This window comes from Kogia breviceps, chromosome 6 (assembly GCF_026419965.1).
Source record: "Kogia breviceps isolate mKogBre1 chromosome 6, mKogBre1 haplotype 1, whole genome shotgun sequence".
Lineage (NCBI taxonomy): Eukaryota > Metazoa > Chordata > Mammalia > Artiodactyla > Physeteridae > Kogia > Kogia breviceps.
Genome location: NC_081315.1, coordinates 146,992,404 through 147,131,266, shown reverse-complemented (window position 1 = coordinate 147,131,266; position 138,863 = coordinate 146,992,404). Strand labels below are relative to the sequence as shown.

Below are 138,863 nucleotides of genomic sequence, written 5' to 3'. Positions count from 1 at the left end.
GAGTCCGCGGCGGCAAAGGCCGGCGTGACGCTGCACCGGCCCGAGGTGCACCGCGCGTTTTCCCGGAGAAGCTGTCCCAGGATCCCGGGACCCCGGCGGTGGCGGGCTGCACAGGCTCCCGGGAGGGCCGGTGTGGAGAGTGACCTGTGCTCGCACACAGGCCTCTTGGTGGCGGCAGCAGCAACCCTAGCGTCCCACACCCGTCTCTACTGTCCGTGCCGACAGCCGCGGCTCGCGGCCGTTTCTGGAGCTCCTTTATGTGGTGCCCTTAATTCCCTTTCCTCGCGCCGCGGGAAGCAAAGAGGCAAGAAAAAGTCTCCTGTCTCTTCGGCAGCTCCGCGCCCGTTTCTGGAGCTCCTTTAAGCGGCGCGCTTAAACCCCTCTCCTCGCGCAGCAGGAGGTAAAGAGGGAAGAAAAGGTCTCTTGCCTCTTCGGCAGCTCCAGACTTTTTCTCGGACTCCCTCCCGGCCAGCCGTGGTGCACTAACCCCTTCAGGCTGTGTTCACGCCGCCAACCCCAGACCTTTCCCTGGGATCCGCCCGCGGCTCAGTTCCCAGCCCCGCCCGCCGCGGCGGGTGAGTGCCGGTCGGCACCGATCCTCCGTGCGGGAATCTCTCCGCTCTGCCCTCCGCACCCTGTGGCTGCGCTCTCCTCCGCGGCTCCGGAGCTTCCCCCTCCGCCACCCGCAGTCTCCGCCCGCGAAGGGGCTTCTAGTGTGTGGGAACCTTTCCTCCTTCACGGCTCCCTCCCACTGGCGCAGGTCCCGTCCCTATTCTTTGTCTCTGTTTATTCTTTTTTCTTTTGCCCTACCCAGGGACGTGGGGAGTTTCTTGCCTTTTGGGAGGTCTGAGGTCTTCTGCCAGCGTTCGGTGGGTGTTCTATAGCAGAAGTTCCACGTGTAGATGTATTTCTGATGTATCTGTGAGGAGGAAGGTGATCCCCGCGTCTTACTCTTCCGCCATCTTCTCGCTCCCCCTTGCTTTGTTTTTTGAAGTGTCCGTAACTCAAGACAATATTCTGGTTTCCTTTACATCTAAGTCCTTTCCCTGGGGTTAGGCTTCTGAGAGGAGGGACACATATTTCTGACATGACGGGCTGGGCAGGCAGAGGAGGATAAGATGGGTGCGGGCCATGCCTGTTCTCTTCTCATGTGTTGGGAAGATGATTCTGCTCTTGCCAGATGGGATCTAATTTGTCCATGAACAATCTAGCAAGATATCAGCTGAAAAGAGGAAGAGCAAAGGTCAGAAGAACGTGGAGAAGATGGATGATAGATGCTGGGGTCTCCTGAGCAACGATTTCATCAGAGGTGCATGCACACCCCTGGTCTCTGGACCACCATGTTTAAGGCCGACTTGGTGTGTAGGTCATTTTCAATGTATGGAGGTACCACCAGGCCACTTCAGGGTACTGTCTCCGGCTCATCTAAGCGGTGCCGTTGAGCCCACATAAGACGGGGCTCACCCAGACATGGCATGGTGCCAGAGAAAGGGAGACGGCGGTATGTCATTGAGCTTAAGGTATTTCTCAGAGAGTGGCTCTCTGAAGTGGCTGAGGTAGGAGGCCAGCTGGATACCTGTCTCCTTGTTTGTTGGGTATGGGGGGGGGCGTTGTTTATTTTCTGGACGAGGTGAAAGAACTCTTAAAGTGAAGGTGTTTCTACAAGGGGTCTGTCAGGATGAAAGGGTGCGGGTCAGTCCATATGCCAAGAAATCCAGAGAATCTATAATGGCTCAGACTCAGGCCTTTTCTCAGAAACAGGCAGAGAGAGGAGTTGGCTTTGGTCATCACAAAGCTAACTGGCACCTCAGTAGTCTCGACAGAAGGTTCCCAGAGTGAATTGATTTGCAGGGGCCAGCACGCCTGCAGCCCTCCACCCTCACGTCTCAGCCCCCAGGTGGGGCACCTTTCACAGGAGAGATTTATTTCTTCCTAAAAAGAAAAAGAAAAGAGGTAAAAAGTGTCTCTCTTGCATGGCTCTTTTCTTAAGTAACATTAATTCAAAATAATCAATATGTCACTAAGGCGTATTTTGAGGGAAATGCCCTCAAATGCCCCCACTCCCCTGATTACAGTGGAGACTTCAGGGTCCTCTTAGGTGAGAAGCACGAGGACCAACCATCCGCACCCAGGATCCCATCTGTAAGACCACATAGCTGTGAAATCAACATAAATGTAAACAAATCTGCTTGTGAGAGACAGAGACAGAGATAGAGACAGATAGACCCTGAGAGAGATGCACCAAACCATTTAAGACGGTCACCTCTGGGGGTGAGACTGGCAAACCTCTTTTCTTTAGGTAATATTTCAATTTATTATAACACGTGTGCATTACTTTAATAATTATAAAAAGATTACAATCATATGTCAAGTGTGATCCATTCATTACTCATCTATGGAGTGATTAAAGTACAATATTTCATTTTTATTTTTAAAAGATTTACTACAAGGACAATAAACATTTATAATAGTAAAGTAATGAATTCTAAAGGAATTAAGAATCAAGTAAAGAACAAAAGTTTTTGGTGACTCAGTAAGTACCAGGCCAGCTACGTGGCAGTACATGGCAGGGTCGGGGCAAGTTTCTCCAGGAGGTTGTGTGTGTTCTGAATCAGCCTCCAATAGAGGTGAGGAAAAAGGTATACAAGAATCGTACACTGAAAACATGCAGATTAGAAAAGACAGTCTAGTTATTTTTAAATTTTTTTTAAATTTATTTATTTATTTATGGTTATGTTGGGTCTTCGTTGCTGCACGCAGGCTTTCTCTAGTTGTAGAGCACGCAGGCTTTCTCTAGTTGTGGAAAGTGGGGGCTACTCTTCGTTGCCTACTCTTCGTTGCCATGCAAGGGCTTCTCATTGCAGTGGCTTCTCTTGTTGTGGAGCACGGGCTTCAGTAGTCGCAGCATGCGGGCTCAGTAGTTGTGCTTCACGGGCTTAGTTGCCCCACAGCATGTGGGATCTTCCCGGACCAGGGATCGAACCCGTGTCCCGTGCATTGGCAGGTGGATTCTTAACCACTGCACCACAAGGGAAGTCTTGTCTTGGGTGTTCTGGACGACCTGGATGTGGTAGAAACAGTGGGATTTCTAATTCCAGTTTTCCACATCAACCCACAAAAAATCTATTAGAGAAATTAAGAAAACAACCCCATTTACTGTAACATCAGAAGAACAAAATACCTAGGAATAAACTTACCCAAAGATGCGAAAGACCTGCACACTGAAAATGTTATGACATTGATGAAGAAATTGAAGACGTAAATAAATGGAAAGATATCCTGTGCTCATGGCTAGAAAGAATTAGTAGTGGTAAAATGTTCATTCTACCCAAATATACACATTCAATGCAATTCCTACAAAAATGCCAAAGGCATTTTTCACAGAAACTGAACAAACAGTCCTGACATTTGTATGGAAACACAAAGGACCATGAACAGCCAAGGGGATCCTGAGAAACGAGAACAGCAGCGAGAGGAAACTCATTCCCTGACTTCAAACCATATTACAAAGCTACAGTAACCAAACGGTGTAGAAATGACACAAAAAGAGAGGAAGGGGCCATAAGAATAGAATAGACAGCCCAAGAATAAGCCCACACACATGTGGTCAGTTAATTTATGCCAAAGCTGCCAAGGACATACACCAGGGAAAGGACAGTCCCCTCAATAAACTGCCTGGAAAATGGAACATCACAAGCCAAAGGAGGACACCGGACACTGCACCACACACAAAACTCACTAAAACCCACAGTTTTCCACATCAAGCCCCTCCTCTGCTGGGTCCTCTGAAAACAGACACCCACCCCCAGGCAGTCAACCACGCAGTCAGCACAGCAAGCTTCTCCCCACTTTTTCCTCACCTTTTTCTCCCATGGAGGCACCTCCCAGCCGGTCCTGAGGAAACCAAGCTCGTCTCAATGTGGATGCAGCCCTGCATTGTCCCGAAGCCAAATCCTTGGAGGTTCCTGAGGAGGCCAGGCTCCTGTCAGCAGTGCACAGGGCCAGGCCTGTGTGCAGAAAAGGCAGGTGCGCACTGGTAAGAGGGGCGGGCTTGTCACCCTGTGCTGGCAAAGTGGGAAATGCAGGCTGCACCCACTCCCAGTTCCGAGGAGACCGAATTCCCTGCTGGCCCTTCTGCTGAATCCACTGATGTTTGGAAATTCAAACATATGGCAGCAAATATGCCATGACTTCTTGAAAAATAGGTATAGAACAATCAGAAACCATACGCAATGAAATGAATGTAGACACAGACTTTGCAACTTATACCAAAAGTCATTCCAAAGTGTCCACAGACAAACTTAAAATATAAAACTATAAAAACTATAAAAGAAAACATAGAAGAAAATCTACATGACCACGGGTTTGGTCACGTAGATCACGAGGTTTGACTTTTGACACACAACACAAAAAGCCAATGCACAAAAGGAAAAATGTTAATAACATGTTCTTTGTAAATTAATTATTTTTGTTGAAGTATAGTTGATTTACAATGTTGTGTTAATTTCTGCTGTGCAGCAAAGTGACTCAGTTATACACATATATACATTCTTTTCCATTATGGTTTATCCCAGTAACGTGTTCTTTATAAAATTAAAAATTTCTACTCGGTGAAATGCCTTTTTCAGAAAACTGAAAAACAAGCAAAAAACTGGGAGAAAAATATTTGGAAAACACATATCTGATAAAGAATTTGTACTCAAATTATACAAAGAACTATAAAACAAACAACTGCATTAAAAATGGGTAAAGAGGGCTTCCCTGGTGGCGCAGTGGTTGGGGGTCCTCCTGCCGACGCAGGGGACGCGGGTTCATGCCCCGGTCCGGGAGGATCCCACATGCCGCGGAGCGGCTGGGCCCGTGAGCCATGGCCGCTGAGCCTGCGCGTCCGGAGCCTGTGCTCTGCAACGGGAGAGGCCACAACAGTGAGAGGCCCGCGTACCACCAAAAAAAAAAAAAAAAATGGGTAAAGATCTGAATAGATGGCTGGCCAAAGAAGATAAACAGATAATAAGTGGACAAAAACATGATCAACATCATATACCATTAGGGAATCACAAAGTAAAACAAGACAGCGATACGGACCTATTAGAACTACGAACCTCCTCCCACAATGACGACCCTGATCACTGGAGGGTGGGGAACAACAGCAGCTCTCCTTAACCGCTGATGGAACATGTAGACGGTCTCGAGATACAGTTTGGCAGGATTTTCCAAAGCCAAACAAGTCTCACACCTTGAGATCCATCAATCACACCTACAATATTTACACAACTGCTTTGTAAAACTCTATCCAAACAAAAACAAGAATGCTATCGTGCACAGAAGCTCTACTCAATGTCTAAACCTAAATGGTATCAGGATGTCTTCAGCAGATGAATGCATAAGCGAACTGGGGTACATCCATGTGAAGGGAAGCAAAATGTGAAACGCCAAAACATGGAATTTCTAGAGACCCCCAAAGAGCTAAAACAATTTTTCAGAAGAAATTCAAAGTTGGAGGCTCAAACTGCCCAATTTCAAATGTTACTACATAGCAACGGTAAATAAAATACTCCCCTCTCCTGAAGTGTGGGTGCCACACAGTGACTTCATCCTAAAGAAGACACACAGTACAGACTTAGGGAAAAAGTAACTTCACAGTGGGGAAAATCTGACAAACACTACCTGAGCCAGAAGGGCAAAGCTAACATGAACAGCGATAAGTTGCCTTGATGTATGTTCCCATGATATAAAGTCATAAGAAAGGACTTTACCCCTGTGATCTGCTTCCTCAAAACCCATGACCCCATTTTAATCACAGGAAAAACACCAAGTAAATCTCAATGAGGGACAATCTATGAAATACCTGACCAGTCCACCTCAACACTGCTGAGGTCATCGAGTGAAGGATAGTCTGAGAAAATGTCAAAGCCAAAAACATACTAAAGTGACATTATGACTCAATGCCATGTGATACCCTGGATGGGATCCTAGGACAGAAAATGGGAGAACGAAGGGAACCCAAATAAAATATGGATTTTAGTTAACAATAAGGTACCCATATTTGTTCGTTAATTGTGACAATTCTGTTGAAAACTAGGGAAAGAGGAAAAATTAAAACTCAAATAAGAGAAACCCAGTGCATCAAACTGGAATTCCACAGGAAATTGGTGATTTCCTAGCAAAAACACACAATAACAAAATGCATGCTAAAATAAGGAAAATATAAACAGACCAACTCGCCTCCCAGGGACTTCCTTCCCCTGCTGGTTGGTCTCTCATCATTCTGGATTCTCACTCCTGGACAGGAAAGGAAAAGGAACAGAGATGTTCAGCAGCCCCGGTAAGGTCTGACTCCGACCCAGTGCCTGCATCTCCCCCAGCCATGCCCAGCTGAATAAGGACACACTGCCAGAGGCATTCCCAGGGATCACTGATTCTGTGTCACCTAGGAGTTTTGTTTGTTTGTTTGTTTCTGGAGTATAGTTGCTTTACAACGTTGTGTCAGTTTCTGCTGTATAGAAAAGTGAATCAGCCTTATGTATACATATATCCCCTCCCTCCTGGATGTCCTTCCCATCCAGGTCACCACAGAATACCAAGTAGAGTTCCCTGTGCTATACAGTAAGTTCTCACTAGTTATCTATTTTATACATAAACCTAGAACATCATAGTTTTAATTCACAGAAACGTCAAAGGCTATTTAGGGAGGCCTATGTGTCTGGGAGTCAAAGGTGGCCTCTGGCTAGTGGCTAGCAGGAGGCCAGGACCTCAGTCCTACTGCTGCAAGGAACTGAATTCTGCCAACAACCTGAGTGAGAGTGGAACTGGATCCTTCCCCAGTTGAGACTCCAGATGCGAACACAGCCCTAGCTAATACCTCGAATGCAACCCTGCAGAGGACCCAACAAGCTATACCCAGGTTCCTCACCCACAGACACTGAGATCATAAAACTTAGTTTTAAGTTACTAAGTTTGTGGTATTTGAAATGAAGAGATATAACTCTAATACAGACTGTATTTATTTGCTAGGGCTACCATAATAAAGTACCACAGATTGGTTGGTTTAAGCAACAGAAATTTACTTTCTGACAGTTCCAAAGGCCAGAAGTCCAAGATCAAGGTGTTGGCAGTGTTTGTTTCTCCTCAGGCCTTTCTCCTTGGCTCCTAGATGGCCACCTTCTCACCATGTGTGCACACTATCTTCCCTCTGTGCCTGTGTGTCCCAATCTCTTTTCTAAGGACACCAGTCGCATTGGATTAGAACCCACCCAAATGACCTCATGTTAACTTAATTATATCTTTTAAAGCACTGTCTCCAAATAAAATCACACTATGACCTACTGAGAGTTAGGCCTTCGATATATGAATTTTGGGGAGCACCCAATTCGGCCCATAACAAGAAGCACTGGAAGGGAGATGTTTTTTGTTTTTCTGAGATGTTAGCAAAGTGTGGAGATTCAAAGCTCAGGCTCAGAGTCAGACCAATAGCTCTGAATCTTGGCTCTGTGGCTATTTAGCTGTGTTACTTTGGATATGCTACTTTACATTCTGACATCATTTCTTTGTCTGCAATAAAAAATAATAAGACTACCTACTTCAAAGGGTTTTTGTGTTAACCAAATAAAATAACCCATTTAAAGGGCTTGCTCTAGTGCCTGGCAGGTGATAAACTAGATAAACCTCAGCCGTCATTAAATGGTTATTATTAACATTCATGGTTAGTGTGTATTGGTGAGAAGGTGGTAGAAGCTTAGACTGTCGTCGTCAGAGCTTGGGGAAACTGACTCGTTACAGACTCATCACATTTAAGGCTCGGAGACACACCTTGGAGTCTGCCTTGGGCCTGGTCTCCTTAAAGGAGAGCCTTAGAAGGGAGGCAGGGTGCGTAAGCCTTAACAAGGGAAGGCTCTGGGAAGGAGGATGTGAAGAAAGCAGGAGAAAGCAGCAGGGATGTGGTCTTAGCTGAAGACTACCTTCAACTTCATTCCAGAGGAGCTCGGAGCACGAATAGCCCGAGTTAACTCTCTTGGAGGCAAAGGAGCTGGGCCTATATACTGCAACCCCAGTCAGTCATGAGCTCCAGGTGTTTGGGGAGGGATAACTTCCAGGGCGCAGCAGTTCCCGTCAGCCAAGGACAATTAACTATTCAGAGAAGCGGGTGGCTGTGAGCTGTTGGCCCCCAGCACACCCAGAAGCCGGAGATGGAGGCACCAAGCAGTAAAGGGGTCTGGATGCGGCCCCAGGAAAGTCCCTGGGTCCAATCCCGCACAGGGAAACCCAGACCCAGGAAGTCTGCTTGCCTTCTGGAGGTCACTTAGCGAGGTAACGGCAGCCCAACTCGAAGCCGTGGTCGGAGACGGCGTCCTCCGCACAGACCTGCCCAAGACACACAAGGGCTCTCAGGGCGATGGCACCTGACTCAGCAGGCTGCTGAGGAGCAAACGCAGCAAAATGCGTGACAGCTCCTGGCAGGAGGCACGGCACACAGCATAGACTCCATAAACCCAAGACAGCCGGAGGGGCTCAGAGGTTAACAAGGGGCTGGCGGTGCCTTGCGGGCAGACGCCCCGGAAGTACACGAGGGGCCCGGGAGCTCAGGGCCGCCCCGCCCCGGAAGCGCCGTGACCCTGGCGCGTATTTCCGGTGCGACGACAGATGCGGGGACGCCGGGCACCTTTCCCGGACCTCTCGTACGCGCTTGCTCGGAGGTGGCTTGCTGGAGGCGGCAGCCGCTGCTTTTGGCCGAGACGTGACTTGGAGTACGGGAACCCGGATCCCGACCCGGCGGGTGGGCACGATGCGGCTGGGCTCCGGGACCTTCGCCGCCTGCTGCGTAGTGATCGAGGTGCTCGGGGTCGCGCTCTTCCTCCGGGGATTCTTCCCGGCTCCCGTTTGTTCCTTTTCCGAGACGGAGCACCAAACAGAGACCCCAGCGCCCGAACCCTCGGCTGGTATGGACCGCTCCCCGGGCGTCTCTGCTCCCCGGGCCCCACTTTTCCCGGAGGACCCTCCTTACGATCCTCGTCTCTTGGACTTCTTCCCGCGGCTCCCGGGTGGTCTCTTCCATTCTGGTCCCCACCCCCTAGGGTCTCCTTCTTACCGTTCCAGCCTCCTTTTATGTATCCTACAAGTTTGTGGCAAGCACCTACCAGCCCTACTAAGATCCTCCTCCCTGGTCACCGCAAAGTAGGGTCTCCATACCCGTAAAGAGTAAGCCTCTCCCCAGCTCTACTCGTCCAGTGACACCCCAACCCCCTTCTCTGAGCAGATGTTTGGATCACTCCCTGTTCCAGGCACCCTTTTTGCTCAGGAAGACACAACAGATAAAATTGCTGCCGACCTCTCGTGTTTTCTTCTATGGCATTCCTCCAAGACCCCGTTTTTTTCCAGTAGTTAAGACCTCCCTGCCTAGGCCTCTTCCTAGCCCTCACCTACCCAGCAGTATATCTTAGGTAAAGGAACTCACGTTTTGGATCAAATCCACACAATACCAGCTACTAACCATGGAAAGACAGTTTGTAAATGCTCGCCCATCCCCTGCCTGCAACACTGGGTTTTAGGTCAGTCTCCCTAATGTCCCATTCCAGGATGCTCACGAAGGGACTCCCCTGTGCCAGTGCTCCCCATCATGCTAAGGGTAATTCACTACATAACATTAGGGCTCCCTGAGCTTACTTGTTGCCCACCCCCTGACCCCAGCGTTGTTGCCCAAGAACAGACCTTTTTCTTTGGCTCAGGATATGTAGGTGTGACAGAGTATGTGCTGGAGAAGTAAGCAGAAACTAGATTATAAGGTGCTTGCATGCTAAATAAAGGTTAAAATTCAATTTGCTTTTTCTTTCTCAAACACTCTTAGGAGGCATTTCCAACTGGACCGAGCTCCCGCCCCCTCTCTTCAGAAAAGTTGTTATTATGCTGATAGATGCCTTGAGAGATGACTTCGTGTTCGGGTCAAAGGGTGTGAAATTTATGCCCTACACAACTTACCTTGTGGAAAAAGGATCATCTCACACTTTCGTGGCTGAAGCAAAGCCACCTACAGTTACTATGCCTCGAATCAAGGTAAACAGTTTGACTTAATGTATTCTAGATCATGGTTTGGCTCTTTCAGAGGTTTAGAGGGGCCCTCTGTAGTCTGTTACTTGGAGTCCCAATTTTAACTAAGTGGAAATTAGTTTGGTGCTGTCAACCTGGCTGGGGCAATAGAATGCTGAAAAAGCCTCCCAGATAGTATGGAACTAAGACCCATGATTTATGCCCTCTGTAAAGGTAGCCAGAAGCTCATGCTTCATGGGAAGCATAACAGATTTACAGCCAGATCATCTAGGCCAATCTAATCCAAGAGATGCCATGCTCCTTGCTAACCTGCTATCTTCTTTAATCATCAGTGGGTCAGTTAGGATTCTGGGAGGAGCCTCTAGGGTTATCTAGTTCAGTCACTTGACTTTATGGATGAGGAAGCAAATTCAATTCAGATAAGTTAAAGGACTTGTACAAAATTTTAGTATACACAGTGACCGAACCAACATGGTCTGACCTCACAGATACCTGTTTTTACTCTATAAACTGCCTTCAGGTGTTCAGCCTAGTGGGAGTGCCTTTGAAGTACATGTGCTTTACTTAAGAACTATGGGGAAGGAAGAGTAAAACTTTACTGATTTGCTCAAAAACAAGTTTTTTTTGAAAATAACATCTCTGCCTTCATGGAACTTTCAGTCTCTAATGAGAGACATAGCCATTAAATAAATGATGAACACAGAAGTAAATGTGCAGTTACAAAGTGTGATTAATGCATAATGAAAAAGAACAGAGCATGATGTTCGGTGCTGGTTGGGGGCTCAGTTTAGATTGGGGTGGTTCAGAAAAGCCTGTCTGAGGAAATTGCATTCAAGCTTAGACCCGAAGGTTGAGTACAGAGGTGGGATCAGAAAAGGACAGAGGAGCTTAAAAGTTTGTGAATATACTGCAGGTCGGTACGGTGTAGAAGTCTCTGGCTGAACCTTACATCTGTGGATGATCGTGTGACACCTTATTAGTTAGTGAGACGGTGTCACTTGTTGATTTAAAGCTTGGGGGCAGCATTAGTAGTTACTCAACAAATGTTTACTGGATGAGTAAAGCAGTCTGGGATTGAAGGGGTTCATGCCGCATCTTATACTGATTTTTTTTTTCTTGAGTTTCCGATTCTCTCTGCCACTTTTGGATGTGGTTTGTCCTTCATTCAATATTTATTGAGGACCTATATGTACTGTGTGCTGTTCTAGATAAGAGGGATTCAGTGAAAAAACAAGACAGCAACTGTCCTGTCCTCATGAAGCTTACTTTCTAATTGAGGGGACAGAAAATATGTAAGTATACAAATAAATGACAAAATTGTTTCAGGAGGTGATAAATGCTACAGAAAAAATTGAGGAGGAGAATGGGATAGAGAGTGATGGGGAATGGGGGAGGCCACCTGTAGTCAGGGTGCTTGGGAACAGCCTTTTGGGGTGCAGTCATTCTGCTGAAACAAGTCCTGTGGAAGCTGGAAGAAAGGCATCCAGGCTCCTGACCATCAGGACCACTGCTTTCTTTATCTGTCCTGTCAGAAGTGTGGAAGGAACTCATTTCTCCTTTGTTCTGATAAGAAAAGAGTTATTAGGAATCTGGGCAAATTTGTAAGAAAAAATGTAAGTGAGCATGGTGGCTCCAGGTTCTGTTCAGTCTTGCACCTTGGCCGGTGTGGTCCTCCCTTCTCCAGTTTGTTTCATTTTACCAGACCAGTGTTTTGTTTGGGGTCCTTTGCAGGTTCTTGCTCCTCATTCTCTATCAGGGAGGAGCTACTATCCAGGAAGTCCATCCTGGAGTTAAGATTACATTGCTCTGGAATTTGATAGGATCGGGTAGTGTTGACTAAGGAGTGTGTTCCCTGCCCTGCCTCCACCTCTGAAGGGACTTAGTTCATCTGGAGGTGCTGATACAACTGCCACGAGATACCAGTTTTAAACTTTCAAGACTAATGTCTCTAGTAGCATGTTCACATGTTAAGATGCTGCAGTAGCTTCCTTCTGAAATGTTGTGACTGATTTTTGAATGCCTTTCCTTTTCCTGGGAATTTATAGTTGTAATAGTGGCAGTTACCACTGGCTGTGGTACGCCCGTGGTGCAGGCACTGTCTTGTACACTCTTACCACAGCCCCGTGGGAGCTCCATGATGTTGGTGCCACTCTCTTCTCCATTTCCCGGATGAGGAAACAGGCTTGAAGTGTGAAATCTCACAGCTGGCATCAGAAACTGAGCATAACCTTATGTTTGCCTAGTTCCAGAGCCTCGGTTGGTCACGCTGTGTTATACAGCAACACTGTGTTATACAGAATAAGGTGACCAGGTCAAATTCTCTTTCAATAGTCTCTGCAGAGCCCTCCTTAATTCTCAGAAGTCAGGAAACTACTGTTCCCAAGACCACAGCAACCCCAGGAAGACCTCTAAGGAGATGACAGGCGAGCACTCACTTAAAATTCCTGGGCTCTCAGCTGCAACTTTTTTGCTGCCTACATGTTTCCTGGGGTGAAGGGGATACCAGGTAGGCCCTGCCCTTCTTAAAAATGTCCGTGTGAACCCAAACTAGCATGAAGAGGAGGGAAGTGCCTTATAAAAGCCCAGAGGAAAGGGTGGACAGATTCAACCCAAAGTGGTGGAAGACATTATAAACAAAGTCAACTGACAGACAATAAAGGGAAAAATTATTTACAGTTAACACAACAAACAAGATGTGAACCCCATGATACGTAAAGAGGATCCGATCAAGGGCCACAATCCAGTAGTAACTGGACAAAGGATATAAAGAAATCCACATAGAAAGAAATTGAAATATGCCAGTAAGCACATGGAAAGATTCTTAACTGTACTAGTAATCAGATTAAAGGCAGCTAAAGAGTCTATCACATTGTAAAAATTGAAAGGTTGATGATAACACTCCTCACAAGAAATGAGGTGGACAGATCTCTGTATACTGTTTATGTGACTAACTGGACTCGGCCAGCACCTCCACTACTCCCACTGTAGTCCAGTCTGCTATGGTGTGAGCCTGGACTGTAAAACTATCCCAGCACTTCTCACCCAGAACCTGTCCAAACAGATCACGTTGCTCTGCTCTAGTCCCAACAGTCCTCAGGTGGCTTATACTCTGCCTCCTAACCCAGGCCTCAGGGTGCATGGTCTTCACCCGTTTACCTCTTCACCCTCATCTGAGCCGATTTCCCTCTTCCTATGTGTTTTATCCACACAGATCACACCTAGCTCCGTTCCGCATGTGTGCTGCCCCCTTTCACCTTGGGGTTTTTGCACTTTGCTGTGTTTTGCCCTGGAAAGCCTCACCTCAACTCGCCTAGACAACACTCCACCTTCACACCTCAGCTCAAATGGCACTTCCACTGGAGGCTTTTTAAGAGCAATTGCCATTACATTTTTCACAGAACTAGAACAAAAGATTGCACAATTTGTATGGAATCACAAAAGACTCTGAATAGCCACAGCAATCTTGAGAAAGAAAAACGGAGCTGGAGGAATCAGGCTCCCAGACTTCAGTCTATACTACAAAGCTACAGTAATCAAGACAGTATGGTACTGGCACAAAAACAGTAATGTAGATTAATGGAACAGGATAGAAAGCCCAGAGATAAACCCATGCACATGAGGTCACCTTATCTTTGATAAAGGAGGCAAGAGTATATACAACGGAGAAAAAGACAGCCTCTTCAATAAGTGGTGCTGGGAAAAATGGACAGCTACATGTAAAAGAATGAAGTTAGAACACTTTCTAACACCATACACAAAAATAAGCTCAAAATGGATTAAAGACCTAAATTTAAGGCCAGACACTACAAAACTCTTAGAGAAAAACATAGAATGCTCAATGACATAAATCACAGCAAGATCCTTTTTGACCCACCTCCTAGAGAAATGGAAATAAAAACAAAAATAAACAAATGAGACCTAATGAAACTTAAAAGCTTTTGCACTGCAAAGGAAACTAAAAAAGAGGAAAAGACAACCCTCAGAATGAGAGAAAATATTTGCAAATGAAGCAACTCACAAAGGATTAATCTCCAAAATTTACAAGCAGCTCATGCAGCACAATATCAAAAAAATAAACAACCCAATCCAAAAATGGGCAGAAGACCTAAATAGACATTTCTCCAAAGAAGACACACAGATGGCCAAAAAACACATGAAAACATGCCCAACATCACTAATCATTAGAGAAATGCAAGTCCAAACTACAATGAGGTATCACCTCACACTGGTCAGAATGGCCATCATCAAAAAATCTACAAACAGTAAATGCTGGAGAGGGTGTGGAGAAATGAGAACCCTCCTGCACTGTTGGTGGGAATGTACATTGATGCAGCCACTACGGAGAACAGTATGGAAGTCCTTAAAAAAACAAAGTAGAACTACCATATGACCCAGCAATCCCACTACTGGGCATCTACCCTGAGAAAACCATAATTCAAAAAGTCATGTACTACAATGTTCATTGCAGCACTACTTACAATAGCCAGGACATGGAAGCAACCTAAGTGTCCATTGACAGATGAGTGGATAAAGAAGATGTGGCACATATATACAATGGAATATGACTCAGCCATAAAAAGAAACAAAATTGAGTTATTTGTGGTGAGGTAGATGGACCTAGAGTCTGTCATACAGAGTGAAGTCAGAAAGAGAAAAACAAATACAGTATGGTAGCACATCTAAAAAATCTTTAAAAATCTAAAAAAACAAAAAAAAGGTTCTCATGAACCTAGGGGTAGGATAGGAATAAGGACACAAATGTAGAGAATGGACTTGAGGACACGGGGAGGGGGAAGGGTAAGCTGGGATGAAGTGGACAGTAGCATTGATATATATACACTACAAAATGTAAAACAGATAGCTAGTGGGAAGCAGCTGCATAGCACAGGGAGATCAGCTCAGTGCTTTGCAACCATCTACAGGGGTGGGATTAAAGAGGGTGGGAGGGAGACGCAAGAGGGAGGGGATATGGGGATATACGTATGCCTAGAGCTGATTCACTTTGTTATACAGCAGAAACTAACAACATTGTAAAGCAATTATACTCCAATAAAGATGTAAAAAAAAAAAAAAAGGAAGAGTGACAAAAAGAAAGGAACAAACAGACATGCAGAGAAAGAAAGGGACACATGCGAGACCGTGTCCTTTGAGTAACTGAGAGAACCGCTAGCCTTAGTTCCTGTTAGCTTTCCAAAAGTTAAATCTCTCCTCAAACCTGACTAGACTTTCTGCTTGTGGGTACTCAGTATCCATAAAATAAATTTGCTTTTCTGCTTTCAAAAATAAAAATAAGCAATTGTCATTAAATTCGTCTTGGATAAATACATTGTATATCCAAACACTGGAGTACTTTGTAGCTGTTTTTAAAAAAGAAGGTGAAATACCTATATGTTTTCTGTGGAAAGGGGTTCATGATATGTTATTAAGTGAAAAAAGCAAGTTGCAGAACTATATAGTTTGTTACCATTTTGGTAAAAAAAAAAAAACGTACTTTATATATTTCTGATTGTACATATACGGATGAAAGGATACTCACCCAAAGTAACTGGTGACCTTTAGGGAGTAGAATTTTGGGGTGAAAGGCTCACATTTAAAAAACTAACTTCATTGAGGTTGAATTTTCACACAATACAGTATAGTACAGTTTGATGAGATTGGCCGAGTAGATACATCCAAGCAACTCCCACCTCGGCTCTGGGCCCTGATCCCCACCTGGGAGTGCTGGTGGCTGTTGCCGTTTGGCTGACTTGCTGAGGCTACTTCTAGAGAGTCTGTCTCTCCTGAAGTCCTGAAATGTACACTCACTGATGTCTCTGCTTGTTGTGCTTTTTTTAATTCCTGGGTTTTTTTTTTTAAGCCACTGTTCCTGAGGGGCAGCCAGGTCAGGATGGCTGAGTGGTGAGCCAATGACTGGTCACAGGTTGTGCTCAACCACATTGTGGAGTGGCCTCCACTCTCTACAGGGGGTCTTTGTGTGTAGCTCCAGCCGTCAGCTCATTTTCAGGCAGTTTCTGAGTCTTCCCTGACTCTCACTTTGTTTGAGCAGGGCCTCGTGTTCAGCTGGAAGGACCAGGCAACTCGGCCCTCTCTCTCTGTTCTGTCGTGAGTGTACACTCACCCTACGTGTGCCCACAGCCTTCCAGATTCCAGGAACGTGTGGGCGCTCACGGAAGCCTACCGCGGCTGTCCCATTCCCCAGACCCCCTTTCCAGACTTTTTGCTGTGTCTTGCTACAACCGGCATTGAAGCCTCAGGTAGCTGTGATGTTGGCCTTGCCTGTTTTCACCTCGTCCCTGGCATGGGGCTTCTCCGTGGAGTGCCACAGTGGGCAGGCCGCTCCTGGTCCTCAGGGCTACCACGTCACAGAACTGGGTGTGCGGGAGGGGAGCAGCCCGTGTTAAAACACCATAGGTACTCGGGTTCTTACCGAAAGTCCAAAGTGTTCTGAGTAAGAACATTTCCATCTGTGTGTATCCTCGTTGAGTTTTCAAAGTCTTGAAGGGGTTGTTTTTGACCGTTTTATCCAGTTTTGCCGTTGCTCTTCACAGAGAGGGTTTGCCAAGCTCCGCATTCTCCAAGTCCAAGATTAATACATTTTTGCGTTACTTTGCTGTTAAAGAAGTCTGGGCAAAATTATTATACTTGTTAGCACTGTCCAGATTCCTCGTTCTCTTCATTGCACAGGTCCCCGGATGCCAGTGTTGTAGGTTGTCAGCTAACTCCAGATCATGGAGACCCACGACCCATTTAGATTCTGCTAAAATGAGGGAGATGGTTGACTTAATTCCATAGCAGAAAGGTGTGAAGACAGGTCGCACCCACCCGCTCCTCCAAGAAATTATGGTGCTGAGTGGGGCGGGGAGGCGGCCCCACCAGAGTTCCTGTTTAGAGACCACTTTCCTGCCTGGGTGTGTGGGAGGCTGTTCTTTCTCTCGCGGGTGGACAGTAGAATTGCTGGGTTTCAGGATCAGTGTGTGGAGGTTGCTTGTCACATGAAGCAGATCTGAAGCTTAGATGAGGACCTGACAGTGGGTTTGGGTACACAGAGTGCATACCGCCCTTTGCCATTTGTTTCGTTTCTTATCATCCATCACTGCTTTTTTGACCACAGCCGTCTAGCTACCGCACAGCCTCCTCCTTTGTCCTCTCATCGGCTGAAATATGGTCAGTTCTTCACTTGTTGAGTTTGCTGGTTTTGCCAAGAATCTGTGTAGCTTTTCCCCCTTTGTCCTAATACTGACCCAGCCTTCAGTACTGCTGTTGCCTTAGCTTTATGCTTGCCTCTTTCATTCGTTAGAATCTCTTCGGCGCCTGTTCCCACACTGTACTTGGATTCTGTGGTCTGACTCCCGAATGCTTCCTTCTGCAGGCATTGATGACAGGGAGCCTCCCCGGCTTCATCGATGTCGTCAGGAACCTCAATTCTCCCACGCTGCTGGAAGACAACGTGATCACACGAGCAAAAGCAGCGGGGAAAAGAATCATCTTTTATGGAGATGAAACATGGGTGAAGTTATTCCCAAAGCATTTTGTGGAATATGATGGAACAACCTCTTTTTTTGTATCAGATTATACAGAGGTCAGTTTTTAAGAAAAATATATCCTATGAGACAGCCTGGTACCCTCTAACTTAGTGAGAGGCAACGTTGTTTTGTATGTGGCTTTTATCAATATACTGAGAATACTATGGAGAGATTGAAAAAAATTGTGCCTTCCCATAATCAGCTACAAGCCAGGACCATAAACCCTAATGCAGGTGTGAGCACAGTTCTCTGAGCCCAAAGCCCAGACCAGGTGAGCACCCGTTGACCGGGACCGGGGGTCGGGAAGGGCTTCCCAGGAGGAGCCGCTCAGCCGGAGTTTGGACAGGTGGGTGGGGCCTTCGCAAGTGGACAGGATAGGGTGGCAGAGTCGGCGAGGCAGAGCCTGAGGTCCCCACGGTCTGCCTGGGATCCTGCCTTGCTGCTGTTCTCCTGCAAGGGCGGCAGGATAAGGGCAGACGTGAGCTGGGCGAGCCTGCCTGGTGCGGAGAGCGAGGGCCCTGAGCTGCGTGTGCAGCCTCCAACAAGGAAATTCGACCCCACCCCCACCCCATGTTGGCCCTGGGGCAGAGGGAGGCCCGCAGGGCAAAGGCACCACGTGTCTGGGCTGGCACTGGGTGGACCCGTTGGCTTGGCCCGGGGGGCGCCTGCCATCCTGTTTACACCGCCACCCCTTGCCAGAGCTGACCGTGTAGACCCAGCAGTCACTGCCCACCCTGTGTGTGATGGCTCAGAAGCACTTGTCTTTGTAGTAGATTCTCTAGTGGGAGGGAGGGCTCAGGGTGACCTGGCTAGTGGCTCTGTCAGGGGCTCTGTGGCTGGGAACCGCTGAGTGTGTGCCTCTTTCTTCCCCAGACAGCCTTCTCGTAGGGCACAGGCAGATGTCCCCAGCTTCACCCCGCTGGTTTCTTGAACTCTGGGCACTGTCCTGTCTTAGCTAACTGCCCTTAGCCCTCACTTGCCTCGTAATAACCTGACACCCATTTAACTTGGTTATCTGGTCAGCTTTAGTTTAAGCTCCAGTAGTGACCCAGAAGAATTGTTTTGTGAGAACAGCCTTTGTTCGTTTAAGTTATAATATGTTCTATCCATAACTTAGAGACATAAAAACAATATTAGTGAAAGCTTAATCTAATGCAAACATTTTTTAAGACAGTTTTTATTTTGGGGTTTGGTTTGTTTGGTGTTTTGGTTTTGGTTTTGGTCTTTTCAAACTCCCATGAGTCCTAGTACCTAAAATAAGCCCGTAGGTTTTAAGATGACCATATCACTTTTCCTTGAAGAGTGAACACCAGGGAAATTAGGGAGGCTATTCATGTGTACTTTTTCCCTTTAAAGGTGGATTATAACGTTACAAGACATTTGGATAAAGTATTAAACAGGCAGGACTGGGATGTGCTAATCCTCCACTACCTCGGGCTGGACCACATCGGCCACGTTTCTGGGCCCCACAGCCCGCTGCTCGGGCGCAAGCTCAGTGAGATGGACAGCGTCCTGATGAAGATCCACAGCTCGCTGCTCTCAGAGGTGGGCCTGGAATGTCAAGGTGCCAAGGTTTCCTAGAAGAAATGTAGCTTCTAAAGTGAACTGGGGTGACCTTGTGTGAGCCTCATACCTACCATCACTCAAGCAGCCTTCACCTACAGAGCGCGTGCCGTGTGCCGGGCACCGTACCCAGCAGCCCTGCAGAATAGCGGCTCTTAATATCTCTACCTGTTCATCCAGCTCATGTTTCCTGGAGGCCTTCTCTGTCACTTCCTGTCTGGGCATTTGTGGAGCTTAATCTCTAGCCAGGAGGGAAGAACAGGAAGCATAATCAACGAGTACATAAGGATCCTAGACAGTGATTGGTGCCATAGCAGAACGTAGGGCAGGAGGAGGGCACAACATCTGAGAGCAAGGCTGTAATTTTAAACTGCATGGTCAGAGCAGTCGTCCTTAAGGATGTGGGAGATGTGAGCCGAGACTTGAAGGGCAAGGGTGCCGATGCGCCATCTGGGAAGGTGTATTCCAGGTGAAAAAGCAGCAAGGGCAAGTCAGAGCCTGTCAGGTACATGCAGGGGCAGCAAAAGCCACTGGCCGGAGCCCCAGGGGCCAGGGGCAGCTCTGTGTGACGGATAAGGAGACTAGGGCACGAAGAGCAATGTGCCCAGGCTCCCATAGCTTGGAAATGGCAAAGACAGAAACCAAACGCTGATTCTCTGCCCTGAGAGGCTAACACAACCCTCTTGTGCTCTGTGACCTCCATATGATTCTGTTTGTCTTATTTATGACATTACTCGACGTTGACCCTTTGATCTGACTCTAAGTTCGTAGGTTAAGAAAAAAAAAATTTAGCAAGAGCTACTATTTACAAAGTAAAGCTGAAATCTGAGAACACATGATCTTCTTCTCCCCAGGCTGGGTTCAGCTGAAGTGTATTTCCTTTGCCTTATAGGAGAGAGAGACTCTGTTACCCAATCTGCTGGTTCTTTGTGGTGATCATGGCATGTCTGAAGCTGGAGGTCACGGAGCCTCTTCTGTGGAGGAAGTAAACACCGCTCTGATCTTAATCAGCTCTGCATTTGAAAGGAAACCTGGTGAGAATTGGGGAATGTTTAACACTTTAAAACTATGCTTTATTTCTTTGCTTTCTGTAGTTTGATTTTAATTTTAAAAACCATTTAATCATTTTTGGAAGCTGTGTAAGTTTGAAAAACGCTGAACAATGTGAGAATGAAAAATAATGGGACAAGGGCCAGTCAGGATTTGGACTTTACGTTTCTTGCCGATTCTTAAAATACAAATGTTCTTTTTGGGAATTGTGTGCTATGAATGTCACTGCCTCGATATCTGGAACTGTTAGTAAAAAGTGCCAGTGGCTTAGAGACATCTGAAGTGCATGTATGAATTGAGAGAAACATAAAAATTTGAAGTTAAGAAACAGTATCCGTTATTTGAGACTATATCTTGAACGGCAACGTCAACGAGAACCACAGGAGTAGGACTGAGTATCCTCTCAGTCTGAGGGCCCACATTCAGCGCTCAGACACACTGCACCTCTCCAACCCAGACACACCGGTGCCCTCGACCAGCACAGACCTGCGCACGGCCCCTGCCCCCTCACTTCATCACACGCAGGCAGCCAGCTCACCAGCTGTTTCCACACTGGACACTCCAGCTTCTCTCAGGTGACCCTCCAGCACCATTCGGCAGTGCTGACTCCAGGCCCTAGGACCTCCCACGCTTCTGGTTTCCCTCCACCTCTGCCTTCGCTGTCCAGTCTTCTGTGCTGCCTTAGCCTCCTTGCCCTGGCCTTTCTTCTGGACTGCCTCTGTTTCATTCTGCGTTCACTCCTGAGCTGATCTCATCCACTCGCATAGCTTTAAATGCCATGAATAGGCCCACACCTGTCAGATTTATCCCTCCAGTTGTCTCCTCTTTTCCAAACTCCAGACTGTCTACTCCACTGCCTACTGACGCCTCCACTCGGATCTTCCACAGACAGAGCAAATGTGACTTCACCTGCAATCTGCCCTCCCTATTTACGCGTCAACACATGGCACCATTCACGTGGCTCTTCGGGTTGGAAACCTGGGCGTCCACCTTGATCTGCCCTCTCCCTTCTCCTCGCATGAGCCAGACCGTCCCGGCTCCCAGCTCCCAGCTCCCATATGTACCACCTTTCAGTAGCTGAACCTTGGATCCAGTAAAAACCCGACGTGAGACTTCTCGCCTACCTCACGGCTTTGTCTTGAGCCACATTCCCCGTGACTCACTGCGTCCTGGCCTCTCCTGCAGGCCCTCCAAGTGACAGCTCTTCCTCGCGTGCCCGAGCCCGTGCTGCTCAGCCCCTCAGCCTGCTCGTACGCTCGTCCTTGGTCTCAACCGGAAAACGAAAGTACCTTTTCCTCCGGTCGCCTCACAGTGCTCGTGTACCCTGCCGTCATCCCGCGCGTGGTTTGTAATTGCAGCTCGAATCGTGTGGTTTGCGTCCATCTCTCGTTGCTGTGGGCTACACTTGGGCGGAGCAGAGTCTGTTTTATTCATCGCTATATGCCTTGGGCCTCAACATTGCCTGGCATTTGATGGACGCTGAAAATATTTATGAAGTGAATGAATCTTCCACTGAGTGCAGATTCGTATCACTAGCATACTTCAACTATGACCAATTAATTTTTATTTTGGGGACATTTTGAACTCATGGATTTAAGCTTATTTTATTTGTTTCAATTCACTATAGGTACTATTTAATATTATTTAATACTCAGTTTATCCCGTCTTTGGGAACTGGGGGCATCTTCAGATGACCTCCTGAGTCCTTCTGACCTTACGGTCCCAGAGGCCTTAGTATCTCTGAGGGCTCTGTTGCTGTCTAGTCTGAGAAGGTGTCCCACCCGCTTGTGCACAAGCCCTTCCCTGGAACTGGAATCAGCTGCTTCTCCAAGACGCCCTGGTTCCTTTCAGTGGAAAGGGGTCTCTGAGGACCACCATCTCACAGCTAGCAGTGCTCATGCATACTGGCTTACTCTTTTCTGTACAAAGTGAGGAAATCTTTTTAAAATAAAATTGATCTTGAGTTCGTATTGATAACTTGCACTTCACTTCACTGCTGTAAAATTACCTCCTGAGATCTTTCACCTGTACTGTCTTACTCCCAAGCTTAGAATCCTGGTTGTCTACCCTCAGATCTGACAGCGTATCATATGAGACCCTCAGTAGTCTCAGCTCAAGACCAGCACCATCACTAATATCAGAGCAAACGCAGTTTAAGGTGGGGTTTTTGTTTTGGGTTTTGTTGTGTTTCAGATCAAAGCACCTGATGTAAGAAAATTCTAGAAGAAAACAAATAATAATATTGGGTGGAAATGTTCTTCTGAGTGAACCCAGAAGCCATCAGTAAATGATTGGTCAAGAAAAGATTAATACATTTCATCAAATTAAAAAGAAAAATTGTATACAACCAGAAATTGCCACAATCAAAGTAAAACCTTTATAAACTCACACTAGAGTATCTAAGAGACTTGCACCAGCACTGCCTCTCCTGGGTAGACTCTCCTGGTGACCCCTCAGCCCCGAAGACCTGCATTGTAGCTTCTGAGGTCTGTGGGCCAGATGCTCTCTTTACAGATGACACAATTCTGAGTTTCTTGTCCAAAGCCTCCCACGGGATGGTGGCACAGCAGGGGCCTGAGCCCAGTGTCCTGACGTCACACTTGTCCTCCTGGCAGGAATTCGGAGGCTGGCCAGCCACTGCTGGGCCTTGGACTTGTTGGTAGGCGGTGTCTCGCTCGTCAGAGTTGGTTGTGGAACTTGGCCCAGCTGGACCCTGCCTTGTTCTGCTGTCCCCGGTACAGGCACCTGCTGCTCCGGATGCGCGGAGAAGTCTGCATCGGCCTCCCTGTGGGGCTGCGTGGGCTGCTGTGGCTGCGGCGGGGCGGGGCCGCCAGACACCCACCCTCACCCTCGTTCACCAGGGTGGCCGTTGACCTCCCCAAAGCGAACGTCCCTCGGCATCCACCCCACGCTCCGAAACTCGCGCGGCGGTGCGTTTCCCGCGTTAGTGCCTCTCCCGTGTATTGCGTGCCGCTCTTTAGGGAGGCACCAGGCTCCGCAAAAAATGAGTATTCAGTGTGTTTACTGACGTGAAAAACAGTGAGGTGGTTTCTGTCTGAATCCACACAGGACGGTTTGAAGAGATGGGTGGTTTGACTTACATTACTTGTAGAAAGTCAAATTCAAGAGTGACTACCATCACACGTGTCCTAGAGCCTGTCACTTCAGCTGTTTTCTTTTTTCCAGGTGACGTCAGGCATCCAAAGCATATTCAGCAGACTGATTTGGCTGCAACGCTATCAATAGGGCTTGGTCTGCCGATTCCAAAGAGCAGCATCGGCAGTCTTATATTCCCAGTTGTAGAAGGAAAACCGATGAGGGAACAACTGAGATTTTTACACTTAAATACAGTACAGCTTAGCAAGTTGTTGCAGGAGAATGTTCCATCGTATGAAAAAGGTAAGCCAGTTAGTAGCTGCTAACATCTGTTATGCTGTGTGGGTGTTTCCATTGCGCCTGATGTCTTCCTGATGTTCCCGTGGTGTGCACTACAGCAGTCTTTGACTGTGTGTTCCTTTTTATTAGAACCCTGACTATCACCATTAGCAACACCCACAGACGCAACCATGTAAGTCAGAATCTTTCATAAATTTATTTATTCAGCGAGCGCTGAATTGTTTTCACTCAGTTCCTGTATGGCCAGGGGCTGTTGAAAGCACTAGAGACACAGCAGGAGGAGAGCTCTGCCCTCGTGGAGCTTATCATCCAGAGCGGGAGAGACAGAAAAGCAACAACAGATGTCGGATAGTGATGGGCGTCTTAGGAAAAGGCTCAACCAGGGAAGGGTGGGGATGCAGGTGGGTGAGGGCCACTGGGGCAGGTTGGCCTGGGAGGGAGCCCTGTGGCAGACGCAGAGTCTGGTGGTGGGGGTGTGCCTGCACAGTCAAGGAGTGGCCAGGGGCCCGAGTGGCTGGAACTGGCGGAAGGCAGAGATGAGGTCTGAGGGGTGACGAGGGCCTTTTGGACATTGAAGGGGTTCTCACTTCCGTTCTGAGTAAGTGGGGAGCTCCTGCAGGGTGTTGTGCAGAGCTGAAACCTTCCACTTGCATTCTCAGAGGCTCTCTCAGGTGCCCGTGTGGAGGGCTCTGTGTTGTGCTGCAGCAGAGCCAGGAGGCCAGTGTGCTGCTTCAGTGCAAGGGGAGGGAGCGAGGGCCCAGGCAGGGATCCGGGACAGATGGTTGGTTCTGGATCTGTTGTGAAGGTAGTGCAAGCAGGATTGGCTGCTGCACTGGATGTGAGGTGAAGCAATCCAGCGACATAAGGACAACTTGGGGTTTGCAGCTGAACAGTGAAAGGATGCAGTCCCCGCCACTGCATGGGGAAGGCTGTGGGAAGAGCTTCCAAGGCAGGGTGCTGGTGTGTGTGCTGGGGCGCCGGGGTGGATCAGTGTCCATGAAGCCAAGTAAAGAAAGAATTTCAAGAAGGAGAGAGCGAGCAGATGTGTTGAAAGGGGTTCAAGGTAAAATAAAAGGCGGAATTGAGGGGACTTCCCTGGCTGTCCAGTGGTTAAGACTCCACACCTCCACTGCAAGGGGCGTGGGTTCGATCCCTGGTCCAGGAGCTAAGATCCCACAAGCCACGCGGTGTGGCCAAAAATAAAATAAAATGAGGAACTGAGAACTGTCCGCTCATGTGGCAGGTGAGGTCTCAGCATCTTTGCTGACAGAGCGGTTCACGTGGAGACAGCCTGGCTGGCGTGGGTGCACGTGAGGACCAGGGACAGGGCAACGGTCTGGCATCTGAGGTGGATGGGGCCCAAGCAGGCTGTATCCTTAGTTTTAAGCTGTGAGAAACTGGAGGGTGTTTATATCTCGGTAGGACAGCTCCCCAGGACCATACTTTCAATCAGTTTACTCTGACCCATCCAGGGACGTCAAGGCTAATGTTGGACGCTGGGCCCGGGGCTCGTTGGGAAATGCAGAGGAGGTCACCTCCCAGTTTGAGTCAACATTTGATGGGATATTGGCAGGTTTTCCTACTTGAAGTGGTGGGGTACTGCCCAGCGGAGTGAATGCCTGTGAGTTTGTGGGGAGATGTAAACTGACCTTGAGTTGGGTGTGGAAGACACACCCTGCCAGCGGGGAGTGGTTGGGAACCACATGTCCGGTAGGAGGGCGTGGAGAGCACCATCTCTTAGATGGTGAGGCGGCCCGGCCAGCAACTCTGTCAAAGGTGAGGCCCGACCGCCGTGCACGCTTCAGCGCAGACCAGAGGCAAATAACGTATGCGTTTGGTAGCTTTTGCAAATCTGTTGTTGTTGGTAGTGTGTGTCCTTTCTCCTATACCGACAACTAATAAAAATGAAAAACCAAAAAACGGTGGGGTCGTCTGCTTATTTCAGGGATAGCAGGGTAGGGAGGATTGAGCAATGCAGTGGCTTTGGCCGTAATGAGCCTGTGAAATGAACAGGCCAGTCCCTGGAACGAGAAAGCACCCCCAGGGCCTCACACCCCCATCCAGGATGCCCGTCGTCTGCACCATCAGTGACAGTGTTTCCTGAAGCAAAGCTGGGTCTGTGTCTGACAGGGAACTAGATGTCAAGGCCTGCCATGATATCCACCCCAGTCTGATGTAACTCTCTTGTCTGACCACTTTTTGGTCGTAGTGGGGCCTGTTATCACCTTTGGACCTTTGCGTGTGCTCTTCCTGCTGATTGGATGCTGTTCTCTCTGTTCCACTGGTTAGTTCCTGGGCATCCTTTACATTTTAGCTTCACTGTCAGACCTCCCAACGCCATTCTTAAGTCAGTTCCCTTTCCGTTACCAGGGGTCTCTCACTATTCGGTCTAGAGTATATTTTCCCTCCACGGTGTTTTTCACTATTTGTAGTTTCACGCGTGTGTGGCAACCCAGCTGGATCACAGACCCACATTGGCAGGGCCTGGCCTGATGCATCTAGCATGGAGTCAGTGTTCAGCCCATTTTTTTTTTGGACGCGTGCACAGGTGCCCTCCGTGTCTCTGGGACTCTAGGCGGTGGGGTGCAGACACAGGTGCCCCCATGTCTTTGACTTTGGGGTGGTGGAATATAGCAAGTATGGGTACCAGTTTGGATCCAGACTTAGACCCCAGCTCTCACCTGTCTGCCCATGAGCTGGTGTCTGAGTTGCCTCCTCTCTGAAATGGGCGTCTAACCTTTCCAGTCCCCTCGGTCATGGGGAGAGGACCTGAGAGAGGGCTTGGGGTCGTGCCTGCCACCAGCACTTGGTACAGGTCAGCTTGCTCCAGCAGCAGAGGTGGGGCTGCAGGCATCGGGGCCCACGCTCAGGGGTTGTGCAGTGAGGATGCCGGGCTGTGATCAGGGAAGGTGGGGTGGGTGCACTGCTGGTGGGCTGGGCCAAGGGCCCTGAAAGGCATGGCCCAGACCACCTTGGAACAGCTCCACTTGAAGTGGAAAGAGCGCGTTAAGTACCAGGGAGTCTCGGAAAAGAAGTTCTTGCTCTGCCGACCAGCCGAGTGACAGGTGAGTCTGGTCCAGCCCTGAAAGGAAGGAAGGCAAGCCCCCTGGCCTGGGGAGGCACGCCACTGGCGTCCCCAGTGGGGAGCCAGCTGCAGCCGGGGCTGGGCTCCATCCACGAGCCATCACGCAGCCCTGGCTTTATGTCGGCCGTGGATCATTGAGCCGGTGTGGTGCATGGGAGACGTAGCTCAGCGTTGTGGTAGGAGGGCTGGGAGACTGCCATCCCTTCCCAAAGAGGACTGGTGAAGAAGGGAAGCAGGTGAAAGAGGGGTGCTGACGGTGAAAGGTGGGGGGCCAGCCTGCCTCGGGGAGGGGGGTGCGGCGGAGCCGGCGTCAGGCCACTGCCTGGCCCGTCCTCACACAGAGCGTGAGCGTCAGAAGGATTTTGCAGAACTGAGCGCCTTCTCGTGCAGTGCATTTCTGGGATGTTTAATATATATTGTATTTATATACACATATCTCTCCCCGCTGGAGCATGGGCTTCCTTCCTGAGGAAGAAGAGTGGAGAGAGAGAAGGGGGAGGAGGCGGCAAGCGGGAGGCAGAGAAGGAGGGGCCGGGCGGCGGGCAGACGCTGCTGTCCGTGGTGTGCACCGAGGGCTGGCGGGCAGGAAGGACGGCAGAGGCGGGCTGGCTTCATCCGCTGTTGGGGCTTTACCGGAGGCGTTGGCGGCCACCCCCACCCCCGGAGTTCATCTTGGTTAGGTGTCAGGCTCTACCACGTGCCGTGAATAACTGAGGACTCTGAGATTACACGTGTGCGTGCATGTCAGTGATGCGTGTGTGTTGCCTTTTCTTCTCGTCAGAGCCTGGATTTGAGCAATTTAAAGTGTCAGAAAGGTTGCACGGGAACTGGATCCGACTGTACTTGGAGGAGAGTAACTCAGAAGTCCTTTCCAACCTGGGAAGCAAGGTTCGCAGGCAGTACTTGGAGGCGCTGAGGACCCTGAGCCTGTCCCTGAGCAGACAGGTGGCCCAGTATGACATCTACTCCATGGCGGTGGGGGCCGTCCTGGTCCTGGAGGTATGGCTGCCTGTGCAGTGTTGCAGCTCAGCTGTTAAACTGAGCAGCTCGCTCAGCCAGGATCTGGTAGCTTAGGGGACGTAGAGCCTCAGAGGCTCTGAGGCAGAGACGGGAGGCCCCTGTGTGCCCATCGTGGACGCTGCTGCCGTTCCTGTTGCAGGTCCTCGCCCTGCTCCTGCCCAGCGTCCCACAGGCGCTGACGGGCAAGGCCGAGCTGGACGTCCCTCTGCTGTCGCCCGCGTCCTCCCTTCTCTTTTACCTGCTGCTCCTGGCTCTTGCGGCGCTCCACGTCACCGTGTGCACCTCCACTGACAGTCCGTGCTACCTGTGCAGCCTCCCGTGGCTGACGGCAGGCGGAGTGCTGGTGCTGGTTTCCACGCTGCTCTGCGTAGTGGTGTCTGCCCTCGCCGAGCTGCTGGCCAGTGGAAAGCATCTGAGGAAGGTAAGGCTGGCTTTCTACATAGGCTGTTCCTGTTACTCCGGCTGGTGAGACATGGGTTAAGCCCCTGGTGTGTACCAGGCATGGTGCTGATGGGAGCTGAGGAAAATGCCCACCCTTCTTGGGAGCCGGCAGGATGGGCTCACAGTGGCTGGTCTCCCGGGTCCCCAAGCATCCCGACTTCACACGCTCAGACCTGTGCTCTCAGGTCCCATGCCTGCCTTCTCAGTTGGAAAGGCAGGGTCCCTGGGACTGTAACCAGGGGACTGTCCAGAGCAGCTGGCACAGAAGGACAGGCAGCTGGCTGCCGGGGGGTCATCCTGCCTCATAAAATGCAGTTTCCTATTCTAGACTGGCGTTTTCCTTTAGCATTCTTGCAGCCTCTGGCATTTGACACCTTCATTCATCAGCTGCTTGTGGTGGCAGGGTGGCGAGAGAGAGGTGGGCAGTCCCAGTTGGTCCACGGTGCCCAGAGCCCGAGGGACCCAGTGCAGTGACTGCAGGCCCCCAGTGCAGCTCCTTGTCACAGGGCCACAGACACCCCCGCCCCCCGCACCCTCCGCCAACCTGTGTGTTGTCGTTTACCACACAAATCTCTCCCCACCGGAGCATGGGCTTCCCTAGAGCAGTCTGATTCTCCAGGGCCTGACCAGGCTCACAGTATCAAGCTTTATCAGGTACTAGCTGCACACAGCTCACAGAACAAACATCAAGTAGTATTGAACGATGGCCATTGAGTCCTCATTTTACTTCAAATGCTTTAAACTAGTGTATTTAAGGGCCAGTACTGTGATGCCAACTGTTGTAATGGAAACTCTCTGGATTTCTGGAAAGTTCTTGGAGAACTTAGGTGTCTGGTTTGGTGGAATATACCCTTGGGGTCTGTGGTTTCGAGTAGCAGGCAGTGGCTCAGAGGGTGAGGGCAGGTGCAAGGAGGGACAGGCTTGGGACTGGTGGGCGAGCGCTCCAAGCTCTGGCACTGCCGAGACGGTTTGGGTGCAGACATCTTCAGTCTCCTTGTCACTCAGCTTAGAACTTGCAGTCGAAGGGAGGACCACTCTGCCGTGTCCGTGTCCTCCTGGCGGCACCAGGGGGAGCGGGGAGGAGCGGGTGTCCGTCACACAGGTTCTGTTCTGGGAGCAAAAGCTGTAAGCTCGTGCAGCCAGAAGGTGTGCTGTTCAGGTCTTGCCCTTACTAAATACATTCTCCTGTTTACAGAATCTACTTCCGTCCAACTCAGGGTGGTCAGGGTTAGATCTTCTCCTCTTGTTGGGGACCGTGGGCCACGCGTTGAGTCTGGGCGCAAGCAGCTTCATCGAACAGGAGCACCAGACGTGGTACTTCCTCGTCAACACGCTGTGTCTAGCTCTGTGCCACGAAACCTACAGACACTGCTTTCTGGGACACGACTGTGCACCTCAGCGCTGCCCGCACGCGGGAGAGGAACTTGACGGGGTCACGGCGGCCCCGCAGGCCAAGAGCGCTGGCCCTGACGTGTGGGAGCTCGACAGAGCGTCCAAGCACCCCTCTCCCCTGGAAGCGCTCAGAGGCCCTGAGAGGTGGATGGTGCTGGCGAGCCCGTGGGTCATTCTGACCTGCTGCCGGCTGCTTCGGTCACTGAACCAGACGGGTGTGCAGTGGGCCCACCGGCCTGACCTGGGGCACTGGCTCACCAGGTGAGAGCATAAGCCGTGGCCTCGGGCCAGACCCTCCTCCACAGGCCTGTTTTTCATCTTCAGGATAGAAATGGTATTGGAGATCTGAAGAAATAGAAAACTAGCCCATGATTTGACATTGAGAGGTGAATTTATTTGAGGCTAGCTTGATAGTTTGGTTTTTTATTGCTGCATCACTGTAAGTGTTCATGTTTGAGAACCTGTGAATTTTAAAATGATCACTGCAGCAGGATGTAGTTTGTCACTCGCTGCCCTGTCCCCGATGATGTGAGGCTGGGGTGACAGGCTGGCAGGGCACGTGTCCAGGAGCCCTTCGGAGAGTGGCTTTGCCTTCTGTGCTTCCGCCCTCCTCTGTCCTCCTTCCTCTCTCCCCGCCCCCAGGAAGGGCAGCTGTGTTGGTTGGAGCCTGCAGGTGAGTCTTCAGCCTCCTCTGAGGCCTCTCACAAGCGGCTGGGAAATGTAGTAGAAAGTATAGCAGATACAGAGGATTGGAGTACAGAGAAGAAACTAGGACAGAAAAGACCAACATTTGGCTGTATCATAAGTTTTAACTCTCTGTCAGTGAAGGCTTAGAAAACGAAAGTACGGAAACAGTGAAATGAAAAAGTATTTCCGAGAGTGACAAGGGTCACTGTCGGATCGCTGGGAAAAGCTTCTGTAAGAACTGTCAGCAGGAAGCGGGACTCAGGAAGGTCGTAGACACGTCCCTAAAGGAGGAAGTGCCAAAGGAAAGAACAGGAAGTGTTCGGGAACTTCAGTTAGATAACAATGTGCGGGTTTTATACCTGATGAGGGAGGGGACAAAAACCCAGGCTTGGCGAGCACCGGAGGGTCCTGGGACCACACGCGGGCACAGTCCTTTTGGAAGATACCTGGAATTATACATCAAAGGCCGGAAGATTGTTTATTCCTCTGGCCAAATAATCCTCATGATAAATTTCTCCCAAGTGTTAACAATACTGGCAAACCTTCGGCAACCACAGTAATCACAGGTAGCGTTTTCCAGGTTCCTGCTGTGTGCCCACTCATTTCATTTTCACAGCAATCCTGAAGAGAGGGCACTGGCCTGTCCGCGCTTGGGGTGTGGAAGCGGCAGGGAGCTGAGGCAGCGCCAGGCGGAGCCGGAGCACGTGAGGATCAGAGCCATGCTGGGGCCGCCCAACGACCTCACTTCTCATTTTCCTGGGGAGTTGCAGCACTGAAGGAGGATTTGCTGATTTCCACCCACAGATGCACTAACATGCGTGCAGGGATGCCCCCACCACCCCTGGCCCACCCTCCAGGGTGCAGCTGTGCCCACTCCTGGGTCTAGACCCTCCTCCGGCACACTGGACCCCCACCCCTTTCCATCAAGGGTGCTCCCCTCCTGCAGCACGATTCTCCCTGTCAGTTTGTAGAGAGGCTGCAGTTTCGGTGATTCCTCCTCCAGGGCAGAGCCTTCGAGAGACGCCCAAAGTCGCCGTCTCTGTGCTCCATTTTCAATTTGTGACAATTAACAATCCAGGATCTGCATGGAACACGCAGCTTACAGAGCAACAACAGAGGCCCCAGCGTTGCCCCCATTGCCATTTGCCACTCCGGGGACCCGTGCCCCGACCCTGGCCTCCTTTCCACTGCATCTTTCCAAGTTGTTTTTCCCTATGGCATATACATACCTTGGCTTAACAGCTAGTGAATATTTGGGCTTTGTGAGCATATGAGCTGCAGCAAATAGAACAGGAAAGAGCCCTGCCTTCCCAGGGCGCAGCTCACCGAGGGAGCAGGGAGTGGTGGGCAGGAGCCGGGCAGAGAGGGCCTGTGGCAGCTATGTGCCCAGCCTCTTCACCAAGTCTCCCCGCCTGGGAGGGGAAAGACCGTCTGCACTGACGAGTGAGTGGAAGAGGCTGGTGCCAGGATGTGTGCGTCTCCCGTGAGCGGGCGCACACTGAGAAATGTGCAGTTTGCACACAACCTCTTCACCTGTGGTTGGGGAAAATGAGGCTGCCCCAGAAAGGGGGCACCAGGGGAGCCAGTGGACAGTGTTAAAAATATCACTGTCCTGGCCAGTGCAGAGCCTGATGGTAGGTACCAATTGCGAATGAGCAATGAGAGATTAGGTTAACGGCCCTTTATTTGTTCCACTTTAAGAACCTCTGTTTGAATTTAAAACACTAAAAATTTTCTTTTTTGCTTTTCAGGAAAATGAGCTCTTTTTAGTACAGTTCTTAGAAAGCCACTTGGTGTAGATCCATAATATCCCTAGTTATCCTTGGTAGTAATTTTTGGCATTTTACATTTCATTTCAGCTCTGATCATAAGGCTGAACTCTCTGTTCTGGCCGCAGTTTCCCTCATCATGATTTTTGTGTTGGTTCAGAAGAGGTGCTCCCTGGCATCAAAAGTGGCCATGGCGTTTGGCCTGCTGGGCATCTATTGCTACAGGGTGGCCATTGGAAATCTGCTGTTCCCGTGGCAACAAAACAACAAAGACATCTCAAAGTAAGTGTACTGGCAGACACGAGCATTTGTTTTTAGATCTGTTCTAATGTTTTATGTACTAAAAAATGCCATGCAATCTTGAGAACATTGGAGTTTGGTCTTTGTGAATTGTGATTTTGTCAACAGTTACTGACTGCCTCAGTGAACCAATTCTGTTAGCCTCTTTTTTTGAGAGGAGAGAGACAAATAACCTGAAGTAAGGTCACTAAGATTTATTTTTCTTTTTAGTAAGGGATTCTTTAAAAATAAAGAATTTAAAGGATTCAGTTTTGCTCCATCAAGAAATAACTAGTAATGAGGATAATAACGAGTGGATGCTTCCTAGCAGTTGGGGGGCGAAGCATGCCAGAAAACCAAACTTTCCCATAACTTACGTGAGCTCCTGGAGCGGGGGCTCATGGTGATTGAATCGTCAGTACCACTTTTTGCATGTCAGAGTGGCAGCTTTTTTGTTTTTAATGGTGATGTGGGTTGGGGTGGGCAGAGCCTGTTCTGGAGGGCTGTTTGTAAAACGTGTTAAGAACCTTGACTTTGTCCAACCCTCTGACTTGGGTGTCCTCTTATAGAATTTATCTCAAAAATACAACCAGAGGTAAGGCGAGAGACTGGGATACGGGCATTCTCTCTGAAGCATTACTTTACAGTTGCACGCACAGAGTAAAAAACAAGGTAGTTGGCCAACAGTAGTGGATAAGCCTCGGAGTTATGGTTGCAGGTCTTACAGTTAAGGCTTTAACCCATTTTGAATTTATTTTTGTGCATGATGTAAGAGAGTTGTCCAGTTTGATTCTTTTAAACGTAGCTGTGTAGTTTTCCCAACACCATTTATTGAAGAGGCTGTCTTTCCCCCATTGTATATTGTTGCCTCCTTTGTTGTAGATTAATCGCCCATATAAGTGTAGGTTCATCTGGGCTCTCTGTTCTGTTCCATTGATCTATGTGTGTGTGTTTGTGCATTACCATACTGTTTTGATTACTGTAGCTGTGTAGTATGGTTTAAAGTTAGGACATGTGATACCTCCATCTTTGTTCTTCTTTTTCAAGATTGTTTTGGTTATTTGGGGTCTTTTGTGTTTCCCTGCAAATTTTAGAATTCTTTGTTCTAGTTCTGTGAAAAACACCATTGGTATTTTGATAGGGATTACATTGAATCTGTAGATTGTTTTGAGTAGTATGGTCATTTTAACAATATTAATTCTTCCAATCCAAGAACATGGTATATCTTTCCATCAGTTTGTGTTGTCTTCGGTTTCTTTCATCAGTGTCTTACAGTTTTCCAAATACAGGTCTTTTACCTCCTTAGTTAGATTTATTTCTAGGTATTTTATTCTTTTGTTGCAGTTGTCAGTGGGATTGTTTTCTTAATTTCTCTTTAGGATAGTTTGTTGTTAGTTATAGAAATAGTTTGTTGTTAGCTATAGAAAAGCAACAGATTTCTGTTTATTAATTTTGTACCCTGTAACTTTACTGAATTCATTGATGAGTTCTAGTAGTTTTTTGGTATTGCCTTTAGGATTTTCTATGTATAGTATCATGGCATCTGCAAACAGTGACAGTTTTATTTCTTCCTTTCCAATTTGGATGTCTTTTATTTCTTTCTCTTATTTGATTGCTCTGGCTACGACTTCCAATACTATATTGAATAAAAGTGGCAGGAGTGGGTGGGATGTCAAGGTGATGCCAAGGGCCTGGCTGAGGTGACGGCAGAGTGGCAGGCCTTCACCTGAGGCAGGGAGGTCAGGTGGGGAGGGCATGGTGGGGAGACATCTTAAAGACTGTTCACTTCAAAGTCTGAGTCTCTGGGCAGATGTCAAGGCTGGATGTCACATGTGAGGCGTCCAGTCCAGGGGTGTTTGTTTAAATCTCAAAGTGCAGCACATGAATAAATTCCTATTTCCTCTCGGATGAACCTGATTTCAGCATCACTCACTTCAAGACTTCGATGACTTCCTTACCTTTCATGGATACAACAGCATGTACCTTGTTGGTGCCCAAAATATAGGCCAGTGCACCCTTTCATTAACCTGCACTGCTTGGTTCACATCTGTCCCGTAGAATGCTTCCATCCTCCACCTCCAAGAGGGTCTCTCCTGATTCTAGACCCCTCTTGGTTCTAGATCTGCCCCAATTCTAGAGCTGCCCTAATTCTAGGTCTCCCTGAAAGCTGCTTCTCTCCTTTCAGTCCCCGCAGGTGCTGCTTTCCATCAGTATTCTAGAATCCTCTGCATTAACTCTTGACTTTCTTCTCCACTCTGAAGCCCAGACCTGGCTGGAGCAGAAAGCCAATTTTCAGTGCTTCTGGATGTGCAGGCACAGCTGACTGGTTAGGGCAAGAGGTGGATCCAGTAATGGCATCCGGTGGTGCTCTCCCTCCTGTTCACAGTCAGTCTGCCCTGGCGTCCTCCTTGATACAGAACCCAGCCCCTTTCTTCTTTGAAACTTCTCTGATTACTTGGGCCTTTGCTCATTTCTCCCTCTTTGACCCTGTGGGTCTGTCATCAGCACTCAGCTTAGCACACACCTTGGCTGTGGTTGCATCTGACCTCAGCTCCTCCACCAGGGTGTAGCCCCATGGCAGGCCTCATATCTGTCTCTGGTGTCTCCATGTTGCCAGTAGATAGTGCTCCACTGTTTAAATTAAACTGATCATCCTAAAAAAAAAAAGCATTTTTAAAAAACGCAGAAACTGGGCTTCCCTGCTGGTGCAGTGGTTGAGAATCCACCTGCCAGTGCAGTGGACACGGGTTCGATCCCTGGTCCGGGAAGATCCCACACGCTGCCAAGCAACTAAGCCCGTACGCTACAACTACTGAGCCTGCGCTCTAGAGTCCGCGAGCCACAACTCCTGAGCCTGCCTGCCTAGAGCTGTGCTCTGCAGCAAGAGAAACCACCGCAATGAGAAGCCCGCGCACCACAATGAAGACTAGCCCGCGATCACTGCAACTAGAGGAAGCCCCGCATGCAGCAACAAAGACCCAACATAGCCAAAAATAAATAATAAATAAGATAAATAAATTTATTTTTTTTAAATGCATAAACCTTTTCCTAAGAAAATCTGATATAGGAAAATTCTGTTTTCAACACAGATACATTCTTTTTTTAAAAAAAAATATTTATTTATTTAATTTTGGCTGCATTGGGTCTTCATTGCTGCGTGCAGCTTTCTCTAGTTGAGGTGAGCAGGGGCCACTCTTCGTTGCAGTGCACGGGCTTCTCATTGTGGTGGCTTCTCTTGCTGGGGAGCACAGGCTCTAGGCGCGCGGGCTTCAGTAGCTGTGGCTCGCGGTCTCTAGAGCACGGGCTCAGTAGTTGCGGCGCACGGGCTTAGTGACTCCGCGGCATGTGGGATCTTCCCGGAACAGGGCTTGCTTGAACCCGTGTCCCCTGCATTAGGAGGCGGATTCTTAACCACTGTGCCACCAGCGAAGCCCCCAGATACATTCTTAAGGTGAACATTTCATTTAAAATGTTATTTACTTAGTGTCACTTTAAATAATCAGCTTTTCTAGTATTATATAAAATGTTTGATTTATGAAATTGATCTAAAGTATGTTTTAGGAATCTATAGTGCCATGAATTGTATCCTTTACGGACGATGACTGTGCTGACATACGTAACCCACAGTAGTATTTAATGTTTACTGTGTGCCAAACACTTTACGTGCGCTCTCTTGTTTAATTGTCAGGACAGCCTTGTGAGGTGTAGGTACCATTTCTCTTCATTTTATGAATAGGAAACTGAGCATCGGAAGTCGTAATTCACTTGCCCCAACAGCAGAGCTCGTCTGTGGCAGTGCCCAGACTAACCTGGCGCCACCTTCCTCCAGACCTGCAGTCGGGACTGCACCACTGCACGTGTGTGTCTATAAATACACACAAAGCACGTACTGAAATCTGCTTGGCTGTGAACATGCTCGGTTGGGTCTTAGCATTTATGAACTTATGGAATTTCCTGACAGAGCCGGACCTTCTCCTACTGCAGTGGTTTTTCAAACTAATTATGCAAAGTAGGTGGACAGTTCTTTTGGCTACAAGTGATGGCTCTGGTCCTACACCCAGGTGATCCTTGGGCCACATGAGCAAGATCTCCTGTAAGCCGGCTCCATCAGGGAAGTGAGCACACAGAGGACAGGCCTGCCGGCCTCTGGGCAGGGGGTCCTGGGGGGCTGATGTGCAGAGGCAGACGCCCTCACTTCCACAGAGCTCCCCCAGCGGGTGGTTCCTAAAGCTTGTATTGTCAGCTCAGTAGACACGTGGTTTTCATGGGAAAACGTGTGTTGGAATTTTTCTAGCTGGTGCTAATGAATCTGACTTGTTTTGCTTTCTTTAGGGGCATTACTGAAGCTCGTTTTGTTTATGTCTTTGTCCTTGGCGTTTTGTTCACGGGCACCAAAGACTTGCTTAAGTCTCAAATCCCTGCTGCAGACTTCGCAGTCAAGACCATGGGCCTCTGGGAAATACACAGCGGGTTCGTGCTCCTCGTGGCGCTGCTCCTGAGGCCTCACCGCCTGCCCGTCCTAGTGCTGGGCCTCGCCATCCAGGCCGTCATGGCTCGGTACGTCTGGACGCCCCTGAGGCACGACGCAGCTCAGGTCACCGCGATGCATTACTGGTTCGGTCAAGCGTTCTTCTATTTTCAGGTAGGTTTTCATCACGATCGTGGGTAGAAGACTATTAACTTTTTATGTCGTTTATCTTTTAGTTTTTCTTTGGGAAAATTTTACCATAACCTAGGAAGTTATCATGTATGTTTAGTGAAAGAACTGTCCGTGTGACGCGGTGAATTATGCTTAAATTGCACATATAACATGAAGTACATTTAGTTACTTAAGACAGACATCCTTGGTGGCAGTGTATAGTAGCCGCACTGGCTCTGCTTTCAGCGGGCGGTTAGGGAAGCGCATCGTGTCCCCGTGGCCTTATCGAATGTGGATGATGACTGCTCTCACCTGCTCCCCTGGCTGTCAGCACTGGGCAGTACTGGGGCTCCCCACTTGGTTATTAATCTCTTGGGCCCCGTGCTTGTCACGTCTTCTCTCCAGTGTTGAAGGGCCCGTAAAGGCAAGTCCAGCCGCCTCCAGGGTAGACCTCAGTGTGCAGCTGTGTACTGGGGAAGCACCTGGACAGGTGAACAGAGCATCCAGCTCCTGGCCTTGGAGGGACCGAGTTCCACCCCAGCCTTCCCGCATCGCTGCCCTGGGTCAGGTGGCCCTGCCCTTGACCTGTACCGCACGCGTCACCCCTGAGGGTAGAGCGCAATCGCCGGAGTCCCCACCTCGCTCCGCACTCTCCGGCCAAGGAACTTTGCAAACCTACTGAACGTCTAAGTGTGTTTTCCCGTCTGTACAGTGAGGATCTGTATTTCCTCCCTTCTCCTCTGTCTAGACCCTGGAGCTTGCCTGGTTCTCTGTGTCCCGACAGCTTGGCCTGGGGCCTCTTCCTCGTCTCCTCCTCCTCCTCTCCGGGTTTCCTGCTGCTTCCAGCCTCACCACAGTCGCATGGCTTTTCATTTTGTTCCCTGAAGCCCAGAAGTGGGTAGGGGTAAAGTACTAGAAACCTGTAAGTCCTGGAGGGATGTGACCTGACCCTCACCCTGTCTGTGCCTCCCCAATCCCCCAACCCCACTTTCCTTCCATCTCCCTTTCAGTCCAGCTGTAGCCTCGCCCCAAGGACCCCCACTTTCAGTGCCTACCGTTGTCACCAGGACCCCGCAGCGACATCACAGCTGGGGTCCTTGCGGACCCAGGGAGTGGACTGCACCTCCCTGGAGTCTGAGCCACCCCTCGCAGGAAGCCGCCCTCTCTGACGACCGAACGCCAGACCACGGGTTCTGTTCCTTGTGTGCCTCATGGTATTTTACCGCCAAGGTCACGGCTGTTCGTACCTGTCTGAAGGAATGCAGAAGGTCCCGGGCGTCGTGGATGTGGGGAAATGCAGAGCTCGCATTTCCAGAATTGCAGAGTACCCGCCGGGAGTGCGGAGACAGCCAAGGGGCCAGCGTGAACGTGGGCCCCGAGGGAGGAGGGAGGAGAGCGGCCGAGCGCCCGTTCCCAGCGCCCGTTCCCAGTGCGCCTGCGTCGGAGCTGTCCTGCCGGCCGGTTGGCACAGCTCATGTGTGGCCTCGGAAGGACTGTAGGTTTCACTGCACGTGTCAAGAAATGTCCAGGTGGCCCACGTCAGTCTGTTTCCTCTCTTCATCTGGACGTCACTCGCAGGCCTGTTCCTGGGGGTCGCCTCCTGTCTGGAGGTCAGCTAACGATGGTCACTCTGTCTCTGAGCACAAGTGGCTTGGCTTGGTGGGGAATGGGAACGCTGTCACATCGGAAGATCACCTCGTCCCTGTCCCTTCTCCAGGCTCCCCAGGGCCCAGCTGAAGAGTGGGCTTGTCTGATGAACGCAGGACACCCCTGCCCGGGGGTGCACAGCCCCACGGCTCTGTGTGGGAGCCCTCCCGGCAGCGCCCACACAGTCTACAAGCTGCAGGTGTGTCCTGGTGGCACAGCAGGCCCTGCCGGCCTGATCAGGCAGGTGCCCACAGTCTCCCTCTGAACCCAGACGGAGAAGGCGGCTGCTGGTCAGGCAGCCTGGCTCAGCGCTGCGGCCTCAGTGTCAGGAAGACTGACCACAGGTAACGCCCGCGCGAGGAGGCAGACTCTGACGTTCGGTTCGCTCCTCCGGGGCACGTGGCCTCGTCCCACGGGGGTGAGCACGAAGCTTCCGTGACGACACGTGATGCTGGCACATCCCAGGCGCTGCCCGTGGGCAGCCAGGGTGCACGAGTCCAGCGGCCACGGGCGTCCCTGCAGCGGGCGCCATCAAACGTGCTAGAGGTCCCTCGGGAGCAAGAGCGACACGGGCCGGCCCTTGCACGGCGGGCCCCACAGCAAGTCGGACAAGCAGCAGTGCGCGGGCTCGGGAGCAGAGCGCCCCTGGGGCCTTGCTCATCTCTCTCCTCCCACGGCCCTTCCCCCGAGCGCCGCCCTTTCCGTACTGCCGGGTTTCCTGGCACGAGGGTCACGGGCTCTCTGCCCCTTCTTCCGGCCTCAGCTCACCAGCTCCTCGACGTCTGGGGTCAGGGGCGTGGTGCCCACGTGGCATCCACAGCTCTCCACGGGCCCCTGGGTCTCTCCCTGCCTCAGTTCCCCACCTGCACGGTGTCTGGACTGTTGAGGATCTAGCGCGTTAACGCAAGGAGAGCCCCAGAGCACGCAGGCCGCGCCTTAGGTCGACCCTCTGTGACGGCTGAATCGGCTTCAACGGGACCTGCAGCAACCTGCCTGGTGTCGGACCCGCTTTTCCATCTTCGGCCCACCTCCCCTCAGTGTGGCGTTTGGGACTCTTGCTCTTCCTCCCCTTCTCCTCTCAGCGGCCCTAGGCTCTCCTCCTTCTCCGGGGAGGGAGTCGTGCAGCTGGGGGGAAGCCCAGGCGGACGTGGGCAGAGCAGGGGGTCGGGGGCAAGCTGCACGAAGCAGCTTGTTGTCGAGGGAAGAGCGTGCCTCTTGAGATGTCGGGGGTCCGCACCACCACCCAGTGACTGCCTGGAGTGGCACACGGCCAAGGGAGAAGGCGGGGGCGTCACCCAGCCGGACTTGTGTCCCGGGCCGTCGGGTCCAGAGCTCCTGGGAGGGGCCTTCGCCGGGCTGGGACAGACATTTGTGCCGTCAGACCCGTAAACATCATGAGTGTCTCAGAAAAGGCCCCCAGCATCAATAAAGACTGAGAGCGGAGAGGGACTGAACCTTGTGAGACCCTTCCCTTGGATTCAAAACCTCAGCCTCCCTGCGTGGGACAAGCTGTCCTGGTACTGGCCCAGATCTTGCATCTGACACGGGAGCCGCACACCAGGCAGCCAGCCCGCCCTCCCTCCGCCACCTGACAGCAGCGTCCACCCTCGAGCGCGCCCATGCCACGTGCAGCCCTCACACTGGGTCCCTGAGGAGGGAGGTCGGTGTGTCTGTCTGAAGTAAATAGATCTGGGGAAGTTGGGAATTTTCCATAGTTCATCATCAGACTTACACTTGTATAGCTTCTCGAAGGTAAAAGACATTCCACTTGCTCCTCCTGCCTAGGCGTGAGGCGGGCAGGTGGAGGGACAGCATCTCGGGTCAGCCCCGGGACCAGGAGTGAACGGGCAGCTGGGGCTCCTGTGTGTCCAGGTCACCGTGGCCGGCTCTCACAGTTGCTAGTGGCCATGGTGTGAGACCAGCCGGCTCAGCATGTTTCTCCCCGTGTCCAGGGAAACTCCAACAACATCGCCACCGTGGACATCTCAGCGGGCTTTGTGGGCCTGGACGCCTACGCGGAGGTCCCAGCCGTGCTCCTGACGACGTTGGCGACATACATGGGGCCTGTGCTGTGGGCCAGCCACCTGCTCAACTTCCTGACCTCAGAAGCCAGCAGGTGAGGCGCCTTCGTCTTTATAATCTGATGGCAGATTAAGTCCTGTGCCAGAGACAGGGTGCCTGAACCCCAAGGGCTCAAAGGTCTCTTTCACCGGTTTTCTTTACCTTGAACAGTCCACAGTGCGTGGCAGGGCTGGTCTGTGTGGGGGCGGCTCAGACGCCCCTGCTGGCTTTTTCCAGCTCATACCAAGGTGTGTCCCAGAGGGACAAGAAGGAAAGTCTCTTTTCATTTTCTCTCCTTGCTGGTGACCTGGTTGGAGCACGGGGCGGGGGAATGGGGGTCCCTTTGGCACAAGAGAACAGGAGGTGCTGTTCTCACCTCCAGGGTCCCTGCTGGAGAGAGGGGCCTGGACAGTCCCGAGGGGCTGGCCTTGGGCTGCAACTCTGTGTTGCCCTGTCCCACCCCCATGGAGTCCAGCGGTCACCAGCCCCAAAGGCTCCTTTCCCACCAGACTGACAGGGCAGCCCACTGCTCTGTCCTGCCCAGCACGTCCATCCGTCCACGCCTCCCCTGCCTGTTTACCCCACAGCACTCCCACCCCCTCACATGCAGCGCTTCCTTCCTTGTTATACACCGCTCCCCTCAGAAAGGGGGCTTCACGAGGAAGGGGCCTCCAGCTTCTACCCACACAATGACCTCGGTGCCCGGGCCCACCTGGCAGAGTGCAGCCCAGGTGGTGTGTGGCTGCCTGATTCTGTGCTTCCCACACGGGGCCTGGCTCCCTGGTCTGTAAAACAGGCGATGGTGTCGCCGCCATGGGTTGTAGGCCCATGTGAGGTGCCGCGGGGTGTGAGGCTCCCTTAGCATCTCTGAACTCCTGACCCGCTCCCCTCCGCACCCCGGGGGGTCAGGCGGGTCAGGGAGGCCCCAGGAGGACACTTTGCAGCTGAGGGGAGGGCGAGCTTCCTGCCCCTGCCCCCCTCGGGGCCCCCACTTCTCCACCCGAGTTCGCAGCACAGGCCTCACTGTGGTGATGTCTGACCCCACACTGAACCTGGCCCCGCTTCCTCGGCCTCCTTGGCGGGTTCTTCTCAGTCCCACGTGTCACCCCCAGACCAGCTCCTGAGACACAGGGCTGCGGGACCCTCTACCTCTGCACCAAGCTCACGTCCACGTCGATGGGCGGGGTGGAGGTGAGCACCGGATTTTGGAGCAAGAAAGCAAGGGACGGCTCCCCCTGGGGAGGGTGGCCTTCTGCTGTGCGGCCGCTGGCTCCCGGTGGGTTCTACCTGCTCTCCACTCTCCAGACTGCCACGGCTGAGCCTTGGCATCCCCAGCGAGAGGCTCTCTTTCCCCAGCTGCAGGCTTCCTGAGGACGAGGGAAGTGCCTGCAGGTGGCCTCTGGGACGTCTGCGGACAGACTCCCCTCTGATCGGCCACCGCTGATCTGGTCTCGCGCGAGCCGAGCGCCTGCTGGCGGGAGCGGAGGGCCGTGGGGTCGCTGTGCGGCCCAGGACGCCCTTCCAGGCTTTCATGCTGGACGTGAACCCACGTCAACTGCAAGATCGCCGCTGAGCTGTGGGTTCTTTCATTAGCGGATTCCTAGATGCCCCGGGGGGTGGGTTTGGTGGGGTCGAGAGGCCCAAACTGACCGACAGGTGTCTTTGCATGTCGGGGACCAAGGGGCCGTGAGCCGGTGAGGTGCGCTCACCGCTGCCCCAGAGGGCTGCCTGCTCTGGAACACGGCTCTCCGCGTGTACCGCGTCTGCAGACCCCAGGTCTGCTGACCCAGGTGGGTGAGGGCCAGACGGTGAGAGCCTGGGCTTCTGTGAAGAGCAGCTTCCTCGTGCTAAAATCACAACTTGATTTTCCTGGCACTTCTCATCTATTACACTTGTACTGGGGAGAAAAAAAGACAGATGAAAGCATTTTTTTTAGGTGAGTTGAAAGCATTTTAATCAGTTGGAGAGTGTTGTATGATGTTTTCCCTAATTAAGGAATGTTTGTCCTTTATTTTAGAAAAGGTTTTTCTTCTTCATTTTCACTCGTTTCACTCATTGTTTCTACTTTTTCTAGTAAAATAAGAAAACTATAACCAGATTAAAGTGGTAGAAAAAGAAAATATGTTTCTAATGGCTTAAAATTTAGGCCCTGGGTGGCCCGTGCCCCTCTGCTTTGCGGGCTGGCCTCCGGTCTGGAGCTCGGCAGCAGGGACAGCCGAGCGGTCCAAGCTGCACGGCCTTCGTTCATCCCCTAGGTCGCAAATTGTCATTTGTTGAGGTTACGGGAACTGTCACCCCACTGGCTGTCTCTGTGGAAGGAAGCCCAGTCAGAGCCTTCCGAGTGTGTGAAATCGAAACACAAGGAAGTGAGTGTCCTGAGCTCCCTCGCTGTCTGGTCAAGAGGAGAGTGGGGTCAGCAGGCTCCCGGCTGAGCACAGACGCCCTGATGCCCCAGGAGGGGGCAGCAGAGCCCGCGCTGAGGCCCGTCATCCACTAGGCCTTTCCCTAGGGTGCCCCTTGCTGGGTATTGGGGGAAAGGCCCTGGGGAGGGAGGAGGTGATGCTTCGGGGCCCAGCTCTCCAGGGATCCCCTGCCCGATGGACTGGATCCCAAGTGGGACCCCAGGTGTGGGCGTGAGGGCTCACTCCAGGAGCGTGTGGTCTGGTGGGGCAGAGGCGAAACGACCCGGTCACAGCACTGGTGTGAGGGGTCAGGTCGGCATCCCAGAAGAGGGCCTGCGGGTAGGAGTCGAGGCTGCGTGATGCATCAAGGAGAAGTAAGCAGAGCGTGTGGCCTACCGAGGGTGACGGGCACCTGGAGAGCCCAGCAGGAAGGATGCGCACTGAAGCCCCCGTGGGGAGCCAGTTGGGGCCAGGCAAGGGCACCGGCATGCGTGACGGAGCCCCTGCTCCAGGAGGGCTGGCAGCAGCGATGCACGTCGTGGGTGACCGCGGACAGGCCACCTGGAGACTCGGTGCGGGGTGTGAGGAGAGGTGCCAGGACTGGAATCTGGAAAGCCCGGCCCCCGAGGATCTGTGGGGTTGACAAGGAGTGAAAGGTGCCTGGGCGGTGGAATGTGTCATCCTGAAATGGTCACGGTCCCCGGAAGGTGCCTTGAAGAACAGGCTAGATTTATGTAATGGTGTGGGGATGGCTTGGAAGCAGAGGCAGTGCGTGCATGTGCCTTGAGGGGGACTGTTCTTATTTCAGGAGTGAGCCAGTGTCCCCAGACCAGACCAGACAGACCAGACACCCCACTGGACACCACACGTATATCATCCTTGCGTGATTTGCTTTTCACTGTTTATATGGTATAACATGCATAATTTCAAAATAAATGTAGAATTTGGGGATGCATTTTTCAAAACTGTTTTGCCGATTGTGGTGGCCCTAAGTGACTGGAGGTGGCCGTCTGCAGCTGGCCTCTCCTCGGGCGCCACAGTGCCCACCAGACCGAGTCCCAGGAACAGGAATTACCGTAGTCAGGGTACAAATGTCGATTATGTGTGTGTGTTCATGCCTCACATGCTCCAGAAGCGGCGCGTACTAACGCACGTTTCCCTCTTGATTAACAGTGGTTCGGCGCTGAGTCACGCTTGCTTCTGCTACGCACTGATTTGTTCTCTTCCAGTTTCTGCGTATATCATTTTGGTGACATCCCTGCGTTATCATTTATTTATATGGAGTGTGTTTTCTCCAAAACTTCTCTATGAGGGAATGAATCTGCTCATCACAGCTGCTGTCTGTGTGTTCTTCACAGCCGTGGACCAAACCAACACAAAGTCTTAGACTAAGCTATTAAGACACTGGAAAAAGAATATATTTTTAAACTTTACTGTTTACTTCATGGATTTGCATAATGAAAGAAATCTGTTTAAATGCAAGATCATTCTTAAAAAAACAAGGTGTGAATTCTATAATGTTGGTGAATAGTTTCAATTTCTTTGACTACTGCACTTGAATTTAGGTTACATAGTAAGTGGTTTAAAAAGGTCATTTAAAAATACTTAGTTTGGATATGAATTGTATTCCCCTGTTGACAATCACTCCAGAAACTTCTGAGCTTTTAATTTCCTCTGGATAAGTTACCCAAATATAAAATCTGTTTAAGCTGAAGAATAAAAAGTTTCCAGGTTTGTCATGGTGCACGGGAGCCTCGGAGGGCCTGGGGGCTCTGTGGGACGAGGCTCGCCTGCTGCCGGGGTCCCCTCGCAGAACTCAGGAACTACCGGGGTCCCCAGCAGCTTGGGTTTATGGGGGCTACGTCTGTCAGCATTTATGGCATTTAAAATTAAAACTAAGACATTCAAAAATATGTATTCATTTGAAAATAAGGTTATAAACCCATTGTGTGTTAATATAACATTTTAAAGAAAAGTATATTTTCCAAAACAAAAATATGTAGCGAGAAGAGTGGCATTGCTTTACATTTTTGTAAATCTAATGTCTGACTCAATTGAAGGTGGTTGGATTCTGCATCTTGTGGTCTGTGTGTGTGGTTGCATCAGTTGCACAGATATGTCATTGGAAAAGGGAAAGTACTTTATTATCCTTTTCTGATCATCATGGATGTTCTTTCTTGATACTGCACTAAAATTGGACCTGTGATAGTTTCTTAAAGGTTAGCTGGAGGAAGAAGAAATGAGCATGTGTAAAACAGGCGAAGACCTACTCAGGTCTCACCTGAGTGAACAGACTGGCACCCATGTCCGCTGCCAGGTTTGACAAGGACTATGGCCATGGTAGGTACTCTTGTTGGGGAAATCTGGGTGAATTGTACATGGGACTCTCAGTAATATTTTTATAACTTGTGAGATTTAAACTTTTCACAATAAAAGTTATTTTAAAAAAGAACAGATCGGTTGCATTGTGGAATCTTAAACCGTATCGATGAACTTTCATGCTCTGCTTCATTAAAATCCATTGATCTGTCTTGCTCTCTGAATGGATCTTTTACATGGGTGTGATTCTGTAACATCTGTATTATCATTTGCAAAAAACGATTCTTTAAGCTATATAGATCCGAATGTTGACCCAGTCCGTCATTCACCAAAATTCACTTGTTAGGTCACCAACGGTCTCATCAGAAAAGTCTTTAAATATTGGAAGCTCACAGTGTCCAATGTAAGTTTTCCAAAACTGTACTTACATGTGAAAACTCAAATTTTATGGCTGACAGCAAACACTGAGTGTTTTTTTCCTTGAACTGGCAGTCTCACTTGGTGCGTTTTCAAGGAAATGGCTGCCGCGTACGCAAACCCTGGCGACCAGTTTGTCATTCTTTCGCGTACAAATGGCATTCAGTGATGGGGCTTTTCCTGGAGACATCCTCACGGTCCAGGCGCATCCTATGTATCAAGTACATTCCCAGCTCTTGAGGGATCGGTCCGCTTCTGCCAGCATGTCCTAAGGGACCACCTGGTGCCCCTTTGCTGAGCTACGGCGGTGAGGAGCGCCGTGACCACGGGCATAGTGCTTTGACCCACTGTTGCTCTTAATGTGCCTGGTGCCCGTCACACGCAGCCTGTAGGGTTTATTCGAAAGAATGAACCTCTGATCGTTCTTGCTGAGGTCCTAGGAATTAGAGCCTGATTTCAGCTCCTGGACAAGTATTTGCATCCTGGGTGCCGGCACATCCTGGGCTCTGGGGAACCTTAGTGAACAAAACAGGCAAAACCCTGCCATCGTGGAGCTGACATTCTAATGGAAGGCAGATATAACTCAGCTCCGTTGTTCCCTGCTGAGAAGAAAATGATAAAGAAGGGAAGTGTGTAAAGAGTGGCCAAAATGCTGCTTTTAGAGAGGATGTTCAGAATCAGCTATTCTGAAGAGGCAGCTTTGACTAGAGCCCTGGACAAAGCGTGGATGAGCTATGCCTAGGCCAGCCCAGCCCCGCGGCCGGAAGGGGCTGAGGGAGGCGCGCAAACAGGGCGGGAATGTAGCGGGCTGGCCGGCTGCTGCTGCAAGAGTGCCGCAAAACCAGGGCAAAGGGGGACTGACCTGAGTACTGGAGGGGCACGTGCCCCAGGGGGAGCCGCTGAGGAAAGCAGGCAGTGCCCTGTCTGCAAGGCCCTTTGCATATGACCTTCCCACCATCCTGGACCATTATTATCCGAACTAACCACAGATGAAAAACAGGTGTAGAGGCTGAAAATTCTGTTTGGGGCCCCAAAGCTAGTGAATGTGTGGGCAGTCTGATCAGACTCTTACGAGGCTCTGCTGTGGTGAAGGACATGGGATGAAGAGTAAAGTGCAAGAGAGCTGGTCCAGAGTCAGTGGCCCTCTGGGCTTAGTGGCCAGCGGAGGGCAGAGCAGCCACACAGTGGGAATGCAGAGGAGGAGGAGGAGCAATCTGGGGGTGCAGGGCAGTGTGTGAGAAAGCTCAGGGTCACCCCAGACCTGATGTGAGAAGGGAAGGCTCCAGACCTTGCCTCCTGGCCCTGTGTTGGAAATGGCAGCATTCCCCCACCCCAGGTGCCCATCACACCCCCCTCAGTGGCATATGCCACCCATCAATGCACCCTGTCACCTGGCCTCAGTCACAGGCGTCTCTCGCCTGGGTTCTGAATAGAGCAGGCCACGGTCATCTTTGAAAGTAAAAACCAGGCAACAGTGCCCTGGTCAAAACCCTTGTAGGGCTCATCTCATTCATTTAGAATAAAACCCAAGCTCCTGGTCCTGGCCTGTGCCACCCTGCCCTCACCTCAGCAGATGCCCTAGTCTGCAGCCCACACCACCTCCTTCTGCACACAAGGCAGTGCCTGGTCGTGTGTGGTGCTGTTTATGGAGCTGTGCTTTCCTGTGCTGTTTTCTTGACCTTGAACCTTCTTATGTCTCCTTTTGCTGCCCTCTTCCTCCTCCTCCTTTACCTTCCTAGGGCCTGCCCTGCCCCACCTTTTAAAGGGAAAATAATATTTTTTGTCATTTTTTACTTGTAAATACTTCAAACAATGAAGAAAAACACACCTATGATTGTGGATTTATGTGTTTCTTAGCTCTGTTAGATTTTCTTCATATGTTTAAAAACTGTCATTAGACACATATACAGTTTGTTATATTTTCCTTATATATCTACTGTGTATCATCATGAAATATCCCTATGTATCTCCAGTAATACTCCTTGTCTTAAACTCTATTTTGTCTGATATTAATACTGCCACTCCAGCTTTCTTATGATTACTGTTTGCATATATCTTTTTCCACGCTTTTAATTTCAGCCTACTGTGACTCTGTTTAAAGTGGCTCTTGTAAGCTCAAAATTTGCATCCTGCTTTTTTATCCAGTCTGACAATCTCTGCCTTGTAATTGAAATATTTAGTCCATTTACATTTAATGTAATTATTGATCGAATTGGATTTAGAGCTGCCATTTTTCTCTTTGTTTCATTTTTGGTCATTGTTGTCATTCCTCTCTGTCTCCTTTCTTGTCTTCTTTGGGTTAATTTAATACTTTTTAGTGTTCCATTTTATCTTCACCATTGCCTTTATATTAAATTAACAGACTATCTTTTAGAATAGTTTTTGCTGTATGGAAAAATTCAGTGGAAAGTACAGAGAGTTCTCATGTTACAGTCTCCTCTCTGCACACACACAGTTTGCTCTATTATTAACATTGTGCATTAGTGTGGTACACTCATTACAATTGATGAGCCAATATTGTTACATTATTATTAGCTAAAGTCCATAGTTGACATTAGTGCTCACTCTTTGTCTTATATATCTACTGGTTCTGAGAAATGTATAATGACATATATCTACTGGTATATCATCACATAAAATAATTTCACTGCTCTAAAAATCCCTCGTGCTCCACACCCTCCCTGGAGCCCCTGCTCTCTTTATTGTCTCCATGGCTGGAATCATACAGTCTGTAACCTTCCCAGGTTGGCCTTTTTCACTCAGTCACATGCATTTAAGTTTCCTCCATGTCTCTTTGTGGCTTGATAGCTCATTTCCTTTTAGTGCTGAAAAATATTCCACTGTTTGGATGGACCACAGTTTATCCATTCACCTACTGAAGGACTTCTTGGGTTCTTCCAAGTTTTGACAACTATGAATAAAGTTGCTATAAACATCTGTGACTGGCTAGTGTGCTCAGTGGGATTTCAGCCCCACTTGCCACACACCAAGATCTTGGGACACAGTGTAGAGCTGCATGCAGGGACCTGAGCAGAGCAGAGGGAGGTCCCCGGACAGTAGCTGTGCAGACACCCCCCAGAGCCCATGTCAGGAGGGATGAGAGCTCAAGAAGGAGGTCTGTACAAAAAGAAATCCTGGATTACTTGGAACATTTGAACACAAGGAGAGAATGTTTTCACTTCTGTCAAAAGTTGGGGATGGGGCTTCCCTGGTGGCGCAGTGGTTAAGAATCCACCTACCAATGCAGGGGACATGGGTTTGAGCCCTAGTTTGGGAAGGTCCCACATGCCACGGAGCGACGAAGCCCATGCGCCACAACTACTGAACCCGCATGCCACAACTACTGAAGCCCGGGTGCCTAGAGCCTGTACTCCACAACAAGAGAAGCCACTTCAATGAGAAGTCCACACACCACAACGAAGAGTAGCCCCCATTTGCCACAACCAGAGGAAGGCCACGCAGAGCAACAAAGACCCAACGCAGCCAAAAATTAAAATAAATAAAATAAATAAATTTATTTCAAAAAAAAATTAAAAGTTGGGGATGACATGGCCACAGGTTCATGGAAAACATCAGTCAGCTGTTAATTTCAACAAAAACAAGAAAGAGAATGTAGTCGCAGACCCCAATTACCTCACCTATGGACAATGTTTATGATCTTAATAAAGAAGAATACTGATTTGACCCTTAAAAATCCCAAAACTCTACTGGGGAGAGAAGGTTGTGTGTCAGGTGGGGGGTATAAAAAAACTAGTCCCAATGTTCAATAGTAAGAAATCAGCAGGGGAAGGGATAAATTGGGAGACTAGGATTGACATATATACACACTACTATGTATAAAATAGATAACTAATAAGAACCGACTGTATAGCACAGGGAATTCTACTCAATACTCTGTAATAACCTATATAGGGAAAGAATCTTTAAAAAAAGAGTGAATATAGTTATAGGTATAACTGATTCACTTTGTTGTACACCTGAAACTAACACAACTTTGTAAATCAACTGTACTCCAATAAAAAATTTTTTAAAGAGAAATCAGTCATCGTCTAAAATGGAAATAACCAGCATAGTAATCATTCTTTCCATATATATGGAGGCATATTATCAAAGAAAATGGTTGCTTACAGGGGTGGAAATATGAATAGACAGGTAAAACAATAGTACAATTGACTTTCAAATTAGATGTAGTGTTAGCTTGACTTAAAATTGAACACTGGATTAGTATAATTTACCACAGTAACAGATTAATCCAGGAAAAAACTGTGGAAGGAAAATCAAAATGGAGTCAGTATTGCGAGAGCTCTGAATTGGAGCGGGGGCGCCACTGCGGGAGCTTATATGGTCCCAACCTGAATGGAATCTGACCTTTTGACCAGTCAATGTCCCAATGAAGGCATCTGCCAGAAACTCCAGATACTAATCTGACCTTCACCCTAATGACAGCCATTGCTTAAGGACAAATATTTCCTTTCTTGTGTCAGAGCGCAGCCTCATGGCTTTTGGTTTATAAGCTTCTGACTCTTTCTATTCCCTGGAACACGCTTTTGGTTTTACCTGAATCTGTGCCTCCTGAATTATAATTCTTAAGACCCCAAATAAACTCTTTTCTTAGTTGCAAGCTTCTGTGGCTTTTTTTCCTCTTTGGTTGACAAAACAAATGATCATGATAATCGATGGAAAAATACATAGATAGAATTCAATGCTTATTTATATTGGAAAAAAAATCACACACACACAAAAACAAATCCATTCCCCCCCCAAAAAACCTCTTAGCAAACTAAAAATAGAAGAAACTTCCTTAATGTTAAAAAGTATCTACCAAAATTCCAGGCAAACCGCATACTTAATGACTTAACTCAGAAAAAAGAAGAGGAGGCCTGTCATTCCACCTCTACTCAACTTTGTGTTGCAGATGTCGGGGAGGGAAAAATTTCCCCTCGTACCCTCCTTGAGTTCTTGTGGCTGGACTAATAACATTGACACAGGGCAGATTAACAGGAGACAAAGACACAAACTTAATTCATGAGCACAAAGGCCTCTTACAAAGGACTTAAGAAGTGGCCAAAGCAGGCAGCTTGTATACTTTTTAGACAAAGAAACAATAAATTTGAGAGTAAGTGACAGGACAAAGAAATTTAGGTTTGGGTGCTTGACTAGTAAGGAATTTAAGGGACTTCCCTGCTGGCACAGTGGTTAAGACTCCGTGCTCCGAATGCAGGGGGCCCGGGTTCGATCCCTGGTTAGGGAACTAGATCCCACATGCCACAACTAAGAGTTCGTGTGCCACAACTAAGACCCAACGCAACTAAATAAATAAATAAAAAGGAATGTAAGCAAAATTTGGGTTTGAGTAGTAAAGAAGTAAAGGTTTGTTTAGACAGGTTTCCCGCCCTGAATTCCCTGTCTCTGGAGCTAAGGGTGTCCTTCTACGTCCAGATGCAGGGAGGGCACCTTCACATGGGAGACATTTCCTGCTTTAAGGGCACAGAGAGGAAGGTCAGAGTGTCTCTCTTGTGTTGGCCATTTCCTAAGTAGCTTTAATTCAAACTAACTAAAATGCCATTGAGGTACATTTTTCTACCTACCTTGGGCCCCAGCAGGGGTCTTGGCAAGAACTCTTGGCTCACTTGCAGGGGGTTTGGAAACCAAGGACATCATTTACGTCAACTGAAATTTTTTCATGCACAACGTGAGAGCTGTGAGTTTCAGCTTTATTCAGGGACATTACTGATCACAATAGCCTAGGAGACAGCCTCTCAGGTGGCTCTGAGGAACTGCTCCGAAGAGGTAGGGGAGCAGTCAGTATATGTGCATTTTTTGGCTGGGGAATACTCCCATCAGGGAGTTTGAGCCACCCGTCTCCTCGCGTGGCCCTGCAATAAACCTTTCTCTGCTCCAAACGCCGACGTTTTGGTTTGTTTGGCCTCACTGTGCGTCGGGCACATGGACTTGTGTCCATAACAGTAGGTGAACAACTGCAGTGGTTAATGACCTGGCCCTTGTAGAAACAGATGGAAGACAACATTATTAGTCACAGGTGATATTGGAAATGGACAAATAATTAGAACTAAAAAGAAATTTTTGCAATGTTGTTGGTTACAAAATTAGTACACCAGGTCAGTAATAGTCTTTACACCAGCAATAACCAAATAGCAAATGAAGTTTTTAAAAAGGCAACATTTACAATAGCCACAAAAACTAAAATGCATCTCAGGGAAAATCTAACAAAAGTCATGCAAGGCAGTTACAAAGAAAAGTATTAAGCCATATTGAAAAACATAAAAGAAGACCCAAACAAGTGGAGAGATAGACCTATTCAAAGATGAAAGGACTCAAAATTACAGGATGGCCTTCTACTCAGAGTAATGTGTAAACCCCATGCAATTCTAGCCTGCGCCCTGACGAGGTAATGCAGGGTACATGACAGTCTTATCTGAAATGCACATGGAAAGTGCCAAGAGCAACATTCTGAAGAAAGACATTGGACATGCAGTTCAATAGAACAAAATGAATGCCATGGAGGAAAGTTTGTGTAACTATAGAAGATCAACACATGTGAGTGCCGGGGAGGGGATTTCCCGCCCCTTCTCCGTTCTTCCCAACTGGTCTAACAATGAAATTGGCATGAGACAAAGTAACAGGAGAAAACCAAACTGTCAAAGAAAAGTTAATTAGTCAATCTAAGGAAGAAATGGAAAATTTTATTTGCTCCAAATTTGAGGATTATAACCCCTGAAGAGCATCTCAGGAAACTCTGAGAACTGTTCTGCCTGTTAGAAGTCAAGGCATAGTTATATACGTTTTTTTGAGACAGAGGGCTACACATCAAAAGATGCATTATTGACAGTTTACATAATCCAGATCTAAGTGTCATCGTGATGGGTCATGTGATCCCTTAGAAGATCAAGACGGAACGTTATCTTTAAGGAGTTATCTTGTTGACACTGGGAGAATGTTGCTCTTTATGGTTGAGCAGGTGTTCCTGCTTAACTAGCCTCCTTAATTCTTGCCAGCTCCAGTTATAATTCTTGATAAAAAAACTCATTTAACTAACTGTAACCTTGCTGATTTTGCCTTCACACGCAGCGCCCGTTTTGTAGTCCCACAGAACATAATTCAAGTAATCTTGAATCTGTGTCTCCTGGGCTACAGTCCTAACAAACCCCAAATAAACACCTCTTTATTTTAATCAGGTCTCATCTCAGATTCTAAAATGTTGATTAACGCGTACATTTTATATCTAATAATAAAGGATAAAGCGAGATCTCTACCTTAAATTATAAACAAAGATAACTTCCCAGATGGATTAAAGGCCTTATTGGGAAGGAGGAAACCTCTCTCTATCCCTCGTGAGTTCTTGTGGCTGGACTAGTAGTAATAAAACTGACTCAAGACAGATTAACAGGAGAAAAAGAAACAAAATTTAATACATGCGCACAGAGGTCTCATAGAAATAGTACCTAAGAAGTGGCCAAAGCAGGCAGCTTTTATATCTTTTAGACAAAGAAACGATCAATTTGTGAGGAATTGAGAGGACAAAGAAACTTAGGCTTTAGTGCTCCATTAGTGAAGAATCTAAGCAGAGTCTGGGCTTGGGGACTAAATTTTAAAAGTAACAAGGTTCGTTTAGACAGGATTCTCAGTCCTAATTCCCTGTCCCTGGAGATAACGGTGTCCTTCTACATCCAGATACAGGGAGGGCACCTTCACATGGGAGACTTATTTCCTGCTTTCAGGGCACAGAGAGGAGGTTCAGAGTGTCCCTTTTGCATTGGCCATTTCTTAAGTGACTTTAGTTCAGAAGAATCCGTGTGCCATCGAGGCACATGTGGGGGCAGCCTACCCCGGGCCCCAACAATTTAAATATAAAAGCAAAACTGTAAAACGTTTACAAGAAAAGGAAAAATATCTCTAAAACATCAGGATAGGGACTTCCCTGGTGGGCCAGTGGCTAAGAATCCGCTTTCCAATGCAGGGGACACGGGTTCGAGCCCTGGTCCCGGAACTGAGATCCCACACGCCGCGGGGCAACTGACACAGCGCACCGCAACTACTTAGTCCGCGCACTACAACTAGAGAGAAGCCCGAGCCCTGCAACGAAGAGTCTGCGGGGCCCAAAACGAAACAAAACTCAACAAAAAACCACCTGGATACGGAGAATCTCTTAAGCGAGAAACAGGAAGACAAGCGTCGACTTACAGAAAAGTGCACAACATATGTGTGGTGAGCTTAAGTTTTATTCGGGGACCTTACTGAGGACAGTGGCCTCGGAGACAGCCACTCAGTAGCTCTGAGAAACTGCTGTGAAGAGGTCAGGGGAGAAGCCTAGTTTATATATAATCTTTGGCCCGGGAATATGGGCAGTAAAGCTTACGTCTTGGTAAAAGACTACTGCTATTCACAAAGAACAGACACCTCAAGTTAAAGGTTTTAGTGCCTTTCCATGTAGGGGAAGACGCAAGAGCCTGGCTTCATTAAAATTCTTCCTGAGATGTGCATCTCATGATCTAAGGGGACTGCTTGTCCAGAGCGCAGTTCGCCCACCCTGTTTTCTTCCTAAATTCCTCTCAGGGTGCATGTCGGTCAGCACTGCAGTGGCTGATGACTGAATCTGCATTTTCTTTATTTATCACAAGCCATATAGGAAAGGATTAATAAATGCGATTTACTTTTTGACAAATGACACCCCAAACAAACGAAAAGCAACTCAACTCTGGGATAAGGAGCCGTGCCCAGGGCGTGTGTCTAGAAATCAATCAGCAAAAAGACAAGCAATTGTTCTTCGTGCTGGAGCTAAGAATGCAGGAGTTGCAGAGCAGTCAGCACCTCACTAGTAACTGTGGAAATGCAGGTGAAAACTGTGAGATGCCATTTCACAGCAACAAACAAGAGGAGACGTGAGGGTCTCTGAGGGAGGTTCAGGAGACGGCCCTGAGCTGCGGGGGGGCAGGGCCGACGCTCGCAGACCCAGAGCCCCCCTGGCACAGCTCCCGGGAGGGCGGCGAGGCACGGGCCCCAGGAACGCACCTGAGTGCGGGGCTGAGGGAAGCCTTACCTGGGAGTGAGACGGGTGAGGGGGTTTGCGCAGCAGGATTGCAAGTGGGGAAGGAGATACCCTAGGGGTGACTCGGTGGGGAAACGGCAGATGAGCGGAGGGCTGGCTTCGCAATCGGACACAGCACAGCAGTTAGAACACGGGAAGAGTTCCAGTAAGACGACAAACAAATCTCAAAGACGCGATGTTGAGGTTAACACGCTACGTGTCCTGTGATATTATCATTTACAAAATATGCATGCGACGAAAATGTCTTTCTCAGATAGACTTGCTCTTCTCGCACAGTTCCTGGCTCGCAGCTCCCAGAACCCTTGGGGTTTTCATATCGACGACAGCGACGGGAGTACCCTTTGCTATCATATTTGGCCTCTTGTCTTCAGTTTCTGAAAGCGTTTCACGGCCATGAAGGTGAAGTGGCTGTCCTGTTATCCGTAACGAGCCCTTTCTATCACGATTGGGTTTATGTTAATGAGGTGACTTTTGTATCCCACCCCAGGGTGGGGGCTGGTTGCCAGGAGAAGCAGCCAGGTGATTAGGGGGCTGGAAGTTTCAGTCCCACCCTTTGATTTCTGGGGAGGGGAGGGGAGGGGAGGGGCTGAGGTTGAGTCAATCACTATTGGCCAATGGCTTAGTCAATCATGACTATGTTTAATGAAGCCTCCATAAAAACCAAAAAAAGAGGAGTTCTTTTTGACCCTTTTTGGAGAGTTTCCATGTCAGGGAACCAGGAAGGTTCCTGGTGCCACCGTGCTGGGCCCCCAGCTCCACGAAGACAGAAGCGCCTTTGTTCAGGACCTGGCCCTGTGTGTCTCTTCATCTGGTTGTTGATTCATACCCTTTAATTCCTTTAATAATAAATCGCTAAACTACTGAGTAAACATAAGGTTTTCCTGAGTTCTCTGAGCCATTCTAGCAAATTAATGGAACGACCCAGAGGAAGGACTCATGGGAACCTCTGATTTATAGTCGGTCAGTCAGAGGTACAACCTGGACTTGTGTTTGGTATCTGAAGTGGAGGGCAAAATCAGATTCTCTCTCTGGGTTGATAGTGTCGGAATTCTCAGACTCCACGCTGCCGTCAAGAACCGCTTGGTGTGAAGAAGCCTCCACACACAGTCATTGGAATTGGGTCCAGGAACTCTTCTCAGTATGACACCACTATGTAAAGTTTAAAAACGTGCACCCCAATGTTCACTGCAGCACTATTTACAGTAGCCAAGACATGGAAGCAACCTAAATGTCCCTTGACAGAGGAATGGATAAAGAAGATGTGGTACATATATATATATATATATATATATAATGGAATATTACTCAGCCATGAAAAAGAATGAACTAATGCCATTTGCAGCAACATGGATGCAACTGGAGATTATCATACTAAGTCAAGTAAGTCAGACAGAGAAAGACAAATACCATGTGATATCACTGACGTGTGGAATCTACAATATGGCACAAATGAACTTATCTACGAAACAGAAACAGACTCACAGACATAGAGAACAGATTTGTGGTTGCCAAGGGGGAGGGGTGGAGTGGGAGTTTGGGATGAGCAGATGAAAACTAGTATATACAGGATGGGTAAACAACAATGTCCCACTGTAGAGCACAGGGAACTATATTCAATATCCTGTGATAAACCATAATGGAAAAGAATATTAAAAAGAATATATATATATATGTATAACTGAATCACTTTGCTGTACAGCAGAAATTACCACAACATTGTAAATCGACTATAGTTCAATTAAAAATAAATTCAAAGCAACCCTATATAATGTGCACAGACACACACTTTTGTTGTGGAAGCACGAAAACACCCCGGGCATGACCCACAATCAACGAGAGGTGAGTGGTGACCCAGAGGATGAGGGGGGCACCCTGGCTGCCCATGTACCACTTTACGTATTTAAAAATAGAAGAGAAATGGGGACCAAGTACAGGGAATGACATTTTAGACTGTTAAGAGTTTTCTGTTTTATTTTTGATGCAATGTAAACTGAATCTAGACAGTGGATACGCGTGTATAATATTGGATGCGGTACATTATATTTAACATTTTTACTGATCAAAATAAAGGAAGCGTGTGGGGAGGAGGCTGTCCGAAGTTAGGCTGGTCAGCAGTCATTCGCCACGACAGCTATTGAGTCTTTGAAACGCGGCCGGTCCAAACTGAGATGTGCCTTGTGTGTAAAATACAACCAGATTTGTGCACTTGGCATGGAGAAAAAAGAAGATGAAAGTCTCTGTACCCTCCAGTCTCCCAAAAGTGAGCATATGCGCTTGCATCAGGGCAAGTGGCAGGGAGGGAGAGTGCAGCACCCTCTGGAATCCCGGCATCCGGCCCAGTGGGTAGCTGTTGAATGAACACTGAGATGAATTAGCAGAGGCTGAGTTGAGGGGCTTGCTGATGGTGTAGGGATGGAGCCCCTCAACCAAGAAGAGGGAGATGCTGAGTTTGGGCGAAAGGCTGAGTTTAGGGTCCTGAGGGACCCTGCAGGGGGCAGTGAGCAGGCCGTTGGCTGAAGGCACAGAGGTCTGGAGGGAGCTGGAGATTGTTACACCGCCCAGCCCGCACCTGGGCTCACAAAACTCCCACAAATGCCACTTGGGAACAGAACCTTGGTCCTGCTTGTGGCTGCAACAGGCAAGGGGCCCAGGCACCAGGCAACACTGGGCTCAGCCTGCTGCTGTCACAGCAGCTCCATCCCGGGCACACAGCACGGTGCCATTTCCAGGATTAGGGGAGGCAGTGGCTGCAAAGTGCTTGCCACATGGGGCCTGGCCCATGGTGCGCCCTCAAGACAAGTTAGCCCTTGATCAGGTGATGCCTGTGCTGACGGAGATGGCGGCGGGTGTGGGACCCCGGGGGCTGGCATGCGGGCTCCGTCAAGGCTAGTTGCATGGGCAGCTGAGGGCATGGTCTCTGGCAGGCCCTGGAGCTTTTCCCAGCCTCCAGGAAGGGATGGGGATGGCAAGAGGGGAGGGAGGCAGGAGAGGGCCACAGCTCATAGCTGTGGGCGGCTTCAGCTGGGTGGGGACAGGGGCCACTGCCTCCAGGGCCGGCGGAGCAGGTTTTCCAGCGGGTGCACCTGAGGGGCGCTCCCAGCAAAGGCGACATCCCAGCGGGGCCTCGACCCGGGGCGGGGACGAGGGCCCAGGAATGGGCACAGGCGCTGAGGGCACTGTGTGACGCACGGCCGGAGGTGAAAGAGCAGGTGGGGAGAAAGCCCGTAAAATGAGCAGGACCGAGGCCGCAGCAGGTCCCGCGCTGCCCCAGGCAGAGAGGCCCGGAGGCGGGAAAAGCCCCCTTTCAGAGCAGCCTGGGGCCGGGGGCCCACAGTGCACGGCCTCTCACCCGAACACGAGTGGAGCCTCCCAGCGGCGGAAGAGCCTCTGACACCAAGGCCACACACCACCCGACCTTCTCCTCCAAGAAGAGGAGGGTGATACATTCCAGGCTGGGTTCACAAAATGTCGCAGTCTCCGGGGCTCTTACCCGAAAATGTTTGCAAATCCGCCAAATGGAACTTATTTTCAGAAAGTTTTTCTCCTCGGGGGATTCATTTTACTCTTTCAGCGTCTTTTAGAATGTTCATCTGACAGCTGACGAGGGCTCCACCAGCTTCACGCCTGCGCCCCGGTTCAGGGAAGGGGTGCCTGTCCCCAGGGGTCCTCAGAGCTGGCCCCAGGCAGGAAGGAAGGAGCAAACCACTCAGCCTCGACTGAGTTCTGTACTGGGTTCGATATAGTTCAGCACTGTCCCCCCACCCCCCAAATTCTTGTTCACCCAGAACATGGCCTTGTCTGGAAATAGGGTCTTTGCAGATCACTCTGGACTAGAGAGGGACTTAAAGACAATGGTGCCCTTTTAAGAGGCAGAGAAGGACGCACAGAGGTGGAGGCCACCAAAGGAGGGCAGAGATAGCGGTGAGTCCACGGGCCCAGGGCCGCCTAGGACTGCCGGCCCCCGGGAGCCCGGAGGGAGGCACGGAAGGGATTCTTCCTCCAAGCTTCCAGAAGGAGCCAACCCTGCCGACCCCCTGACCTCAGACTTCTGGCCTCCAGACTGTAAGAGAATAAATACTTGCTGTTTTAATCCACGTGGTTTGTGAAGCCTTTTGATAGCAGCCCCAGGAAGCTAAGCTAAGCTCCTAAAACGTCCAGGCTCCCGAGGCAGCACAGACCCCTGCAGAGGTCCGGGCCCACATCATCGCGCCCCTTTCTCTCCTCCCTGACTCAGCGACGTGCGGCTCCATTAGCTTCCCCAAGGAAGCACACCAGCCTCGGTCGCCACACCTACTTCGGCCCCACCAGACAGGAGCCCCTGTGACCCACAGAGAAGGGTGAAGGGTCACGCTGGGCCAGGTCCATGAGGGTTTAATTTTCTTCAGAAAAGGCAGTTCTTGAAAGTTGCTGGGTAGGACAGCACAATCTGACACACGTTTTAGGAGAAGGTTGTATCAGGAGTGGAGCTGAAGAAAAGGCTCAGGCTGGCGGTGTGGGAATAGTGGAAGGGCACGGCAGGTGTGCAGCCGAAGCCAGCCTGGGGTCAGGGAGAAAGGCACCCCTCCAGGTGCCAGAGCCGTCCCCATTCCCTGCCCCCCCCCACCTGGGAGCTCCTGCCCTCGGTATAGCCCAAGTGGTCGTGACCACGCGGTCTGCTCGATCAGGACGAGCTCCACACAGAGACACGGAGGAAATGATCGTTTTGTGGAAGGTGCTGTGCCGTTCTGTGGAGGATCAATAGTAGATAAAAAGGTAAAGGAGAGAGCGCGGCTTCTCTACATGAAACTCACATCACAGCTTCTCTAGATGAAACAAACATGGAGATTTTAAGAAAACCATTATAAACAGCGACAGGAGCCACCAGGCTTTCTCCCACCTCCCCAGTAAGTCCTTAGAATTCAAACTGGGGACATAATGATGTATGGGCACTGTTTTCCAAAGTTACATTTTCTTTTTCCATTTTGCTGGGGTTTTTTCCTGTCAGTCACTAGGCTGAAAAGTAGCAAATTAAGCAAAGATATTGGATCGTCTAGAAAATAAACCCATGGGCATTAGGCTGCTGCCTCTGTCTCCTATAAAAATAGGTACACAGGTATATGAAGAGTTTATACTTATTTATATGCCAGAATTCATTTTTCTTCGTCTCTCATTTATTAATTTTCATTCGTATCTTGGTGAGAAAACGGTGCTTTGGGGCAATAACAACACTGAGGGCTTGCGGGCAGCCCTCCCCCGGCCCGGAGGTCACCCAGAGGTCAGTGCCCACCACGCCCAGCAGTGTCTCCGCGACACTGCCGCCTGGAAGCCTGGGAACTCAGCCTGCCCCCAGCCACCTTGACCCGGCGCAGCCCTGCTGTGGCTGCTGTGCTGTGCTGGCTTCTGGGTGAGGAGCCGTCCCACCGGCTTGCCACACCTGGATGGGACAGAGCGTGCAGGTCTATGTGGCGCCGCTCAGCACCCACAGGTGCCCTCCAAGTAGGGTTCCTATGGCGCCTCGTCAAGGGAAGCACCAGCCCACGGCCAGGCCACCCCACCCGACACGTTGCACCTGGCATCCTGGGTGCCCCAGGCAGGGCCACTGGCCTGGCCCTCGGACATCGCCGGGAGGCTGTGTGTGTGTGTGTGTGTGTGTGTGTGTGTGTGTGTGTGTGTGCGTGTGCGTGTGTGTTCATACTCTGGTGCGTGTGCTTGCAAACAAGTGTACGTGTGGGAGTATGTACACATGCATGCATGTGTACATGTGCACACGTGTGCATTTGTTTGGGGGCTTTCCTATGTGTATGTGCACTCATGTGATGTGTGCGCTCATATGCGTGTGTACACACGTATGCGTGTGCCTCTGTACACGTTGGAGGTTCCCACCTGCTCGGCGTCATGACACCAGCCAAGAGTAAAAACACTGCTCACCAGCAGTTTCATCTTCACCACAAACACCATCTGCCTGATTTTTTAAATTAAATGATTGTTTAATTGAATATCAGTCAAAACTTCAGCTTTGTGGTTGCGATTTGTGCTGCCAAGAGCACCTCCTCTGCCCGAGGACGCATGTAAACCCAGGTACTCTGGGATCACTGGTTCACCAGTCTTAAGAAAACACGGCTTGTTTGGTGACTGTGTCATGTGTGGTGTTAATTAAATTATTCTTTTAAATGTAAACAACCTTTATGTTTAAAATAGTAACTTTACAAACTCAGCATTAAGTGATGTAAAAACACTAAAATGTGTTTAGTTTAATTTTGGTATTTCATCATGATAATAAACTCCTGGTCTGGCCTCCACCAGGCCGAGAGTTTATTATTATTCTGAGAAGTAGAATAAGACCCCTATTTTAAGAAAGCTCCAAGAACTGGCATTATTTTCCAAGGAGCATAAAGAATCAATTCTAAACAACTAACTTAAACTTTCAAAAAGGAGAACGAGCGTGAATGAGAAGGGCTCGCGCGGTGGATAACCTTCCAGGACTCTGCAGCCATCACAGGAAGTTCGTCCCGATTAGAAGGAAGCTGCGCGGCTTCACGAGTCTCCACTCGTTTCCCTGAGTACTTACTGGTCTTTGGAACAATTTGAGTGTAGGGATATTTGAGATTTTATTTCCTCTAGCAAACTTTAAAAATTAAAACCCTGGTATCCCACATCATTATATCAGCCTCTGTAACGTGGACTTAACCATATTCATGGAGTTAGAAACACATCTTGAAAACTCCCATCTGGCTTCTTGGTCAAACGCACATTTGACAGGGAGAAGCCGCTGTTCGCGCCCCCGGATGCTCTCCGCTGCCCCGCCCCGCTCTGCCTTCTGCCCTATCCCAAGAAAAGTTTGATACTTGATCTCGCCTGCAAATTTGAAAGGTGCATGAGGCATCTAACATTTTCAGCTGCACAAACCATGTGAGACAGAACCTCAGAAAACAGGAAGGATACGGGAGGGCCTGACGTCCGAAGTCCGTGCTGCTCACGTATTTGCTCCGTGCCGGGGGCCCCTGCCAAGCTGCCTTCCGCAGGAGCCCACCGTGTGCCCAGCCAACGGGCACACACTGGCCAGGCTGCCTCCCTGCGCGGTTCTGGAAGGTAAGCCTTGCGGCTGCCAGTGAAGCCTCTGCTCCAGGGGGCAGGAGATGCCTGGCAGCGCCCTACTGGTTTGGCTTAGGTCGATGGGGGGAAGTATCTTACAAGTCACTTTTGCTGCCACTCAGCACTTTTTCTACTTACTTTGATGGCCAGCAGGCTGGTGGTGTGGGGGCAGTGGGGCTAGTCGGGCCGTGCCCTCAGCTTGGCTGAGCCCAGAGGCCCAGTATGGAGCATTACCTGAAGAGGTCTGTGGATGAGGACCTAGGAGATTGGCTCTGAATGATTCTCGTTCCACGCTGCCCATGGCCTCTTGGATCAGAATCCGCATGACAAGGAGAAGACGCTGCCCATGGCCTCTTCGATGGCTTTGCCACCCCCACTGAATGGTGACAGGTCTGCACTTCTCTGAGCGGAAGGAGGGCCTCCTCTCTCTAGCAGTTTCTGTTGCAGCTGGGCAGTCTGGCCAGGTCCCGGCTGGATGTGGGCCTTGGTCACCTGGGTACCTGGGAACTCGAGCTGCAGGCAGTGCACCTGGGAGCTAAGGAGAGGTCTCACCCCAGAGCCTGCACCTGGAAACTACATTTCCAACGCGAAATCTGGCTACTTTTTCACAGTTAGAAGCGGACCCCTAGACACTCTAGAGAGATTACACACGATTTCCTTAGCTTTTGCCACCTCAGGTGTCTTGTGCTGTGCTCGCCAGAGCAGAGCACAGAGCGTATCCTCAACTCCTTTTGCAGGGGGCACACGCCATTTGGGTGAAGGTGGGGGCTCTGCTTAGAGCACGTTCAGAATTAGCAGCACACCTGCCTGGCACCACAATTCCAGCACATGGGAGCTGGATCACCTTTTCCCGAGATTCAGAGCCTGCCTGGCTCCCAGTCGGCCCACAAGACTGGGTGGAAACACACTTCACCATCACTTGGAACGCATTTCATATTGCATGTGTAAACATGCACACACATGCATATCCTAATGATTTGAAAGTATGACCTTCACATCAATTAAGGCTATTTAAGGGGTATATTTCAAATCAAATGCTATAATATTCCAAATCACCAGATTAATGAATTAATCAACAGGATAATAATCTTTGCCAGAAAAACTATGACTGTGATTTTCCAGAAGAGGATTGGATTGTTCATATGTATTAATCAAAATAAGCTCAGCTTTGCTGTAAAAACCCCATCGCCAGTTTCCAGAAAAAGAAATGTATGGGACCTGATATACACAGAGAAGTTTAGCCTCAGGAAGAGGTTGGATTTAGTCAACCAACTAGCATAATACAACTGTTCAAACTCAACATTTGTCCGACCAAATTCAATCATTTCCCCCCAAAACGGATTTGTGTCGACATCCTCTAACCCCAATTTGATGAATATCTCCAATAACATGGCAATTAATTTAATAAAGGAACTCACCGATTTGAAATTGCAATAAATTTAGCAAACATTTTCACTGTTTATGGAGAGCTTTACAGTAAGAAAGTATCGACAAAAGCAGGCACATCCGTGTACAAAGTGTTGCTGTTGGGTGCTTCTTCGCTCCTTCCATTCCTAAAGGACCAGCTGCTCTGTCTTTCTGTCCTCCCAGAGAGCGTTCTTCCCGCCGCGAAGTCACCCTCTCTGGGTGAGCTCTCCCTCGGGTCTCGGAGGGCGCCCAGGGAACGGACTTGCCAAAGAGAAGTGCGCCGGGGCGAGCCAACCCCAAAACATTTATTGTAAACTTTAAAATGGAGTCCGGATACGAACAGACACAGAAAAGAAGAAGAGAAACCTCCCAGACACAGAAATAATCATACTGCAGGGCCGGTCTCATGGCGGGGGGCCCCAAGAGGCGCTGGGCCAGACCGCCCCCGAAGATGCGTCGCTACGGAGAGGCCTGGCTTTGCGCCACGCCAGCCCCCGACCTCCCTCGCCGCGGTGGCGGGTACGGAGGCGGCCGCAGTACATCCGGATCGGCCGGGGGCTCAGCAGGCCCGGCTCGGCTCCCAGGGGCGCGCCGCCTCGCAGGGCGGCCGGCAGCAGTAGGGGTAGGAGGCGTTGAGGTCGGGGTCCGAGGGCGCGTACCCCGGCAGCTCCACAGACGGGTGCCCCCCGCAGCACACCTCCACGCCCGCCTCGTCAAACGCGTGGAAGACGCCCACGTTGATGTAGGAGACCGCGTGGCGCGCCGCGAAGCCCGCGCAGTCCCCCGGGGCGGCCAAGTCCGACTCCTCCGGGGACAGGATGGAAGCCTCGCTCGGCCGCTGCTGCAGCAGCCTCCGCCCCCGCCGGCCCCGCCGGCCCCGCCGCGCCCGGGAGGCTGGCGGCTGCGCACGGAAGCCCGGGCCGCCGCGGGGCCGCGCCAGGGCCCGGCCTCCCTTCCGCCGGCCGCGCCGGCCGCGCCGGGCCTGCGAGGCCTTGTAGTTCTTGACCAGCAGGAGGCTGAGCAGGCCCAGGAGGCACTCGAGCGAGTTGAAGACGGTGGAAAGCACCAGGCCGCGCTGGTAGTCCTTCAGCTGGCGGCACTTGGCGGGCGTGGCGCTGTCCAGGGTGCTGCGGCCGCGCGGCGCGCCGGGGGCCGGGCCGGGGGCCGCGGCCGGCGCGCGCGGGGGCAGGCAGTAGTGGGAGTACTTGCGTTCCACCAGGGACACGGTGTCGCCGTCGATCACGGCGCCCGCGAAGGCGCTGAGGACCCCGAGCATGAAGACGAGGACGCCGAGCAGGAGCAGGTTCTGGCTGCTCACCCGCCCCGAGGGCCCGGCTGCGCGCCCCGGCTCGCCCGGCGCAGCCTCCGGAGCCCCTGCTGCGGCCGCGGGGACCCCGAGCGCCGGACCCGGGCCTGGCCCCGCGAGGGCGGCGTCCCGGGGCCCGCAGCAGAGCAGGGCGGCGCCGAGCAGCGAGAGGCCGGCGGCCAGCAGCAGCCCCGAGTAGAAGGCGCCGGCGGCCGCCCCCAGCCGGAACGGCTCCCCGCGCAGCTCCGAGCCCAGCGAGAAGCACTTGAGGCCGACGGCGGCGGCACTGAGCGCGCAGGCGAGCAGGAGGCAGGAGGAGAGCGCGGCGCAGGCCCCGCGGACGCTCCACTTCATCCTCCGCGCCCGAGCCGGCCCGCAGCCCGCGCGCCCGCCGCCGCCCGCCGCCGCCCCCGCCGCCCGCGCCTCCTCCCGGCGCCGCGCGGCCGGACCGCCGGCCTCCTCCTCATCCTCCCGCGTCCTCCCGGGCCCGCGCCGCCGCCGCCGCCGCCGCCGCCGCCGCCGGAGCCCGCATCCTCCGCCTCCCGCCGCCGCCGCGGCCCCGCGCAGGGAACCGATGCGACGCGGAGGACCGCAGGACGCGCGCGCCCACTCCCCAGCCCGCGGTGCCCCTCCCAGGACGTTCAGCTCCCCCCACCGCACCCGCGGCCCGGTGCGCCAGGCCCAGGCGCCGCCCTCCCCCTTCCCCCCAACCCCGTAGCCCCTAGGACACCCCTCTGCCGCCTCGCCAAGGAGAGCTGCCCGCTCGCCGCGTCTCTCCGCCTTCCTCCCCCTGTGAGCGCCCCCGGCCTCTCTGGGAAGCCCCCCCCCCGCCTCCCTCCCCGGATGCCCCCAGGCCCCACCTCCGGCACCTCCCGCCCCTCGGGACCCTGCGTTTGCGCTCCCCTGGTCACAGGGCTGGGGTCTCACTCCATGCCCACCGGCCTGCCAGAAGTCAGGAAGCCTGGGAAGTTAGCTTGGGGGCAGGAATCGGGGAGCCCCGGCGCTGAGGGGCTGTATGGGGAGCGGCTGACTGCGGGACGGGGGAGAGGGAGAAGGAAAGCCGGGTGGGAAGGAGGAGGCTTGGGCGCGGGGGGGCGGGAAGGGACGGGGAGAGAGGAGCTCGGGGGAGGGTGAGCCGGGCTGCGGGCGGGAGTCTGGATGCGGGGTGGGGGAGGCTTTGGAGGAGGAGCTCAGGTGCTGCGACCCTCCGGCGCCGCCCGGGTAGTTCTGGCTCGAGTGCGCGGGGGAGGGGGTGGAAGTGCTGCGGAACCGGAGGTGAAGCCTCAGGCAGAACCTTGGAGGAGTCTCGTTGCGCTTTGGTCTCAAAAGCCCTTCTCAGGGATCTTGCAGGAATTTCCCCAGGTGCGGGTGCGAGTGAGTTAACTCATCAGAAGGCGGTTCATGGCCTGAGAGCAACGCGGGGGAGGGGGCTGCAGCGCGGGGGAGGGTACATCGCCTCCTTTCGACCGACGCGGACCGAGAAGAACTCTCGATGAGGGAGAGGAAGGCTTGGGGAGGGTGGGGCGTGGAGATGGCCTTCCCCCAGGCCTCTGGGGGCCCCCATCCTCCTCCCGGAACCAGACGTGGGAGGGGCGTCTCTGGAAAGCCCTCTGAGGTCCCACCGGGCCGAGCGGCTGGGCCCGCGCCCTCGGCTCTCTCCACACCGTCGCTGCCGCTGCTGCAGCGAGACACGGGGAGCCGATGACTCACCCTGCCGGCTAATTGCAGCGTTAAATAACTTTGCGCTGGATCCAGGGGGGGGCGGGGGTGGCAGCAGCTCTAGGGAGCGCGCGGGGGGCGGAGGGGCCGGGGGAGGTGCAGGGGTGCTTTGCGAACACACCCGCGCTCCTGCCGCCCGCTTGGCAGGCGCAGGCCTGTGAGGACGTCCCCCAGAACCCACAGCGTCATGCCCCTTCCTTCACAGCGTCCACGGTGCCCGGTGAGCCGGGGGCACAAGCCCCCAGAGGCCCCTGCGTCTGGAGAAAGCCTCGCCCACATTCGCCAGGCAGCCCGCGCGCAGGGGTCCCTCGCCCACGTTTCACGGAAGCCGTCTGCCCAGTGAATGTATGTGAGCGCCCTTCAGGCGGCTCTCTGGACATTTGCGTGGGATTGACTTGAACGTCAGTAGCTGCGCGGAGAAGGAGCCGGTTTCGCTGTATTTTTAGCGGGGGGCGCAGATTTTAGAACATCAGCTGAACCTCCTGATTCTGTCCTGCTCCGCATGAATGACGACTTGCCAGAAAAGTAGGGGTAGTGAGCCTTCTTTCACATTTATGGTGTATAGGTTTTAAAAGGACAGCGTGTAAATCAGCTTGTATAATAATCGTGGCACCCACGCGCGTAAGCGGAGTTGCCATGAGCTGACTTCCAATGATTATTTCGGTTTCCAGGGAGACGAGGTTTGCAGCCACCTCCGTGAAGGATGGAGCCGCTTCTCCATTCCCAATGCGGTGCCGCAGCAGCCCGATTGATTAGGCTTTGCGGGGAGAAGGGAGCTGACGTCGCCTGGTCCTGCGCCTGAGTCGGCCTGGGCGGGCTGGGCGGGCGGGGTCGTGCAGCAGCCTCTCAAATCGAGCAACCTGAGCTAGGCAGGTCTGTGGTTTAGTATTTCTCCGGGATCTGGCCTCCTCTCTCCTCCGGAGCCCGCCACCCCGCCCCTCACTAGACACCTCCCGCCCCTTGACCACCTCTAGGTTCCTTAAATGAGCCGAGCCTCTTCCACAGGCAGGGCCTTGGCGGGTGCTGTTGCCTTTCTCTGCCCTATGTTCCCCATGCCACACCCTCAGCCTTTCCAGTTCTTAGACCTTTGCTTCAGCTCCCTTAACCGGACCTAACTTTTGTTGGGCGCCCCCTGTCCTGCCGGCAATGTAAAGAGTGCTCCCCAAGGCTTTCTTGTTCAGTCCTTGCAACGAACCCTGAGGCACCTGGCACTGTGATCCTAACAGAGGCTTCCCACCCAAAATCGGGTGATCTGTGGAGACAGAACTCAAACCCAGGCTCTGTGCCCTCCCCCTGCACCCCACCACCCTGCACCCCACCTCCCTTCAAGCCACCTCCCTGCCCCCGACCTCCCTGCACCCCACCTCCCTGCCCACCACCTCCCTGCCCCCCACCTCCCTGCACCCCACCTCCCTGCACCCCACCACCCTGCACCCCACCTCCCTGCACCCCACCTCCCTGCCCCCACCTACCTGCCCCCAACCTCCCTGCAGCCCACCTCCCTGCCCCCGACCTCCCTGCACCCCACCTCCCTGCCCCCCACCTCCCTGCACCCCACCTCCCTGCACCCCACCACCCTGCACCCCACCTCCCTTCAAGCCACCTCCCTGCACCCCACCTCCCTGCACCCCACCTCCCTGCCCCCCACCTCCCTGCAGCCCACCTCCCTGCCCCCCACCACCCTGCACCCCACCTCCCTGCCCTCCAGCTCCTAACAAAGAGTTTCCCATAACAAGCAGGATCTCCCAGTGGTCTCAGCGTCTGTCTTCCCGACCAGACTGGGAGCTCGGTGCAGGCAGGGTCCAGGTCCGACTTGTCCCGCCTTCTCTGCATCAGGACCCGGCCCTGCCCTAGCCGAGCAGCATGGATGGATGGGTTGGTGGTGGCCAACCTGGGCTTGCTCTGCCCTGTGATGGCATCTAATGTCAGTTCAGTTTTGCTCACAAGAACGGGGCCAGGTGACACAGGCCAGGCCAGCAGGCAGGAGAGGACCCACCTCCCCGTGGCGGGGAGAGCTTGTGGAGCTCTGCAGGCAGAGAGCGACCAGCGGGTGTCCTGTCATAAAGAGTCTTGAGCTGTGCAAGTTCGGACTTCATCCTGAGGATGGGGAGACCCTAGAAGGGCCAAAGGATGCTGTGCTGTGTTTTAGAAGCACTGCTGCGAGAAGGCTGGGCTGGGGAAATGTGGCATGTTGGGGGAGGTGGGCTGCAGGGAGGTGGGCTGCAGGTAGGTGGTGGGCAGGTGGACAGTCCTGCCCCCATCACGGTGTTCATCTCGGGTCTGCCCCCCGCCCGGCCTCCCACCGCCTGGCACTCAGCAGATGGTCCGCTATCTTGCCGAGTGTGTGTGTCTGTCTCCCCTCTGTGTCCGCAGGAGGGAGGGGCAGAAGTCTAGGGTCCCTGCCATACAAAGCTCACAGGGACCCTGTAACCGCCCACTTTCACAGTGAGCGCCTCTGCACCTGAGCTGGTTTCTGACACCTACGACCAGGGGTGAAATTAAAACAACCCATGCACGTTCTGAAAGCTAATTCCTTTGCTTTTTGACAGAATCCTTTTCCCCAACCCCTGACGGGCTCACCTGTGAAGCTCCTCCCCTCCCAGCCACCCGGCAGCGGCCAGAGGGGACCCTGGCACAGCTGCGGTCCAGGGAGTGACTTGGGGGCCCCCACAGTGAGCTCTGAGGCAGGGAGCTCACTCGGGAAAGAAGCACCGCCCTCGTGAGAAATGCCTCTAGGTGGTGAGGGGCAGGTGGGAAGGAGTAAGTTTTAAAATCGAAGACCCTACCACATGCCAAGCAAATTCCAGGGACCCTTGAGTCGCCAACGCGTGGGACACATCACTGCCACGTTTTAGAAACAAGGCCCAGAGAGCAGAGGTGATGATGTTTTTAAACCGTCACGTGTTTTTTTCTGATTACAGAGGTAATCATGTGTCAAGCGAAGAATATTTTCCCTATTAACTTTAAATTGCATTTTAATCTTACATATTTATTAGCATTTAAAATCCAATCTCCTACAGTGTTTACTTCAATTAATTTGGCTGATTCTAATTATTTTTTCTAAGTTGTTTTTCATTGAACTTTCCAGCATTTTTATCCTTTATCTTTTTAACTGGTTAAGTGCTCACATTTTCCTTTTATTATTAATTCTAAGCCCCCTTTTTTCCCAGGAACAATCAATATTGATCTTCACGTATAGGCGCAGCGTGTAGCATCTGTGTGCCAACGCTGCCCAAGTGATGGTTCACGTAAAGCACTCCGTCTCACAAAACCAGAGCCAGTGAATTATCGGAGATACAGCATGCACTTTACTATTTTATGAGCTTTTGTCTTGTGCAATATAATAGAGCCGCAGAAAAATCCATAAAATATGCATGTAACAGTCTAATGACTTATATATGAGCATCTGCGTCCTTGCCACCGCATCAGGAAACGGAACACTGAAGATCCAAAGATGCAGCTCGCCCTGCCCTCCCCCAAAGGTTCTGCTGACTTCACTGAAACCACTTCTTTGTGGTTATTTGTACTTTGATCACCTAAGCATACACCCCTACACATTTCAGTTTGGCTTTGCCTGTCTTTTGAACTTTATACGAATGGAATCATAGAGCATGACCGTTGCACATCTGGTTTCTTTCATCCAACTGAATGCCTGTTGTTGTGTCTGTAGTTTACCCCTTTTAATGCTGGTACTAAGCCATTGTGTGAATGTGCCACTATTTATTTATCCATTTTACTGATGATGAGCGTTTGATTGTTTCTAGTTTGGGGATATTAAGAATAAAGCTGTCGTGAACTTCCTTATGCTCGTGCACGGATGCACTTGAGCCTGCATTTTGTTGGCTCACGAGTCATGTATATGTTCAGATTTTTGTGCGCGTTTTTATCGAGACACAATTCATGTGCAATAACAATCACTGATTTTAAGTGTTCGATTCAGTGAGTTTGGACAACTGTACACATTGCTATGAGCCACCACCACAGTCACAATACAGGACTAGTCCAAACCCTCCACCAAAGCTCCCCTTTTCGGTCATGCTCTCCTCCACCCCAGGCCCTACAGAACTGCTCATCTGATTTCTGTTGCTGTAGTTTTAGTAAAAACTTTCATGCTCCTACAGTCATAAAGTATATAGTCTTTCATGTTTGGCTTCTTTCACTTGACAATGCTTTGTTTTTATTGTTGAGTAGAATTCCACCAAAATTTGACTATCCGTTCACAAGATGATGGACATAGTTTGTCCATGTGGAGTTACTATGAGTTAACATTCACCTGCAAGTCTTTTGTGAACGTAATGTTTCAATTTTTCTTGGGTATATACTTGGGAGTGGAATTGCTACGTTGTGTCTTAGTTTACATTTAACTTTATAAGAAACTGACTAATTGTTCTCCAGAGTGGCTGTACCATTCTGCACTCCCCTCAGCAGAGTGAAAGTTCCCAGCACTCCATCCCCTCACCAAACCTCCGTGTTATCGGCAGTCTTCTTAGGAATGCTGACCAGATGGTTCTGATTGGAATTATATTGAAGCTATAGATTAATCTGAGCATAACTGATGTGTTATCAATGTTGAATCTTCTGATCCATGAACAAGGTTTATCTCTACATTTATTTAGGTCGTCATTAATTTCTCTCAATATTTTATAGTTTTCAGCATACAGGCCTTGCACACATTTTGTTAAATTCACCTTTAAGTATTTTGTATATTTAATCCTTCTGTAAATACTACTTTAAATAATACTTTCTTGTCCAATTGTTTGTTACTAGTATATGGAGATACATTTGATTTTTTAAGTTGCCTTTTAACTCTGTAACCTTGCTAAATTGACTTAGGCTAGCAGCTATTTTTGTAGATTCCTCAACATTTTCTATATAGACAATCATATCACAGGTAAGTAGAAACCGTTTTAATGCTTCTTTTCCCACCTGCATGCCTTTTATTTTTTATTTGTTTGTTTATTTATTTTGGCCGCACCGCAGCATGCGGGATCTTAGCTCTCTGACCAGGGAAGCGCAGAATCCTAATCACTGGACCACCAGGGAACTCCCCGTTGCTCCTGATTTCAGTGGGAAATCATCTGATTTTTCATCCTTAAGTATGATGCTTCTCTGGAGAAAATTTTCGTCAGGTTGAAATCCATTTCGAGTTTTCTGAGAGGGTTTAATCATGAACAGGTGATGAGTTTTGTCAGTTTGTTGTTGTATTTGTTGAGATTATTATATGGCTTTTCTTTTTCAGTCTGTTAGTACGGTGAATTATATTTATGGCATTCCTGATCTAAAGCCCACTTGGTCATTCTCCAGCAGGTAGCATCCATTGCCTATTATCAGGAAGAGAGGTACAGATACTTCTGCCCACTACATCTTGCTTTAGGGGTCACCAAGGAAAACACAATACAGTCAGGCGCTCGATGGAACAAGCTTTACGCACACAGAGAAGTGACAGAGCAAAATAACAGCTTCACAAGTGAGTGTTGGTCTCCCGTGGCCAGCGGGGTCCTTCCCGGCAGCTGACATGTGGCCTTCAGCCTGCAGGCAGCCTGCTCGTGCTGCCGCAGAAGGACCCCGTCGCCTCTCTGTGAGGAGTAGATGTGGGCGTGGTCAGGTGCCCTATGGCACACACTCTTAAGCAGAACAAAGGAACACAGACTGAGCCTAAAACAGGGGAAAATATTCCCACATGAGGTGACAAGCCCAGTCCAGGCTTGAGGACTCTATACCTCTTGAGGAGGAAGTGCTCCAAGCCCAAGGCCATTGTTACGGGCCAAGTGGGGGATTAAAAGACTGTGCACAAGACTGCCTTTCTCAACAGTCATAGTGTGTTGTCCTTTTTATCCTGGGGTGCATGTGATTTGCTACTATTTTGTTGAGGATTTTTTTCACATCTTCATTGGGGTATAATTGCTTTACAATGGTGTGTTAGTTTCCACTTTATAACAAAGTGATGTTCAGGATATCTGTGTCTAGGTTAATGAGGGATACTCTTTTTAGTTTTCTTGTAATGTTTCTGTCTTGTTTTAGTGTCACGGTGATGCTAACGTCATAAATTAGTTGCGAAGTACTCTCTTATTTTCTCCTTTCTGAAGAATCTGTGTAGAATTGGTATTATTTCTTCCATAAGTGTTTGGTAGAATTCACTTGTGAAACCACCTGGGGTTAAAGTTTTCTTTCTGGGATGATTTTAGCTATACATTCAATTTTTTAAAACAGTTGTAGGGCTACTCAGGTTATATGTTTTTCTTGAATAAGCGTTAGTAGTTTGTGTCTTTTGAAGAATTTGTCTATTACATTTAAGTTTTCGGATTTGTTGGCATACAGTTGTCCACAATATTTCCTTTCAAGTTGTGATTTTTATTATATGTAAAATATATCTCAATAAAGCTGAAAGAATAAAATGTTTAAAAACTTTAAAAAAAATTTTACGTCTGTAGGATCTGTAGTGAAATTTCCTCTTTCGTTCCTGATATTGATAATCTGTGTCCTTTTTGCTTGATCAGTTTGGCTAGAGGTTTGTCAGTTTTTGACCGTTTGCAAAAACTAGTTTCCGGTTTCATTATTTATTTTCTGTTTTATATTTCGTTGATTCTGCTCTTTTATTTTCCCCCCTTTTTCCTGCTTACTTTGGCTTTAGTTTGCTCTCTTTTTTTTCTGGTTCTGATTTGAGACCTTGCTTCTTTTCTTACGTAATCCTTTAATGCTATAAATTTCCCTTTAAACATTGCTTAGTGGCTTACATCAACACTGAGTGAACTTGATCTCTGAGTTTGAACTTGAATTCATAAAAGAAAATTCACTTTTTCTTTAAATGCCCCCATAACTTTTTAAGGTGGTGCCTGATGGAAGGCACTAGAAGGTAGTACTCAAACTGAAAGACAGGAGCTGGGAGAACGGATGGGTGGCGGGTGGAGGCACAGATGGAGAAATAGGACAGGTGGGGCGTCCCTGGCGCTCCAGCGGTTGAGAATCCACCTTCCAGTGCAGGGGACACGGGTTCGAGCCCTGGTCGGGGAACTAAGATCCCACATGCCGCGAGGCAGCTAAGCCTGTGCACCGCAACTACCGAGCCCGTGAACCACAACTAGAGAGAAGCCCACTCTCTGCAACAAAGATCCCAACACAGCCAAATAAATAAATAAATAGGATAAGTGGATAAAATAAAATGCAAGATGGACTAGGATCAGTGGTGACAATGTGTCATGAACTGGGGGACAGGATTAACTCAACTCCGATCTGCGGTTAAAAAAGAAGTTAACTTCTTGTGTCGTGCTGGGGTAGTAATCAGCCTCAGGTGAGTGTGGCTTCCAACCATCAAAGTGTCCCTCACTCATATTACATGGTCGCAGGAGGCTGTGGTCTGTCTTCTTCATTCTAGGACCCCAAATAGCCCCTTTGGGGATGTGACGCGTTCATAGAAGAGGGATAAAGGGCCTTGGAGGCCCCCACGGCTGCTGAGAAGTGCCATTCTTGCTTCCTTCCACATTCCACTAGCCAAAGCCACAGGTCAGTTGCCTGAGGTCAGTTGCAGGGATGGGGGGGGCGGAGCTTAATCCTCTTACCAGACCGTCAGCCACTGCTTTGGCGATCCCCACTGGGCCGTAGTATTTTATCCCAGCTCCTCGCTTGTCACCTACGTGCAGCCACGGCTCCTTCTGAGCAGACTGATCCTTTGAACCAGAATGTTCCGTCACAGGGCTTTGCAATGTTCCTCTTGGCCCTTGGGTCTGTGGCCATCGCCTGAGTTTTCTGTCTCAGTCAAGCATACGTCGCATCTGAGGTGAGGGTCCATCCCTTTCAGCTTGTTTTCTGTGCATTCAGACACTCCCCGCGGTGAGTCTCACTCTGAGGTTCACGCTCAGGCCACAGAGCCTACTGGTCTGTTTCACACGATAACAGCTGAATTCCCCCCACAGGTTGAGAAAAGCTGCTCACAGGGCTGAATGAACACCCGCTGAGGAGGGTGGGTTCCAGGCCCGTCCCCTCAAGTTCTCGGCGCTTCCCTCCTCTGGCCTTGGCCCTGCCCTCAGACTTGGCGTCCCCAGTACAGCCACAACTGGCCAACCACCGTGCATGTCCCAGAGCCGAGAACCACGACTGGCCAGCATGGCCCGGGTGCTTCCCTCTGCACCGCTGGCAGCTGTCAGGAAACGTCAGAGGCAGCTCCAGGCTGACCCCCAGCCAGTCTCTGGCCCCAACATGAGGCTGGCTTAGACCAGGCAAACTACAGTCCACAGCCAAACCTGGCCCACCACCTGTGTTAGCCTCCTGGGGCTGCCCTAACCGAGTGCAGCACGTGGGGGCTTGAACAGTTTATTATCTCTCAGTTCTGGAGGCCAGAAGTCCAGGCCTCTCTCCTGCTCTGGTGTGGGCCGCCTGTCCTCGCGTCCCTTGGTTTGCAGACACAGCACTGCGGCCTCTGTCTCTGACTACGAGTGGTCTTCTCCTCCGTGCCTTGTCTTATAGAGACATCACCCACCCTAGCCCAGTAGGGCTCATCCTAAACGGGTTATACCGGCAAAGCCTTTATTTCCAAATCGATTCCCATTCACAGATTCCAGGTTGAAAAAGCCAAAGGCAGAAGTTAATTCACCAAGCCCTTTTTTACAGTTTTAAACAGAAAAGACAAAGCCCTGTGGTACCAAGGGGATGCCCCTGCCCCCCGAGCTCTCCATGTGCCCCTCTCAACCCAGCCCCTGGAGGCAGAAGGCTCCTTGGTCGGCAGTCACAGCCGTAGGTCCTGTTTCGGTTGAGCTAAGCGAAGCTATTACAATTTGGTCAGCTTGAGGGGTCCCATCTCTTCTGTCCCTGGATCCATGTCAGCAATGGCCTGGGAGGCCCTTACCTGGGAGGCAGGCAGCATTAGCAAGGCCACCGGAAAGCACCCGAGGCCACGCCTTCTCTGGAGCGCCGGCAGCAACAAAGTTGGTGGTCCCCTCCATCCGCTATCTCAGCCGTTCCAGAACTGGGGCGGAGAACGAGGCAGCATTTAATTCCCCTCAAAACTCAAGCAGGAACATCCTAAATGTCCATAAATCGGAGAGTAATTAAATAAGTGTGGAACCTCCCCAAAACGGAATTCTGTGCAGCCACTAAAAATGGGGACGGGCAGGCCAGAAGGGGCCGGCGCCCTGGGTCCCAGTACAGAATCGCTGGCTTGGACTTGTGTGCAGAGAGGAGGGGCCAACATCGCCAGCAAAGCTCCTGGCAGGGAAAGGGCGCCAGTGAGTGTGGCTGCATCTACCCCCTGGACCCGACACAGCCCCTTCGTGGGAGGCGGCAGGGTGGTTCTCTGCATTGCTAGCTCTCCGACGACACGTGTTTCCTTATGTTACTTCTAACATGTCCGATTTCGGTTGGAGAACTGCCTTCTGTTGGGTGGTGACCCGCGGGGAGCAACGCGTGAGACTCCCACTGTGGCCCCTGGGGTTGTCACAGCGGCCCAGGCCCTCCCCTCTGGTCCACCTCACCCCCTCTGACCTCCCGCCCGGGGCTCGGGGAGGGCACAGACCCCTAGGCTGCCTCTCCTGCCACTTCTGGCCGAGGGTGGACCGCCACCCCATGGCAGGGTGCCAGGCTTTCTGCATGGCTGCCCACAGGGCTGGGGCGGCCCTGAGGGTGTGGAGGCTCACTCCCCACGGGGCAAGCCTTGGCCAGTGGGAGGCGGGAGACTGGAGGGAAAGAGGAGATCAAGTCCCCCCTTCCCCCTCTTCCTCCCCCCTCCTCCTCCTTCCTCAGCTGTCCTGGGGCACGGGACCGAATGGTCACACCTGCTGCTCGGCCAACTGCGTCCTTGGCTCCTTGGGAACCAGGGTTCACTCTCCGTCCAGCCCCACTGCCCCCAGGATCGTACCTCTCCTGTGAAGGGTTTGCCCCCGGCTCTGTTTTCAGGGAATCAGCCATGCACGACACGACAAGACGCCCCAAATCTCAACGGCTTAAGCAACTTCCTGTCTCATGATCTGTGGGTCACTCATTTGGGCGGGGCTCAGCTGCGCAGTTCTGCCAGTGTCGCCTGAGGTCACACTGGGGCCGTGGTCAGCTGGCCGCTGGCCTGAGGAGGGAGGGTCTACGATGGCCACACTCACACGTCTGGCAGGAGGGCCGGCCGCTGGCTGTGGGCCGGGGCCCCTCCGCACGCCCCGCTCCGGCCTGCCGCGGGGGGCCGGCTCACAGGGACCTCGGTCCCCCCGAGCCTCCCTGGGGGCACCGCAGAGCCTGCTGGCATGGGACCAGGGACGTTCCCGACCTCTGGAGGGGACGTGTTCTGCCCCCTGCCCTTCGTGTCCTGGGCGGCTGGTGGTGCTGGGCCTCCAGCCGCACCCCCGCTGGGTGTGCGGTCCCATCTGGAGGTCCCCTCACCCCATGCCGGGCTCAAGCACATCAAGGCCCGAGTCCGTGCCAAGCTGAAGATGATGACAGAACATGAGTGAGGAAGTTCTAGTTTCCCCTGGATGCCACCGCCCAAATGCCAGGCGCCAGCCCTGCTTTCTCTTCTCGGTCTGATGTTGTTGCTTACCCATGTTTTGGCCCCCCAGACCAACACAGAGCCCAGACGGCGGCCACGTCGCCCCCTCGTCCCACAGCTCCCAGCTCTGTGCCCCCTCCCCCCAGGCCCCTCGAGGTTAACCTCTGCTCTGTCCCCAGTCCCAGCCCGCCCACCCGCCCTCCGCGGCCTGTTTACTGGGCCCTCACCATGCACCTCTCCCGCGCCACACACTTCACGTCGCCACTGCTCACCACAACACACGGCAGGGTGCTTGTTGGCTAGAGTCTGCCCCGGAGTCAGGCAGCGGGTGGCAGCAGGGGTGCAGGGGTCAGAGTCTGAGCGGCTCCCCTCACCCCACCCCCTGTTAGCACCCGTCCTCTCACGGCGGGACCACTACTGCCTCCTCGCCATCTCTTCAGCGAAACCACCCTGTAAAAGGTCTTAATGGACGTGTCCATTTTCTGCACCACAAATTTCATGAGATTTCGGAATGGAAACTCCAGTTTTCTCACCCTTTCCACCTCTTGCCATTCCTCATGACTGGTTAATTTTAATTTCAGGGCATTTGCTCCTGGTGAGATTGTATCCTCTCCACGGTTTGGGACAAGAACCTAGAACTCTCTCTGCATAACGCCTTGGTGTGAATGGCTCCCAGGATGGGTTTGCTGATAAAATCCCACATGATGATGAGGTAAAATGAGCAGGACCCTGGTGAAGGAGCAATCCCATTGAAGAAGTTACTTACCTGTTGTATCCGATGGACCCTTGAACACAGGTGTACGTCACGTGTGCGCCCCCCAGGTGCAGCACCTCACAGGTGCATCTCAAAGGTGTATCTCACAGGCGCACCGTACAGGAGCCCCTCCAGACACGCCTTTCTGCACACCTTGCAGGCATCTAACTGCATCGAGCCGCCCCTAGGGGCTGCTCAGGGGCCCAGGCACCACCAGCGGGCACATTGCCAAGTGACAGGGGAGGAGCGCTGCAGGCGAGGCGGCTGGGCACCTGCACCCCGGGAGCCACGTGCCCAGGGCGCCTCAGGGCACTCATGCGGTGCCTCTGTTCCCACACCGGCAAGCACTTTAGGGCTGGGGGCGGCAAGACCCACCGGGGGAACACTCACTGCCCCCGGGTCCCGCGAGAGTGCGCCCCACAGAGCCCCCCAGCGGCGGCGCCTCGGAGCCCAGGGCCGCGCCCCCAGCCCCGCCAGAAGCAGGCACGCGCCGCACACAGGTGAGCGCCCCGCCCACGCCCCGCCCACGCCCCGCCCTCTTCAGCCCTGAGGGAGGGGGAGGGGAGAGGAGCGCAGGCAGGGAGGGTGGGCCCGGGCGGGGTGCGCGGGGGCCTGGGAAGCAGCCCCCCAGAGACCCGCCCGGCCAGATGGCTGCCTCGTGGGCACTGGCCTCACATCCAGGCGTGACCTGAGCTCCAGCTCTGGGGGCTCCGGAAGCCGTCTGGGGCCGAATTCAGAGCGCGGTGACCACAGCCCTGGCCGCAGAGCCAAGCACCAGCGCCGCCCACAGCACCTCCCACAAGCGTGTGGCTGTCCCTCGGCCCCAGTCACACTCACTATTTTCAGGGAAGTGGGGGACCTCAGAGCCGATCCGTGAAAAGAATCTGCTGGTGACTCAGCGGAGGTAGGAACGTCACGGCCCGAGGCCAGTGCCCGCGCTTGGCCGGCTGGGCCCACTGGAGCCGGTGCAGCTGCCGGGAGCCCGCCCGGGGCCCACGCGGAAGGCTCCCTGGAACGGACTCGTGCAAGCACGAGGGGCACAGGCCCCACACGCAAACGCGCGCGTGCACGTTCCTACCAGCTCAGCGCACACAAACCGTGCCTCCCAGTTCAGGGCATGGTAACAATATAGACACAGGCAGCACGAGAAAGACAAAGCCACTTGGGCTCTTTCCCTCCTGGTCCTCGGTGACTCCTGGTTCCAGCTGAGCTGCTCCGCTCCCGTCTCTGCACAGGGTGGTCAGCGTCCCTCTGGCTGCTGCCGAAGGTGAGCCCAGAACGCCGGGCACCCACCCAACCCCCGTGAGTGATGTGCTCGGCTGGTCACACACACATCGCGGTGTTACGTGTCACACCGTGGACAGAGCTCCCACGCGCAGCCGTCCAGCAGTCCCCGGGCACATGTGCACTCACGCACGCACACACCCTCGTCCTCGTGTGCACCCCGCACCCAGCACCCCCGCACGTGTAAGCACACACACCTGCGCATGGTTTCTTGTGCGACGTGAAGGGCACTCCTGCAACCGGAGAGTCAGACTGACCTGGGATGAGTCCTCCAGCTGTAACCCCCAACCTTTCTTATCGCATCCTGGCTCACAGGGAGGCTAATAACTGTCTGACTCGGGGGAGGACGGCCGTGCCCTCAGCGGGAGAAGCTTGCTGCCGGCTGGGCCCACGGATCCCTGATTGTGGCATGGACGCTCAGGAACGATCCCGTGGGTAAAATATGGCAGTGCCGGCAGTGCAGCTGTGGGCTCTATGCAAGGAGAGGGTCCAGCAGCATGAATAAGGGTCCCAATGAGTAGGAATCAGGCCGAGAAGGGAGATGAGTGGTGGGCGTTCGCCAAGACCATTTCTAACTAAGGCTGCTGGCTCTTAACAGACAAGAGCCACCTCCTCACCCCAGAAGAGAAGGGAAAGTCTGTGCAGGCCCCCCTTATGGTCCCACCTCCACATCTTCCTCCCTTCTCCCTACTTCCCTCCGTGGGCGTGGGCAGCCCTGTCGGGGGGGTCCCTCCACCTCCCCGAGGCAGAGCTGGTGACCTGCCACCCCACAACACCTCAGCCCGGGTCTGGGGGCCCAAGAGACTTGGAGCTACCTGTCGGACCATCCTAAGTCCTCGGGCGGCTGCTCAGGCAGAGGGGTCATGGCACTGCAGGGGTTACCCCTCTCCAGGGGTTGGGTGTGAGGACCTATCCCAGCGCACAGGATCCCTGCCTCAGGCAGAAGGCCCTGAGCTGTTACGCTGCAGCCCCCATTCCAGGGTGTCTGACTTTCCCAGGAAGGAAGCAGGCAGTCGGGGACCTAAGGGGAGGGAGGGCAGGCGTGGGCGAGTCAGCTGGTATGGTAATCATCACTAAGAAAGGCTTTGCTGATGACAGTGTTTGCGGGAGGGCCTTGCGCGCTGGGGGCTGGCGCTTCTCTCAGACGGGCAGCCGGACACCATGAGCCTCAGCGAGGGGCAGGTGCAGGCGTTCCTGGACCAGAACCCCGGCTTTGCGGACCAGTACTTTGGAAAGAAGCTGAGCCCTGAGGATGTGGCCAGCGCCTGCGAGGATGGGTGCCCGGAGGGCTGCACCAGTTTCCAAGAGCTGTGCCAGGTGGAGGAGAGCACGGCCCTGTTCGAGCTGGTGCAGGACATGCAGGAGAGCGTGAACATGGAGCTGGTGGTCTTCAAGATCCTGCGGCGTCTCTGCTCCATCCTGCATGCCGACCGCTGCAGCCTCTTCATGTACCGCCAGCGCAACGGCATGGCCGAGCTCGCCACGCGCCTCTTCAGCGTGCAGCCTGGCAGCGCCCTGGAGGACTGCCTGGTGCCTCCTGACTCCGAGATCGTCTTCCCGCTGGACATTGGGGTCGTGGGCCACGTGGCTCAGACCAAGAAGATGGTGAATGTCAAGGATGTGACGGAGGTGGGTCCTGTGCCTCGTGGGAGTTGGCGAAGGGTTCCCACAGTCCCCGAAGGACGGGTAGGCCACTGGCTGTGAGGGGGGGCATTGGCTTTTAGGAAGGCGGCCAGAGAGGCAAGTGGCACAGGTCCAGGCCAGAGCTCGCGGGAAGGAAGGAGGCCCTGGGATGGCTGGGAGGGCAGCCTGGGTGGGCCCTGCTGCCCCCTTGACCTATGATTCCCTGGATGGGGGTTTGGGGAGGACGGGGTCTGAGCAGGGGCTGGCACAGAGGCCCAGAATGGAGGGGCCAGTGGACCCCAGAGCCCTAACCATACTGCTCACTGGGGTGAGCAAGTTTGGGGGTTCAGGAGAAGCTGGTCCAGGTTCCCCAGTAGTCCAATGGTTAGGACTTGGCGGTTTCATTGCCACGGCCTGGTTCAGTCCTGGAACTGAGATCTGCAAGCATCACAGCCAAAAAAAAAAAGAAAAAGAAGAAGCAGTAGCTGGTCCAGGAGGGGTGGATGCAGTGAGTGCCTGGGGCGGAGAAGTCTGGGAGGACCCGTTCTGGTTGGACAGGAGGGACGGGGAGGCCAATGACACTTCTGGGGCTGGGGCGGGGCGCCAGGAAGCCAGATGCCCCAGGGGAGAAGAGGGCTGGGGCTGGGGGGACCACGCCTGTTGGACACGTGTGAGGGACAGGGCCCCGAGGGGGCGCAGGGAGAGCCGCAGCCTTCTCCCGTCCCCTCCGCCCCACCTTGGAGAGGGCGCTGCTACGGCCTGGGGGCAGAAAGCAGAAGCCTAGGCTGGCTCACCCCTCCACTTTCTGTGGCGGCGGAGTCTGGAGGGTGTTACCCAGCGGGACAGGCCTCCTCAAAGCAGCCAATGTCCCCTCGTCCCTGGAGACAAACGGACTTGTGGACGGACCCCCAGACCCCTGGCTCCTTGGCCGCAATCCTCTTAAACTTATCTGCTCAAACAGGCCTCGGTCCAGCGACCTGAATATAGTAATCTCCCAGATTAGCTTCATCTTCACTTCCTTTTTAGGAAATGGGTCACCCGTGAACTGGGATATGAGGAGCATAAACTACCAGGAAAAGAAGTTCGGCAGGAATGGGGGGGCTACAATGAGTGCCTCCCCTGCTCCCCCCTCCCTCCCGTTTCTCCCTCCCTCCCCGCCTCTCCCACGCTACATCTTGCCCCCTCCCTTCTGTGAGCCTCCAGCTGCGGCCCCACCTGTGCCGTTGGCGCCTCTGAGGGTCTGGTTCAAACTGCCTGTGCCCGCCCAGGGGAGAGGCTGTCTCTCCCTGGGGCTCAGCTTCTCTTCCAGCCTTCACCGGGACAGCCCCCTCTGATGTTTCCCCAACTGCCCAGCACAGCTAGATGCCTCCTTCATGGGGCAGGGGCATGGCATTGGCCTTAAACCTCAGGGCTACGCTGGCTCTTGTTTGTCATAGCTGCAGTGGCAGAGACCAGAGTCAAAATCAGCAAAAAGTCCAGTCTGCAATACGTGCATCATGAAGCCCAGATGTCACTTGATGGAGGGGAAACTGAGGCAGAGCCTGTGTCCCGCCGTGGCGGGGGGGTGTGGACAGCGGTGGCCAGAGGGGTTGCCGCAGGGCTGTGATGTCACCCCGCTACCCCTCTGTGGCCCCTGAGACCCCAGAGCTCATGGGGAGGCGGCCGGGCAGGAGGTCCCAGAAGGCTCATCAGGGGCGCCTGGCTCGGCAGTAGTCTCTGAAACCGCGTCATGGGGGTCCCGCATGTCGCTGAGTCATCTAGACCCTGTGGAGGTGGGCGGCTGGCTGTGGGAGGAAGTTCCCAGGAGCCGGGATGGCTCAGATGAGGGAGGAGGGGGCAGGACTGAGGAAGCCGTGCCACGCACAGGTGGGCCAGGAGGTGGGGGGGGGGGCGGGGATGCTGTGGTGACCAATGATTGGCCCTGGGCAGTGGAAGCAGAGAGTTGGGGGCACTTTAGAGAAGTGGGTTGGCTCGGAGGGGCAGGGAAGCACCAAGGCCCGGGTCCTCTCTGTGGGGCGGGGGGGTGGATGCCAGTCCCCGGACTGGGGACAGGGCCGGGCAGGTGTTTGTGGCAGTGAGATTCAGGGGCAATGGGCCTGAGGCTGGTCACACTCGATCAACTGGGCCAGGACAAAGCTCAGGTGAGCTGTCCCCTGTGGAGACAGACCTGAGAGACCTTCAACTGGCCCCTGACCAGGGAGAGGCCCCAAAGAACAGCTCCAAGGCTGCGGGAACCTTCCCTGGGGGCCAGAGTTGGGCAAAGGTCTCGTCGTGGGGGCAAGAAGCCCTCTGGAGAGGGGGCCCAGGAGATGCCCCCCGGGGCCTGGCAGATAGGTCCTGGGTATGGGAGGTGACCCAAGGTGGCTGAGGGCAGCAGGAGACGGCAGCCTGGACTAGGAGGGGCTTGGGGACAGGTGGACTAGATAGACTCAAGAGGCATCTAGAAGGCCAGTTGGCCAGAGGGCAGCAGAGGTGGGAGGAGCTAGGTGTGCCCGCAGCCCAGCAGAGCCCGTGGACCGAGAGCTGGGGGTCGCTCGCTCTGGGATGGGGTGACAGAGACTGAGCCAGGCTGGAGCCCCCAGGACAGGCCATTGGCCGTGTCCTCGTGGGCTTCCCAGGCTCCTGATACCCGGGGCATGGCCACCTGGGTCTCAGCACTGGCCTGGGCAGCTTAGCCCTGACCGCCAGGGACCAGGGAGACCGAGACTCCAGGTCCGCAGAACGACGGCCTCTGCCTCTCTCCTCTTGCCGCGCAGTGTCCCCACTTCAGCCCCTTCGCTGATGAGCTGACCGACCACGTGACGAGGAACATCCTGGCCACGCCCATCATGAACGGCAAAGACGTCGTGGCTGTGATCATGGCTGTGAACAAGCTGGGCGGCCCGTGTTTCACAAGCGAAGATGAAGACGTGAGTGTCAGGGAGCCCTCTGGACGCGCACTCCCGTCTGTCCCCGGGTCTTCACAGTCCTGTGCCTGGCGGGCCGTGCCTGGCGGTGACGTCTGTGTAGGCGCCTCTCCTCGGCTGGGCTCCGAGGCTCACCTACACATCTGTGTGTGCAGGTCCTCGGCCCGCGGGCCGAGGTCCGTGCTGCGTGCGCGGCCCTCCTCCAGGCAGCTGGGTATCTCCTCCACAAACGCACACCTGGGCACACACCTGAAAACCAGGGTTTTTACCTGCTGTTGTCACAACTCCTGTTTCAGGTGTTCCTGAAGTATCTGAACTTCGGGACGTTAAACCTGAAGATCTACCACTTGAGCTACCTGCACAACTGCGAGACGCGCCGAGGCCAGGTACCCGCACGCGCTGCCCGCAGGGGCGCCCCCGCGCTCCAGGTCCTCCGGGCCGCCTGAGTGAGTCCACGTTCCCCCAGCCGGGTCTCTCTGGGCAGAGGCACTGGTTCTGTGGGCCCCGCACGTGCTGCCGGCCGGGGCGCCCCCGCGCTCCAGGTCCTCCGGGCCGCCTGAGTGAGTCCACGCCCCCCCAGCCTGGCCTCTCTGGGCAGAGGCACTGGTTCTGTGGGCCCCGCACGCGCTGCCGGCCAGGGCGCCCCCGCGCTCCAGGTCCTCCGGGCCGCCTGAGTGAGTCCACGCCCCCCCAGCCTGGCCTCTCTGGGCAGAGGCACTGGTTCTGGGGGCCCCGCACGCGCTGCCGGCCAGGGCGCCCCCGCGCTCCAGGTCCTCCGGGCCGCCTGAGTGAGTCTACGCCCCCCCAGCCTGGCCTCTCTGGGCAGAGGCACTGGTTCTGGGGGCCCCGCACGCGCTGCCGGCCGGGGCGCCCCCGCGCTCCAGGTCCTCCGGGCCGCCTGAGTGAGTCCACGTTCCTCCAGCCTGGCCTCTCTGGGCAGAGGCACTGGTTCTGTGGGACCCGCACGCGCTGCCGGCCGGGGCGCCCCCGCGCTCCAGGTCCTCCGGGCCGCCTGAGTGAGTCCACGTCCCCCAGCCGGGTCTCTCTGGGCAGAGGCACTGGTTCTGTGGGCCCCTGGGCAGCCGAGGGAGAGGGCCGGGCCCTGGTGGCTGTGGGCGGGGAGCTGTGAGCATGCCGAGCTGAGGGCAGGGAGGTGGGTGCCTCGCCCTCAGGCCCCAGGGCCACCTGCGCACACGGGCGTCAGCATTCCCCCTCAGAAGCTGCCTCAAACGCTCTGTGGAAGGAGCCGCGGCGGATTACGACGCAGAGCAGGAGCGGAGGGGCCCCCCACCCCGCGGCCGGGACGCGGGCGGGCTCTGCCTCCGGCCACACAGGAGAGCAATGGCTTCCGGGACTGGGGTCTGCTCCCCGCTGAGCGAGGAGGCCTGGGGGCCCCGGGGCACCCGTGCGGAAGGCGGTCGGGGCGGACACGGTGGGAGGGGAGGCCGTGAGAGAGGGCCCTGGGCCGGGCCTGAGGCCGCGGAGGAGCTGGAGGCCTGCGGCCAGCGCGGTGTGGGGCAGAGAGCAGGGCCTCGGGGCTCCAAAGTGCGCGGAGAAAGGCCTCCAGGTGGGCTCTGGGCCCCACGCCGTGGGCACGGGGTGGCGCGGGCGTTTAGTAGGCCCGCTTCTTTCCTCTGCCGTCATTTGTCTATCAGTCTGGGCTCACGGGTGTTTCCGGCACGACCTGACTGATTTCTTTGCTCAGCTCGTTTTCTCAGCAGCTCCTGTGCCCTTTGACATGTCCATCGACCCCATTTGGTTGTTTGTTCCGTGGGTGGATTTTTGTGGTTTGGAGGTTCCGCGCACCCTTATTCTCTGGCGCTACCAAATGCTTCAGGCTCATTTATATTTTCCGGCCCAGTCCTGGGATTAGCCATTCCTCAAGGCGTACTGGTTCTTTTTGCTAGAGACCGTCTTAGAAACAACGACCTGGGCACCAGGTGTGATCTTGGCTTGGCGTGTCGTAGCTTCTAGGCCCTCTCAGCTGACGGAGAGAGGAGACAGGTGTGTGTCTACAAGCCCATGCATGTGCACGTCTGTAAATACTTCTACATGTAACCGTCTGCATCCATATTAAGTTTAGCCTGAGTTCTTGCTGACGTCACCAACCCCAACCACCCCCACACGAATCGTTCTGGCCTCTGCCGCCTCCACGCTACACGGAGACCCCTGGAGCCCATCCTCTGCTGTCCACTTACGTCATTGTCCATCCCCCTTGCACGTGTACAGCAGGGTACCTGTGACTGCGACCCATGAGAAACAAGTTCATCACTGGAGCACAGAGATGCGTGCAGTTCCTTTGCCTTTACTTTTGCAGATGCCATGCATTTCCAAAAACGCTGAAGTCAGCACCTTTTCCCCATCCCCTTCCGTGAGGAGGTCTCTTGCATTCTCTTCTCACAGTCTGCATTCTTTCCTGGTCTCCCCCGACCTACCAAATGATTTTTAAATTTGCAAACATTATGGTTCATTCTTTGTGCTGTAAATTTCTATAGGTCTTGACAAATGCACCATGACATGTACCCACCATTACAGTGTCATAAAGAATCATTTCACCACCCTAAAGACCCCCACCTCCCCAAAGCCCTGACAACTACTGATATTTTCACCATCTCCATAGTTTTGCCTTTTGTAGAATATCATATACTTGGAATCATATGGTATGGAACCTTTTAGGACTGGCTTTTTTCACTTAGTAATATGCATTAGGGTTCCTCCGTATCTTTTCATGGCTTAGTAGCCCATTTCTTTTGTTTTCTTTTTCTTTTAGCGTCTTTATTGGAGTATAATTGCTTTACAATAGTGTGTTAGTTTCTGCTTTATAACAGAGTGAATCAGCTTTACATATGCATACATCCCCATATCTCCTCCCAGCCCGTTTCTTTTTATTGCTGAATAGTATTCCAATGTCTGGATGTATTACAGTTTATTTATCCATTCACCCATGGAAGGGCATCTTGATTGCTTCCAGATTGGGGCAATTATGAATAAAACTGCTATAAACATTTGTAGACAGGTTTTTGTGTGGGTACAAGTTTTCAATTCAGTTGAGTTAATACCAAGGTGTGTGATTGCTGGATAATATGGTATAATTGTGTTTAACTCTGTGAGAAACTGTGCAGAAGTTGGCTGTACCATTTTACATTCCCATCAACAATGAATGAAAATTCCTGTCACTCTGCATCCTTGTCAGCTTTTGGTATTGTCAGTTATTTAGATTTTAGTCATCCTAATAGGTGTTTCGTGTTATTGTTTTAAATTACAGCTCTCTAATGACAAGTGATGTTGAGGATCTTTTCATATACTCATTTGCCAACTGTATATCCTACTCTTTGGTGAGGTGTCTGTTCAGATCTTTTGCCCAATTTAAAATTATGTTGTCTGTTTTCTTACTGTTTAGTTTTAAGAGTTTTTTTTGTAAAACTGGGGTTTAAGTCCTTTATCAGATATGTATCTTGCAAATATTTTCTCCAAAAGTATAGCTTGACTTTTCATTCTCTTACCAGTGTATTTGGAAAAACAGAAGTTTTACATTCTCTTTTTTTAAAATCGAGTGTAGGTGTTGATTTACAATGTTGTGTTAATTTCTGCTGTACAGCAAAGTGATTCAGTTATACATATACATACATTCTTCTTTAATATTCTTTTCCATTATAGTTTATCACAGGATATCGAATATAGTTCCCTGTGCTGTACAGTAGGACCTTATTGTTTACCCATTCTCTCTATAAAAGCTTCCATCTGCTAACCCCGACCTCCCCCTCCATCCCTCCCCAACCCCTCCCCCTTGGCAACCACAAGTCTGTTCTCTATGTCCATGAGTCTGAGAAACAGAAGTTTTAAATTTTAATACATTTATTTAATAAGCTTTTCCTTCATGGATTGTAGTTGGGTGCTGTATCTTAAAACACCTCAGCAAACCCAAGGTCACCTAGATTTTGTCCTATGTCATCTTCTAGCAGTTTTATAGTTTTGCATTTTACACTCAGGTCTATGAGTTATTCTCATGAAAGGTGTAAGTGTCTACATACACTTTTTTTTGCATGTGATGTCCAGTCGTTCAGCAACACTTAGTGAAAAGACCAGCCTTTCTCCATTGAATTTCTTTGCTCCTTTGTCAAACTGCAGTTAACTGTATTTGTGTGAGTCTATTTCTGGGCTCTCTATTCTTCTGTTCCATTGATCTATGTTCCTATTTTTTTCACCAATACCATACTGTCTTGATCACTTTATAGTGACCTACTATAGCTTTACAGTCTTGAAGCTGGTAATATCAACCCCCCAACTTTTTTTTCTGCAGTATTGTACAGGCTACTTTGTGGGGTTTTGCCTTTCCATATAAACTTTAAAATCAGTTTGTCCATATAGCACAAAATAGCTTGCTGACATTTTAATTGGTTCTGCATTAAATCTGTACATTAAGTTGGGAAGAATTGGCATCTTAACAAAAAGGAGTTTTCAACTCATGAACGGAGAATATCTGTTTACTTAGATCGTCTTTGATTTCTTCAAAGTTTTGTTGATTTTGCATATAGATTCTGTACATATTTTGTTAACTTGTACCTAAGAATTTAATTTTATACTAATGTAAGTGGTATTGTGTCCTTAATTTCAAGTTCCAATTGTTCATTGCTGGTATAAAGGGAAGCAACTGACTTTTCTTTTTTTTTTTTTTTTGCGGTACGCGGGCCTCTCACCGTTGCGGCCTCTGCCATTGCAGAGCACAGGCTCCGGACGCGCAGGCTCAGCGGCCACGGCTCACGGGCCCAGCCGTTCCGCGGCATGTGGGATCTTCCCGGTGCCCTGCATTGGCAGGCGGATTCTCAACCACTGCGCCACCAGGGAAGCCCGAAGCAACTGACTTTTGTATGTCAACCTTGTTATCCTGTGACCTTAAGACAATAACTAATTAGTTCCAAGAGGTTTTAAAGATTGATCCCTTGGTATTTTTACACAGATGATCATGTCATCTGCAAACAAAGACAGTTGTTTTCCTTCCCTACCCATCTCTATCCATTGTTCTTCCTTTCCTTGTCTTAGTGCCCTTGCTAGGACTTTCAGTACGATGCTGACTATGAGTGGTAAGAGGGGCATCCTTGTCTTGATCCCAGTTTTAGGGAAAGAACCAGTTTCTCACCATCAGGTATGACATTCGCTGTAAGGTTTTTGTAGAATTTTTATCTAGTTGACCAAGTTCCCCTCTATTTCCACTTTGCTGAGAGCTTTTATTCCAAATGAGTGTTCGATTCTGTCAAATATTTTTCTCCATCAATTGATATGATCGTGTTACTTTTTCCTTCTTTAGCCTGGTAATATGGTGGATTACGTTAACTGATTTTCAAATGCTGGGCCAGCCTTGCACACCCGGGATAACTCTCACTTGGTCGTGGAGCATAATTATTTATATATACTATTGCATTTGTTTCACTAATATTTTGTTAAGAATTTTTGTACCTATGTTCACGAGAGATTTTGGCCTGTAGTTTTTCTTTCTTGTAATGGTTTTATTTGGTTTTTGTATTAGGGTAATGCTGGCCTCAGAGAATGGGTTAAAAGGTCTTCCTCTGCTTCTATTTTCTGGAAAAGATTGTAGTGAATTGGTGTAATTTCTTTCCTAAATGTTTTGTAGAATTCACCAGTGAATCCATCAGGGATTGGTGCTTTCTTTTTGGAAGGTTATTAATTATTGATCCAATGTCTTTAATACTTATAGCTCTATTCAGATTATTCTATTTCTCCTTCTGTGGGTGTTGGTAGTTTGTGTCTTTCAAGGCATTGAAACATCCATTTAATCTAAGCTGTTTAATCTAGATTATTAAATTGGGGGGCATAGAGTTTTACAATTTATTATTTATTTATTTTCTTCTGCTTCCTTTACGCTTAAATTAGTCTTCTTTTTCTAGTTTCCTAGGGTTAGGTTATTGATTTTAGATCTCTCTTCTTTTCTGATATGTACATTAAATGCTGTACATTTCCCTACAAGCACTGCTTTCACTGCATCCCACAAATTTTGACATGTATTTCCATTTTCATTTAGTTCGACATCTTTCTAAATTTCTCCTGAGACTTCTTCTCAAGAGAAAAGTATTAATTTGAAGTGTATTGTTTAATCTATTTTGGAATTTTCCAACATCTTTCTGTTAATGACTTCTAGTTTATTGCCCTGTGGTATGGGAATGTATTCTTTATGATTTTTAATTCTTTCAGATGTGTTTTGTGGCCCAGAATATGGTCTATCTTGGCGAATGTTCCATGTGACCCTGAGAAGAATGTGTATTCTGCTGTTGTTGGATGATGTAGTCTATAGATATTTATTATATCCATTGCTGTTTAGTTCAACTATTTTCTTACTGATTTTCTGCCTGCTGGATCTATCAAATAACTGAAAGAAGAACATTGAAGTCTCCAACTATAGTGGTGGATATTTCTATTGCTTCTTGCAGTTCTATTAGTTTTTGCTTTATGGAATTTGATGCTCTGTTGTTAGGTGCATACACATTAAGGACTGTTATGTCTTCTTGGAGAAATGGCCCCTTTATCATTATGTAATATCCCTCTTTACTCCTGATCCTTTTTCTTCTTCTGAAGTCTGCTTTGTATAAAATTAATATAACTATTTAGCTTTCTCTTGATTGGTGTCAGCATGGTATATATTTCTGCATCTCTTTAATTTTTTCCCAATTATTTTCATTGTGGTAAAATACACATAACAAAAAATTTACTATCTTAATCATTTCTAATCTACAGTTCAGTGGTATTAACTACATTTATGTTGCACAACCATCTCCACCGTCCTTCTCCAGAACTCTACACAGCTTCCCAAATTGGAGCTCTATCCTTATTAAACACTAACTCCCCAGTACCCCCATCCCAGCCCCTGGAAACCACATTCTACTTTCTGTTTCTATGATTTTAACTCACATAGGTGCAATACTACAGTATTCGTCTTTTTGTGACTGGCTTATTGCACTGAGCATAATGTCCTCAAGGTTCATCCATGTTGTATCATATTACAGAATTTTCTTCCCTTTGAAGGCTGAATAGTATTCCATTGTATGTATATGCCACATTTTGCTTATCTATTCATCTGTTGCTGGACGCTTTTGTTGCTTCCACATTTTAGCTATTATGAATAATGCTGCTGTGAACATGGGTGTACAAATATCTCTTTGAAACCCTGCTTTCAATTCTTTTGAGTGTATGCCCAGAAGCGGAAATGCTGGATCATATGGTAATTCTGTTTAATTTTTTAAAGAACTTCCATACTGTTTTCCAAAGTGTCTACACCATTTTACATTCCCACCAACAGTGCAAAGCAGTCCCAGTTTTTCCACATCCCTGCCAATACTTGTTTTCTGTTTTGTTTTGTTTTTAACAGTAGTCATCCTAACGGGTGGTAGTTAGTTCTGACTGTAGTTCTGATTTGCATTCCCCAAATGATTAGTGATATTGGTCAGCTTCTCATATGCTTATTGGTCATTTGTATTTTTTCTTTGGAGAAATGTCTATTCGAGTTCTTTGCCCATTTTAAAATCTGGTTGTTTGTTTTCACTCTTGTTGAATTTTAGGAGTTCTCTACATAATCTGGGTATTAATCCCTTATCCGAAGTGTGATTTGCAAATATCTTCTCCCATGTGGGTTGCCTTTTTACCCTGTTGATGGTGTCTTTTGATACACAAAGGTTTTTTAATTTTCAGAAAGTCCAGTTTGTCTATTTTTTTCTTTTGTTGTTAGTGTCTTTCAAGTCATATCCAAGCAATCATTGACAAATCCAATGTCATGAAGCTTTTCTCCTGTGTTTTCTTCTAAGTTCATAGTTTTGCATGTGGATATCCAGTTTTCCTGGTACCATTTGCTGAAAAGACTGCCCTTTCCCCAATGAATGGTCTTGGCATTCTCGTCAAAAATCATTTGGCCATATATGCTAGGGTTTATTTTTGGACTCTATAAGCTATTCTTTTGGTCTGTAGGTCTGTCTTTATGCCAGTGTCACATGTTTTGATTAATGTAGGTTTGTAGTATGTTTTGAAATCAGAAGATATGAGTCCTCCAGTTTTGTTCTTTCTCAAGATTGTTTTGACTATTCAGGGTCCCTTGAGCTTCTATATGAACTTTAGGATGGGTTTTTCTACTTCTGCAAAAACATCATTGAGATTTTGATAGGGATTACATTCCATTTGTAGGTCACTTTGGGTAGTATAGACACTGTAACAATATTAAGTCTTCCAATTCATGAGCAGAGGATGTCTTTTTTTTTTTTTTTTTTTTTTTTTTTTTTTTTTTTTTGTGGTATGCGGGCCTCTCACTGCTGTGGCCTCTCCCGTTGCGGAGCACAGGCTCCGGACGCGCAGGCCTAGCGGCCATGGGTCACGGGCTTAGTTGCTCCGCGGCATGTGGGATCTTCCCGGACCAGGGCACGAACCCGTGACCCCTGCATCGGCGGGCGGATTCTCAACCACTGCGCCACCAGGGAAGCCCAAGGATGTCTTTCTAAGTATTTGTGTCTTCTTTAATTTATTTCAGCAATGTTTTATAGTTTTCATTGTTACAATAATTCTAGCTGTTATAATTGCTCATGTATTTACCTTTACTGGGATCTTTATTTCTCCATACAGCTCTGAGGTCCTTTCATTTCACCTGCAGGACAGTTCTTGCAGGGCAGGTCTAGTGGTCATGAACCCCTTCAACTTTTGTTTTTCTGGGGATGTCTTAATTTCTCCCTCACTTCTGAAGGACAGTTTTGCCGTTATTTTTTGCCGTTATTTTTTTTTTTTCTTTTAGCACTTTGAATACATCAGGCCACTGCCTTCTGGGCCGCAAAGTTTCTGATGAGAAATCTGCTGATAAACTTACTGAGGATCCCTTGTATGTGATGAGTCACTTCTCTCGCTGCTCTCAAGATTCTGTCTTTCAACAGCTTGATTATAATGTGTCTTGCTGTGGGTGTCTTTGAGTTCATCCTACTTGGTGTGTTTTGAACTTCTTGGGTGGAAACATGCATGTCTTTCATCAAATTCCAGGGCTTTCCAGGCTTTATCCCTTCAGATATTCTCGCTGTGTGTCCATCTGCCCTAGGAGAGGTCCAGCCCATCTCCCTTGGAGGAGGTGTTCTGAGTGGCTCTCATTCTGCCCTTGCTTTGAGGCTTGCTTTCTCCCAGCTTCCTCTCAGCCAAGCCCCTTAACCTAACTGCTGTGAAGACATTTCCCCAAATTCGTATCAGCAGCTCCATAACAGTGGCCTCAAGGCAAGATTCAAATCCAACCCCACATGCCCCAGGCGCGGGCCTAGTGAGGCAAGTCTGGAGCATTCTCTGGGTCTAGCCCCACCACACACACCTTCCCCCACCCAGCAGATCTCACCCGGGGGGATGGTGTTCCCTCTAGGAAAGTAAGATCTCAGGAGAAGCCAGGTTTTGGATTCTCTACCTGCCATGTCCTGAGTCCCCACCTCCCTCTCCGGACACCCCACTTTGCTGCTCCCTCTCTTGCAGACTGTCTCAGGGTCCCTGCCCTTCTGCACCTCTCATCAGCCACCCCAACTCAGCAGTCAGAGCCATACTTTGAAAACTTAGGTCCTGTCACTTGGTGGCCGTCAGGGAGTCCCCTGCCCCTTTCTGGCCACCCCATTCCACCAATCCGCCCCAGCCATGCTCCCCTCGGGGGCCTCTGTATTTGCGGGTCCCTCTGCCAGGAACACTGTCCCCCACACCCTGCGGCTCCTCTGTGGAGAGAGCTCCCCCGGCCTGAGCATGCCCGCACCCTGGCCCTGCATTCCCTACCCACTCCACCTGCCACATCCCCTGCATTTACTCACCTCCCTGTACCAAGCCATCTGGTTGGTTGCTTTGCTCATGTTCTAGCTGCCACCCCTCCCCCCTTTAGAAAGGGAATTCTAAGAGTTGGGGATTTCTGTCTGTTCTGCTGTCCAGTTATACCAGACCTAAAGCAGGCAATAAATATCATTCCAGCAAACGAATTTCTGACACTTAGGAAACACGACTATCTGAAGACTCATCGTTTCCAGCTCTTCAGACCGCATGCGTGTACAGGTGTGCTGTTGGTGGGAGTTCTAAAGGGGACTTCCAACAATGGGCGTACACGTCTCAATTAAGTACTTTGATTTCCACTCAGACGTCGCCTAATCCCAGTAGACAGCCGTTTCTGAGACCTTACGCTCTGAACAGCACTTTAAAGAAACCTAATTACTTCACAGCTCTACCTCACAGCTCTTTTTGAAAAGAAAAGTCTAAAATGAACCAAGCCTGGCTGCCATGTTGCCTGTGGTTCAGCCCGGTGCCCGCTTCTTCCTCGTGCTGTAGGGGAGCCCCAACCTCAAATTAAAGCAGTTCTCAGCACAGTGTCCACCCTTCCCTCCCCCAGACCTTAGCAACCCTCCAGGGTCCTAGGCCCCCCTCCCCAAGTCAAGAACCACTGTCAGTCAGCCCTGATCACTATCCCCATGGACTCTGGCTCGGGAGCTCGCGTTAATCCCTTTTTGAGAGCGTCTCAGCCACTTTGGTCAGAGGCCATAGAAGCAACAAAGAAATCATAGGCTTGGCCTTGGGATGTTGGAATTTGTCTCATGCCTGCGGCGTCAAGCTGACTGGCCGGCTTTAGCTGTGGTCCCCGCTGCCCAACAGTCCGTGTTGCGCCACAGCTGGATGAAAGTCCCCAGGGGTGCAGGCCCTTGGCCTCCGTGCTGCCCCCCAGGCTGTGCTTTTGTCCACAACCTACTGGCTGGTGTGAAGACTGGAGCATGTGTGCCGCCCCTCCCAGGACGGGGTGGGAGACATCCGGATTCAAGAGCTACAGAGAGCGCACGCAGGCTCAAAAGCTGTCGCACATCCCTGATCTGTGAACAAGTGCAAGCGTTCAGAAGTCAGGATGTGTGAGTCTGGAGACAGCGGGGAGGGGCTGGCTCTCCTCTCCTCCCTGGGTGTGCAGGCTGCTTTCTGTCACTGCAGCTCCCCCCGTGACGTCACTGGACACGAGGTTGGGAAGAGACGTGCCGTAGTGTGCACCTTTTTTCCACCATCAGAGACCTTAAGAGTATCAATAACAGTGAACTGTAGTGCAATAATGAGGAAGCAATGCGTTTGCATATTTATTACCTTTGCCTTAATGTAATTGTCTTAATTTTTAATTTAATTTAATTAATTTATTTTTTGGCTGCACGGGTTGTGAGATCTTAGTTCCCCAAACAGGGATTGAAGCGACTCCCTTGGCAGTGAAAGCCCCCTTCTTGGGGGCTGGAAGACTCTGAACCCTGACCTGGCCGTGGCTACAGGTGCCTCCGAAGATGCCTGCACCTCACTCAGGGTGCACCCTGACTCAACTCAGAGAGTTAACAATGGAAACAGGAAGAAGGGGAGGGGCAGGTGACTGGGGTGGCCCGCGTGCCTGGCTTCGGACTGCCGTGGACACGCTGCCTGGCCCGCTGAGCCCCCCGTTTCCTTGGGGCCATATTAGAACCTGCTTCAGAGCAGGGTCCAACGTGGGGACTGGTCCTTGGTCCGACTGGGGCACTGGAAGGGCAGGGGAGACCGGACACGCTCTGCTGGGACAGAAGGAGGGGACAGGGTGGAGAGTGGAGGAAGGTCTCGCCTAGAGGCTGTGCTGGGACACCTTCTCACTCTGTCCCCCTCCTAGGGGATGAGTTTGGGGACTGAAGTACTCAGATGGCTCAGAAATTAGGCGTGTGGCCCAGACACCCTCACCCTGAGCTCAGCTGTCCAGGACAGGACATCCCTGCGCGCCTGACCTCCCCCACGCTGACATCTGTGACGTGGGTTCTGGTCCCAACCAGGACTGGTACCCAGGGATAGCTCGGCGAGTATCTGTGCGATAGATGCACAGGTGACTAACACTCACACACACTCACACTCAGATGCACACATTCGCACACACCCACGCCCCCAGACTTGCTCACACTGGCACGTGGGTCTCCTGAGAGAGTCTGCCACCTGGGAGTCTCCCACATGTGTCGGGGGAGGGGGGACTCCATGGGCACCCACACCCACTGCCCTGCATGTCCTTCCTCTGTCAGCTGGTGACTAGGCACCTCAGTCCCCTGCTGCTAATGGCCTGGAAATGAATGCACCCGGCACGGAACTCTCTACTTTCCCCCCACGCGCAGTGGGTAAGCATGCCGATCTGCAGCTCCCCAGCTCTGTGACCTCGGGAAAGTCAAATAACTTCAAGACCTCAGGTTTCCCACCTATAAAATGGGATAGCGAGGTTCTTTCCTCTGAATGCTGGGAGGATTAAAGACCCTTAGAACAGCGAATCTCACCACCTCCCATGCACTCTGCAAATGCACGCTGAGCACTCAGGGGCCAGGCGCTGCTCTAGCCATGAAAAAGCTGTGCCTCCTAACCTCATGGAGTTTGTGGTCGAGTCTGGAGACAATGAGACTGTACATCTGTGAGGCCGGGGATGAGATGCGGTGCTGCAGAGGATCTGGTGCCGCAGGTGCTCAAGGAGGGCCTTCCCTGAGCCACTTTAGGCTGAGACTCAAGGATGAGAAAGTTCTGGGCTGAGGGCTGTGAAGGCAGAGAACAGAGCTTGTGCAAAGGCCCTGTGGTCGGTCAGAGTGAGCTTTGAGGTCACAGTGGGAGTATGATTCGGACACATGGGGAGAGAGGTGGTGGGGCCAGGCCACGGGGAAAGCCTCCTCCACCAATGGGGAGAAGTGGGTGCAGAGGGGGCGGGGCCGGGCTGCTGGGAAAGCCTCCTCCACCAATGGGGAGAGGTGGGCATGGAGGGGGCGGGGCCGGGCTGCTGGGAAAGCCTCCTCCACCAATAGAGCCATCTGGGCAGTGGGCTGCCTCCTGGTGAAAGGACTCTAGGGCAAGTGGGGTCTCCAACGCGCATCCCTACCTGTAACAACATAGGGTGCGGGTGCTGCAGAGGGCCCCGAGGGTGGCTGGCAGGAAGGGAGCCAGGCGAGGAGGAATTGCAGTGGAGGAGGAGGGGCTGGGCACCAGGCCGCCCTTATTAAAGGTCAGAAGGCACAGAGGAGGTGGTGAGTGAGTGTCAAAGGGTGGGGTCTAGAGGGACCTGCCTGTGGGCTGTGGCTGAGGAGGTGGGGAGGTGGGGAGGTGGGGAGAAGAGACTGCCAGTGGCCCTGGACAGTAGCCTGGGGCCCAGCTAGGCGTCAACGTCTGGGGCAGGGTCTGGCCAGGGCCACTCTCAACTCACTTTACAGAGACCACATCCAGAAAACAATGAATTCATGTTCTCAAGCCCCAGCTTCTCACAGGCTAATTATGGAGGGTTGGCTGGTCAGATGTTTGTCTTTCAAGCTCATGGCAATTGATTTCAGTTTTCACTCATTCACTGACTAACCCAGCCTGAGGCCAGCACCAGGCAGTGAGCGGCAGGGATGTGGCCAAAGACTGGAGACTTTACCTTCCAGAAGGTTTGCAGGGCCCCTGAGGCAGGGAGCAGAGAGTCATGTGCTTGGATCAAAGTCTGGGTGCCGGCATCCTGTTGGGAGAGGCGCCGTCATCAGTGTCCCCCAGGGCTCCGTGGTCAGAGCATGTGTGAATGTGTGTGTCTCAGGTGTGACAGCTCACACCCAGGTGCCGCTGTGGTCAGACGGGTGTGGGCAGGTGTGGCCACGACCCACAGGTATGTCACTCCCCAGGTGCTGCTGTGGTCAGCCAACAAGGTATTTGAGGAGCTGACGGACATCGAGAGGCAGTTCCACAAGGCCTTCTACACTGTGCGGGCCTATCTAAACTGTGACAGATACTCAGTGGGCCTCCTGGACATGACCAAGGAGAAGGTGAGGCCTCAGCGCCCCCAAAGACCTCCTGGCCAGCCTCGCCCAGCTCCGCCGCTGACTCAGTGACTCACTCCCTTCTCTCCTCTGCCCAGGAATTCTTTGACGTGTGGCCTGTGCTGATGGGGGAAGCCCAGCCATATTCAGGCCCACGCACACCTGACGGCCGTGTGAGTCATGGGGTTGGGGGGAGGGACAGGCCCTGCCCGTGCACCCTGGATTTCCTGGCTCCAACTCCAGGGTGGGAAGGGGCCTGTCCCGGTGGGAGAAGGAAGGAGGCCTAGGGGAAGGGTGTGGGCGCCCGGCTGGCTCTCTGAGCGCTGCAGAGGCCAGGCCCCGGGGCCGTCTCCCCGGACTCCAGCCCTGCAGCGCTTCGGGTCCGAGGGCCAGGCCTGGTCTCCTGACGAGGGTTGTCAGCCTGGTTGTAAAGACCAACATCTGTTCTGGTTGACCAGTCCTCCTGCTGCCTTATTCTAAAATCCTTGTAACATCTGCCCGAGTGGGGCTTCGTGTGTGTGTGTGTGTGTGAGCAGGGTAGGGACATGGGCAGGTGTCTCTGCCACTTATTGTACGTCCAAGCCGGGTCATACTTCAGAGCCTGGCCATGCCTCAGTCTCCCCTCCTGTCAAATGGGGGTAATCACAGGGCATCAGAGGATTCCATGGGTTCTGTGTGCCAAGTGCATGCAGCAGTCTCTGCGCAAAGGCTGGCTGTGACCACAGCTTCTCATAGTTGTGTGAGTGTGAGTGAGTGTGCGTGTGTGTGTGTGTGTGTGTGTGTGTGTGTGTGTGACAGATGTACAGGCCTGGGTCAGCTGCGTGCGAATGTGTGAAGGAGTACAGGGCCCGGTTTTTGCGTGGGCTTGAGTGGGACACAGATGGAGGGAAGACAGACGTAAACCAGAGTGTGTAACGTGTGTCCCACGACGGTTGGTGCCTGTGAACATCGTGTGTACCTGTGTGCCTATGTGCAGTTATGTGGGCATATGTTGTGAGGGGTTCCCATCGGGGAGCCCCTCACGCCTGCTGTGGTCTGCTTCTCAGGAAATCGTCTTCTACAAAGTCATCGACTACATCCTCCATGGCAAGGAAGACATCAAGGTCATCCCGTAAGTGTCAGGGTCTTATGAGACGCGTCACCCAAGGGCAGGACCACCCCGGACCCAGGCTGGACTGGCCTGAGGACCTGTCACGGCAGAGTCAGCGGCCCCCGGTTCGGCCCCGCACACCTTGGGGCTCCCTGAGCTGGGTGGCGCGGCAGGATGCGGTGGGGAGGGAGGCCCGCTTACTGGTCTGGGAGGAAATGAGTGGGGGCCTGAGGAGGCCCGAAGCCCCACGGATGTTGGTGTGGATGTCCAGGGGATCGGATGAGCTGCCCAGGCGGCCCTGTCAGCAGCGACTGGCCTTTGAGGCCCTCAGGGTCTCATTTTGGTTGAGCCGGCCAGCCCAGCAGGTGGAGCCCCCAGAAGGGGGGTCCCAACGCTGCACACCCAGTGGGGCGGGACAGGAGGGGACGCAGCCCAGCGGGCAGCAGAGCCGGGTGGAGGTCAGGGCAGCCTAGAGAGACTGGCAGGTGGCAGCTGGCCATTACCAGCCATACAGCCGCAGAGCCACGTGACCTCCTTGGCCCCGTAAGCCTGTCAGGACCCCACCCCCAGCTCCCACGCAGGGACTGGGGTCCAGGGCCAGGCCTGCGGGGATGAAGCAGGCGGCCCCCTGGAGGGCAAGGGGCCTCAGCGTGGGCAGAGGAGGAGGAATGAGGCAGCTCAGGCGCCCCCAGACCTCACCCCTGGCCTCCCCTCCCCGTCTTCCACTTCTTGCCAGCCTCCCACAACCCACCTGGAGCCCAGAGAAGGGAATCAGCACGAACTCACAGCTGAGCGTCTGGCCCTCTGACCCCCTGCTTCTCTCCCCACAGCTCACCCCCCGCCGATCACTGGGCCCTGGCCAGCGGCCTTCCAAGCTACGTGGCAGAAAGTGGCTTTGTGAGTCCCCCAGAGCCCTGCACTCGATCGCTGGCACCCCACCCCGTCCCACCGGCCTGTGTGCCCCGGCTTTGCTTACTTGGAAGCTCTTCAGCTTGAACAGTCTATTTTAGAATCATACTGTATATTTGGCTGCTTCAAGTGAAACTGTGTTTCTGATCCTTTTGCAGATCTGTAACATTATGAATGCCCCGGCTGATGAAATGTTCAAATTTCAGGTATCTGTCTATTCATTCATAGAAAGCATATTGTACTTAGGAAAGAAGATCTTGTGATTCAGAAATGATGGACTGAATTCGTTTTTGCTGTTTAAGGAACAACCTCAAAGTCTCACAGGCTAACAGCAGCAAACACGTGTTCCGTACACACAGGTCTGCGTGTTGGCTGGGCACGGCTGTGCCTGGCGAGGGTTCACGTCTGCTCCATGTGGGGACACGTGACCAGGGCGGGCTCTTTTCTGAAGTGGGCCTAGGTCCAGTGGACCAGTGGAGATGGGCTTTGTCTCTCGGGGCCTCCTCCAGGAACTGGCCGGGGTCCCTATTTCACTGGCCAGGCATCAGTGGGATGTGAGCTAGGACCCACTGTAAGGCCCACTGGGATGGGCGTGCTAGGCCCCTTGCTCAACGATTACTAGGAACTTGGCAGCAGGGCATTCAGTCAAGCAGTGTCCTTCCAAGAGTGGGACCCTGTGTGACCGCAGCACTCACACAGGGAGGCCGCCCCTGTGGACAAGGCCGCCCTTCTCCTCTGGGGAGAAGTCACAGCACGCACCCTTGGGGGCCAACAGACAGGAACAGTGACCCGGTCTCCGCAGTCTGAGGGCAGAAGCAGCGAGGTTCACTCTCCCTGGCTGACCAGCGGGCCCGGGCCCGGGCCAGACCCAGGGCAGCGGGCAGCTCCAGACGCCTCTCCCTGCAGGAAGGGCCTCTGGACGACTCTGGGTGGATCATCAAGAACGTCCTCTCCATGCCCATCGTCAACAAGAAGGAGGAGATTGTGGGGGTCGCGACGTTTTACAACAGGAAAGACGGGAAGCCCTTCGATGAGCAGGACGAAGTCCTGATGGAGGTAAGCACCTGTCACCGGTGGGCTCCGGAGGCGACACCTGGGTGGGGGGACACCGTCTGCTCCGGGCCCTGAGCCGGCCCGAGGAGCCCGGGAGAGCTGTGAGGGCCCATCCCAGGGGCTAGAGGCTGGCCCACGGGGAGCGCCCTGTGCACCAGAGGGCGCCGCGGAAGGTGACGTGGGCCTGCAGTCTCTCACACAGTTCCTGGGCTGGTCGGTGCTGAACACCGACACCTACGACAAGATGAACAAGCTGGAGAACCGCAAGGACATCGCCCAGGACATGGTTCTGTACCACGTGAGGTGTGACAAGGACGAAATCCAGTTGATCCTGGTACGTCCAGCGCCCCCGCGGGGGGCGGGGCACCCCAGGAGTGAGGGCACAACCTGCCGTCCCAGTCGCTGCACAGGGCAGGGCCGGGCGGCCCTGCCCTGTGCCTCAGGCCCTCAGCTGTGAGCAGGCAGCGTCGTGCAGTGCAAGGCCCCCACCATCATGGGCCCCGTGGAGAGCTCAGACAGGTGTGGAGAGGCGGGGGCGTGCAGGGGCTGAGAGCCGGCTGGGCTCTCATCATCACCGTCTCTGAAGCCAGAGGCTCCGGCTGGGGCTTCTGGAGGCTCCCGCTGTGCTTTGGTGCCCACTGTCACTTTGTCCCACAGTCACGAGGGGTGAAGCTGACACTGTCGCTCTGTCTCAGAACACACGATTTCTCTCCTAGCCAACAAGAGAGCGCCTCGGGAAGGAGCCTGCCGAATGTGAGGAGGACGAGCTGGGGAGAATCTTGGTCAGAACCTGACTCCGCCCCCGGGTGGGGACTGGGCGGGCCTGAGGGCGGGGCGGAGGCGGGGGCGGGGCGGGGACGCCTCCATTCCCGGGAGGCCAGAGCCAGCTTGGGCACAGAGCGTGGGCTTGTGATGTTCGCTGCTGACACGCATCCACGTTCCTGCGCATCGTGTGTGCCCGTGTCAGTGCATGTGTGTCTGTGTGTCCTTCCGTGTGCCTGTATGTTCACGTGTCCTTGTCTCTCTCTGCGTGTGCCTGTGTATGTGCGTATCTTTGTGTCTGTTTCCCTGACAACATCACCATGTCTGCCCAGCTGGCAAGTTCTTGTTGCTGGGCCACAGGTGGGAGAAGGGGAGAGGAAGGGGGCTGAGCTGGGAGGGGATGTGAGTGCCCCAGGCTACTGGCTTGATGTTACCGGACACCTGGGGTGTCTGATGCTGGACAGAGTGTCCTGAGAGAAGAAGAGATGAGGAACAGGCGGGGCTTCGGTGGGTCTGCCCCCTTCAGCCCCACAATCCTTCCCACAGAAGCAAGAGCTGCCGGGGCCCACCAAGTTTGCTATCTATGAGTTCCACTTCTCTGATCTGGAGTGCACGGAGCTGGAGCTGGTCAAATGCGGCATCCAGATGTACTATGAGCTGGGAGTGGTTCGAAAGTTCCAGATCCCCCAGGAGGTGAGGGGTCATTCATGATCAGGGTCCCAGTTCGGGGAGAGGTAGTCAGGGGTCCCAGGTCCCGCAGGAAGTCTGGGGGCAAACATGTTCATTACAGAATGGACAGTGCAGGCCAGCAAAATATACAGGGCAAGTGTGCCTAGACTACGTGGCTGGCTGGCTGGCTGGCTGGATGGATGGATGGGTGATGGATGGATGGATGGATGGATGGATGGGTGGGTGGATGGATGGATGGATGGATGGGTGGATGGATGGATGATGGATGGATGGATGATGGATGGGTGGGTGGATGGATGGATGGATGGATGGTGGATGGATGGATGGGTGGGTGGGTGGATGGATGGATGGATGGATGATGGATGGATGGATGGATGGATGGATGGGTGGATGGGTGGATGGGTGGATGGATGGGTGGATGGATGGATGGATGGGTGGGTGGATGGATGGATGGATGGATGGGTGGATGGATGGATGGATGGATGGGTGGGTGGATGGATGGGTGGATGGATGGATGGATGGGTGGATGGATGGATGGGTGGGTGGATGGGTGGATGGATGATGGGTGGATGGATGGATAGATGGATGGGTGGATGGATGATGGGTGGATGGATGGATGGATGGATGGATGATGGATGGGTGGATGGATGGATGGATGGATGGATGGATGGGTGAATGGATGGATGGATGGATGATGGATGGGTGGATGGATGGATGGGTGGATGGATGGATGGGTGGGTGGGTGGATGGATGATGGGTGGATGGATGGGTGGGTGGATGGATGATGGGTGGATGGATGGGTGGGTGAATGGATGAATGGATGGATGGATGGATGGGTGGATGATGAGTAGGTGGATGGGTGGGTGATGGATGGGTGATGGAAGGATGGATGGATGGAAAGTTTGTTACACAGGTACTCCAGGCAGTCTGATCATCAAGTACATCACTGGGCAGCAGTGGGTGTTTGGTTTTGGGGGAAGAGGAGACGGAAGCAGCCAGCACCTGTGCAGAAAGTACACAGCACCCTCTAGGTGTGAGCACAGAGAGCCCCTCAGAGACTGTCCCAGGGAGCAGGGGGACAGCCTTCCCAGCTGTGCTGCTTCCCTGTGGTTTTCCAGCTTCTGCCCTGCCTCCACCTTCAGGGAGCACCTGCTTCCCCAAGGCCAAGTGAGAGAACCGTCTTTCTCTATGCCCTGGAGAACAAGTGCAGCAGGCTGGCATTTTCTAAAGACATTGTACAGAAAACAAAGGGAAAACACAAAAGAAATAAACTGTAGAAAGTATTAACAGAATAAAAAATTTCCAAATGATTTCTGGCCCTAAAAACCACAGTGGAAGCACTGAGAGGTTCCCTTAGGCCCATGTTCTATCGTCCAGAGATAACTGCTCACCCTCCAGCCACCCCCTCGGCCTCTGGACCTTCAGCCACCATCCCCTTCCCCCACCACTGGGCCAGGTGCCCACACATCCTGCCCCAGTCAGATACCCGTGGATGAAATGGACCTTGTCTTCTGAAATATCCCAGCCCCCTCTCCTGGGGTCCTTGTCCCAATCTGAGGCTTGGCAATAGGACGGAGGCCCCAGACACCCTGTGAACTCCGGAGCTGCTCTTGGCTTTGGCTCCACCCCTCCGGCTGCCTGCCACCCCTGGTGCACCCCACAGGTGCCACCCACGAAGGTGGCTGGAGCCCATGTCTCTGCCTCCCTCAGGTTTTGGTGCGGTTCCTGTTCTCTGTGAGCAAGGGGTATCGGAGAATCACCTACCACAACTGGCGCCACGGCTTCAACGTGGCCCAGACGATGTTCACGCTTCTCATGGTGCGTGGGTGCAGCGGGGGTGGGAGAGGGCTCACCCGTCTGATCAGTGTGGTGAAGACCCTCCCGGTTCCAAGGGCAGCACCCTAGGTGGCGGCTCCTCCACGTGGGATGTGGGGGCCTTCAAGGGAAGAGGCCCCTCCGACGGGCGCACACCCCCAGCCGGGAAGTGGACGGAGAGCACCTGAGCTGGGACGGGGCAGTGAGGTCCGGCCCAGCTCCGCGCCTCCCACCCCCCTGCCCCCAGCCAGCAGAGCAGGGAAGCGAGCGGGCGAGGGGGCTGACCGGGCTGCAGGGTCGTGGGCTCGTGTCTCTGCAGACGGGCAAACTGAAGAGCTACTACACGGACCTGGAGGCCTTCGCCATGGTGACCGCCGGCCTGTGCCACGACATCGACCACCGGGGCACCAACAACCTGTACCAGATGAAGTAGGCGTGCTCCTGGGACGCCCACGTGGCTGTGCGCTGGAGCCAGCCACAGCGTACCCGGGGAGGGGCCTGCGGAGAGCTCGCCTCGCAGCAGAGCGGCTGGGGAAAGCGCTCGCCTCTGAGGGCCTGCCGCACCCACAGGGGTGCCCCTTCCTCATGCGGGGAGCTGGGGGCAAACAGGCTGCTCTGGGCCTTCTGACCACTGCTTGTTTTTAATTAAACCTCCGTAACAGATCCCAGAACCCTTTAGCCAAGCTCCACGGCTCCTCGATTTTGGAACGACATCACCTGGAGTTCGGGAAGTTCCTGCTCTCCGAGGAGGTGCGTGCCCTCCCTCTACTCTCTTGCTGCATTTCCGGGCCGACTGACCTTCGCTTGCACCCCTGGAACTCCACTGCCAGCGTCCACACCACACAGCTCTGGCACTGGAGAAGGGAGGCAGGCTTTGTGGTGGTGGCGAAGGGGGTGATGGGACGGGCCTGGTGATTCCAGTTTGGAAATGCCCTCACGGGGGTGGGGTGGGCTCAGGTCCCCAGAGTGTTGCGGGGGGAGAAGGGGGTTGGGGGCCTCCCGGTGCAATGTGGGGCCACCTGGGTCTGGGGCCCATGACCCTTGGGTAGAAGCTGGCCAGCAACGCCAAGAGGGACAGACGGATGACCTCCAGGAGGGGTGGGGGATGGGAACGGACGGGGGTGCAGGGGACGCACCTGTGACCAGAGCCCCACCTGCAGACCCTGAACATCTATCAGAACCTGAACCGGCGGCAGCATGAGCACGTGATCCACCTCATGGACGTCGCCATCATCGCCACAGACCTGGCGCTCTACTTCAAGTGGGTGCCACGGCCCCCCCCCCCGCCTCGTGGAGAGCACCAGGAGGCCCCATGGGGAAGGAGCCTGGCTGGGGGGCACCTGGGGCTCCAGGCAGACAACCCGCCCCGGGGGCCAACAAAGCCTGCACTCCCCACCTCGCTTCCTCTCCTGGAAGGGCGGGTGGGGTGGAGATCAAGGAGGACGTGTGGTCCTGCGTGGCGTGACGGGGTGGGGGTCGACTCCCTCCCTTTGTCCTTGGGGTTCAGGAAGAGGACGATGTTCCAGAAGATTGTGGATGAGTCCCAGAACTACGAGGACAGGAAGAGCTGGGTGGAGTACCTCTCCCTGGAGACCACGCGGAAGGAGATAGTCATGTGAGTGCAGGGCCACAGCTCCGCCTGCAGTGCTGGGAGCCCCAGGGCCCCCAGACGCTCCAGAGCAAGAACAGCTCACTTCTTGACAGCTTCCACGCCTCAGACAAACGCTTCACCTCACCTGCTCTCCTTTCAGGGGCGCAGCAGGACTTGGGGTGGGACAGGCCATGTCCACAGTTAAATAACTTGCTCACTTCATGAGCCTCCATCCCTTCACCTGCAAAGTGGAGATTCAGAACTACATCCAGCCCCAGGCCTGCCCCAGAGGCCCAGTTAGGAAGAATGTGTAAATCACTGGTCCCCAAGAAGCACTTGCTGACCTTCGTCGTCCCCGGCTGCCTAGGGAGAGGGGCGAGGAGATGGGGAGCGGGGGGAGGGCCGGAGTGGCTGCAGGGCAGGACCGTCCACCACCGGAAGGACCCTGGGGCTTGGAGCTGTGCGCCACGGTGACCGGGCCTTGCAGAGGTGGGGGAAGGAGGGAAGCCGGTGTGGGTGTGCCTGGAGCTCTGTCTGCCCACAGGGCCATGATGATGACGGCGTGTGACCTGTCTGCCATCACCAAGCCCTGGGAAGTCCAGAGCAAGGTCAGAGTCACGCGGGCCCCAGACATCCTGCCGGTCCTCACGGGGTCGCATCTAGGTGGAGCCTGGGATGCGGGGACAGACCCATTCGTCTGCAAGTAGTGCCGAGGGCTGCTGCCCAGCTCTGGGGCCCAGCCAGTGCCGCCACGGTGGAGTGGGCTGCCGCGCTCCCGTGTGCAAGGCCCAACCTGAATAGTAGGGACACCAGAGTCTGGGGTGCAGAAGACCAAGGGCACTGGCCAACCTGACAGGGTCTCAGGACGATATCTGACCAATCACTGAATCCACAGCATGCCTGCCTTCTGGGTGCCTTTCAGGTCGCTCTGCTGGTGGCAGCTGAGTTCTGGGAACAAGGGGACCTGGAGAGGACAGTTCTGGATCAACAGCCCATTGTGAGTGTTGCTTCCAGAATCCTCCATACCCATCACGGTGCTTGGGAGCCTCAGGCCTGGCTCGGTGCAGACAGGGGACCCCCGGGGGTTCTGGGGTCCTGGGACCTAACTCTCACTTTGTGGGGTCATGTGACATGAGTCTGGTGAGAATTTAGCTGGGACCGAATCTGGGTAAATTGTGGAAAAGACAGGGATTGGGTAAAACTGTGACGGCCTGCAGTGATGGAAAGCCATTGCCGAAGCTGCAGAGCCAGACTGCGGCTCATGACCGAAAGCCTCCATGGGCCCAGGCAGCTCTGCAGTGAGCCCCTGCCCGGCCGTGAGCTGCTCCAGGAAGGCCCCGGGCAGGGCAGGCCTGGCCCACGGGCAGAGAGCTGGTGGCTGGAGTCCAGGGCTCACCCTGGCTGTGGCTGAGGCTGCAGGGAGGAGGGGGAGAGGAGGCGGGGAGCGGGGGCGAGGGCTGGAGTGGTGTGCAGGGTCAGGCTGTCCAGCACTGGAAGGACCCTGGGGCTTGGACTTGTGCGCCACGGTCACCAGGCCTCACAGGGGCGGAGGTGAGGGAGGGAGGCCAGTCTGGGCGTGACTGGAACTCAGTCTGCCTTCAGGGCCATAATGATGCCGGGATCTTCAGCTCGGCCTTGTGGGGGTCAGGAATCTGTTGCTAGACCGAAGTGGCACCTGCATGGGGACAAGGACACGAGCATCACCCAGCAATGAGCAGGAGAGACAGAGAGAGCTTGTCTCACAAGCCAACTCCAGCCACTGAAGAGCTCTCTGGGCACCGGGCTGGGAAGGCTCTGGGGCCAGGCGCAGACTGCTGGAGAGGGTGCCCTGACCAACTAGCGAAGTCTCTTGGGGGAAGGGCAGGCAGCCCGTCTGTCTCCTCCGGGCCGGGCCTCTAGGGTCCTGCATGGCTCTCACGCCAGCACGCCGAGTTCCAGACAGAGGGCAGCTCTGAGCGAGAGACTTCCAGCGGGGGTGGCGGGGGCGCGGCCAGAGTCTGGACACCAAGGACAGCTCCTTCAAGAGCATCGGGGTTGGCCCCCTTGGGAGTCACGGGCCAGGCCTTGGGTCAGCACCATGGATAGCTCAAGGGGGGGTGGGTGGGGGGAGCTGGAGGAAGGGGCTCCGCGCTCCACCCCAGGCTGACGTGGCCGGAGGCCCAGCGCTGCCTAGGGCAGCTCCCCAGCACGGGGCAGCGGCTCGGAAGGGAAGGGGCGTCCTGGCTTCCCTTCCAAGGCCAGGTCATCCCCAGGGAGCTGCTCGCTCTCGTCTCCGCGGACAGTGTCACTGAGCCGGGGTGGGGCCGAGTCCTGGGGGCTTGGGGAGGTGTCAGGCCTGCCTGCCACCAGGCGCCTCACGGTGTCCCTACCCCCCCACAAGCCGATGATGGACCGGAACAAGGCGGCCGAGCTCCCCAAACTGCAGGTCGGCTTCATTGACTTTGTGTGCACGTTCGTGTACAAGGTGAGCGCGTGGCCCAGGGCCTGGATGGGTTTGCAGGGGAGGGGCGGGGGGTGAGCGTGGAGGGGCGCGGGGGGGACGGTGGCTCCCATCCCCCTTGAATCTGCACTTAGAATCGAAATCCTCAGTGTCACCCCAAGGGGGTCCCCTCCCCATCAGTTCCTCAGAAGCACCATGAGCTCTCCCCCCTCAATTTCTCCCTCCCAGAATGTCCTGCTCACCTCGAGGTCGTACCTCAAACGTCCCTACTAAGGCGCCCCCGCCCAGGGCCTGCACACTGTTTGCAGGGCACTGACTGCAGTATATGTGCAGTGCATTTGTTCAGTGTCTGCACCCTGGGAGGAGGGTGGTCCACTGTCGCCGGCCGGGTGCACGTGGCACAGCCGAGTGACAGTGAGACGCGTGCCAAGGAGCTGGGACAGGTGCTGGGACATCAGCTCCAGGGACTAGCAAGGGAGTGATACACACCAGGACGCCACAGGCCACGCCCATCTGGGGGGGGCAGACCCCACACTCCGAGGAGGTTTTCAGGTTGAGTGACGTCCCTCCTGCCCCACCCCTACCCCAGCCGCTGAGGTCTCACGCTTCCCTTTACCGAAACACCAGCCCCTTTTCTGCCCCCACCAAGGGGGCTGTCAGTGCTGGGGAGGAGGTGGGACCAGGGTGCGCCTGCTGGTTTTGAGGTGGTCACTGCCGGGGCCGCCAGGCACACACACCGCCCCCCCCACCGCCTTCCCCGCCTGCAGCCACCTGCACAGCCCGTGGGCGTTCACGCGTGTTCCTGGGCGAGCACGGGCTCTGTGATGTGCGACGTGCGAATGAGAGAGCGTGAAGGAGCCCCAAGACCTGCACGGCTGCCCAGCCTGCCCAGCCCCCCTGCCGGAGGAACGTCCCTTGTGCTTTGATGTTTTCCACTCTATTCTTGGGGACCTCGCCCCGCAGCTCCTGTTCCAACCTCAAGGACACAAACCCCCAAGTCCTTCTCCCTTTTCAGGCCTCTGCTAGGAACGTGGCACCTCCATGCCCCAGCCCAGCCCAGCCTGCCCAGGAGCCGCTGGGGGTGTGGTCCGACTTCTCGGTTCTCTTTCCAGGAGTTCTCCCGCTTCCACGAGGAGATCCTGCCCATGTTCGACCGGCTGCAGAACAACAGGAAGGAGTGGAAGACCCTGGCCGACGAGTACGAGGTGAAGGTGAAGGCCCTGGAGGAGGAGAGGACGGCGGCGGCGAAGACGGCGGCCAGAAAAGGTCTGGGCTCCACACCTGCCGCCGCCAAGACCGCACAGCCGGGCCTCGGCCTGCCGGGGTGGGGGGGGGCACAAGGCAACAGAGTTCAACCTGGAGAAAAGCCAGGCTTCAGGTGGCCCTGCGGTCAGCGCACCAGGGCTCCTGGCTGCACAGGGCACAGACGGCCACGTGGGGAGGCCCATCCCACAGAACAGCCGTGCTGCTTCAGTGTAGCTGACGAGCACGTACTGAAAGGGCACGCTCGGGATCCTAGCCGGGGGCTCAGGAGGGGAGTAACTGAGTGAGCGTTACTCCCTCTATCAAGGGGAGGAAGGCCCCGCTGAAATATTGTGAGCTCTTAACAGCTCCTCTGTTCCGTAATCAATCAGCAGTGCCCTCTTAAGGAGCTCAGAAACCCTACCTACGCTCCCGTGCCAACCTCAGAGATAAACAGCAGACCCGTAAAAGACGACAGCACGCGAGCTAGGGGTCAGTGTGCGCGGTGTCTCTCCCTGTGCTGTGTGCAGACCACCTGTTCACCTTCACCCTGCACTGTGGGAACGTGGCTCTATTATAACCGCTCAGCACGCCGCCCCCCCCCCCCCCCCAAACAGAACCCGTGAGCTGTTGCCTTGGTTTTTGCTTGCGCTCTGGAACTTTTGTCGCTTCCCAGAAACGTCCCGCAGGGGAGGGAACCAACAGAAACAAGCCAGTTTCAGAGAGGCCCAGGCTGGAGTGTCACTGTCACCAAAGGCTAAACTAGGAAATGCTGGGCTAATCGGCTTAGGCCAACCAGCCCATCTCTGCCCTTCCTCCTGCAGGGTGTGTGGAGGGGAAAAGCTTGGCCGCGCCCGTTTCTCGCTCACCGTCTTGTCTTCTCTTGCAGCGGGCACAGAAGTTTGCAACGGCGGCCCGGCACCCCAGTCTTCCACCTGCTGCATCCTGTGAGCCGGTCAGCGGGCCCCCTGCCCCCTCACGCCACTGGGGCTGTGCCTCTAACCACTGGTACAAGAGGTTAAGAAGCCTGAGAAAATAACTGAAAACCATTTTGGATATTTTGAATTTTTTTAAGGTTTCTGTGTTTACGAACCAAAGCCAACTACGAACAATTTGAACAGTGTAGCCTACCTTACATTCATCCACCTTTTGGATGCATAGTAGTACCACCAAGATCTTCAAAAAGGGTCTGTGAACTGTGTGTCCAAAAGCACTGGGTGAATATATTCACGCTGCACGTGTATCTATGTGTATATGGGTGGAGAAATGGGTACATAGATGCCAATTCCCATCTGGTTTAGAAAAAAATATATGCACAAAAATTTAGAATAAAATCAACAGAAAACACACTGCCCTTTTTTATTTGGCGGAGGACGTTCACTTGTGACCAAGCGCAAGGTCCTGCCAGAAGGTGCAGGCTGTGAGAACAGCAGCGATCAGACCTGAGTGATCTGTGCAGAAAGCATCTGTAATAGACGCTGCCCAGGAGCTGCTCTGGACCGCGCTGACGGACCAGCGCCCGTGGCCTGCCCAAGTCCTCCCGCACCGCTGACGTTTCCTTCATGGGAGCAACCACAGGCCTCCAAGGACCTAACTAATGGTCCTGAGCCGGGAAGAAAAGCCAAGTCAGACCCAAATGGGACGATGCAAGACTCACGCTTGAAATGGGTACTAAATTACCTGACAGAAATTAAGGACTTTTAACCCATAACGTTAGCTCCAAAGCAAATGTGTCCAGATACTGGAAACTCTTCTTGGCTGCAGCCTTGGCCAGAACTGCAAGGCCGACTGAGTTGTTTTAAGGCCGTTCAAGATACTGCCAGCACTCCCAGTGGCGTGGGGCGGGGCGGGGGGAGATATGGACATGCCCCACAAAACCTTCAGCTCACAGTGGCACCTGGTGGTGACAAGGGCCTGCGACTGGGGGCTCCTCCAGGTTCGCAGGGGGACCCAGTGCCAGGTACCCACCCACCTCAGGATACCCCAGGGGGTGTGCACCATCACGCACTTCAGCCTCACCTTAACTGAAAACGGGGCTGTACACCACTTCTCACTTTCTCCTCATGTTTGCAGATGAACTCATTTGATAAATAAACTAGGGCTCTAAGCCTAGGCAACCTGCTCCCGGCACAAAAGTGGGAACAGCGACTTCTGACACCAGGCCCGGGGATGAAAGGCCACAGCCACCAGGGGTGGAGTCTGCCGTCTGCTCAGGCACAAAGGCCTAAGCCCCCTGAACACCTAGCTGCACCCCAGCCTGGTCCTCAGGAGGCCACATCCCCTCCCTGGGGTCAAGGGCAGAATGTGCAGGAGGGCGATGGAAATCCAGGTCCCAACCATAAAGGCATCAGGCCATCTCCACCCCCACCATCTGCAAAGCCTGCCCCTCCCCTGCCCATTCAAGGGTCTGGGCCAGGCTCGGAGCATAGAAGACCGAGCAGCGCTCACAACGCCTGGCCAGCCGTGTCTCTGCTACAGACTGCATCCTCTGGGCTCCGCCACAGACACCCCGGAGCAGGCAGCAGAGGTTCTGTGCATCCCGCGCGGTTTACGCACTGGCCACTGACTGGTTCTTCTGGAATCCCTCCCCATCCACACCCCACATGACCTGAGAAGGCAGGCACACAACTGCTCAGTCTGAGTCCAGAAACCAAACAACCGGGGACAGTAAAGGCAAGTCAGAGAATCACACAGTACAGGAGGCTTTATTCATCCACACTGCTCCGGGGAAAGGCAGGCTCACTTTAATATGCTGTCCTCTCGGGCTGAAAAATTGGAAGGAAAACACACGTGCCATTACACACTCGGGCCCTCCAAAGGGCCCACTTTCGACGTTGGGTGTTAAACCACCCGGTATCTCATGCCACGGGGAGCCTGGCTACGCTCTGCTGCCACTTCCATCCTGGGCCTTCCTTATCCCTGCCCGTCCTGATGGGAACCTGCTGCCGCAGGCAGGGAGACGTGAGCCTGGGTCTGCTCCTGGGGCCTCTCTGAGGGTGGCAGACAGTTCACCTCCAAGGCCTAGGGGCCCAGGCCTCACTAAAGGGAGTTATCACCGTGTACCCCCAGCACCCACACCTGCTCGCCCGCCCGCTCCCCCAGAGGAGGACCCAGGGGCCAGGAGGGATCAGACGGCGGCCCTTCCCCCACTGGGGGCTCATCTGGAGCGGCAGCTGTTTCTGAAAACCCGGGCGGAGAGCAGATCTGGGAGATTCGGCAACACCAGTACCTTCTGCCAGCTCTCTCTCAATGCGTCTCTGCTCATCCTGCTTCTTTTTCTCCTCAGCTGCTATCCTCCTCTCCTCCTCTGCCCGGGGTTTCAGGTAATCTGTTAAAGGAAAGCAAGGGGAGGGATGATATTAATGAACTTTTTCACCGAGGCGCTGAGTAAAAGGAACTCAATCCACAAGCAAAGTCATCTTCGAGTGCACTGTGAACGCCACAAGTACCTGCTTTACCTAGGTATACGCAAAGGCCTGACACTCACTCCTCAACAGAGAGCCCAACATGGAGGGCAGCTACAGGGTCCCCGCTGCTACCCCAGGCGTCTTGCCAGCCCTCACTCGGGCCTCTGTGCTGCAAGGGGCTGCCCAGCCAAACTACACGCCTGCCGCGGCGGCGCTCAAGGGTCCAGCCCGCTCGGGTTTCTGGGTCTGGCGCCTCCCGCCCTGCCCCCTCTCCTGCCCGAGCGCGTCTACTGCCCGGCACCCGAGACCCCGCACCGTCTTCGGGAAGCCCCGCGAGCGCCCCGTGGGCTAGGACGGCTGTATCCGCCTGTGGTCACTCACTGTAGCGCTTGGCTCCGTAGGCCACGCCGAGGAACAAGGCGGAGTAACGGCCGAGCTGCGGGGAAAGGGCGGTCAGAACCGGCGGAGCGGAACCGGGGTCCGGAGGCTTTCTCAGCCCGCGGGGCGGGGGTCCCGGGCGCGGGGGACGGGTGCGGGGAAGGGTGGGCTCGCACCCGCGGTGTCTGGGGCCGATGCGGGGGGTGGGAAATCGCAGCCTCCCGGTCGGGGCGAGGGAGGGTGAGAGAGGGGTGGCTGTCCCGCCGGGCGGAGGCCGGGCCGGAAGTCTCGAGCTCCGCGGAGTCGCTCACGCGCGGGCCCACACGGAGCCGAGCACCCGGCCGCGGCCGCGAAACCTGGTTCACCTTGATGAGCGGAGAAACCTGCACTGGCGGAACCATCTTGCCCGTGACCTTCGCACCGGAAGCACAACCTGGACCGACGAGGACGCCGCAAGGGCCCGGAAAACGTTGGAGACGCAGAAGCTCACTCGGGTGGGCGCATGCGCCGTCAGCAGCGAGAAGGCGCCGGCGCCGCCCCCTGGCGGCCGGAGGGAGAACGGCGCGCGCGCCCGTTCGCGGAGGGGTGACGTCACCAGGCGCGCGGCTCGCGACTGGCTCCGCATGCGCAGTGGCCCAGGCGGCACGTGCTGGTTCGGGTGCGACCCCTCCAGGCACTGACGTTTTCGGACCAGGTTGAGCACAAATCGAGGCCCGCACACCACAGGTACAAATATTTGAAAAGTTTAAGTCCACATTCCAAAGTGCGAAATAGAGTGCTCGCTATCCTCCCTCCCTGGGCTGTCCCGCCCCGCCCACTGCTGCAGTGCGGCCCCAGCCACCCCGAGGCTGGTCCAGGTCCGCAGCAGCCCCAGGTCAGCCCAGAGGACAGCCCAGGAAGGGGCTCGAGGCTCTGGGCAGGGAATCCGGGGTCCGGGGACAAAATGTAACCTGAGTGCAGGCCGGCTCCTGGCAGAGTGGGGTGGCCGTGGCCGGCCCCTCTGGGCTCACAGACAGGCCAGGCCGACCATGTGGCCTCCGAGTCGCTTCCCGGGACCGCACTGCCTGGGGTGCCCCCTCCTGCCATCCCCACCCCCGGTTCCGGACCCAGCGCCCCAGTAGAGCTAGAGCTTCCTCACCCTAGGAGCCTCTCCAGCAGAAGGGGACTTCGGGTTTTCCTGAGAAGGCCACCCTAGCAGAGCCTGCTCCCTGGGTCTCCCCGACTCTGGCGCTCAGGGTCATGCAGCCGCAAGCTTCAAGGTTCACATAAAACAGGCCCTCACTCTCACTTCTGCTGCCCTCTGTTGGGGAGGCAGGGGTTGCACTGGTGGGGTTCTCTGGCCCCCTCAGAGGAGAAGACTGGCTCCCCCAGATCTGTGGTCAGCCCCAGCGAAGACACAGCCGACCGAGCCCAGGTGTGCAAAGAGGCTGCCCAGAGATGGGCAGTGGTGGCCAGACAGCCTCCCAACTGAGCCTGCGGTGCTGACACATAGTTCCTATGGCAACGGGGCTAGGGAGTCTGGTGGGAGGACCACCCATGCCCTGTGCCCTGCGCTGCTCCAGGCATAAACTCCCAGAGAACCAGGGCTGGGGGCTCGCAGGCGTCCCCGCTCCACTGCTAGGGGAGATCACTTCCGATTCTAAAGAGAATAGAATGCAGGGACAAAAAGTCCAGGGCACGTAGAATGTGCTCAGTAAATCTGCACCAAGGCGAAGCCCCTCGGCAGCCACCAGGGGCCTGAGCAGACCCTGCTGCCTCTCCATTTGCTCGGGAATCCTGGCTCTGGGCCTTCCACTGGGAAACTAGTAAATCACCTGTGCTGTTTCCTGGGCTGGGAGTGGGAACTCCAAGGTGGATCCTACAGGGCAGCTGGGATCTTTTCTGAACCCTCTGAGGACTCCTCCCTGACACCCTTCCTCTGTGGCCTCTGCGGGGCCTGGGGTGGGGGGAGGGCTTCTTGACCCTCCCCCTCCTCACTCATTCCTTCCCAAGGAAGCTGTAAGCACACGTTGACTCCACAAAGCACAAAGTAACCCTCCTCCACCGCCCACATGCTGTGTGCCGTTGCTGAGCACCACCCTTCCACCTCTATCTTGCAGCCGGACAGATGACCTCAGAAGGCAAATGTGTTTTCCCTTCCCTGGATTTTAAAATAAACCAGAGTCCTCAGCAACTCCTTTTTCCAGAATCAAAAATAAATTTCTCTGGGGCTGAAGGTGGGGCCAGAGTGCTGGTGGGGGGACCACATACCAGTAGCTTCCACGGTGTTGGGGGGAGTGGTGGCCAGCCGAGGGCACACACAGGCCCAGGAACACACGCTTTCGGAAACCGCCCAGGGAAGACCCCTGAAGCTGGGGAGACCCACATTGGCCCAGAGTCCTTCCTGGGGACTGCGGGGTGGGGTCGGGGGGGCCCATCCAACCTGGCTCAGGACACAGGGGCTGCCTGCTGACACCGCTGCACCTGTCAGGGCCAGTTGTCCGTGCTGAATCCTGATATTCTCCCAGGAGCCAGGCTCTGCGGCTATCTTTAGAGCTGTACTCAGACCGAGGCCGGCCGCAGGGCACCTCCCCAGGGGCTCAGCTAGCCTCTTCTGGCCCTCCCCGAGTCTGGGTCTCCTGAGCACAGACCCCGTGGGCCTACCCCTCTCGGTGTGCTGTTCCCCACTCCCACAGCCCGGCCGAGGTCCGTCCCGGCGTCGCACCCAGGCCCACCCGGCTGGGAGTGATGGGGTCCCTGCGCAGCCCAGGCCCAGGTGTCCCACACAGGTCACACGTTAGCCCTCCAGGGGTCCTCCAGACAGAGCCCCCAGGAGCCCCCAGGTCCCTCCAGGTGAGTCACACCCCCCCCCCCCCCCCAGCCATGTTTCTCATGGTGAGCTGGTCCCGGGATCGCGGACGGCAGCACCTCAGGAGCACCACGTGACGGAGGGCGTGCGCCTCTCGCCTTGCAGCGCAGCAGGTGCCGTGTGGTTCAGCGATGTGCCCCTGAGGACCCCCACCCAGTGATTGCAGCTCATCCGATCCCCACCCAGACCTGGCCCCGGAGGCTCAGAAAACATTTTCTCCACGTATGAAACTGGAATCCCATCTGCCCACTTCATCTACCCACTGGCCTCCTCCTGCTCGGCCTGCAGACCCACCACCCCATCCCTTCCTGCCACTAACTCTGTACTTCCCCACCACCAAGGACCAGGGCATCTTCTCCCTGACTTTGTGGTGGCCTCCAACATCTGGCACCACCAGCGGGCATCTGGGCCAGGTTCCCTCCCCAGACTCTGCCCCTGGGGCCATGGTGTAGCAGGAAGATCTGGCTGAGTGCTGGGCCCAGCCCAGCCCAGCCCATATGGGCCATCCTCCATCCCAGAAATGTCATCCCCCTCTGAGGGCCAGGCAAGGAGCTCCCTGCCGTGGGGACAGGAGGGCTGGCCCCAGGGCTGGGGTCAGGGCCTGGGACGCCTCTGCCACCAAGGCGGGGAGGCCACGGCAGACAGGCATACTCGGGGAATGCTTGCTGACTGGCCACCGGGGTCATTCACAGTAACTGTGTGCAAGTCTGGGAAAGGTGCCCCTTCCTCTGGCTCCCGCAGTCCCCAGGCCCTTGACCCATGTGCAGGTCACCCCAGAGATGCACAGGAGCCAGGAGAACACAGGCTCCAGGGTGGGGGCAGGCGGGGAGGTGCCCGGAGGCTGGGGGCCTATGGAGCCAGCAGGATGGGGGCGTCTGACTCACGGCTGGCTGCCAGAGCTTGCTCTGCAGTTGCCCAGTCCCCCGGGTGGCCCTGAGCCTGTCCTTGTAGGGAGTGGCATCCAGAGTCTGAGCTGTCCTGGGGGACTGGGAGGGACTTAAGACAGGCGACCTCAGCGGGGAGGACCCAGACCACTGCACCGGGAAGACCCAGGCATGGTGAGCGCATCTGTACCTGATGTGCGTGTGTGACCGTGTGGATGGGGGTGTGTGCACATGTCGCACGCAGGAGTGTGCTCTGCCTGATTACGTGTGCACACAAGTTGAGCTTGTGCACGTGTGTGCGGGTCTTTGCCTGTGCTGGAGTTTGGGGGAGGTCTGTGCCCTATGGCAGCGCTGGTGACAGCCTGGGGCTGGAAGGTGGCGGTCCTGGCCTTCACCCTAGTGGGATCCCCAGAACAAGCCCTTCCACCTTCCGGCCGCCGGCACGGTTCATTTGCTCCTGGTCCTCCTGGCTGGACTGCAGACTGAGCACGGCATAGTTCAGGGGGCACCCTGGGTGCTGTGCTCTGTCAGGGGCCACCCAGGGGTCCCTCAACCACGCCAAGCACCTGCAGCTGCCCCAGCCCAGGGACACGGGCTTGGGGCCCCCTGCATCCCCAAATGCCATGGCCCACCCATCCTCTGCATCAGGTCTCCCCAAATGCCTGGGTGCCCCCAAGGAGACCCTCGGGAAGGCTGGGGGACCCTGAGCCTTGCTGTTCTCATCTCAGGCCAGCAGGAAGACCAAGAAGAAGGAAGGGGGGGCCCTGCGGGCCCAGAGGGCATCATCCAATGTCTTCTCCAGCTTTGAGCAGGCCCAGATCCAGGAGTTCAAGGAGGTGAGGCCCTGCTCTTGTACCGGGAACCCCTCCACCCAGAAGCTCATGCCTCAGGGGTCTCCTGGGGAACGTAACGCAGGTGACAAGACCCTCGATCCAGAGCCGGGAAAGGGGACGCCTGCCCTCACTCGGGGCAGCCCAGTGAACCTGGCCTCGGTTCCAGGCGTTCACGCTCATAGACCAGAACCGAGACGGCTTCGTTGACAAGGAGGACCTGAAGGACACCTACGCCTCCCTGGGTATGTGCCCCAGGGGCAGAACCCCAGCCCAGCACCCCGACGCCCCGCCCTCCGGCTCCAGGAGCGCCCGCCGGTTCCCGAGAGCCTGACCCGGCTCCCGTGGGCGCTGAGGGGAGGTGGGCCTCTCCTGGGGAGAAATTGCCCTCTCGTTTGATCAGAGCTGGCAGAGAGCATCACGGGGAGGGTGGCACAGCCCGAGCACGGGCATCCCGGAGCGGGCGGCGGGGTAAGGAGCTCGAGGAAGGGGCTGATGCCTCTGCGCGGGGCGGGGCTGGCGCTCCCACCCCAGGCACGGGAAGGAGGCCCAGGAACGGGGCTGGGAGAGGCAGGGGGGCCTGCCGTGCTCCCCCGAAGAGCCACAGGCTCGTCCTTTGCAGGCGGCGCGGCCCAGCCCGCGGGCCTCCCTCGCCCCCACCTGGGGCGGCTGTCCTCAGCCTGAGGCGGCCCTGCCCTTGGAGCTGGGGCGGGGGCAGGCTGGTTTCTACCTTGGGGGTGCCCGCCTTTCCTCCAGGCCCCCTCACACCCAGGTAGCAGATCACAGGCCTTCTGGCTCCCCTCGCCCCTCAGTCCACCTCCCAGGGCTGGGGTGCAGAACCTGCGTCAACCATGCCTCGGCCAAGGGGGCCTGCACTGGCTCACCTCCCTCTCTCTGGTCTCCCCATCTTCGTTCTGGGGTTGCCTGGAGAATGATGGAGGGGGGCGGCCCCGGGGGGCACCTGCATGGACCACAAGGCAGCCAGGCGGGCGACACTCCTGCCCTGTGACCCCATCCCCATCCCCGACGTCTGCAACAGGCAAAACCAACGTCAAGGACGAGGAGCTGGACGCCATGCTCAAGGAGGCCTCGGGGCCCATCAACTTCACCATGTTCCTCAGCATGTTTGCGGAGAAGCTAAGCGGTGAGTGCCGGGCCAGCCCGCAGGTCTGCCAGCACAGTGGGTGCGCTTACTTGGTTCCAAGCACTTAGAGATCCGCACGTCTCACGTAAAAAACCACATTTGCAGATCTCTTGAAAAGCCCCAGGACCTGGCATTCTGGGACCCACCTCTGTGGGGCCCCGTCAGCCCCCCAGGGTGGGTGAGCTGACAGCCCAGACCCAACTCTTCGCCCACTGATGGGGACCTCCGTCCCTCACTGAGAACTCGCCCAGGTCTGGGCCTAGCGGGACCCAAGGGACCCCGAGAACGGTACCCCTGGGGTGGGAGCTGAGGGTCTCCCAGGTGCTCAGAGTGGGAAGGCCATTCAGGGCGCTGAGTGGGCAAGGGCGTGGACCCCAAGACGCCCAGGATTCAAGGCCCCCTGTGGGCAGGCACGGATGCCGAGGAGACCATCCACAACGCATTCAAGATGCTGGACTCCGACGGCAAAGGCAGCATCAACAAGGACTAGTGAGTGTGGCCGCGGGCGCCCGGGCATCGCCAGGGTAGGAGGGGTGCCAACCCCCCAGCCAGCTCTCAGGTCCGGATTGCCCTGCCCGGGATCCTGAGTCCCTCAGGGTAACTGAGGGCAGGATCAGCCCTGCCCATACGGGGCCAGTGGTCACTGCCGTTCAGACCATCGCTGGGTCTTTAGCCCCTTTGGGGGCTACTTCAGCCACAGGCCACGTGACCGGACCTATTCGGTGTGCCAGGCGCTGGCTCCCAGGGGTGTGGGGGTCAGGGAAGGCTCCCTGTGGGCACCCGCCCACCCCACCCCTGTGCCCAGAGGCACCTGCCCTGTGAGCGGGTGGGATTGAAGGCGGGCACACCCACCTCGGAGCGGCCCCGTCCCCCCATGTGGACCCTTCACGGGGCTCCCCCGTGGCCACCCCTCCAGTTCAGGGCTGTGCCTTCTCCCGAGCAGCCTAACTTGGCCCCTCCCTCCTGTCCTCAGCATCAGGCAGCTGCTCATGTCCCAGGCCGACAAGATGACTGCTGAGGAGGTCTGTCCCCTCACCCCCACCCCACCTCCTTCCCCAAGGCCCTCCGTGAAACCCAAGCATGGCTCTCGGGGCCCTGGGGGCTCAGGAGGGGGATGTGCCTCGGCCCCCAGAGGCTGCAGCCTTGGGGAGGGTGGGATGCCCGGTGTCCAGGAGGGGAGACACCCGCCCCGGCCCCAACCCTTGCTCTGCGGGGCCTCCCCCCACTTCCTTCCCCCCAAGCACGGAAACAAGACAGAGCCTGGGGTCCAGTTCCTGTAATTAATTCCCCTGCTGGCTGCGGCCTCGGGGACCCTCCCACTCCCTCCCACCCCTGCCTGGGCCTCACGACCCCCACCAAACTCGCAGGTTGACCAGATGTTCCAGTTCTCCACCATCGACGCTGCAGGCAACCTGGATTACAAGGCGCTGAGCTACGTGCTCACCCACGGGAAGGAGGAGGAGTGAGGGGCACCCCCACCCCCTGGGCTGTGGCCAGTTCAGTAAACGTGAACCCGCCAACCAGCCTGCGCGTGTCTCTTGCGGGGGAGAAGGGGTCCCCCCGGGGATGGGAGTGTCCATGAGGGCAGGAGGGCCTTCAGGGGGTGGGAGCGTCTGCCTGGGGTCCGCCCTCTGCCGCCAGCCCAGCCTGGCCCCACCTGCTCTCCCCACCTGTGCTAGCACCTGGCTGGGGGGCTGCTCATTCAGGGCTCAGCAGAGGCTGAGCATGGCTCTGGGATAGGCTCCTTCAAGGAAGGCCTTCCCCACACCTGTCCACTCCAGACTCAGCCATGCTGGGGCCCTCAGAACCCCCAGCTCACTCAGCGCCCCTCAGCCGGGCCCCCAGGCCAGGCCAGCCTCCCCATACGCAGCCGCTGCCCCAGCCACCCTGGGTCCGGCCTGGCCGCTGGAGCGCCCCGCCCGGTCAGCGGCCTCTTGTCTACACGGTGGCAGCTCTCCTGGCTACATCCACAGGGAGTCCCCTGGGCCAGACTGCCTGTGTCCGAGGACCACGGGCCCTCCGGATGCTGGCACCGTCCTGGCCTCAGGTGTGACTGGTGCAGCCGAGGGGACCAGGGCCTGCCTCTCCTGGCCCCCCCTTCACATCTCCAGGCCCACTTCTCATCACACCAAATGCTCCCCGGCCTCTGGTCCGCTGCAGGGGCCCCATGACATCTCAGAGGACTCCCAGGGGGAGGGAGGCAGAGCCAGGAGCACTGGCGCCAGAAGGGGCTGCTGGGGACGGGGGGCCGCGGTGGGGCCTCGGGGGGTGGCTACCGAGGTTGCCGGGCGCACGTCCTCCTGGACGGAGGAGCTGGCGTCAGCCTCGGCCTGCAGGCGCCGCTATGGGGTGGGGAGGAAGCACCCCAAGGCAGCTGAAGAGGGCGCACGGGCCGGCCATCAGCAGCGTGGGCGCTGGGGAGACGTGGCCCAGCTCTGCCGAGGCTCCCCAAGTGCCAGAGTGCCCACCCGGGTGCAGGGGACCCGGGACCCCACTAACCATGACCTCAGAGTGAGCCCGGGGACAGGCCCTGTCCCAGCCCCAAGAGGCCCCAAAGGTGGGTTCACAGCCCTGAGCCCCGAGGTCACCGCACCAGGTCTGGGGACGTGAGCGTGCAACACGCCGTCTCTCTGGCAGCCGACCCCACTCCCGTCTCTCTCACGCTCTCGGTCTCTGTCTCTGTCTTTCTCACTCTCTGACTCTCCCTGTCTCTCTTTGATCTCATTTCAAAACCAGTCACATAGGGGTTAGAGGTTGAGCTCTCCTAAGGGCCTCAGGGCTGCTCCCACCAGGCTGAGCCTGAGGTTCGGCTTGTTGCCCTCTGACCCCACCCCGACGCCCCCAACCCCCACCGAGGGTGCCCTGCACCCACCCACCAAGGACAGCGGAAGTCGCCAAGAGGCCCGTGGAGGGGAGATTCCCAGGGCTGGGTGGGGGCCGACCTGCTGGCCTGCGCCCACGGAGCCCCACAGGCTGCAGCCCTCACCCTTCAGGCCAGCAGGTCCTGGCCGTTCCGGCAGGTGGAGAAGGACGGCTCCACGTGGTGCACGGTCGGGGAGGTCAGCAGCGCCATGATGAGCACACCCTCGGCCTGCCTGCCCAGCACGAGAACCTCAGCCCTGCCCGGGGCACTGCCTGCTGCCCCGGCACCCGTACTCATCCTGAGGGCAGGGCGCTGCTCTGGTCACCATGGGCCCTGCGGCCAGCCCAGGCCAGCACACGGCAGGCGCTCAGGTCACCTGCTGTGTGGCCTGGGGGGGGTCAAGGGGAGGGCCTCTGGGTCCCCAGGGAAGCGTTGGGGGATGGGCACCCACCCCAGCACGAGGACCAGGCCCACGGCCCACCCTCAGCCACAGGGAAGGAGCACTCGACAACCAGCTGCATGGCGACAGGCGCCGCTGAGAAGCAAAGAGCCCCAGCAGCGAGCAGGTGGCGGCCAGCGCAACGGTCTGTCCCCCCAGCTGGGACACCTGGGGGCAGCGAGCCGCACAGATGGATGCGGCAGGAGCCAGACGTGCCACAGCCCTAGACGCCCAGACCCAGCCAGGCCCTGCACCGGGGGTGGGGGGGGTGGGGTCGGCGCCGTGCCCAAGGTCGGAGAGGCCATGCAGCCTGTCCCACTCAGGGCCCAGGCCAACGAGCAGTGCCTGGGCCGGAGTGGGTCTGGATGTCCGTTACGGCCGACCTGCCAACTCCCCCACCCCGGCGCACCCCACTTTGACTCGTGCAAGGTGGTCTTGGCTCAGAGGACTCTCACCAGGCCAAAGGCCACGCAGACCAGAGATGTCAGGCAGAGGCCGATCTCGACAGCTCCAGTGAAATGCTTGGTCCGGTCCACACACAGGCCAAGAGGCAGCACCCTCAAGACCCCAAACGCAAAGAAGGGAGCCCCACAGAGGCCTGCAAATTCCTGGAGGAGGAGAGGAGGCGGGGGCACCCTGTCACCTGGGCCCCAGGAGGGGGCCCTCATCCTTAGGATGCATGCTATCACCGGGGAGCCCACGGCAGCATCACTGAACGGAGCCTGAGGCCCAGGCAGGACGACACGGAAGGCTTGGCTGCACCATTGGCTGGGGGAAGAGGTGTCCTCCCCTGGAGGTGCCATTTCCCTGTGTTACCCCCACCCAGGATCTCAACAATTGCTAGAGAAAGGGCCTGGCTGCTACAGACACCCCTCAGTGCCGGTCACCCCTGAAAAACTGGGAACACAAGGGGCCCGAACCCCACACCCAGGGCTGATGCAGACAGTGGAGGGCACGGCCAGAGATGCTATGAGCAGAGTAAGGCCCTCTCCTCTGCATCTCCAACATCAGAGGGTCCCACAGGGCTGGGGTGGGCGGGGCATGGGGGAAAGCGCCACACGAAATCCCAGTGGAACACACTTGGGCTCTGCCAGCACCCCTTCCCCACAGCCACCACCCCACTGTCTGCAGACACAAATTTTCACACAGCATCTCAGTAGCACCCACATCACCCCGTCCAGGTGTGGAAACCCAGTGCCTGGGGAGGTCATTGGCCATTCCACAGCCACCAGCGGGAGACCAGCAGCGGAAGAGAGCCCGTGGGGTAACAGGCCCCCAAAGCTCCGCCCTGCCCCGGGGCCCCCAGGGCGGGGCCGGCAACCAAGCTGGAGTAGCCATTCACGCAGAGGACCTGCTCCAGGAAGGACAAGAAGCTGGAGAAGATGCCAATGCTGCCCCCAAAGCATGTGGCCAGGAGCCAGGATGACGTAGGCCATGTTCCTTGAGAGCTAAAGGGGAGGGGCTTTAGGTAGTAGAGTCATTTTCACAATGTTGATTCTTCCGATCCAAGAACATGGTATATCTCTCCATCTATTTGTATCATCTTTAATTTCTTTCATCAGTGTCTTATAATTTTCTGCATACAGGTCTTTTGTCTCCTTAGGTAGGTTTATTCCTAGATATTTTATTCTTTTTGTTGCAATGGTAAATGGGAGTGTTTTCTTAAGTTCACTCTCAGATTTTTCATCATTAGTGTATAAGAATGCCAGAGATTTCTGTGCATTAATTTCATATCCTGCTACTTTACCAAATTCATTGATTAGTTCTAGTAGTTTTCTGGTGGCATCTTTAGGATTCTCTATGTATAGTATCATGTCATCTGCAAACAGTGAAACTATGTTGAATAAGAGTGGTGAGAGTGGGCAACCTTGTCTTGTTCCTGATCTTAGTGGAAATGGTTTCAGTTTTTAACCATTGAGGATGATGTGGCTGTGGGTTTGTCATATATGCCCTTTATTATGTTGAGGAAAGTTCCCTCTATGCCTACTTCTGCAGGGTTTTTTTAATCATAAATGGGTGTTGAATTTTGTCAAAAGCTTTCTCTGCATCTATTGAGATGATCATATGGTTTTTCTCCTTCAGTTTGTTGATATGGTGTATCACATTGATTGATTTGCAAACTACCACTGGCATTTTTCACAGAACTAGAACAAAAAAGTTCACAATTTGTATGGAAACACAAAAGACCCCGAATAGCCAAAGCAATCTTGAGAACGAAAAATGGAGCTGGAGGAATCAGGCTCCCTGACTTCAGACTATACTACAAAGCTACAGTAATTAAGACAGTATGGTACTGGCACAAAAACAGAAATATAGATCAATGGAACAGGATAGAAAGCCCAGAGATAAACCCACACACATATGGTCACCTTATCTTTGATAAAGGAGGCAAGAATATACAGTGGAGAAAAGACAGCCTCTTCAATAAGTGGTGCTGGGAAAACTGGACAGCTAATGTAAAAGTATGAAATTAGAACACTCCCTAACACCATACACAAAAATAAACTCAAAATGAGTTAAAGACCTAAATGTAAGGCCAGACACTATCAAACTCTTAGAGGAAAACGTAGGCAGAACACTCTATGACATAAATCATAGCAAGATCCTTTTTGACCCACCTCCTAGAGAAATGGAAATAAAAACAAAAATAAACAAATGGGACCTAATGAAACTTAAAAGCTTTTGCACAGCAAAGGATACCATAAACAAGACCAAAAGACAACCCTCATAATGGGAGTAAATATTTGCAAATGAAGCAACTGACAAAGGATTAATCTCCAAAATTTACAAGCAACTCATGCAGCTCAATAACCAAAAAACAAACAACCAATCCAAAAATGGGCAGAAGACCTAAATAGACATTTCTCCAAAGAAGATATACAGATTGCCAACAAACACATGAAAGAATGCTCAACATCATTAATCATTAGAGAAATGCAAATCAAAACTATAATGAGATATCATCTCACACTGGTCAGAATGGCCATCATCAAAAAATCTAGAAACAGGGCTTCCCTGGTGGCGCAGTAGTTGAGAATCCACCTGCCGATGCAGGGGACACGGGTTCGTGCCCTGGTCCGGGAAGATCCCACATGCCGCTGAACGGCTGGCCCCGTGAGCCACGGCCACTGAGCCTGCGCTTCCGGAGCCTATGCTCCGCAACAGGAGAGACCACAGCAGTTAGAGGCCCGCATACCGGAAAAAAAAAAAAAAATCTAGAAACAATAAATGCTGGAGAGGGTGTGGAGAAAAGGGAACACTCTTGCAATGTTGGTGGGAATGTAAATTGATACAGCCACTATGGAGAACAGTATGGAGGTTTATTAAAAAACTAAGAATAGAACTACCATATGACCCAGCAATCCCACTATTGGGCATATACCCTGAGAAAACCATAATTCAAAGAGTCATGTACCAAAATGTTCATTGCAGCTCTATTTACAATAGCCAGGACATGGAAGCAACCTAAGTGTCCATCAACGGATGAATGGATAAAGAAGATGTGGCACATATATACAATGGAATATGACTCAGCCATAAAAAGAAACGAAATTGAGTTATTTGTATTGAGGTGGATGGACCTGGAGTCTGTCATACAGAGTGAAGTTAAGTCAGAAGGAGAAAACCAAATACCGTATGCTAACACATATATATGGAATCTAAGAAAAAAAATGTCACGAAGAGCCTAGGGGTAGGATGGGAATAAAACACAGACCTACTAGAGCATGGACTTGAGGAAATGGGGAGGGGGAAGGATAAGCTGTGACGAAGTGAGAGAGTGGCATGGACATATATACACTACCAAACGTAGGGTGGATAGCTAGTGCGAAGCAGCCGCATGGCACAGGGAGACCAGCTCGGTGCTCTGCGACCACCTAGAGGGGTGGGGTAGGGAGGGTGGGAGGGAGGGAGACGCAAGAGGAAAGAGATATGGGAACATATGTATACGTATAACTGATTCACTTTGTTGTAAAGCAGAAACTAACACCATTGTAAAGCAATTATACTCCAATAAAGATGTTAAAAAGGGGGGGGGGGGGCTGCTCAGTCCAGGAGCTCCAGCAGCACAGCCAGAGGCTCCCCGGGGCAGCCCCGCCCCCTTCCCCTCCTGGCCTCCCCCGGCCCCGCCCCCGGATCCCACAGTACACGGGGCACTGACCAGCTCCAGCCCGGCTAGGCACTTCTGTGAGGTGGAGTGGACAGCCCCCGCGGAGGGCGGGGTGGGGGGCGTGCTCTCCCAGACGCAAGCAGTGGCCAGCAGGGATGATGCAGATGTCCAGCTGAGGGGAGGGCATGCACGAGTGCACTCGCGTGTGGGTGCCTCACGCGCGCTGCTCCAGGCTCCTTGCCGGCTACCCCCACAGGCCATCCCCAGGTGGACGTCGGCAAGCCCCGTGCTGGGCCTGCTCTGCTTTGTTGCATTTGGAAACCCAGCTTTCAAAATACCACCCACAGATGACTGCAACAGCGACAGCCTCAGCTCAGCCCTCTCCGGGAGCTTCATCCAACGGCCACCTGGAACCCCCCTCCCACCTCTGTGAATGACCCCAACACTCGCCCAGCTGGAAGCCCCTCTCACCTCAGCGCACCTCCAAACCCCCAGCCCTGAGCCTGCCCCACCCGATCAAAGCCCTGGCTCTCTCCCTGGACACTCCGGGCACACCCTTGGCTCTCCGAGTCATTCTGGACCAGATGGAGTCACTCTCCCCTCAGTCGCCCCCCGAGGTGTCCATCACGCCAATGCTCGCCCCCTGGGCTGACCCTTCCCGCCACCCTCTCCTTGCTCAGCGGACACACTGGCCTCTGGCTGCAGGCCCCAGCCCTCAGCCTCACGTCCACCTCAGAGTCTGCTGGTCCCTCATCTCCCTCCCTTGCCCCCCACAAACGCTTCCTCCTGCTCCAGCCGGCCTCTCGCTTCTCTGGAGCTGTCTCCCCGCTAAGGAAACCGCTGGACATCCGGGCCCTGGAGTGGCGCCTGATGCTGGGAAGGTGGCCAGTACTTGCACGTGAGGAAACCCCACGTGCATGGAGTGCGCCCCATGTGTGACCGCAGAAGGTGGCAAGTGCACACTCACACAGACAGGTGTGGACGCACGAGCCCACCACTATGGCACTCAGTGCGCACACACACTGGCACACACAGCCCATAAACATACACACACACGTGCAAACACGTAGCCACTCGCGCACCGACACACTCCACACCGTACACACAGGTGCACACACATGCACACGCACACACACTCACGTCCGTGCACTCCTGAGCTCCCTCACCATCAAGGGGATGTCCTCCTCCTTCTTCACCAGGCTGAGAGACAGCAGGTTGGCCACCAGGATGCCCAGGGGTTTTGCTGAATGGATAGGGACATGTGTCAGCTCAGAGCGGCAGGCTGGTCCCCAGCCCCCAGGAGGAGTCCTCACCCTCCAAGAGCGGGGAGCGCAGAGGTGCCGGGCCACGCGCTAAGCCAGCGGGAACGTCGGCCCCACCCCCGGGACTCACACACGTGCTGATCGTGTTGGCTGTGGCTCTCTGGTGCTCGGGAACCCACAAGGCGGCCAGCTTGGCTGGAGAGATGACCAGGATTGGGGCGAGGGCACAGAGGCTCTGCCCACCCATGAGGAAAGCAAATGGGTCCTGGCTGCTGGTGATCATGCAGGGCTGGGAGCAGATCACGCTCCCCGCAAAGTTCAGCCATGCACATAGGATGGTCTGCAGGGCTGGGGTCAGAAGAGCTGCCCAGCAGCCCAGACTACGCCCTCCAGCACCCCAACCTCCACCCACCATGCAGTGGCTGGGCACCACGATCTAGGGAGGAGGTCATGGCTCTCGAGCCCACACTCGGGGACCCCACCCGTCCCAGAGCGGGCCTCGGTGTGGGGTCCAACTCGCCGCCCAGCGGGGCCCAGCAGAGTCCAGAACCCAGATGGCCACCACGCCGAATGGGATGGACACCACAAGGCAGACCAGTGAGAGCCAGTCGATCTGCTCGGTGGAGAGTAGGAAGTGCCGGGTGATCGTGTCAGCCACGGGTGCGAAGCTGAGCCACAGCTGTGGACACAGGCCAGCACCAGCCCAGGAGGCGCTACAGACTCCACAGCTGCCTGCTGTCCTGGGTGTGGCTGGCTGGTCTGCGGGAGGAAAAGGCCCAGCGGTCCTGTCAGGGCCGGGTTTCCACCCGGTCACACCCGAGGGAAGGCACGGAGCGGGGGCTCAGCCAGCACGCCCGGGCCGCGGACCAGCAGCAGCTTTGCAGGCGCTTTGCAGCCGTGGTCCCGGGGGCAGACAGAGGCCAGCAACCTGGCTGGAGCCCGCAGGACAGCAAGTCCCGCCCAGGACCGACCCTCCAAGGAGAAGGCCCGAGGGCCGTCAGCAGAAGAGAGGTGGCCACCGTGCGGGGGTGGGAAGGGGCACCTAGACTGGGTGCGGCGAGAGCTGGAGCACGGGAGAGGGCCCCCCGCCCCCAGCCACGGGGATGCTTAGTTTGCCCAGATGGGCCAGGCAGAGGAGCACACCGGGGGCCACTCAGAGGACACTCAGTGCCTGTGGGGGACACCCAGGTGGACAAGGGCTTACTGCAGGAGGGAAGGGGAGGCAGGCCTGGCTTGGCGCGGAGCTGAAGGTGTCGCAAAACAAGCCAGTGAGCACTCCGACTGGGCGGGGGACCCAGCAACGCCGAGCTCGCCCCGGGCCACGCCCCCCACAGTGGAGGCCACGTACGAGATCCAGGCTTCCTAACCCACACAGAGCTCTGACCACAAAGCCTCACACGACACCGAGCTTAGGCAACAGCTGCCTTTCCTTCCCTTTTTTCAGGACAGAGCCGGGCGCAGATCTCCCAGGTTTAGGAGGCGCTCCACGCAGGCCCGGCTGCTTCCTGCCCGGCCTGATCCCGCGGCGGGAAAGCCTGGTGTCTGGTTGCCCCACCTGCCCTGCCGAGCAGCCAAGCTCATCCCTCGCCAGCCTCGCCCCAGCCTCGTTCCTCCCCAGAGCTTGTGGCCGGAGGGGCAGAGGCAGGTCTAAAACACACACAGCGACGTGGGGACAACTGTTTGCCCCCATTGCACAACATTTCCCTCCCACCTGTTCCCGGCCTGCCAGGTGCCCCCGCGCGTCCTTTGAGAACACCGGCAGCCGCCCCGCATGCTGGCTCTTACCCAGACCCTCTCCGGGGCCACCCAGACCTCATTCCAAGCACAGCCCCACCTGCCCTTCAACTGCCCCTCCGAACCCAAGGGCCCTGCTCATCTGGCTGCGAAGGGAGTAAGCAAGGGGCCACGTGGACTTGGCCAGGCACTCCTGATGGTCCCTGCTCCCTGTCGTGACCACGCAGGGATCATGACAATTCCTGGTGCGATTCTTGTTTGCTCCACAATGACCTGTGAACGAGAGAAGTGCAGTGGGACAGCCTCGGTGTCCAAGGACCTTCTCAGGGCCGCCCGATGCCTGGCCACCCCCAGACTCATCAGAGCAGCTCAGGGGCCTGGGGGAGACTGCTGCTCTGCATTCTCAGACCAATGCACCCAAACCCAGTTCTGGCTTCACAGCGTCTAGACACAGGGACATGGTGAGTCCTGCAGAGAAAAGAGGCTTCTGGAGTCCCGGCAGACCCCAGGCCCAGGCTGCAGAAGCCACCTGTCCCAGCATGGGGCTAGCCAGCAAGGAGAGGAGGGAAAAGGCCCCAAGAAGTTTGGAATGACATCCAAGAGGGGCTGCCGCCCGAGAACCTCTCCGAGGCGGTGTCTTCCTGCCTCGCCTGCCACCTCTCCTCCTCTCGGTCTCTGCTTCTGACTGTCCCTCGGCTGCTCGGCGCCTCCCTGAGCTGTGGGTCTCGCTGCCACCTGCAGCTCTGCACTATGTGATTGTGGCCACCCGAGGCTGCCCAGCCAGTCCCTGGGATCCTGAGGGAGGCCAAGCGATGTTCCTTCAGGCAGACGCGGCAGCACAGGGGAGGGGAGCCCTGGGAGCCGGTGCGGGCAGCGCTGCAGCCTGATCCCCAGGGAAGGAGGCCCCTTGGGGTCAGGTTTGGGAAGGGCACGCAGATAGATGCCTGCCCAGGGCACACGAGGGTGGCCCAGCCCAGGGCTGGAAGGGAGGAGAGAGGTCCACTGGCTGAGCCTGGCAGGCAGCGTGTGATGGGCTGCGCAGGGCGACTGGGGCCTCAGGGGTGGGTCGGGGGGAGAAGCAGGTAGGGAGAGCTGGGTCTCTGGAACTGGCTGACCTGCTTCTCTGGTCTCGGGGGCTGTGGTCATGAACACAGTCCCAGACAGCAGTGCGGACAGTTCTAGAACAGGTGACAGGTCACTGCAGACCCCAGCTGGGTAGCTATGAAGAGAACGGTTGGGCAGGTAAGGAAGGCCTCCTGTGAGGGACCTTGGAACTGAGTCAGAAACCCAAGGAGGGCGTCCGGGGCACAGGTAAGGGGGTGGGGAGGGCAAGAGCCAGAGCCAGATGCGAAGGCCTGTGCCAGGGGCTGTGTTTTGCAGAAGGGAGGGGGGGCCCACTGGAGGAGACCTTCTTGGCTGTGGACAGTGACCCCCGCCTGCGGCAGGAGAGGGAGCCTTTCCAAACCAGCGAGGGTCACAGGACCCACGCGCAGTCACCGCGGGGGCAGACACCAGCCCCGTCCTCCCTGCTCAGCCACGGCCAGGGAAGGGGCGCTCCGTCCCGGTTCCACCCCGAGGTCGCCGGCGGCCCCGCCCCCGCGCAGACCCCGAGAGGTCCGGCCGCAACCGGGTTCTCACCGCCCGATTCTCCGGAGAGGCGGGCGCCCGGCGAGCCCCGGGACACCGGCGGGTGCGAGGGCGCGAGCACTTGGGCGCGACAGCCGAGGCTCAGCGGGGTCCCGGCCTCGGCTCGCACCCGCACCCCAGCCCCCAAGCCCCGAGCCCCGGACCGTGCTGTTGGAGCAGGTGAGCAGGCTGAGCGCCAGCAGGAAGACGCAGCGGTGCGCGCAGGCGCGGCGGCCCCCAGCGCCTCCGGGCGGGAGTCGCGGCGGCCCCGCCGTCGCCGCCGCGCGCCGCCTGCCGGGCTCTGGAGCGGCGCGTGGGCTGGCGCCGCCCTCGGGGTGGAGTCGGGCAGTGCCCGCCCCGGGGGCAGGGGTCACCACCCCGCCAGGCGGAAGAGGGACGAATTCCCCCGTCGGCCGGGACAGAAGCCAGCCGCAGAAACAAGAACAAGGTCCCCTCGCAGGGGTCAAGCCGGGGGGTGGGGGTGGGCTGGGGCAGGACAGGGCGCCGGGAAGTCACCGACCCGCAGGGGTCCTCACTTCCTGAAAGGGGTCGTGGAAAGGTCCTTCCGCCCCCCCGCCCCGCCCCCCGCCAATTCCTGAGGTCCAGACAAGTCACAGTGAGCAGCTGGAGGCCAGCCTGGAGGAGGAGGCTGGGGTCCGTCTGCGGATCGCCTCGAATCCGTACTAGTCATAAGACTCAGCCCAGTGGGGCAGAGGTAGTCCAATCAGAGCAAGGAAGGCGGGGCCACCTGTCCTCCGACGGGGGAAGGGCTGTGCCAGAGCCCCTCCCACCTGGTTATTATCTGCAGTTTCCAGCTGAGAAGACAGAGGGGGCAGAGCTAGGAGATGTAGGTTTCGATGCGCTGGAAGGTAGGGAGGAGGGAGGACTGCCTTGTCCCTCTTCCACAAGAGCTCCCCCGTGGGCGCAGGAAGTCTCTTGTCCAGATTCCTCCCTCCGCCAAGGTCCACTTTGGACATCTCTCCATGACTCTCCTAGTATTACTCGTCCTGAGGTCACCTGTGTAGCTCCCTGTGTGGGGCTGACATACATGGACGCGATGCCGGCCTTGTGCTTTTCTTCCCCTCCAGCTCTCCGATGCCCCTGCTCTACTGTGGGGCTCCCCGGCCCATCCAGAGGGCTCTTAAGTGGGGTAGGCAGCACAGAACAATCAATCACATTTCTATACACCAACTTTGAACGTGTGGAAACCAAAATGAAAGACACATACCACTTACAATTATGTCAAAGAAATTGGGTGTAAACAGCAAAGTGTACACAGGACTTGTATGCTAAAAATTATGCAACAGAAGTGAAAGAAACCAATAAAGACCTAAAAAAATGGAGAGAGATACCATTTTCATGGATCAGAGAACTCAGCATAGTAGAGATGTCAAGTCTTCTCAGATTGATCTGTAGGTGTAATACAATTCTTATCAAAGGGTTATTGTAGACATAGACTGGGAGAAAATATTTGCAAACCATGTACCCAACAAAGGACTGGTATCCAGAGTATATAAAGAGCCCTCAAAACTCAACAGTAAAAAACAAAACAAAACAGCATGTCCAATTAGAAAATGGGCAAAAGCCGTCAAGGGACATGTGTCTATATCTGTCTGTATCTTGACTGTGGCATGGATACACGGACCCACACACGAGTGATACACTCGTGTCAGGTACACACACACATACACACACAGTGAATGCAAGTGAAACTGGAGAAATCTTAAAGAGATCGTGGATTATATAAGCAACTGTATTATGGCTGTGATAGAGTACATCTGTGTTTTGCAAGATGTTACTTTTGGGGGAAACTGGGCAATGTGTACAAGGAATCTTGGTATTATTTCTTACAACTGCATTTGAACCTATAATTATCTCAAAATAAGAAGCTTAACTTTTAAAACTTACATAATGTGGAAAGTACATACATTTGGAAACAATGACTTTTTCTACTCACATTTAATGAAGGAGTTTTGTTTAAATTCTGGACAACTATCTTTACCGTAAGCACCTACGCTGTTCAGGTTTTGACTCAAGCTGTACCAGCATCCGCACAAGTGTCTTTCTGCACCCGGAACCCATGTGCATATCTCTGGAACCATCACATCTTGGAGATACATACCCTTTGGTGATCTGCATCTTACTTTCGAAAATCATCTTTAAAGGCTTGTTTAAAATAACATACAACGCACACAATTATAACTAAATCTGTGTTTCAATTTCCTTTTTTCCTAACCAGATATAGACTCCGATCAGCATCCCACACTACCATTAACTGAAGCTTTTTCGGGCTGATGTGTCCTCCTTAAACTGTCTCCTGTTCGTGATTAGGCAACTGAGGGACGTCTCTTTGCCAAGATTGGAGCAAAGGCAACACGTCTTTGCTGAGGATAATATCAGGGAAGAAAGCTCACCTTCCAAGAGGAGTTGCCTCATCCCGTTTGTCTGGTGTTTACTTGGTTTTTAACCTTCTCCGCTCAGGAGAAGACCAGCTAGGTGGGGGCAGGAATCAGTGTGTCCACCCCCGAATCCCTGGAGTAGGGTGGGGCTGGCATGCGGCTGTGGCTGAGAGTGGACTGCGTGGGGTGGGTGCGCTTTCTGCCTTGTGCCCCCCTCCGTAGCCCCTGCGTCTCCAGGCCCTGGCCTGCCTGACAGGTTCTCGGAGGGGGCCCACTTCCCCAGAGCGCACCCCTGGGGCGGAGCCGGCCAGACGGTCTGGTCCCCAAGCACAGCGTCCCCTCCCAGAGTCTAAGCCTTTACTGCTTCCCTCGGTTCCCAGCTGCTGAAGGCCACACACCCCCAATACCACCCTGACTGGGAAGGGAGTAAGCAAATCAGTATCTGGATTCTCTGGCTGCATCAAAATGACAATGACTTCATCCTTTTCCAAGTGGGAGGCCGAGCAGGGAATCTGTCCACTGAAAACACTTGACAAACCTGCACTGGACCATGAGCCTATTTACTTAAACAAAGGAACGCTCTGGCCACCTTGGCCTGTGTGCAGTTGGCTCTCCCAGAGAGAAGCCCTTAGGGTGGCCGCTCCCCACTACCCACGTCTGCCCCTCTGACTTCCCGCAGCATAGCTGGGGAAGGTCAGCATGGGCTTACATACACCCCAAGGTCCTGGCAACAAGTATCTGGGACCTAGCTTGCTGCCCCTTCCCACCGGGGAGATTGTGACCCCATCCACCCACGCTTTTCAGAACCATTCAGCCTGTTGAAGAAGTAGGAGCTTCTTTTGTCTTTGTGTGTGTGTATACACAAGATGGACAACTTTTTGTATGTGCATGATGTGAGGTCATATTGTTGGGGCGGGGAGAAAGAGAGAGAGGGAGGGGGAGAGAGGGAGGGAGAGAGAGGGAGGGGGAGAGAGGGAGGGGGAGAGAGGGAGGGGGAGGGAGGAGAGGGGGAGGGGGGAGGGGGAGGGGGAGAGGGGGAGGGGGGAGGGGGAGGGGGAGAGGGGGAGGGGAGGAGGGGGAGGGGGAAAGAGAGAGGGGAGGAGAGGGAGGAGAGTGGGAGAGGGAGAGAGGGAGGGAGGGAGGGGGGAGAGGGAGGAGGAGAGAGGGAGGGAGAGAGGGAAGGAGAGAGGGAGGTGGGTACGTAACACCGTGCATGGCCTGATGTCCATCTATCTCGTGCGTCTGTTATGAGATGGGTATCCAGTGTGTGTTCATAGTGTGCTATGTTAGGCTACGTGGCTAGTGGTTAGTAAGGTATGTGTGGTGTGAGATGGGTTTTGTCTTTTGTGTGTATATATGGGGTAGAAAGTTTACCCAACTTCTCTGCCTGAATGGAGAAAATGGGCATCTCATCCTTTGGTGTAAGCTGCGTGTGTTACGTCAGAAACCGTGAAGGGTCTGAGACTGCCCTCCCTGCAGCTGACAGGCGACCCAGCACAGTCTCCCACGTGTGCATCTGCGGGATCGCGACCCCCGGTCAGAGGCAAAGAGTGTTGGTTCCGTGCAGCAGCGGTGACGCCCCCGAGCAGCTCCTCCACGTCGTCTCCACGGGCACGCAGGTGGCACCCGCCCCCGCAGAGCGGTGTGTTTCAGAAGAACCCTGAAATTCAGAAACTCTGACCTTATACAGGACTGCTGGGGGCCTCCTCATCGTGCCTTCCAGAGAGAGAAACCTTCCCTTTACTCTGAAATGTAAGCAAATCTTCTCCCAGTGGGGACATTCCTGTCTGCCCTGGAATGTCTCTGAGACAAACCTTCTTGACTTGGCTGGAAACGACCTTGCTCTGTGAGGTCCACAATATGTGGTCTTTTGTGACTGTCTTCTTTCGCTGAGCGTAACGTTTTCAAGGCTCATCCATGTTTATGCATGTGTTAGTGCTTCCTTTCTTTTTATTTTCCTAATAGTATTTCATTGTATGGATGGACCACATTTTGTTTATCCGTTCATCAGTTGATGGACGTTGGTTGATTTCCATCTTGAGGCTGTTATCAATAATGCTGCTATGAACATTTATATGCCAGTTTGGGGCAGACATTTGCTTTCGTTTCTCTTGGGTCTGTAGGTGCGGAACTGCTGGGTCATATGCTAACTTCACATTTAATTTTTTCTGAGGAACAGCCAGCCCCTTCCAAAGCAGCTGCACCATTTTACATTCCCATCAACAATGCCCGAGGAGTCCAATTTATCTCCGTCCTTGGCAACGTTTGTTTTTGCCTTTTTGATTCTAGCCATCCTAGTGGGTGTGAAGTCGTATCTTGTGGTTTTGATTTGCATTTCCCTGATGGCTAATGATGTTGAGCATCTTTTCATGTGCTTATTGGCCATTTGTGCATCTTCTTTAAAGAAATATCCATTCAGATAATTTGTTCATTTTTAAAATTTATTTATTTCTTTATTTTTGGCTGTGTTAGGTCCTCGTTGCTGCGTGTGGGCTTTCTCTAGTTGTGGCGAGCGGGGGCTACTCTTCCTTACGATGCACGGGCTTCTCATTGCGATGGCTTCTCTTGTTGTGGAGCACAGGCTCTAGGCGCACGGGCTTCAGTAGTTGTGGCACACGGGCTCAGTAGTTGTGGCACGCAGGCTCTAGAGCGCAGGCTCAGTAGTTGTGGCGCACGGGCTTAGTTGTTCCGTGGAATGTGGGATCTTCCCGGACCAGGGCTCGAACCCGTGTCCCCTGCATTGGCAGGCGGATTCGTAACCACTGCACCACCAGGGAAGTCCCAATTTGTTCATTTATTGATTGAGTGTTTGTCTTTCTTTTGTTGAGTTATAAGGGTTTATGTGTTGTTTGTATTCTTACATATTTTATGTGTTCTAAGTATGAAGCTCTTATCAGATACATGATTTTCAAAAGTTTCCTCCCATTCCTCGAGCTGTCTCTTCACTTTCTTGAAGGCTTCCTTTGAATACGTATGTTTTTTGTTTTGATGATATTCAGTTTTTTATTTTTTTGCGGTTTGCGGGCTTCTCACTGTTGTGGCCTCTCCCATTGCGGAGCGCAGGCTCAGTGGCCGTGGCTCACGGGCCCAGCCACTCTGCGGCATGTGGGATCTTCCTGGACCGGGGCACGAACCCGTGTCCCCTGCATCGGCAGGCGGACCCTCAACCACTGCGCCAACAGGGAAGCCTGATGATATTCAATTTATCCATTTTTCCTTTGGTTGCTTGTACCTTTGGTATCATGTCTAAGAAACAATGCCTAATCCAAGATTTATACCTATGTTTTCTTCTAAGAGTTTAAAAGTTTGAGCTCTTACATTTAGGCCTTTGGTGCATTTGAGTTAATTTTTGTATACGGTGTGTGGTAGGAGTCCAATTTCATTCTTTTGCATGTGAATATTCAGTTTTCCATTTCTTGAAAAGATTATGCTTTCTCCATTGACTTGTCTTGGTATCGTTCTTGAAAATCAGTTGATCATAAATGTGAGGGCTTATTTCTGGACTCTCAACTCTAATCCATTGATCTGTATGTCTGTCCTTATGCCAGTACCACACTGTCTTATTCACTGTAGCTTTATAGTAAATTTTGAAATCAGGAAATGGGAGTTCTCCAACTTTGTTCTTCTTTTCTTTTCTAATTTATATATATATATATATATTTGGCTGCGTTGGGTCTCTGTTGCTTTCTCTAGTTGCGGCGAGTGGGGGCCACTCTGTTGCGGTGCGTGGGCTTCTCATTGCTGTGGCTTCTCTTGCTGTGGAGCATGGGCTCTAGGCGCACGGGCTTCAGTCTTGCAGCATGCACACTCAGTAGTTGTGGCTCACAGGCTTAGCTGCTCTGCGGCATGTGGGATCTTCCCAGACCAGGGCTTGAACCTGTGTCCCCTGCATAAGCAGGTGGATTCTTAACCGCTGAGCCACCAGGGAAGTCCCTGTTCTTCTTTTCCTAGATTGTTTTGGCTATTCTGAGTCCCGTGAATTTCCATACACATTTTGGGATCACATTATCAGTTTCTGCAAAGAAACCAGCTGGGCTTTGATATGGACTGTAGATCAGTTGGGTGAACATTGATATCTTTTTTTGGGGAGGTGGGGGGGCTGCATCGAGTCTTAGTTGCGTCACGCGGGATCTTCATTAGGGCCTGCAAGATCCTTCGTTGTGCCGCAAGGGCCTCTCTCTAGTTGTGGCTCGCAGGCTCCAGAGCACACAGGCTCACTAGTTGCAGTGCACAAGCTTTCTAGTTGTGGCATGGGCTCTAGAGCGCACGGGCTTAGTTGCCCCATGACATGTGGGATCTTAGTTCCCCTACCAGGGGTTGAACCCTCATGCCTTGCACTGGGAGGAGGATTCTTAACCACTGGACCACCAGGGAAGTCCTGGAAAATTGATATTTTAACAATATTGTCTCCAATCCATGAATATGGATGTGTTTCCATTCATTTAGGTCTTCTTTAATTTTCTTCAAAAATGTTTCATAGTTTTCAGAATATAAGGTTTGTACTCTTTCATTACATTTATTAGTAATTTGTTTTTTAATTAATAACGCTGTACTTTTTAGAGCAGTTTTAGGTTTACAGAAAAATTCATCACAAAATACAGAGAGTTCCCACATGTCCCCTCTCCCCCAGCCCCCGCATACCACGTCCCCTATTAACATCAGTGTATTTGTTGTGAATACACTGTTACTAACTAAAGTCTGTGGTTGACATTGGGTTCACTCTTGGGGTTGTGCACTCTAGGGGTCTGAGAAATGTATGATGACTTGTACCGCCATTACAGTGCGACACAGAGCAGCCTCCCTGCCCTAACAATCCTCTGTACCCCACCTGCCCGTCCCTTCCCACCCAGAGCCCCAGCAACCACTCATCCTCTCTTTATCTCCATTGTTTTGCCTTTTCCAGAATGTCATAAAGTTGGAATCATACAGTGTGCAGCCTTTCCCACTGGCTTCTTTCACTTAGAAATATGCATTTAAGGCTCCTCCGTGTCTTTTCATGGCTTGATAGCTCATTTCTTTTTAGTGCTGAATAGTATTCCATTGTCTGGATAGACCACTGTTTGTCCATTCACCTATTGTGGGACATTCTGGTTGCTTCCAAGTTTTGACAATTATGAATAAAACTGCTATAAGCATTCATGTGTGATTTTCTGTGTGGACATACATTTTCAGCTCCTTTGGGTAAATACCAAGGAGCACAGCTGTTGGATCTAATGGTAAGAGAACGTTTAGTTTTCTAAGAAATTGCCACACTCTGCTGTCCTCTGGGCCTCCACTTCTGATCTGGGTCAACTGAGCTCCCATTTTACTGGAAAACAGAAGCAGCTAGAAGAGACCATGCATCAGGGTCTTCCCCTCCCCCCCAGCGTGAAGGGCTGCCAACTGCCCCCTGCATTCAGTCCCCAGTCCTAGGTGGGGACCTCGGCTCATGCAGCATGGTCATCCTCCCCCTGTACCCAGTCAGCACCACTGAGGTCACCAGGGCCCCCGCCCAAATAGCAGACTGTCTTCTCCTCCTGGCCTCCGAGCCCCATTTGTGGCTTCCATCTACAACCTTGAAAAGTAGTCTATATTTGCCCTCCTCCTGTGAGCAATCTGTTTTCACCCCAACAATGCAGCCACACTGCACTGGCCATGGCCCCGAGGGGCCGCACTACCCTCACCCCTCCAGCAGCCAAATGGACATCACTCACCCCTGGGGTCCTCCTCCCCAGTCTGCTCCATCTGGGTCTTTCTCACTGGCTCCTCCTGAACTCCCGGGTTCCTCCACTGGGAGGGCTGCAGAGGGCTTGGTCCCCCATTCCTCACTCGCTCCCTTGACCATCTCATCATCTCCAGACACTGCAAGCTCACGCTGCACTCCTGCAGCCCCCAGCCTCACAGCAGTCCCAGCTGGGGGTCTAGCGACATCACCTCCCCAGATGGTCAGCAGCTGCCCACCCCCGCCTCCTCTCAGCAGTCCCACCCTTCCCGCTCTCCAGGGCACCACCAGGTGTAGCGCCCTGGCACCCCTGCACTGACTCCTGCTCCAGCCTCGCCCTCGCAGACACAAGGCAGCTGGAGGCCAGCCCCGTGCCCACAGCCCTCAGCTCAGACAGCCCAGGCACCTCGCATCTGACCTCATCTCCAGCCTCTCTGTGCCCTCTAGCTTTTGGGCTGGTCTCTGGAAAGCATCCTCCACACCCCCCTCCTACTTCGGGGCCTGAGGCTGGCTGGACTTCCTGCCTGTGAACCG

General features: G+C 53.8%; 6 protein-coding genes and 1 long non-coding RNA gene across 17 annotated transcripts; 3 read left to right on the top strand and 4 right to left on the bottom strand.

Moving 5' to 3' along the window:
• Positions 1–2,690: 2,690 nt before the first annotated feature.
• Positions 2,691–8,601, bottom strand: LOC131758866 (uncharacterized). Of its 8 annotated transcripts, none has more exons than XR_010841182.1 (5): positions 7,959–8,601; positions 6,218–6,282; positions 5,086–5,257; positions 3,861–4,007; positions 2,691–3,123 (listed from the first exon to the last, which is right to left on the bottom strand). It is a non-coding gene; the product is annotated as an uncharacterized lncRNA (long non-coding RNA). The 8 variants fall into 8 exon arrangements; XR_010841180.1 differs by lacking the exon at positions 5,086–5,257 and having other exon boundaries at positions 7,959–8,127; positions 8,286–8,601; XR_010841179.1 differs by having other exon boundaries at positions 8,286–8,601.
• Positions 8,554–45,449, top strand: PIGG (phosphatidylinositol glycan anchor biosynthesis class G (EMM blood group)). 4 transcript variants are annotated; one of them, XM_067036882.1, is made up of 13 exons: positions 8,554–8,936; positions 9,842–10,047; positions 17,411–17,620; positions 18,921–19,109; positions 20,020–20,161; positions 23,364–23,576; positions 27,440–27,657; positions 27,818–28,099; positions 29,315–29,772; positions 32,058–32,249; positions 36,579–36,888; positions 40,485–40,648; positions 41,706–42,536. In XM_067036882.1, exons 1-13 carry the CDS (start codon positions 8,783–8,785, stop codon positions 41,962–41,964), a joined length of 2,997 nt encoding a protein of 998 aa, XP_066892983.1. In that variant the 5' UTR covers positions 8,554–8,782; the 3' UTR covers positions 41,965–42,536. The 4 variants fall into 4 exon arrangements, 3 of the variants coding, with proteins under 3 accessions (XP_066892983.1, XP_058923369.1, XP_066892984.1); XM_059067386.2 differs by lacking the exon at positions 41,706–42,536 and adding an exon at positions 44,169–45,449 and having other exon boundaries at positions 8,637–8,936; XR_010841175.1 differs by lacking the exons at positions 29,315–29,772; positions 41,706–42,536 and adding an exon at positions 44,169–45,449 and having other exon boundaries at positions 8,639–8,936.
• Positions 45,450–62,870: 17,421 nt separating this feature from the next.
• On the bottom strand, positions 62,871–64,972 carry TMEM271 (transmembrane protein 271). Its single transcript, XM_059067422.2, has one exon. It carries the CDS (start codon positions 64,934–64,936, stop codon positions 63,836–63,838), a length of 1,101 nt encoding a protein of 366 aa, XP_058923405.1. The 5' UTR covers positions 64,937–64,972; the 3' UTR covers positions 62,871–63,835.
• Positions 64,973–79,882: 14,910 nt separating this feature from the next.
• PDE6B (phosphodiesterase 6B) lies at positions 79,883–110,047 on the top strand. Its single transcript, XM_059067400.2, has 22 exons — positions 79,883–80,430; positions 83,181–83,333; positions 83,627–83,716; positions 96,980–97,120; positions 97,213–97,287; positions 98,161–98,225; positions 99,035–99,101; positions 99,272–99,319; positions 100,020–100,169; positions 100,357–100,500; positions 100,883–100,948; positions 101,475–101,621; positions 103,329–103,436; positions 103,753–103,862; positions 104,096–104,183; positions 104,594–104,694; positions 104,941–105,048; positions 105,569–105,632; positions 105,947–106,021; positions 107,405–107,488; positions 108,577–108,730; positions 109,596–110,047. The coding sequence occupies exons 1-22, from the start codon at positions 79,963–79,965 to the stop codon at positions 109,655–109,657; spliced, it is 2,568 nt and encodes an 855-aa protein (XP_058923383.1). The 5' UTR covers positions 79,883–79,962; the 3' UTR covers positions 109,658–110,047.
• A 1,337-nt stretch (positions 110,048–111,384) lies between these two features.
• Positions 111,385–113,786, bottom strand: ATP5ME (ATP synthase membrane subunit e). Its single transcript, XM_059067428.2, has 5 exons — positions 113,630–113,786; positions 112,857–113,167; positions 112,495–112,549; positions 111,936–112,034; positions 111,385–111,471 (listed from the first exon to the last, which is right to left on the bottom strand). The coding sequence occupies exons 2-5, from the start codon at positions 112,890–112,892 to the stop codon at positions 111,446–111,448; spliced, it is 216 nt and encodes a 71-aa protein (XP_058923411.1). The 5' UTR covers positions 112,893–113,167; positions 113,630–113,786; the 3' UTR covers positions 111,385–111,445.
• Positions 113,787–116,329: 2,543 nt separating this feature from the next.
• On the top strand, positions 116,330–119,701 carry MYL5 (myosin light chain 5). The gene is made up of 7 exons (XM_067036981.1): positions 116,330–116,397; positions 116,952–117,059; positions 117,223–117,298; positions 118,093–118,197; positions 118,608–118,686; positions 119,171–119,219; positions 119,565–119,701. The coding sequence occupies exons 1-7, from the start codon at positions 116,395–116,397 to the stop codon at positions 119,661–119,663; spliced, it is 519 nt and encodes a 172-aa protein (XP_066893082.1). The 5' UTR covers positions 116,330–116,394; the 3' UTR covers positions 119,664–119,701.
• Positions 119,702–121,136: 1,435 nt separating this feature from the next.
• On the bottom strand, positions 121,137–131,279 carry SLC49A3 (solute carrier family 49 member 3). Its single transcript, XM_067036260.1, is given in 11 exon segments — positions 121,137–121,332; positions 121,542–121,604; positions 121,607–121,667; positions 121,955–122,107; positions 122,821–122,939; positions 125,655–125,779; positions 126,748–126,850; positions 127,000–127,064; positions 127,352–127,548; positions 130,394–130,558; positions 131,247–131,279. Coding segments are annotated over 11 exon segments (1,230 nt in total). The 3' UTR covers positions 121,137–121,186.
• Between the last annotated feature and the right edge of the window lie 7,584 nt (positions 131,280–138,863).

Excerpts from the sequence above, each read along its gene's own strand:
- PIGG (XM_067036882.1), top strand. The coding sequence starts at position 8,783 with ATGCGGCTGGGCTCCGGGACCTTCGCCGCCTGCTGCGTAGTGATCGAG. Across the intron at positions 8,937-9,841 it reads AGCGCCCGAACCCTCGGCTG|GAGGCATTTCCAACTGGACC; the intron begins GTATGGACCGCT and ends AAACACTCTTAG. Across the intron at positions 36,889-40,484 it reads AAGCGTTCTTCTATTTTCAG|GGAAACTCCAACAACATCGC; the intron begins GTAGGTTTTCAT and ends CCCCGTGTCCAG.
- TMEM271 (XM_059067422.2), bottom strand. The coding sequence starts at position 64,936 with ATGAAGTGGAGCGTCCGCGGGGCCTGCGCCGCGCTCTCCTCCTGCCTC.
- PDE6B (XM_059067400.2), top strand. The coding sequence starts at position 79,963 with ATGAGCCTCAGCGAGGGGCAGGTGCAGGCGTTCCTGGACCAGAACCCC. Across the intron at positions 99,102-99,271 it reads ACGTGGCAGAAAGTGGCTTT|ATCTGTAACATTATGAATGC; the intron begins GTGAGTCCCCCA and ends ATCCTTTTGCAG. Across the intron at positions 103,863-104,095 it reads AACAACCTGTACCAGATGAA|ATCCCAGAACCCTTTAGCCA; the intron begins GTAGGCGTGCTC and ends CCTCCGTAACAG.
- ATP5ME (XM_059067428.2), bottom strand. The coding sequence starts at position 112,892 with ATGGTTCCGCCAGTGCAGGTTTCTCCGCTCATCAAG. Across the intron at positions 112,550-112,856 it reads AGGTTTCTCCGCTCATCAAG|CTCGGCCGTTACTCCGCCTT; the intron begins GTGAACCAGGTT and ends CTTTCCCCGCAG. Across the intron at positions 112,035-112,494 it reads CTACGGAGCCAAGCGCTACA|ATTACCTGAAACCCCGGGCA; the intron begins GTGAGTGACCAC and ends TTCCTTTAACAG.
- MYL5 (XM_067036981.1), top strand. Across the intron at positions 118,198-118,607 it reads GTTTGCGGAGAAGCTAAGCG|GCACGGATGCCGAGGAGACC; the intron begins GTGAGTGCCGGG and ends CCCTGTGGGCAG. Across the intron at positions 118,687-119,170 it reads GGCAGCATCAACAAGGACTA|CATCAGGCAGCTGCTCATGT; the intron begins GTGAGTGTGGCC and ends TCCTGTCCTCAG.